Below are 142,308 nucleotides of genomic sequence, written 5' to 3'. Positions count from 1 at the left end.
CTACAATTAGTAGGATTAAGCTTGGAAAACTAGCCTGTGTTACCCCAATATGACATTAGATGTCACCCATGCACTGCATTTACTGCCTGTCCCCCTCTCCTGGTCCCCACATGGGAAAGTCATGTACAGCCCACTCCCCCCCCTACACCCAAGGGATGGTGATTCAAGTTGCAGGGATCTCTGGAGGTCACATCATCCAGGCACCTGGAGATGCTCCCAGCACCGGAAAAAATGCCTGCAGCCCAGGATCTGATACCTCAACCCAGAAGAGGTGGCACAGGAGAAGGGTGTCCACAGTCTCCCTGGTGTTGCGGGACAGAGCTAGGTATTTGGCTATAATCCAGCAGAGCCAGGACTCATGAGATGATCCAAGACCCAGCTGTTTAACGCTGTGCACAGTCCATGACCCACACCAGCTAGCACTGCTCTTGCCTGGGCACCCTTGAGGGCAACTGAAGGGTTTGGAGACTAGTCCCCACTGGGATGCACCCCTAATTCAGCAAGAAGAGCGTACAGTTGTATTGGTTTTAGATGGCCTATGCCACACATCCATGGCCAGGGAATGGGTCCTCAGAGGGGCAGCTGCCAGAGATGACACAGAGGTCTCTGGACCACCCCATTTTGTAAGGCGACCAGGGTGCTCTGCACCTCCCCACCCGTGCTCCCCTGGCTGAAGGCCTCCTTCACACGACTTCTCCTCCAAGGGCTGCTTCTGCCTTCCCATTCCCTTGCAAGAGGAAGGCAAAGCCCTTGGAGGGCAGCCACCAGGCCGCAAAGCTGGGACGGAGCCAGTTGAGTAGCTCCACACTCAGAACCACCCCTGGTGCTGTTTGGGTGCTGTCTCAGCCCTACACCAAGTGGGGCAGGATCTCTACCGGGGCAGGATCTCTACCAGGGCTGACCAGGGCCAGCAAGAGGAATCCCGGCAGCCCCCCATCCCGCAGATGAGTGAAGGAGGCCAACCTCATTAAAGCCCGTGGAAATCCCCTTCCACATTCCCGGCTGCAGTGTTTCCTCTCTTGCAAGGCTGTGCGGCGGTGGCAGGCGGGGGGAGGCAGTTTGGGGAACATGTTTACAGAGCTCCTGCCAAACCACAGGAAGTCCCAGCTCCTGGGGATGAAGAACGGGAGGAGGAGCAGGACGATGAGGCCAAGGCTCTGTCAACCTCTATCCACCGCCACCAGCAAACGAAAGCCAGAGCACAGCGCTGCTGTTATGCTGGACCATGTGAGATGCAGGAGGGGCTGGAGCCTTCTCCCCTTGCTGTTTTATCTCAGAGTAGCTCAGCAGGTGAAGTCCACCAGCAAAGGGAGAGAAAAGAACCTGGGAAATGTACACATCTATTGTTAAAGCACACCATGGTGGACACCAGAGCTTCTGGTGCCCTGGCAATTGAGGACAGACTGTTACAAATGTGACCCAACAGCGCATAGTGCCGAAAGCTGGTACTTAGTTGTCCTAAAATTGATCTGCGCTGGTTTCTAAACACCATTAATTTGTTGCATTCCTATTTACACATCCAAGGGCTGTCATCTTGTGCGGTTCTCCCGCATGTCTGAAGCGCCAGTGGCAGAGCAGCCCAAGCATCTGAGGAATCTTCTGCCATCACCACCACTCCCAGTCCTGAGATGCCACTTGTCCAGTGAGGCTATCAAAGGCAACAGCTTGAAGATGTTCCTCCTTGATCAGAAGGTGTTGGACACCCCAACAACTTATCCTAGAATGGCAAAGAGCTCTTGAGACTGAGCACCACAGGGCTCTCCTCTGCTGATGCCACCTGAGCAGGATTTGGGCAGTAAGTCCACAGCGCAGTAAGCATTTCATATTCCTCTTAATTTCATTAGGGACAATAGCCTTACAGAAGCCAAGAATATTTCTTTATATCAGAGTGCAAGGCCTCATGCTTGCAGGCCCAGGTGGCTTTGGTTGCATTCTTGGTGAAGACTATGCACTCATAAGTGCCTAAAGAGAAGTACCACTCACCATTCACTGGAGAAATACTGAGTACGGCTGCTCCCTGTCCTCACCATTCCACTTGTTCAATGAGAACAGACACTCCACACCCCAGTTTATCTGTTCACATCTGTAGGGGCACAGACAGGCAGAAAAACAACCCACCTACCAAAACATTGCCTCATATTGCTCAAGCCATTCGGAACTGCAAATTAATTCAAAACAGATTGAATTTAAGACCTAAAGAAAAATGTAAGTTCATCTACTGGGCATGCTATTTCAGAATGAATAATACAGCTCTGTTTGAATAGCCATTAAACAGCCAGATTCAATAAAAGAAAGGAGCAAAGTTCCCAAGAGGTTTCAGCTGACAATGAATATCATATTGAACAAAGGCAGGAATAGAAGTTACCGTAGTCTATATAATTAGCACTTCTCTCCACCCCTGTTTGGCAACTGCTCTATCAAATTGCAGATGTCCATAGTGAGTTAAGTGTTGCTGGAACACCTTGCAGTCAAAATCTTTGCACAGGCTCTTATATCCTGGAGTGCTCATTATCATTAATTAAGTGTATATGATTCTAGTTCCCAGAAGAATGTCCTCTTCTATTAACCGAGCTATATTTAAACTCAGGAGAATTCAGCATACATTTTTAATAGAAATTCAACAGACAGTATTAACATTTCTTTTTGGTATACAGCAGCCTTTTATATCACAAAGACCACCACAATGACCCACAGAGACAGGATTTCTCCTCTTTAAAACAAAACCCCCAGTTCTTTAAATCTTTCCTCCTCGGTCATATTTCCCAGGTCTTTCTATCACACTTCTAGACTTAGAGTCAGAAACATATTGTCCCATTTCTGAGTACTAAACTTTGAGTTTCAGGCTAGGTTATATGCTTGTTTACACCTCCCAGTATGCTCTTTGCTCTCTCCAGAAGAGGGTGGATTTCCTGACTCACATTCCCCTGGCAATCCGTTGCCCAAACCGGTTGTTCCCCATTCTGTATTTGTGCAGCTGGATGTTCCCGCCTTATTCCACCCCACGCATCTCCCGACTGAATCTCATCCTACTTTTTCTAGGCAGTTCCTCCACCGTGTTGAGGCCGCCCTCCATCCCAGTTTCATCCTTCAGGGCCATTCTCCATCCTTCCTGACTCTGCATGTCCTGCAGATTGAATAAGCTTCCTCCATATTCAATCATCCACCCTGCAGACCCATGCTCACCACCACCTTCCCTTCCAAGAGGCCAGGTTAACAAGCGTCTAAGTCATGTGCTTTAGCTGTTTTAGGAGAAGATGAGTGATGACAGCCTTGCTGGAGTCAAGGCAGGTGGCAGCTACCGCATCTCTCCTTTTCAGACTCACAAAGAGAATTTGATTGATCTGAAAGTTTCTCCTTGACCAGCCCCTAATGACTGCTACAGATCTCCTTGGTACCTACCATGTGTTTGTAAAGAGGTCATTTGATTGCCTGTCCCTTGTTTGTTCTTTGTAGGACTAGGTGTTTCCTACCATGTCTAGATTGCCCAGAAAAGCTGTGTCTGCCCCATCCCTGGAGGTGTTCAAGGCCAGGCTGGATGAGGCTTTGAGCAACCTGGTCTGGTGGGAGGTGTCCCTGCCCGTGGCAGGGTGTCTGGTACTAGATGATCTTTAAGGTCCCTTACAACCTGGACCATTCTATGATTCTATGATTCTCCTGGCTCTGGTAATCCCCTTTTTACTGTGCCTGTGCACAATACCTTCAGGAGATTCATCGTCGTCATCATCCCTGATCCTCAGCATGAAACAACCCTGTTACAGGTCACTAGGAAAAAGAAAAATATCCTTCTGGAAAATCCTGTACATATCTGCTAAATATTCCCACTGCCTTCAGTGAGCGCTGGGATGTCATTCCTAACCCAAGTCCATCAGACCCTAAGACAACACTTAACTTCAAGCACACAAGTAATGCATCACCAACTTCACTACAGGCCTGTGTAGCTTTGGCTCTGCTCCACAACATTGTTGAGCCTAAATGTCTTCATCCATGGGTTAAAAAATAGCCTGTGATGCTTATCTATTCCAGGGAACACCTGTGAAATGGATTCACATGCAACTAAGGTCTTCCGAGTCTCAAAGGGAAAACACGTCAGCTGAACCTTGCTCTCACGCTCTGAACTGTCCATCAGCCCACAGCCACTGTGGGTGCTGCTGGCCAGGCAGGCGTGGGGCTCCCAGCTGTGGTGAGTTGTGATGGCTGACAGCAAAGCATCCTCCAGCTTTGTTCTTCTCTAACGTACCCTTGGAAACCCCACTCTCCAACAACTGAAAAATTAAAGAAGAATAAGGAACAAAGCTGAACATAAGCTGAATACAACGGACACTATCTGCTCTGCCAGGACCTCCCAGTCCCAGTGGTTAGCACCTGACCAAACCAGAGGTGTGATGTAGAAAAAGCAGTTCTCGTGGTGCTTAATGAAAGGTGGATGGGGACTGCCAGAAGTCTCCTTTCTAACCCAAAGAAAATTCCATCATTCCTTGCAAGGTCAGCTCCCAAGCAGAAAAAAAAAGCAGTGGGAATAGGTTACAGTGCTCTGATCACGTTTGAAACAACTTGCGTTCGTCTCATTGGAGAAACGGGAAGCCAGGATTTCTTCAGCTCTTCCCGGCCAAGCCCATACCCCTGTCCTCCTGGGAGGGCAACCATTACCACGAAGACTGCACTGAGGAGCAGGGAGAAAATCCAATTGCAACGAAGAATGAGCTGAGGGTGCCACTGTCTCCCACCAGCAGCAACCCACAGCGTTTGTGTGTGCAAGCTGCTTTGTCCCTTCTGATGTGACTGAGATCTGTGCTAAGGTGGCCTCGGGGGAATTTCAAACACACCTGACTGAAGCACCTACATTAAAAGCTGGCTCCCTAGGGTCCTTATACAACCAAAGAGAAGGCAGAACATCACTCCTGCAGCTTCTTCAGGGATCTGTAAGATAGCAAGCATGAATCCCAGCCCCTCTGTTGGTTTATTTTTTTTTCTCTACCGCTTTGGGGCAAGTTGCTCACAGTTAACAACAGGGATGAATCAGAGCTTGCATTTCTCCCTCTGCTCAGCTGAGACCTGCTTCAGGCTGCACAGCTCTCCTAAAGTGAGATAAAATCCATCCCAAAACCAGTTCCTCAGTGCCAGAAAATGGAAGTGGTCCAATGCAAACCGCAGGACAAATAAGCCAGCCAACGCCAGCCCTCTGTCAGCCAGCCTTCCCTCTGAAACGAAAAGCAAAGCAACTCCCGGAGGTCCCCCCCGCTCCGAGCATGGCTTTGCAATTATAAATTATCCCAAGATTATCTCTGTCCCCAGCGCTGCTGTATTCACCTCCCCTGTGTTTGCCAGGGGATTAATTGCTGCTGCGTTGGCTGCACTGCAGAATAAAAGCTGGGGACGCAGCAAACTCCTAATTACCACCATCATTCAGTGGCAGCAAGGGGTGATAAATTTAAAGCCAAATACATGAGGAAACACTTTTTGTTTTAATGTAGTCTGCAATTAACCAGAGCACAGACTGCTGCTGGGAAGGGAATCAAGACAAACGGGACCAAACATCCAGAGGGCCTGAGCAAGAACGGAGACTAGGGTTGCACTGTGTGACACAGCAATGCCCAGAGCTGACCATCCTGGCCTCACCAGGCACCATCCAAGGACCAGCAGGTACTTCTTGCTCTTACCAGGTCCTAGCACGATGTTTGACAGTGCCTGGGAGCATCATCCATCTTATCCCCTGACACCCTCTGCTCCCACACAGTCAGGAGGCCTCATCTGTGATGCACAGCTGATGGAGCATCAGCAAGACAGGAGAAGCTGCAGAGATGCCAACTTCTAGGACTCTGAATTCAAAAGAGCTGCTCCAGGACAGTCCCCACCATCCAATCACTTTCCCTGATGGCCCACACGTCTCACATGGGGAAATGTGGAGGTATCTGAGGAGACATACCTAGAAGTTTGGTGCCAATGCCTCCTCCAGTGCAGAGCACTGGACTTTGAGCTTGTTTTCCCACTCCAAGTCTCTCGTTATCTCGTGAATACCCTGCCTAAGCGTGACGGCAGTGCTGCCAGAAAGGAGGAGCTCCGTCTCCCTTTACATCAGGAACATCTCTGGCTTGTAGAAGTCATCCACAGCCTCACCATCCTCATCCATGGTGGGAACAAGCAGCAAATCCACTGCTCCTCACTGAATCTGGGCTGGAGCGGAATAAATCTGAGCTCCATGGGACTGCAGGAAGGTCCTGGACACCAGTATCACTGTCACTCCAGTGCTGTGGGACTTCCCAGTGCATGGAAATGTGGTGAGAGCCCCAGGCCCAGAGCTCAGATGAGGCACCAGAAGCTCCATGGCCCTGAGTGGGACCGGGCTGGAAATCTGTCAAGCTTTCTCATGAGATTTCCTCTCTCCCTCCTGGTTCTGTTTGGGCTGGAAACACCATGAGAATAACTTTCCTCCTTGCATTTCAGCAGTTTTGCTTCCGGGCCTGGGCTAAACAAGGAAGTGCAGAGGCGTGGGAACTGAGGGGAGACACAAACACACGAGAGCACGGTCTGAACCGCTCCAAATCTCTACGTGCGACTCACTGCCTCCGTCAAGGCGGTTCTCCTGCCAGCTTAACTCCTCTGCCTGGGCTGACACCTTCAGGTGGAGATGGTTTTCTCAGCCTTCCCTCTGAGCCAGATCCTGCGCTCCCTTACACAGCAAACCAAACCCGCCAATAGCCACTCGAATTGCACCGGTCTGAGACAAGAACATTTGGATCAGGATTTTGATGCCTTTTAAAGACACAACACCTAGCCCATGCCTGTAGACTACAGAGCACTTGGACACAAAGCCCAAACCTCCAGAGAACTTCAGTCCTTTTGCTGCCTATCACGAGACATGGTAAAAGGGCCTGATTTCTCAATGCCCTCGGCATCTCAGCACCCCGAGAACAGAGTGCATTTCAGGTGACTGACATTTAACTGACAGTACCACAAACCATCAGCACTTTAGGCGAGGTTGACCCGTTCCTCCAGGATCCAAATTTCCCCACTGCTACATGCCTTCAGCACCCACTGACCAAACAAGGTGTGCCCACATGAGCAGGTACGGCATGTAGGGATGAATAATGCTCCTCTCACCCCGTATGTATTTCAGGATAAAGTTCAGGCCTCACCACAGGCTAATGCACCACCTAACATACATTTAGACCAAACATTCAGTATCTCAAAGCTACAAAGAATGCGGAAATGGAAAGGAGTTTTTCCCATCCCAACCAGCTTTTAAGCAATTTAAGGCACTGCTCTTTCCCATAAGTCTCCACCAGATTGGCATGGAAATCTCTTGGGGATTATGAGGATCTGTTCAGTAGTTCAAAGGTTAATTGGAGCAACACCAGGGTTATGAGCAGAAAGGAGGGGACAATTCCTAGCAGCAAGGTCGCAGAACTACTGAGCACATCCCTCTGGAGCATTCATCATTATTTAATTATTGCTGTACTAATAGCTAGTATGATTTAAAGTACTCAAGGTCTCTTAGGCTTTGTGAAAGAAGCAAGCCTTTTCTGGTTTTTAAGGACCTCCTAATAGGAGATGGGTGCAGCAGCTCCCCAGCCCAGTGGGCCCTGTCTCTCAGCACTGAGCACTTAGAATCATAAAATCATAGAATCGTTTTGGTTGGAAGGAACTTCCAAGATCATCAAGTCTAACCATTAACCTAACCCTGCCAAGTTACCACTAAACCATGTCCCTCAGCACCACATCTACAGGTCTTTTAAATACCTCCAGGGATGGAGACTCAACCACTTCCCTGGGCACTCTGTTCAATGCTTGATAACCCTTTCAGTGTAAAAAATTTTCCTAACATCCAATCTAAACCTTCCCTGGCGCAACTTGAGGCTGCTTCCTCTTGTCTTATAGCTTGTTGGTTGGGAGAAGAGATAGACCCCCACCTCGCTACACCCTCCTTTCAGGTAGTTGTAGAGAGCGAGAAGGTCTCCCCTCAGCCTCCTTTTCTCCAGGCTGAACACCCCCAGCTCCCTCAGCTGCTCCTCATAAGACTTGTGCTCTAGACCCCTCACCAGCAGTTTGGGGGTTTTTTTGCCACTTAAGGCAAACAACTGCGCTTACTTGACTATATGACTTCTAGGCAGGAGCTGGCCCAGACGATGGGCAACCAGCTCATGTGCATCTCAAGGACCCCCCCTATTGTTTACAGAGACCCACAGACAGCGCTGGCACTAGCCAGGAGAGGACTCAGTGTCTCGAGAGGCCACATACAATCCCATCTGAAAATCTGTCTGCCTCTGCATACTGCTCAGCATCAAGGGATCTCCATCTTACCAGAGGCTTCTCACTGAGTGTGTCGTTTTGAGTTTGAGCCTGTCAGTTAGGGTTAGTCCCGGCTGCAAAGCCGTCTTCCCTTCCTGGACAGTGCTGCCTACCACTACCATCACCTATCCAGCTTCTTTTGACCTCTCCTTTACAGCTAGCACCATTGTGTGCCTGGTCTGTACACTGATGTTACTTTCACAGCTGGAACTGCATCCCCAGAGGCATGTGCACAGCTTCTTCATGTCCTTGGCTCAGAGGGAGAAGCACAGCCCTCAGCCGTGTCCTCCTCTCCCTGTCAGAAGAAGCAAGAGAGGTAGAGATGCACCCAAGAGCCATCCTGTGACTCTGGTCCCTGCCAGCTCTCTCCAATCTGCCCTGCCCAAGGCACTTTTCCCTGTCACAGTCTGGCACATCTATTTCAGATCTCCAATGCATAGGATTGCTACATATCACAGGGAACAAGAAACAGATTCCCACTGGGGAAGCAGGGTCCTAGAGCAGTGTGGCGTCAATGACATGCCCTTGAGGTTCAGAGGAGGAGGACCCGACTGCTTGTTAATCCTGCTTCCCAGCTGGGGAGTAACCTAGCCAGGGAATAACCTAGCCAGGGAATTCTAGGGAAAACTTTAAAACTTCTAGTAATGCACTGTGAGAATAAAATCCCCAGCATCGCAGCTCACAGGGAGGCAACGCTGCTCATTGCACAATAAATCATGCGAAACACTGGACACAGATCCAAGGCATCAGGAAACAAGCAGGAGAGTCTCTACGCCCTTCTGGCTAAATCACCTCTGTCTTTCTCACTGATTGCCACTGGAAACCTGGGTGTGACCTCCTGTGCTGGGGTAGATTAGATGATGCCTCCGACTGCACCTTTCAGCCCCATTTTCCATGATCGTAGGGTTTTCTCCTGTTACCTTGGGCTAGGTGCTTTCCATCTTTGAAAAGTGTCATGTTAACAGGCTTGCGACCACTGTGTTCCTCTCCTTGCCCTTCTCCCAGGCTCTCTTCCCCAGCTCCCCCAGCCAGCATGAGCCCTCAGCCTGCTCTTGACCTCTCAGCATCGCAGTCTTGAGCTCGTTAGACTTTGCCTGCTACTTTACGCGTTAGCATTTTTATAAATTCAAAGATGCCTTATCTTGAAGAAGAGAAAACGCAGCAACATGGAAGCACAAGGTAAGACCACATGATTGCTCCCCCAGAAGACACATGCTCAGTGGCCAGCTAGATGCTAACTTGCATGGTCCTGCCACTGAGGGCTAAGAAATGAATCAAGAGGACAGTGCTGTGCCCTTACGAAGGCAGGGAAAAGAGGCAGGGGTGAAGGCAAGTCATGAAATCAGAGCCGCATTACTCAGCGTGGTCAGCTTGTCACTGCCTTGTGCGATCGACAACCTGAGTCACAGGAGTGGAATTCATCTCACTTAAATTCAGACATCTAAAATACAGAATTTTATGTCTGGCCACGCAGCTTCAGCTTCTCTTACAGACTATGATTCATCTGACCTCTCTCAGATACTACTGTAGATTGAATCACACTCTGATTCTTCCTATTTCTCTGCATCATCAATAAAGGCAGCCGATGGTGACTAGTTCATCTGAAGTCAGACATCTCAATTTTACATGCCAAAATAAGAGCAAAGGAATCCCACTCTGGGCACTGTCATTTCTCCCTAATTGAAGAGCTTAAAACTTTCAAAGCAAAAGGACAATGACAGATGAATTTGCGGTAGGGCTTTTCATGCCAACATTCAGAGACCGTTTCTCCCCTGCCAGCTTGCTTAGCTTAATTCATGGGAATGTCTAGAAATGAGAACCCCTGGAGCACAGCAAAAATGAGCCCGGCTCTGGCATTCGTGTGAGCAACCAGTTCTTAATTATTTGACTAATACTAGCACTGCGCAGCAACCATATGCACCAAGGGGTCTGCAGAGTTTTCTTTGCCACAAAGACCCACTTACAAAACTACACACGGAAGGCGGGTCTCGTGTTTCTGCAGTGTTTCAGGTGCAAGAGCACAATGCCAAACTGCAGCCCTTTTCAGAGCGTTCGGGGAGTTTATAAGGTATAATGAATCTGCCTTAAGCTCAATTTGAGTCAGGAAGGATCGGAGAGCCGGGAAAGGTGGACTAATGCTGGTCAACTAGGAGATGTATCATGAGCATGGTGCAAACCCTCCCGTGTTCTGAAGAGGACGGGAGCACGCTGGCTGCAGGAGTGATGGGGAGAACCACACGAGAGGGGTTTTCTGCACAGAAAGAACACGATTACCCTGGGCTACAGGGACAGGCCGCAGAGCGCCTCTCTGAGCCACGAAGATGGAAGCAAAATTACTCATCAGCCCCTGGAGGTTAGATACCTGGGGAGAGAGGGTTTCTCCCTTCATTAGGAGATGGGTCAAATATGACTAGAAGTTAGGACTTTATCCTTTCAGCTCCCCACCCCCAGAAGGATTGCTAGCAGAGGGCTCTGAGGCAGAGCAGAGCCAGGAGGGAAGGAAACGTCTTGGGCTGTGCCCACGGGCTGCACTGAGACCCCATGGGGCTACGGCAGGGCCAGGAGGAGAGCACTGGGGAAGGAAGTCTTACGGCAAGGTCGGACAGCAGCTGCCTGCAGGAATGAATCCAGGAGTAGCGTCCTCCTGGGATGGGCCAGGAGGGTCTTGTGTTGACTGACTGCCCTTCCTGAGTTCGGGAGGAAATTAATCTCCCACCGTGGGCTTCAGTTTATTTTTACATTGCAACTTGGTCCAAAGGGAAAAAAAAAAAAAAAAAAAAATTCTATTCCCTAAAAGGAATCACAAATTTCACAGCGACCTAAGGAGATTAGTCAAATCCCTGTGACCGTCAGCAGTTTCGCTTAGGTCAAAGCCTGGCATAACTCAATCTCTGTGAGAAGAGAGGAGAGGAGCGGCGCAGACTGCCCAGCTCTGCAGGCGGGCCAGCCTCTCAGAAAGGACCCTTCTGCAATATCTGGAGGGAAATATCCCTTTTGCCATCCCGCAGCAGAGAGGGAAACAGTCAGGCTGGCCCAGAGTGTAGACAGCGAACAGGAGCGTTATCTCTTGCAGATACCACAGTGAGACCTTCCGAGCTGGGAAGCAGGAGGGGGACCAATTTCCCAGGCTAAGAGACATCAAAGGCTGTGTGAAACCTTCCGAAAATGCTCACCCTGAATTTCTCATGCATGGGTGGGCATATGGAATAACTCTCCATAGGGTCAGGGAAATGTAGAAAGCGGAGCAGTCGGGTTCTGATTTGCCTCTTGCTCTGGGGGAGAAAATGAAGAGAATTTATCTCAAAACCTAAAAATAAATATGCCACCCGTAGGTTTGGTTTTGCACAAAAATTGGCCTGAGTTAGGTAACCCAGGGCCCTTTCTGGATGAAATCATTTCCATCTCCCGGCAAACATGTCTGTGTTAATAGGCTCACAGAGGCATCAGCCTTTCAAGCTGTGTATCCAATTTCATCCAGGGGATCAGTAAAGTGGAGGAGCTTTGGTTGCTACTGCAATGCACTCATTGAGCAGAGAGGTGTTGAAGAAGGAAACAGAGTACAGTCTTTTGGATTACTCTAAGGAAAAATAGGGCTTTCAGCTCATATTCCAAAGTTTTAAAAAGATCTGCCTCCCCCTTGGTGAGAGGAAGGAGCATCTTGATAGAAACTCAACAGAAAGTCTCCTGCTCTTTTGGGTGAATACACAGCATTGCTTCACATGGTATCATGAAGCCAAACTGGATGGGAAAGTCGATGCTGTCTCCCACTGCAGAGAGGCAGGAGACTTTTGCAATTGTTTCCCTTTCCCTGATAAAGTTGCTGGTGCAGTTTTCAGAAGAAACTAACGTTTTTTGCAATTCTTAGCTCTCCTCATAGCAAAACTTCTTCTCTCTTTGTGGCTTCGCTGCCGTTTGAACTCTTCCAGTAGTACCAGCCCTGAGGTTTTCAAAATTATGAGTCAGGAACTGGGAAATCCTCACACTGATTTAGAAACTAAAAGATTAAAAACAAAACAGCAAAAGACACCCCAACCGCAGGGACTTTCGAGTCACTTCTGGTCTTTAAGCCTTTAAGGTCGAGAGTGGAACAGTCCCGTGGTGGTGTTTCCGGGTACCATTACACCTGCTTTTCTATCTGCTGTTTCTTTTCTTGTGTTAAGAGCTCTTCGGGGTAGAAAGCATCTTTCTGTCCTGTGAACGTTTAGCACAAGGCAGTCTTCAGACAGGATGAAGCCTCCTGGGCACAGGGAGAACGAATGTAAACCATTACGATTGGCCTTTTTACCTATGAAATACATAATCTGAGCAAAAACATTTGAGGAGAAAGCAAGATAGCAGATGGGACAAGGGAAGGCAGGTAGCACAGTTGTCCACCACAGCTGCCAGTATTTCCAGTGTTTGGTATTCGCTCCTGACCCAGTGACAGCTTCCCGGGGCGGGGTGGGGGGGAAGGAACAATAAAGATGATTCCCATGTTCCTGATGCACACAGAAAAGGACATTCAAGTCCAATTTTTAATAGCTGACATTGTGGGAGCTCCTGAAAGCTCCCTCTTGATCAGGTTCCCCCTTTGATTAGCGTTGTACCAGCAAGCAGGAAGATATTCCCACTCCCAGTAAGTGTACAGACTACACACCTCTGAGGCAGGGCACAAAACCAGTGACGTGGTCCTTGCCTCTACAGGTGGGAAAAGCAGATCCAGCCGAGTGAAGTGACCCAAGGTTCCACAGCACTGTGCTGTGGAAAGGTCAGAAACAGAGACAGAGCTTCCCAGCCATGTGGCTGACTCAGACACGGGCAAGCTCTGCCCAGATCGGGAGCAGCTCTTACTCCCAGGGGCCACAGCAGTACAGTCATTCTTGCACAGCACCGCGTCCAGTCAGACCTGCTCCAAGCAGCCCTCAGACGTCTCTGCTCTTGGCCCTCTGCAAGGTCAGGTCGCTCTGAGGTGGAGTTTGCAGCCCTTCTCCTCGCCCTGCGCTTACCACACACACAAAGAGGACACGAGCCCTGATCTGTTTGACCAATTGATCTCATTTCCAAGAACCCTGAGAAATTGCCTTGCAAACTGCACGGGTTTGCCACTTATTTCTGCTGCAGATGATCTCTTCCAGCGCAAAATGTCCCTGATCCTATGATTAAAGCTTACTTTGATCTTCCTTTAAGGAGTGGGAGCTTGGAGAAAGAAGTGAGGAAGCCTGAATGTGTGTTTCTGCTGCAACAACTGGAGACAGAAATGCAAGAGCTACTTAGAGAAACAAAGTCTTCAAAATATTTGATCCAGATGGAGGAGCGGGATCAAAATCACAGCAGTGCCTGCTTCTCAGACCTACCCGTGTCAAAGCTGAACTTGGTTCTGGACCTACAGAAATAATATTAAAAAAAATATTTCTCCAACGTCAACACAAGGGAAGTGTCCTCCGCTATTCCTCTACTATCAAGATGACTAGTAGCATGAGTTGGGCTTTGCACTAAGAGGGTTCGGGTTGGGCAGAGGCCCTTTACTCCTGACGATTTCACCAATCCGACATTTGTTCTCATGTATTTACTCACTCTCCACCCCCCCCAAAAAAACCTGGAAAAACAGTTTCCCCAACTGGAAATCCACGTTTCGTAGTAACATTGACCAGACCACTTTGCAAGAGGTAAAGCGGGATGAATTTTTTCGGCACAGCTTTAGTAGAAGCTCACTGCTCTTACCTGGCCCCTCGGTGTCTGTATCCTGACAGATTCCTTCAGCAATCTTCAGCTCCTCTTGACTTCGCCTTTTTGTGGTGTTTGTTTCTTCGCCCTTCTTAAATAAACCATTGGCAGTTACCATGGTAACACGCCTCATCCTTTCTCTCTCCTCCCTAAAAGTCTATTTCTATTTAACAGGCTTTTAAAATGACTCTATTTATACTTTCTTTTGTGATCCTGCCCCTGCTCCCTTGCAGTCAGACAAGGGCAGGCACGGAGTCGTGCATGCAGTAGCCCCTGTTACTAATAATGGCCATCCATAAACACAAGAGCAAGCTGTGGGGATCAAAGCCGTGACCTTCATCAGGAGACGCTCTGCTTCTCAGACGAACAAAAAGGAAACCTGAGAGACGGCTCACCGCGTGCTCCGGCGGGAAGCACGGCTAGCAGCGGCCATCCCCACCTTCCCACTCTCCAGCAGCGTGATGAGGGGCTGCAAGCCCCCAGAAACAGCCATCATGTGAAAAACAGACTCGCTATCACTGCAGGCAGCTTCCACCTTCCCCCTTTCCTCAGGGTCGGACATTCGTCTACATTACTGCTAACTGGATAAAGAGAAAAATACGAGCTGTGCTCCTTTTTGCTTCCTATTCTGTAAAAAGAAAAGCTCTCTTCCTCTCTATGCTTCTTCGCTTTAAACCTCAGGGCTATTAGCAAGCATCAAGGTTTATTTCCTTGAGGTTCATTATATAATTTAAACATGCAGATTATGATTTATCTTAACCCTTAGCTGAAGCAGTAGGTCTCTGAGTTTTTACGATGGCAGCTTCTCTCCTATTGTTTTTCAGGCATTTCTGCTAATAAAAAACAATGGGTCTGAAACAGTCCAAGTACAATTTGGTTGCTTTCTCCATTGAGAGGTTTCACTTGCACGGTCAGGCTGGTGCCAGAAACCACACGTTTTTTGGTCATCTTTAGGGTGTTCCAGGAAACATATTGTCGACAGATCTCAATTTTTCAGTAGGAAAAGAGAGTAGAAGAAAGACTCCCCAGCCCTCCCCTTCTTTCCTCCACATAAAGACAGGGCATTCAGGATTTCTTTATTGATGAAGAATGATCCCAACGGTTGTTAATCCATTTTCTTCTCGCTTGTGATCTCTACAGCCTGGCCAGCGCAAGAAGCTGTGATGCCCTCAGAGTGACACTCCAGAAAGGGTTAAGGTATCTAAAACTACTGCCTCAATAAGCAGCTCGCAGAAGTGTCCTGTCCCCAGGGTAGGATCAGTGTATGAGAATTTGCTCAGATCATGTAATGTTTGTAACTCGATTTCCTGCCGGAAAGCTTCAGTGGGTGGAGTTTCTGCTGAACCAGACAGAACTAGAACTATTTCCTTCTCCAGATTGCTTGTGCATGTCCAGTCAAGCTCAACTGAATTAATAGCAACGGGCTTGTTTCCCCCACACACCCCTTCCCATTCACCTCTTGCAGCAGAGATATGGGAAGTATGTGATAATCTTGCTGCCAGGACAAGTGCCTCAGGAGGTGGGACGATCCCGCAACCTTGGGCAAGTCCCGTTCTTTCTCTGCGCCTCTGGTCCATCTGTTCTTATATTCTGGAGAAAGGATGTCCTAATGACCAGCCTCCTGCCCTACCGATTTCCTACGTGACCTTGCAAAAGTCACTTAACCTTTGCCTGCCTCCGCTTTCCATGAAACGGAGAGGAAGGTAGCAGAAGGCTTGTTCACGCTGCTGCCACCACCAGTATTAAACCAGGGCCCATGAAGACCAAAAGTGGAGACCTCTCCAGTTTAAGCTTAAAGACCAGTCACTATTGTCTCCTAGAACAGTGCAGACCTGTGGTGGATCACCAGAAGCACAAGAGAAAAAAAGCCCTGTTACCTCCCACACTCCCAACTGCAAACTGATTCATTCATTCCCTGCCTCCGCCATCCCAGGGACCATGAGTTTCCTTTACATCCATCACTGAACGCAACCAAAACCTCCTTGGAAAGGCCAGATCCTGCTCCAGGTGCTTGTTTTTTACCAAAGTTCTAGGTTTCACCAGAGCGGTCTAAGCTGAACCCCAGTAAGATGCTTTCATCTGTACTAAGAGCATCCACACAGGGATGAATGCATGCCTGATCCTATGGATCTCACCGGAGAACAAATCAGAGCTGGGGCCAGAGATCTACCCCACCACATACAGCTTCAGGACTCTGCTGGCTTTGAGTGGTGCCAGGTCAAGTTATTTGAGCTTCAGCTGGTAATCCAGACACTTCATCACCAAGATTAAGATGAAGGTAGGCAAGCTCCCCTCCCTCAGTTGATTTTCAGCAGCACCTTTCAAAAATTCTTCCCAGCAAAGTAACCTCAACCAAAAAAAAATGAACCACCGTTGTGTTTTTTTTCTCATGGGACCAAGGAGGAAACTCGTCTGAGGCACAGAGACATTTCTGAGGTCCGTATTTCTCACCCTTTTCCAATTGCTGTCTCCGTACCAGCCTGTCAGCTGCGGTGCTTGTCTTTGCTGGACACCTGGGGCACACCCTCTCCCCCCCACGCCGATAGTATCATGTCCTTAGGATGTGTCTACACTCCCAGGTAGAGCTGGTTACGCAGAAGAGTCCATTCCTTAGGCCTGGCTAAGTCTGGAGGCCTGGGTGTGAGATAGAAAGTAGGCACTGCTCCTTATCATACAAGGAAGATTATGCAGGTATGTCCTTTAATGAGGAAAACGAAGGCTCTTTGAATAGGTATGTGGGGTTGGCTGCAGGTAACTCCTGGCAGCAAGCAGGGTTCTTGCAGCATGTACCAGCCCAGGTTTCCAGTGCCAGATGAAGTGGGGCAACCAGCCGCCCCCCACCAACCTCCTTAAACCAAGTGAACCTTCTTTCATAACAAAGGACAAAACTTGAGGACCACAGCATCACTGAAAGAACTGCAGCCGGGACCGACAACTCAACATGTTTATCTATGACTGTTACTTCATCTCCTTTCTGATTGCTGGCTTGCAGGCGTGGGAATGCAATGTGTATGGTTTTGTTTTTTTAATTGCAATCATTTTGCAGACCACCTTCAGGCACGCTAGGGACCACCAGTAGTGCAGGGACCGCATGTGAAGAAGCCCTGCCCTAGGAGACCCATCCTGCCTTCCCTGATGTGGTTAAAATGCCATTCCACGTTGTGGTGCCTGCAAGGATTTAACCACGTTCTCAACCCAGACGAAAGCCCTGGACTCTGCCATGTGCCTGAGAAAGCAGGAGTGAGCTTCAGCTGTGTAGGAGGGCAGCTGCAAGAAGCCAGGCTATCTGCAGCACTCCTTAGTGATCCCTTTATAGCCTCCCCCATCCCTCTTACATGCAAATACAACCTCTGAGCCTCTGGCCCAGGCTCTTTCTGTTCTGAAGTCTTCGTTGGCTATTAATACCTGGGGAATCTGTGAAGCAGGCAAACAAGGTTTTGATGAGTGTGGGAAAAGGAAAGGCGTTACCACGTATGAGTGAACTTCAGTTTCGTTCATGTGCTGAATTAGTCAGTGCCTTCAAGTGAATTCCAAGTGCTGGTCCAGCTATTAAATGACTCTTCTTGAAAAGGTAAGTGCTCCATTTTAAGCCTCTCCTGGGGGAAAAGCTAACTTAAAAATATAAAATAAAACCTGAAACAGAACCATTGCATAGGGTTTTTTTTCTTTTTTTTTTTTTTTTCCACTTCCTTATCTCTCCCAGAAAGAAAACGTATCCACTACTCAATGCACAGCAGCTTCTGGGACCTCTGGAAGCTGGAGAAACCCAAGTTGCTTGTAGTGCAGGTGAATGAGATGTTTGTGTAAGGGCTGGCGACTGGGAACCTCATCCAGATATTGAAATTCCAGAGGAACAGGATGTGATAACTGCTTCACCAAAGGAGCAGAAATATCTGGTGTAGAGAGCCGAGACACAAGTTCCAGTGGCTGAGACTTGTTCAGTTACTGGATGGGAAAGAGGCATCGGTGCAGAAACGTTAACACTGACATATCAAGAATACGTGTTTCACTTCCTACCCTGGAGGAGTAGTTCCTCCTGCAACCTTACCAACCCTGAATTATCACTTTGCTGCTTCTTCCCTCTCTAACGCAGCAGCCCTGAGAAATGTTGTCTGCAGGTGGCAAAAAGGAGAGCAATTTTTTCCGTCAGTTCAGTGTTAATGGTGTCCTGGCTTGAAGAAAGCTGCATTTGGTTGAAATGGAAATGACAGAAGGGGGTAGGGAAGGACCATGGAAATAGAGATTACAGAAACTCAGACAAAGCAGGTGTATGGATTGCATTTCCATCCTTTATGCAAACACGGAGCCTGCATGGGCTTGCTCCAGGAAAGTGTCCTAGCTCTAATACAAGCACTTTGACAAGTGCACATTAAAACGTGGCCAGGCTTTCCACTAACGCAAATACAACCCTCTGGGATTAGTATCTGCACAGAGGTTACAGTCCTTCCACATTGCTTTGCAGTGCCTCACGCGTGAAAAACATGCTCAAGGATGATAACGTGCACAGGAGATTGTCGATATTTTTGTTGAAAATCCATTCAAATTCAGGAAATTACAGCTAACATGAAGCCTATTTGATCCTCTTAAGGCAGTGACCTGACAGTGGCAACATTTCTCTCTGCCCGTTTTTCTAAAATACGGAGAAGCGAGGCAGGGCTTGACTGAAGATGGACTCAGGCTTGCCAGGAGACCTGAAGGTGTTCCTCAGTTGCGTTGCATATCAATTTTAAATGCCTCCATTTTCCCTCCAGCTTACAACGGACAAATGTCTCCCTACCAAAGAGCAGCAGCAAAACTGGGTATGAATTTACACCACTGGCCAAGAAGCTACGCTCTCTCAGGCACAGCAAGCCTTCGGCCTCACCCATGCAAGAGGGATCAAGCTGGGTTTGACGGCACTTCTGAGGCGATGTGGTGGAGGCTTACGCTGTTGCCCCTTTTTCTTTTGCCAGAGCTGTCAAGCTGAGATTGTGCTCGGGTGCTAGAATTTGCCATGTGACATTTCAAATGGTAAGCAAAGAACGGCTTGCCAACCACCGCTCTCAGGTTCCCAACTAAATAAAAACAGATTACTGGCATTTGATGAATCTGAAAGGAAGGCGGGTCTATCAGATTCACAAACAGCAAAGAAAAACAAACATATTGCCTCAGAGCCAAATGCAGTTCCCCATCATGCCTGGGAATCCCCATGGAAGGAAAAGGGGTCATGCTGTTTTAACAAGAAAGGATTTGACCAAAAATACCCAACCAACTTGAGCAGCTGCAAAGTTGTTTTTCTTTGTGCTGGATTTTTTGTTTGTTTGTTTCAGTTTTCAATTTTATGCTTTTAAAGAAAGCATTCGCAGGAGGGTTTCTCAGTTGGTCCTACCATCACCAGGAACAGCAGGAGGACTTCTGCCCTCCAGGGCTTTCGCTAAGTTTGCTGGACTGATCCTACCGCCGCCGGAAGCCACGCTCTGAGTAATTCATTAAAAACGTTGATGCGAATAAGAGATAATTTTCTCACCTAGAAAAAGTAGCAGGGAGTCAAATAGCAAAACCTAAATGTCAATAGCAGGGGAAGTAACAGTTTTCTTTCTGTTTTCAGCAGATGACTATTGCAAGGTGTGAATTTGCTGATGTCTAATCAAGGTTAAGCTTATGCTACGCCTCCCCCGAGAAGGGAAGGGGAAGGAGAGAGTTAGGCATGTCGAAGGACATCCCTTTACCCAGCTGCCTGTTTTCAAACTTGCAGAAATTGAATGTCTCTAATATGCTTTGACATTGGTCAACAGATGCAAAAGTTTTAGCAAAGGATCCATTTTATATACGTATAGACATACACTGCAGTTGCATAAGATTCACTGCATTAAGAAACCTCGGTAAAACTGACACCTTTCCTTTACTAATTCTTTTTTTTATGATGCATTAAGACATTCTGAACCTTTTCTTTCCTTTTTTTTCTATTCTTTTTTTCTGTTGGAAACATCCCATATGCCAAATCAGCCTTTCTCAAGTTCTGCTGGAGGACTTCTTGTAGATCTTGACAGGTCGGCCCTTAACCAAAGAGGAAGCCTCCTGGCCCTTTTAACAAAGGATTTTCTCAGAAACATAAGGCACTGTCAGGCAGTTCTGATTTAGATGGCACCGTTTTAATGCCTTTCAGGGAAGAGGAAAAAATATTCTTGAAATTAAAGCATATCTGAGGATCTCCTGATGGGTTCGCTGAGTAGCAAACAGGGCGTGTTTGCAGAGGGTGCTCTGTGGTTACCAGGCTTGTTGGACATGTTGAAGAGGAAAGACATGGGAAGTGTGCAGACATAGAATCACAGAATCGTCTAGGTTGGACGGGACCTTTAAGTTCATCGAGTCCAACCATCAACATAACACTGCCAAAACCACTGCTAAACCACGTCACTAAATTCCGCTGCTGTCCCTTCACCTCAACGTATTTGTGTATGACTCCTGAGGAATCACCTCATTCCTCTGTCACCCCAAAAAGCCCTGTCCTGCTATTCCTTTAATATCTGCGAAGCCCTTGGCTGCCCCCGTGGTAACTTCTGCTAAGAGTCCTCAATAAATACGAAATAAACAAAAAGAAGCAACTTGCACTGAAGTCGGGTGCTCTGTTCCCATGCCTTTGAATTTACGGCAGTTCCTTACACTATGCCACAGATTTAGACAGGGGATTTCTAGAGACAAAGGTCGACAACACGAGGCGAGGCCCTTGGCAGCTCCTGAATCACGCCAGTCCCTGGGATGGCGACCCAATGGCCAACACCCCTATGCCCCACACCTACCCAGCACCGCTAACAGCAAGATGTTCAATAAATCCTTTATAGCGCTTCAGGAACGGGCGGCCTCCTCCCCGCACCCGGCCTGGCCCGGGCCCCTGCCCGGCCTATGCTCCCTCAGGGAAGGGGGACACAGCCACAGCGAGCCCAGGCCTGTGCTGCCTGCCCCTGCCTCCCTCCTCGCCTTCCTCTTTGTCTTCCTCATATTACTTCTTGTTGTCATCGTCTCCTCTTCTTCTCCTTCTTAATCATAGACTCATAGAATGTGTTGGGTTGGAAGGGACCTTTAAAGGTCATCCAGTCCAACCCCCTGCAGTCAGCAGGGACATCTTCAACTAGATCAGGTTGCTCAGAGCCTCATCCAGCCTGGCCTTGTACGTCTCCAGGGATGGGGCCTCCACCACCTCTCTGGGCAACCTGTGCCAGTGTCTCACCACCCTCATTGGAAAGAACTTCTTCCTAATGTCTAATTTAAACCTGCCCTGCTCTAGTTTAAAACCATTGTCCCTCGTCCTATCCCTACATGCCCTTGCAAACAGCCCCTCCCCAGCTTTCCTGTAGGCCCCCTTCAGGTACTGGAAGGGGCTCTAAGGTCTCCCCGGAGCCTTCTCTTCTCCAGGCTGAACAACCCCAACTCTCTCAGCCTGTCCTCACAGCAGAGCTGCTCCAGCCCTTTGATCATCTTCGTGGCCCTCCTCTGGACCTGCTCCAACAGGTCCATGTCCTTCTTGTGCTGAGGGCTCCAGAGCTGGACACAGCACTCCAGTTGGGGTCTCAGGAGAGCAGAATAGAGGCGGCGAATCACCTCTCTGGATCTGCTGGCCATGCTTCTTTTGATGCAGCCCAGGATGCGATTGGCCTTCTGGGCTGCAGGCGCACATTGTCGGCTCATGTCCAGCTTTTCACCCACGAGTACCCCCAAGTCCTTTTCCCCAGGGCTGCTCTCTATCACGTCATCCCCCAGCCTGTATTGATAACGAGGATTGTCCCGACCCAAGTGTAGGACCTTGCACTTGGCCTTGTTGAACTTCATAAGGTTTGCTTGGGCCCACCTCTATAGCTCGTCCAGGTCCCTCTGGATGACATCCCATCCTTCCGGCCTGTCAGCTGCACCACTCAGCTTGGTGTCATCGTCAAACTTGATGAGGGTGCACTTGATCCCACTGTCTAAATCTCTGACAAAAATGTTGAACAGCACCGTTCCCAGTATGGATCCCTGAGGGACACCACTTATCGCCCCTCTCCATCTGGACATCGAGCCATTGACCACCACCCTCTGAATGCAACCATCCAGCCAGTTCCTTATCCACCAAACAGTCCACACATCAAATCCGCATCCCTCCAACTTAGAGAGAAGGATGTTGTGGGGGACCGTGTCAAAAGCCTTGCAGAAGTCCAGATAGATGATATCCGCTGCTCTTCCCTTGTCCACTCATGCAGTCACTCCATTATAGAAAGCCACCAGGTTGGTCAGGCAGGACTTGCCCCTGGTGAAGCCATGCTGGCTGTCTCCAATCATCTTCTTCTTCTTCTTCCTCCTCCTCCTCCTCTCCAATCATCTTCTTCTTCTTCTTCTTCTTCTTCTTCCTCCTCCTCCTCTTCTTCTTCTTCTTCTTCTTCTTCTTCTTCTTCTTCTTCCTCCTCCTCCTCCTCCTCCTCCTCCTCCTCCTCCTCCTCCTCCTCCTCCTCCTCCTCCTCCTCCCACGGTCCCCTCACATCCACCACCTCACAGCGCCCCCTCACCTGGCCCCACCCACTCCATATATAGACACGCCTTCCCTAGCACCGCCCACCACGTAGCCACGCCCACAGAACAACCCCGCCCCTATATCCCATAATCCCCGCCCACCACACTGCACCGTCCCCATCCCCAAGCCCCGCCCATCACATAGCCCCGCCCCATCCCCTCCTCTAAGCACCGCCCACCGCATAGCACCGCCCCTATACCCTTCTCCAAGCCCCGCCCATCACATAGCCCCGCCCCTATATCCTTTCCCTGGCCCCGCCCACCTCGTAGCTCCTCCCCATACCCTTCGCTAAGCCCCGCCCCTTCTCCCGCCCCACCGCCCCTACTCTCCCCGCCCCATCGGGCGTCCTCCTTCCCCATTGGCTCCGCCGGTACCACGTGACGCGTGGCGTGGGCGTGGCCCGGCGGGGGCGGGGCGCAGGCCGGCGGCGGCGGCGGCGGCGGCGGCTGCATGTGCGGGCGCGGGGCGGCCGGCGGGGCTGGGCGGGCGGCGCGGAGCGGAGTCGAGCGGGGCAGCACGGCCGGAGCCGGGGCCGGCGAGCAGGTCAGTGCGGGAGGACGGGGGCGGCGGCGGCGGCGGCGGGGAGGCGGCGAGGCGGCGGCACGTGTGGCCGCCCGCGCAACAATGCGGCCCGGTGCGGGGGGGGGCTGCCGTTCGGGATTCCCCCTCCTTCCCTTCCACCACCGGAGCGGCGCGATCGTGGCGAAGAGGGTGTTGTGATCGCGGCGGGGAGGTCGGGGGGGAAGCCGGGCTGTCGCGGTGTGCGGGGGGAGGCCGCGCAGGGCGCTGCGGGCCCGGCCGGTGGGTGGGCGGGCGGGCGGCGTGCGCGGCGCGGTGGCCCCGGAAGCGGGGCGGGGGTGGGTGGGGGGCGTGCACCGTGCGGTAAAATCGGTAGCAACGTGTGGGGGTGGGCCATGTGCGGGGTCTACGGTGCAATAACCCCGGTAGCAGCGGGGGGAGGCAGGGGGCGTGTGCGGGGTGTACGGTGCAGTAACCCCCGTAGCGGGGGGGGTGGGGGGGCATGTGCGTTGGCTGTACGGTGTCATAACCCTGATAGCAGCGTGGGGGGGGGCATGTGCGGGGTACACGGTGCAATAACCCCAGTAGCAGCATGGGGCGGGGGGGGGGGGCGGGCATGGGGCTATAACTCCGGTACCAGCATGTGAGGGGCAGTCTGGGGGGTGCACAGTGCGACAACCCCGGTGGCTGCTTGGGAGCAGGGGTGGGCGTGTGTGGACGGTGCCATAGCCCGGTAGCAGGAATCGGGGGGGGGGGGGGTGCGTTTTCGGGGTCCAAGGGGCCTTGGTTCCTTCAGGAGACCGGACGCTGGGCTCCGTGTTGCGAGGGGCCCGGGAGGAAGCGCGTGGTCCGTGCTGTCTGGTCCTGGCATCCCAATGGATGCTTCCCGCCTCTTGGCAAGAATGGCTCTTGGCCTCAGATGATATGGGGCTGCGCTCGCCGCATCAGCAGTTCGTAGAATTACAGAATGGTTCGGGTTGGAAGGGACCTTAAAGATCACCCAGTTCCAAACACCCTGCCATGGGCCGGGACACCTCCCACCAGACCAGGCTGCTCCAAGCCCCATCCAGCCTGGCCTTGGACACCTCCAGGGACGGGGCAGCCACAGCTTCTCTGGGCAACCTGGGCCATGCTCGGCACTGGTGAGGCCCCACCTCAAATGCTGTTTCCAGTTTTGGGCTCCTCACTTACAAGACAGACACTGAGGTGCTGGAGCGGGTCCAGAGAAGGGCAATGAAGCTGGTGAGGGGTCTGGAGAACAAGTCTTATGAGGAGTGGCTGAGGGAGCTGGGGGTGTTCAGCCTGGGGAAAAGGAGGCTGAGGGGAGACCTTCTCGCTCTCTACAACTACCTGAAAGGGGGGTGTGGAGAGGTGGGGGTTGGTCTCTTCTCCCAAGAAACAGGCAATAGGACAAGAGGAAACGGCCTCAAGTTGCACCAAGGGAGGTTTAGGGTAGATATTGGGAAAAATTTCTTCACCGAAAGGGTCGTCAGGCATTGGAACAGGCTGCCCAGGGAAGTCACCATCCCTGGAGGTGTTTAAAAGACATGTAGGTGTGGTGCTGAGGGGCATAGTTTAGTGGTGGACATAGTAGTGTTAGGTTAGTGGTTGGACTTGGTGATCTTAAAGGTCTCTTCCATCCTAAACGATTCTATGATTCTATATTTTAGCATGTTTCCATTAAGCTAACGAGCCTTTCACTGGTCTGGACATAGCTTGGGATCTTTGGGAGGCTGGTGGGCCCTGCTGCAGGAGCAGGCAGGTCGCGTAGCAGGAGAACACCGCATGCCGCAGGTAAAATGGATTTTGCATGCGACTGGAATTACTAATCCAAGCAATTAGCTGGAATCTGGCAAGTTTGCACTGCTGCCAATTTCCAGTTAATTTGGTTACGGCTTCGTCTTTCTGCTCAAAGGAGCTGAAACGTAAACGGGGCGACTGAGTGTCTGGAGCTGCTGGGTTGGTTTTACGCACATCCTTCTTGCTAAAGGAGATTCGTCAAGAAAACAGAGCTTTAATGAAATCGTGTGTTTATTGATAGCAGTGGAAAAAGAGTAGTGTGGATAAAAGGGGCTGGTGACTTGGAATACTAAATATCCTGCATCTCCCTACCCTGTTGTGAGCTGGATTTAAATTCCACTGTTATAATGATTGTTAATATTTTGGTTGTATTGTTGCTAATAGCGTATATCGAAAATGCTGCAGGTGGAACATCCAGGAACTTAATAGTGTGTTGTCACTAGGCTTCAGAGTTAACCATCCATGTGCTGGCTATCAGGGGCTGTTGCACAGTCCCTGACACAGCTGCTTTTGGGGGACATCGGATGCTCGTCACGGCTGCCAAATTTGACACGTGGGAAGCGGAGGAAGAGACTTTAAACCTCTAGTCAATGCTCCAACCTGAAATTCGTTCCTTTGGGAAAAGTGATGCTTCTGTTAACTTTGACGAGACTGAAAATGGTTGCGTTACTGGAGCCCCGCGAGCCTTCGCCACGTTAGGTGTGCTTACGGAGAGCGCTGCTTGCAGGAGCAAAAAAGCTTTCCTTGCAGCTATTTTAGTTTTATTTTGATGCGCGTCTCGATAGCTCAAAAATCACTCGCTGGCTTTCAGGTGAGGCGAGGCGGTCCCTGATGAGAGGCTGGGATCGGCCTCTCAAGTGCATTTCTTTGATTTGACGGCAGAAGTGCCCATAGAAACGTAAAAAAAAAAAAAAAAAAAAAAAAAAAAAACCAACCCAGCATTTAGGCACGTTTCCAGCTTAATCATCCCCTGCAAGCAATGGAAATCAGTGGCTTGAAATCCAACAGCACTTGATATTAAAATAGCAAACAGTAAACATGGGCTCCTATCAATAACTTTAATTATGGTTTGGGTTTTGTTTTAAATAGGCGCACGTTGCCATAGGGAAATAAAAGTTTAGCATCCAGACGCGCTCAGCGGGGTGGTAGCGTCTTTGGATGTGGCGTAACGTGCTTTTATAGCATAAATTAAAATAAAAGAGGGTTTTAGCGGCATAGCCTGCTGTTGTGTAAGAAAATTGCAAACTTTTGGGCTGAGACCGCGTGGTTTCTGGGCACTGTGTGCCGCCGCATGTTGGCGTTCCTGGGCGGCTTCGGATGAGGAGAGCGAGTTTTACCGCTCCGGAGCTGAACCCCGCTGGGGTTTTCCAACCATAAAACGAAGTGCAGAGGAGGTTTTGTGCGTGCCACTGGTAGCCAAACCGAAAGCAAAAATAAACACCCACAAAAGCATTTTTTTTTTTTTTTTTCCTGGTCATTGACAGAAAAGGAAAGTGCTGGGCCAGTGTGAAGTCCCGTCTTCGCTACGCTCCGAACCTGGAAAATACAGACTAAAGCACACGGCAGGAGCGTGCATGGCTCCCCCGCGCATTTTGCATCTTTTCTTTTTCCCCCCCTCTTGATTTTATCCAAATTTAAGGGAGGGAAGCAACACCCCTCTGTCCATTAAAAGTTCATTTTTGCCAAGTTACGCCACTTTGTGACCACGAGACGCGACCGGATTCCTGTGGCAAGGAGCCCTTAAAATTTCAACAGCTCTACCTATAAATATAGTCGCCGTGAAAGGCAATCCGGCTTTAAAAAAAAAAAAAAAAAAAAGCTCTTTTTTTAGTCCCGCTGTATCTGCCTGACTTTAGTGCAATGCAATGCGTCTACAGCCGGGCGGTGAAGGCGAGGCAGCGTGGAGCATTGGGTTTCTTAATTCCTCTTGCTGATTTAGGTGAAGAATGGGTGCAGGTGGAGGAGAAAACATGAAAAAAACATTCATTTTTGTTGTCCTGAAGATTTTTAGGGGGTGGGAGGGTGAGGCTGGCTCTGTGCAGCCATGCGGCTTTTGCAGAGGGACCTTTGCTGACGGCATGGTCCTGGTGGGACCCCAGGAGCTGCTGCACCGTGGGGCGACGCAGGATGGGGGAAGAAGTAGCCTGGAGCATCTTTTGGGTGTGAAGCAATGTCCTGGGTGAAAATTAAAGCAAAAAAAATAAAAATTAAATCATTAAATAAAGAAAGAAAAAAGCTGGTTCCCATCTCACCCTGGAGGCTCACTTGGCTGCTCTCTGATGCAACCGTGGCTGCTCGGGGGCTGGTTTTGGGCATGCCCAGGGTATTCCTTTTATTTATATATATATGTATATTTATATATGTGTGTGTATATGTAGGTGTATGCATATATGTATGTATGTGCATATATATATGCACAGGATGTTCTTCTGGATGCTCCTTCATGCTGATGGGGACCTCCCACCAGCCCCACATGATGCAGTGGGGCGATGGGCCACCACGCGCATCCCGGTGGAGAAGACACCGCTGCCTGCAGGGCTGGGATTTAACTTGAAAAAAAAATAAAAAGGAGGGGTGGTTTTGCAGCTTAGCGATGCTTTTCTGTGTGCCTTGCGCGGGCAAAAAAAATATCCACTTTTGCAGCGTGAAGCCCTCGGTCACCTTGTGAAAAGGAACTGCTGGGGTGGGGTTTGGGATGGGGCACAGGTTGGAAAATGGGTGGGGGATGTCGAGGGGGTGAATTGCTGCGTGTGCAGTTTGAGAAACGCTGAGCCGGGGCTGCGCGGGAGCTGCAGACAGGATCCTCACGTGACCGTCTGAATTTCAGACGATTGCTGGACCACTTTGCCAACAGCCTCTCGCGGCTCATCAGCTGCAATATCGCTTCTTCCCCCCCGCCCCAGTCTCCTCTTTTCTGTTCTTTTCTTTCCTTCCCCCTCCCTGCCCCATCTCCAAGCCGAAGCAGGAGGGATGAGTACGACACGGAGGGTGGCTGCAGCAGCGCAGGGTCTGTATCCAAACGGTTTCCTGAAAGGCAAGTTTGTGGGGTTTGTGCTGTTGGGTTGGTTTTTTTTTATATTAAAAATATTATTTTTTCACTGCGGGTCTCTCGTATCTGGGCTGTTTGGATGTCAGGTTTAGTTTCCCATGACATCGAGCGATCAGAGGAGGGGGGGAAAGGAGGGGCTGAATGCTGGGTTTTTTTTGTTTGTTTGTTTCTTTCTTTACGTGCAGATCTCTGCAGCGGTATCGCAGCCGATCGATGGTAAATGCGTTCCCTCTCATCTTTGCGATAGTTCTCGGCGATTTCCTCTTTTGCGTCACTGCAGTTAATAAGATGTTTAACTTGAGAGCTGGGGGCGATGTGGCGTGTTATCGTGTTGCAGGGAAGAGGCGGGGGGCGGGGGAGGAATGACGGGCTCCCGCACAGACTTGTGCCGGGGAAGATCGTATCGATCCAACAACCTTTCAGGCTGGGGAGAACAGCTGGGTTTGGAGTCAAACCGGTGCCTTTCACCCTTGTTGAACCTGACCCGGCTGCATCTAAGTTTTTTCAATTTTATTATGACAATGATAATTTTTCCTTCTAAGACTGAGAGAAACAACTCAATCCTCCGTATCTGCTGCAGTGCTGGAGTCAAGGGTACACACCTTAATTATTTTCTTTAATTTTTTTTTTTTAAGCAGACTATACCTGCTTGGCTGGTCTTTGACCTTTTTCTTTTTTCGACTTATTTTTTGGTCACATGAAGCACTGATGGCTTTTTTTTGTCCTGATTTTGGGGTGCCAACACCAACACCAGGCGTGGTGCCTGCAGAGCTAAAGACCTCTCCAGGAGGGCTTTTGACCATGTGTTGTGAGTCCTGTGCGTGTCTCTGGTTGATGATAGAGTTAATAAAGAGTCACCGTTGAACGCGCCTTGACCAGAAATAGAGTCCCTCCCTGCCGTGGTTTGCAAGGCCAACTTGTCGAGAGCAGGCGAGTTGGTCAATAAACGCTCCGAGCAGCACCCTTGGGACTTCTGCACCAAAATGGAAACGCCTGTGTCCTTCAGCCCTTCCCTCCGTGCCAAGTTGTTTTCTTCCCCCCCCTTCCTTCGCCAACTTGCCACTCAAACCCTCTCCTTTCTGCTGTGTTTTTCCACAAGTGTCTTTCGAGCATGGCAGTGGGAAGAAGAAAGACGGTATGGGGCCACAGTTGCTGCGATGTGGGGGGCTGATGACTATCAGCCCAACCCTTGCCTGTGGCTTTTGTGGGGGGGGTCCCCTTTGCTCCAGGTGACTTGGCTGGCTGTGCGGTGCAGGTGGGTTGGCATCCGGCAGCGGTTGGGCGTGGGGCTGCCTCTACCCACCACCAGAACCATCTCACCTGCCTGCATTTCTTCCAGGGCTACCACCTCATCTCAAGGGTTTGAGTCGTATAGCCCGGCCAGGGTGACCAAGGTGTCCCCGTGTAGGTGTGGAGCAGAGAAGGGCTCCATAACCCTCTCAGGGCAACGGGGTGGGCAGGGGGGCATGGAGGTTTTGCAAGAGGAACAACCACAGCTCCGGTGGTGGCATCTTCCAGTCTTCAAGCAGGACCTGTTGCTCGCAGTCCTGCCGGCGCTGAGCTGCGTACTTGCCGTCAGTGATTTTGCTCAATAACCCCTTTTTTTTTTCTTTTTTTTTTTTTCTTAAGATCAAAATGCTTCTTAAAAAGCAGTGCGCCACCAATACATTGGGACGTTGACTTGGTTTTTGGAGCGTCACAACCTCCCAGCTCTGCTATTGCTCCGGGGAAGAAGCAATGCGCTTGGGTGCAATTTTCCGCCCTCAAGGGAACGCGGTCTTAAATAACCCCACCACATCCCAGTTGCTGGATGCGGGAGATAATTTTTCTTGCTTTTCCAAAGCACAACAGCCCTCTCCCTGCTGCTCCTGCAACCTGGGGTGAGGAGAAATTTGGGTGCAACTCGGAGCTGGTTCGGCACATGTTCCCAAGCTGGGCGGCCACCCGGGGCCCACTTCATGCGAACGGGGTCAGCAGCTGGGAAATTGCAGAGCAAAGTGCCTCCCTGGTAATTCCCAGCTGCCATTAAAGCGGCTTTAAAATAAATTCCCTCAAAGAGCAATTCCAAGTATTTGAGGGTTTGAACTTTTCCGGAGAAGGGTTTGGGAGCTGCCGGCTACCGCGCTGCACCCCTGGCACGGTGAGGAAAGGCGCTGGGGGAATTGCCCTGATTATCCCAACGTCTAGAAAACACTTTTTAAAAATGTATACATTATGTTTGTTTATTATCTGTGCGTGCAACACAGTGATCAGAAACGGAGCGCTGCTGGAGGCAAAGCTTGCGTTAAGCCGGGAAGGCGGGATGCTGAGCAGTGTCTTGGGATGCAGGCGATGCCGGGGCTCGGCGAACCTCACCGTGTCCTCGTACCTGGCCGCCAGCGCTTACCCGGGGCCGGGCGCCCCTCGCCGTGCATTCCTCGGCCGGCTCTGCTTGGTAACACGGGCACAACAGAAAACAAACTTTACAGCGAGCTTTGCTCTCCCAGAGCCCCTGATGCTTGCTTTTTTTTTTTTTTTTTTTTTTTTAAATACTTTGGAGCAATGTGGTCTTTTTTTTCTTTTTCTTTTTTTTTTTTTTCTCATGCTCATGAAAATTCTCAGACCAAACTAGTAACCTCTGCTGCCCCCGGTTCATTATTCTTTAAGGTGGCGTTAGGGGGCATTTAAGGGGAGGCTTGTCCAGCCCGGCTTCCCAGCCTCTGCGTCCCCTCCTCCTTTGTACCCCGGCAGTGCCAAATGGCAGCGTCGTGCTTGCTTATGTGGCGGGCAGAAAAACAGGGATTTTTGTCAACAAACAGGAAAATTTGTCTCATCCGCACTTTCCCCCCACCTCCCCCGCCCCCAAAAGGCTCTGGATGTCCCTGCGCTGATGCTCCCCGGGGTGATGTATCCCCCGGGGGGTACAACCTGCCGGTGATGGGGCTGTCCCCATGAGGCTGGGTACCCCGAGCTGGGGACAGCCAAGCCTTTCCTTGCAAGGACGGTGCTGGGCTCCTGCCCAAGTCCCTTTCCGGGGCCCTGCCACCACTGCAAGCACGGCCAGGCTGAAGGCTGGCGATTAAACCCATGGTCTGGGTCACCTCCTGCCCCTCTCAGCGCCCCAAATGATGGGGATGCTGATAGCGGGGACACTGATAGCGGGGATGCTGATAGCAGGGCCTCGTACAGGCAGAGAGCTTGCACCTCTGTGTAGACCTTCAAAGGGCTTGGGGATAAACTGAGCCGGTTTGGGGTAAAACCACCCTAGAAACCCCAGGTTTCCTCCCCACGCACCCTTTATTGGGTGGCTCAGCCCGCTCCCAGTTCAAACCGATTTTGTTTGCGGGCTCTGCTTTGCTCTGGCAGCTTCTTAATTAAGTTTCTATTGTATATATAAATTTTTAAATATTTTTTTTCCTGGGTGGACGTGGTGGGGCTGTCTCCTGAGGCAGGTGAAAACACATCTTGCTACTTAAGGACAGGTAGGGAAACCTGCAAATTGCAGAGGGAGGTTTGCCACGCGTGGGACAGCAGTGGGTCCAATCCCAGCCCAAAGTCCCATCCACCAGACCACACACTTAGTTCTCTTTTTTTTTTTTTCTCTTTCTTTTTTTTTTTTCCTTTCCTCCAAGACTAATCCCTCCAGCCCCTTAGGCTTTTTTGTTGTTGTTGTTGCTCCTCTCTGAATTCCTTCTAATTTGCAGGCTGGCTGCCAGCATACAACGCGCTATAAAAAGGGGACTTGTTCTTCAAGCTTCCCTCCGGTACGCAGCATTTGCACAAATAGCAACACGCTTGACGAGTAGGTCCGATTCCCCCTGCTATTACCGAAATGCTCATCGGGTGCTCGGGGAGTAGAGCCGCTGTCTTAAGACAAGCCAAGTAGAATTACACGGAGGGCCCTGAGCCCAAGTCCCAGCCGGTGTTTAAGCTCCTGTCAGCTGGAAAAACGCAGCCGGGGCTTTTTATTTTACTCCCTGTGCAGCTTTCTTCTCTCCCAGAGCAAGCAGATGTGGTTGGCATCCCTCGGTACCCCACCGGCGCAGGTACGGCTGCCGGGCGGGATGCGGGCTGGGGCAGAAGACCCACATCCTGCTGAAGCCAGCCCCGGAGGCCACCACCGATTTTTGGCTGGTTTGGAGGCCGATCCTCCCCGCCGTTACAGGCAGCCGTGATGCAAACCCCCTGCCAGCTTCCTTCTTAAAACTAATGAGCCGTTTGACCCTGGCGAGTCCTCCGGGAAAGCCGCTGCCGGAGCCTTGCTGCTCGCACGGATGCAAACTGCTCTCGTTTCCAGCTTAAATTTATTTGTGGATGACTCGTACCCATTTGGCCTCGTTCTTCTTGTACCCGCGCTGGCTTTTAGCTCGGATGGCGTTTTTCCCTGCTCTGGTATTCATCCTCTGGCAGGCTGTACCACGCGCTGGGGGTCTGCCAACCTAAATAAGCCCATTTTTCCTGGTTGAGAATGGATGGAGGGGGCGTAAGAGCATCGAGGCTTCCCCATCATGGAATGGTTTGGGTTGGAAGGGACCTCAAAGATCATCTGGTTCCAACCCCCTGCCACGGGCAGGGACACCTCCCACTAGACCAGGTTGCTGAAAGCCCCATCTAACCTGGTCTTGATCCATCCCTGGGGTGGAGACGGCCTCAGCAGCTCACATCTGTAGCTCATCCTCTTGTCAACAGAGGAAAACCAACCATGCCAACGGGCACAAGCTGGAACACAGGAAGTTCCATCTCATCATGAGGAGGAACTTCTTTCCTTTGAGGGTGGCAGAGCCCTGGCATAGGCTGCCCAGAGAGGTGGTGGAGTCTCCTTCTCTGGAGACATTCCAAACCCGCCTGGACGCGTTCCTGTGCAACCTGCTCTGGGTGACCCTGCTCTGGCAGGGGGTTGGACTAGATGATCTCCAGAGGTCCCTTCCAACCCCGTCCATTCTGTGATTCTATGCAGGCTCTCCACATTCTCACCAGTGATGGTCCCAGCCTGCAGAAGGACACCCTGACCATCCTCACAATTTGAAGCCATCTAATTTCATTAGCATGCTCCTCTTTTGCAATGCTGTTTTGGTGGAGGATGAGGTTGTGTTTTTTTCTGACGGCAGCCTTCAGTGATGCCCTTCCCTCTCCTTTGGGTTGGCAACCTCAGGTAGCGGCAGGAGCGCTTGTGCTCCCGGCCGTGCTAATCTCAGCCCTGGCCTTTCTGAAGCCGAAGTTTTCTGTGCACGGCTGTGCCAGGCGCTTTGCTCAAAGGCTGAAGTGGATTTACAACACCTAAGTTCATCAGAGCAAAATATGCTCTAGGTGAACCTGCTTTGGCAGGGGGGTTGGACTAGATGGTCTCCAGAGGTCCCTTCCAACCCCTGCCATTCTGTGATGCACGTGCCTCCTTACCACCTTTTCGGGCACGTTGGACCATCTGGAGTGCAATACTTTTTGATTTAAAGCCCTTTGAAGGGGGAGTTTGAGGCTTTGTAGATGAGACCTTGCAAAACTCTGTGCTCAGAGCGGTGGCTGGGAGCTTGCTCGGGTGTAGAAGGAGCTGCGAGGTGTTTGCTTTCCCCCCCAAGGGTGGTTATTTCTCACCTTGGGGTCTCATTTCCTCCGCGTGTTCTTTTCCCTGCCACGTTCAACCTCTTTGGCGCAAGTTTTCTTTGCACACAGATGCCTTTTTCCACTTTCTGTGGAAGCTCTGTGCTTATTCCTGGTGATGCTGGGATGCTGGTTGGCCCGTCCCAGTTTGGACCCCTGCCTTCTCCTTGGCAGGCAGAGCCCGGCTGATACCTTCGATGGAAAGAAAGATGCTCCAGGTGCCATCACTCACCAGCTCCTTACTTTCTCCAAGTTAGTTCCTTTAGTTAGAAACGTATTTTTGTTTATTTTTTTTTCCGTGCTGCCTAATCTAAACTGCATCAACGTGTGTCCATTTGAGGCAGGATTTTATATTCCCCCGCAGAGTCCTTCCATCACGCCATGCCCTCATTAAACCAGGCGTAAATTGGCATCATCGAGGAGGAGCTGGGCTCTGCGGTTATTAGCAGGATTATTCTCATCTCTCACGGTTTCCAGCGAAGCTGCTGGGCTGGCACAACGCAATTCCCCCTAACGCTCGCCTCCGCTGTCGGGGAGAGCGATGCTAATCTGGCACCGAGGATCAGCAGCAGATCCTGGGGAGAAACCAGCGGACCTTTCCACGTTAAGTGATTTTTTTTTTTGACCCCGAGCTCCTCTTCTCCGGGCCGTGGCTGTTTAGTACATCACGTCGGGCATTAACTTTCCACCCTGAGTTTTTGAGCAGCCCATGGGCTCCTTCACCGCTGCAGCTCCAGCACCGGAGTGCATCGCACCGTGCGCTTGTCGATGGTATCGCTGGTTTTGCTTTTTGCATTGTGTTTTCTCACCGCCTAAATCAGCATCCACGGCTTCCAGCACTCATGGTGGGTGCAGCTGGGCATTTTCTCCCTGCAGTCAATCTTCCTCCTTCCTCTCTCCCCGTTTATTTGCTTTCTTGCTGTATTTGGAGCCAGGGGTGGTCAGTGCTTGTTTTGCAACCTTCTGCTCCTGTTATTCATTTCGTAGAAACGAAGGGGAAGGAACCAGAAGCAATAAAGGGCCCGAGGTTTGAGGACTGGCTGTTTATTTGTCAAAGCTAGAAATGCAGTGGCTGAAGAGGACAAGAGGAAACCTCGGTGCAAATGTACCTCAATTAAATTCAGTCTTGCGTAAGTTAAAACTGGGGGGGGGGGAGCATAGCTGTAGCGGCTGGACGGGGGGATTTCCTCCTGCTGTAGTTTCACGTGGAGGTGTTAATCACTACCATTATTGCAAGTAACATTTTAGTTTTGCCTTTTGCACCTCATTTTTGCGTGCCCCGGGCTGGTTTTCCCGCACCGTGCCTGCCTGGCGCTGGGGGAGCAGTGGTGCCCATCTCCATGGCATCCTGACACTCCTTGCAGTGGGGTTGTGCGCGGCTGGTGGCAAGTGGGTGGCTATAAACCAGCCCCAGGGGGGCCAATACTGGCAAGGAGGCTGAGGCTGGCCATTAGCTGCTGGGGAGAGAGGATGAGGAGCAGCAGGGTGTCTTAGATGCCAAAGCCAGAGATGCTCTGAAGCCAAAGAAGGACCAAAATCAGTGTCTGGGTCATTCAAGAGGGTTTGAGGACCACTTAAGATCTTCTCCCTCGGAAGCAGCAATTACCAAATGAAAGGGAACGTCTTCAACCAGGCGTTTTGGAGCATCTGTTTTGAATTTTGCGCATGCGTTTGGGGAAGGTGGGAAGGCCACTCGCTGGGTCGATGGCTGGGCAAGGCGGAGGGTGTCCTTTAGGGGATGCAGCTGGCCGCTTACAAAATGCGTTTTGACACCAGGAGTGATTTCCACATCTCTCCTCCTTTTCGGACTGCCTCATCAATAACTTTCCAAAGCTGGGCACGAGCTGGATTTCTGCTCGTGGGAGGGCGAGGGGCCATCTCCGCACAAAGCGGTGAGCGGGGGAGATGCACACGCGGTTTTCTTTTTCCATTTTGCCCCTCCTCGCTGCAGAGGAGGCATTGGCATGTAATTACCGCCGGCTTTAATCCAGCCAGACCAACTGTCTTTCTGGCAAACGTAAATACAATAGGAGCCAAAGGTTATTGCACGCCCTAAATAAAACCATTACAGCCCCAGGGCCTCACCCAAGCCCAGTCTGCAAAGCATCCAGGGCCAGCTTGGTTCAGTTTTCCTGAGCCCAGAAGACTTGGTTTGATGACAATTACCCATAACTTTGTGGTTTTTTCTTACTTTCCCCCTGCAAAGCCACCTGCACATTTGTGGCCACCGCGACACCTGCCAGGAGCAGCACATCTGGCCGGCGTTAGCGAGCTCGCTGCGGGATGCGCTTGGTTCAGGGTTTTCTTGCTAAAATTATTAGCGGCTTTAATTGAAACCAGAGGCGGGCAAAGGCACGTCACAGGGACGCGCACGGCTCAGCCCGGTGCGTGGCTGTCATCAGCATCCTGGCAAACCGCTGCCAGATGCAACCCGATGTCCTGCCCATCGGTGGGATGGATGGAGATGTCATGCAAGGTCCCACTTAGCCTGGAGGAGCCGCCCAGGAGCCCAGCACATCCCACCAGGCTTTTCTTCCACCTACTGCTCTGAACTAGGGCTTACTCCGAAACCTGGAGGATTTAACTTTCTGTCCCCGAGCAAATACGGCCCCAAGTGATGCAAATGCATGACCTCACCCAAATCTCAAGAAGAGGTAAATATTGCATCACGCAGAGCATGCTCTTATCCTTTGCCCCAGTCTGAGAAGCTCTGCCCGAGTCCACCCTGCTGCAGGGACAGGCCAGGCCAGGGAGGAGGTATATGGTGCGAAAAGCTTTCACCTCATCACCCGGTTTAATTATCAGTGTCTCGGCATTTGCAATGTGATGGATGATTGTCCATCCCCTGTGCAAGGCTGCTCTGGCCACTGGGGTCCCCAAAGGGATGCCAGCGGCAAGGAATTGGGTTTCACAACCCATCTTTCCACGCTCCCAGAAGATTACTGGAGGGAGAGGAATGTGCCGGAGAAAATATCCCAACTGCTGTTAAAAGGCATGGCTTTCTCTGCCCCTTTCCAGGACAGCCGTTCCTCCACCACACCAGACACCCTCCTCCGGCTGGCAGCGCCCGCTGGAGCCAGCCCCGTGTCACCTCCCCATGTCACCCTGGGGTGCCTTTGCCCTCCTGGCCTCCTCTTCATGTGCAAATAATTACAGTTGTGATAAGCAGGCTCTTTATGAAGAAACTCTTTGCTTTTCCCTCACAGTGCTCCCGGGACAGAGCTCAGTCACTTTATATCTGGACAATAAATCTCCAGGACACACCCTCCACGCAAGGCAGGAATAATGGGCCTGCCAGATGCTTGTTCTGTCTGGGTGAAGAGCACGCCAGCCAGTTGCAGCATCTGTAAATCATTTTCCAGGAGAGCCCAGGCAGCGCAGGAGTCTCGGTTAAATCCCTTTTTTTCCAACCCTTTTGAATCATGGCGAAGGTTTCTGGGCTACACAGAGCAGAAACATCTGTGAGCTGCGGCAGCCCACGGTGAAAGATGCATCCCACACGTCTTGGGAGGAAGATGAAGAAGTCTCCCTCCATGGTCTTTCTGCTTCTGTAAGGCATGAAATCTTTGCCAGCAAAGGTTAAGATAGTCCATTTTCTTGGCTCTGCTCTTTACATCTGCTATTGCTTCAAAATGGTGGGAGCATCAGATGATGAGATGTGGTCCTCGGTGGTGGAGGGCACTGGGGAAGCTTGAACTGGTTTGGTGTTGGGTCATCTCCTCCTGGCTGATAGGACATGGAAAAGGCTGAAAGTAGGGATGGCTTTCTCTTTCTCTGATGTGCCTTCTCTGTTGGGTCTTCTTTTGGGACGCCATGACCCCAGTCCATGTGTTTTGCCTCCAGCAAGAACTCTACAAGTTCTCCACAGAAGATTTCATTGCATCTGTGGTTGATGGCTGGGCCGTTGCACTCACCCTGGTTTCTCTCCCAGGCTAGTTACAAGCCTCTTGGACTCTCTCAGGCAGCTTTGGCAGGTCTCTGCTTTTCTAACCCCAGTGCTGGGGAGCCCTGGCCACAACCATAAAGTCTTTCCCCAGCTATTAGAAAGCGGTTACACTCCTTACGTGTCTTTAAATTGCCAGAAGCTGGTAAGTGGACGGGTCCTACACAAATAAACTTCTCAAGGGCAGGGAGTGAAAATATCCCTGGGCTTGTTTGGTGGAAAAAGGTTAACCAGCTTGAAGTCTATGAATTGCTGCTGACCCGACTTTGTTGACAAAATATGGTGTTATTAATTGGAGTTGCAGGCAAACCGCCTGGGGATATTTAGGAGGAACTTGTCTATCACAAGGGCTGAGATCTCCCTGGGAGAAGATCTGGCAGGGCTCTTTGGAGATGCACCTAGGGTCTTGGCCATGGTTTGGGGTTTTATTGGTGAGGATGTGGTCCCACAGTGGCTACGGGACCGTGGGGATTCACCGATGGTGGAGCTATGGCAGTTAGAGAAGGACAGGAGAAGCCCACCAAGAAGCCAGGCACCAGGTGACTCCTTCAGGGCGAGTCTCTGTTGATCTAGTTGAAGATGTCCCTGCTCATTTCGCAGGGGGGTTGGAGTAGATCACCTTTAAAGATCCCTTCCAACTCAAACTATTCTATGATGACTATAATGAGACTCCTGGGTCCCTAAATTCAGGTTTCTGCTCTCAAGCTGAATCCTACCCATAGCATCATTGCCTGGGCAAGAGCAACAGCATCTTGGTGAAGGTGAAGTTCAGGAGTGTGACCTATGCTGCTCCCAGCGTGGTCCTCAATCTCAGCAGCTGCTGACCACTGTGTTGGTGTGGGAGACGCTCACTGTCACCCTGCTGTTCCCCCAGCCCTGTGACTTATTTTAGACCATGGCAGGGCAGTGGTCGATACGTGGCCCGGTTGTACATCGCAGCATTTCAACCGATCAAGAGCCACCGTCGCGGCAGCCAAGCCCGGCAAGCTCCAGCGCCGGCTGCTCCCGTCACGGCTGCAAGTTCATTCACAGCCTCTCACGGCAGCGTGTGATGAACAGCTTGCTTCCCTCGGCCTGGAAGCGAGCAGAAGAACCCATGCTGGCGCTGTCCCAAGACAGAAGCTATGGGAATCCTCCTCGACAGCGTGACAGCAAACGCTCATCTTGAGCGGGACTGGTGCTGGGAGGCTCTCACCTAACAAGCCCACAGCAAAGCCTGTCCCGTTGCAGGAAGAGCTTGCCGTGGGCTGCCAGGTTTCCTGCATTTGCGTGACTAAGCTCATTGGAAAGTACCTTCAGTGCGTGCCAGGGTGGTGGAAGTTGGCCTGCCAGCAAACAAACATGCCAGTGCTTGCCCCAGCATGCTTTGAGGAGGTGGGTAGCACCTATTGGAGATGGGCAACGGCGCTGTGCCCTCTCCTCAGATTCCCTAAAAGGCTGTCAAACACCTCCAAGGTAATAAGGTCAGCCACATTTAGGTGACACGTCATATGAGTGATGGGTGGTCCTCAAGGGCTGCCAGGTCCCTGGTAGCTCCAAGGCTGAAGCCCCCTCTTCTGGGATACTCAGCCTTGCTGAATTTGTAGAATCACCATAGAATGATTAGAGTTGGAAGGAACCTTAAAGATCATCCAGTTCCAACACTTTCCACTAGACCAGGTTGCCCAAAGCCCCATCCAGCCTGGCCTAGAACACCTCCAGGGATGGGGCAGCCACAGCTTCTCTGGGCCACCTGTGCCAGTGTCTCACTACCCTCAGAGGAAAGAATTTCTTCCTAATATCTAATCTTAATCTACCCTTTTTCAGTTTACAGAATCACAGAATCACAGAATGGTTCGCGTTGTAAGGGATCTTAAAGACCATCTAGTTCCAACCCCCCTGCCATGGGCAGGGACACCTCCCACTAGACCAGGTTGTTCAAAGCCCCATCCAGCCTGGCCTTGAACACCTCCAGGGATGGGGCATTGACAACTTCCCTGGGCAACCTGTTCCAGTGCTTCACCACCCTCACAGTACAGAATTTCTTCCTGATACCCAATCTAAATCTACGCTCTTTCAGTTTGAGGCTGTTACCCCGTGTCCTGTCATAACACTCCCTGATAAAGAGTCCCTCTGCATTTTTCCTGTAGCCCCTTTAGATACTGGAAGGGGCTCTAAGGTCTCCCCAGATCTTCTCTTCTCCAGGCTGAACAACCCCAACTCTCTCAGCCTGGCCTCATAGCAGAGGCGCTCCAGCCCTTGGATCATCTTCGTGGCCCTCCTCTGAACTCAATTCAACGGGTCCATGTCCTTCTGATGTCGGGGGCCATGCGAGCATGGCCTGGGAGGGCCAACGAGAGCAAGATCCATATTCCTGTTCCTCTTGCGCAGCCTCTTGGCACAGTCGTGGCAAGGGTGAAGTGGCTGCAGGGGTGGAGCAGTCCGTCAGGCAGGAATTCGGAGCAGCTTGACCGTTCTCTGCAGAGCAGCCATGGCAAGCAGCCCACGTTTCACAAGTGGGGTTTTCCCATCAGGCTCTCCATCTGCTATAAATAACAGGAAACGTTTTGTCGTTTTCTGCTCCAGAGAAGGTCAGGAGCTAAATTCTATGGTCTTCAGAGCTTTAATGAGATTGGAGATTTATGTGGTATACCCAGAAGTCCCCCAGGGCTGCCTGCCTGGGGATGTTTGGTTCCTTGGATGGAGAAGTCTTGAGCCCAGCCTTTGACAATGTTAACCTTAGCCACTCTTTGTAAGATGTCGTGTCCTGCTAAATCTTCCACGTGCTCTTCATCTCCAAGATGGAATGTTAACTCTGGGATCACTGCTCACAAGATGTTTGAACCATCTTCTATCTGCGGTAGGAAAAGCTTCTACCATGGATCCCAGGATGGACACAGGGACGCCAGCCACTAGTCTCATGGCCTTGCAGCTTGCCTGACTCGTCAGCTCTTGGTATTCTACTCATGGTGGGCAAATTCCTAAAATTTTCCCTTTGCCTTCCCCATCAAGGAAGCTGGTCCTTCTTGAATCTCCCCTGGGACTGGTGGACCAGCTGTTTGACTCCTGGGTGGTTGGTCTCTGATGGCCAGACCATTGCATTTACCAGTGTGTTCCTACAGCAGGGGAATAAAGTGTCCCCAACAAATGGCAGAAGACTTTAGGAAGCCCTCAGTGCAAACTCATTTTCTAGCTTTTATTCAAATTAAAGTATTCACCTTGCAATCTCCTCCCAAACCAATACTTAGTCAAGCTTGAGGTGAAACTACTCATGCAGTGCTCTGTCATCTCCATTATTGAGGTGTACTCCTTGTGCCTGTCTCCATCAGCTGGTAGGATCCTACCTTCTTCAAGGTTGCTGTCTTCCGTCTTCATGGCTAGGATTTTCGTTAAGACCATGATGCCAAGGGGTAGTTGGAAAGGTCCTAAGGCCTCAGCAGAAACGGATCAAAATAACTTATTTCCATTGCAGTGATGTTTGCACAGCAAGGCTGGGAGTTATGATAGAATCATAGAATGTGTTGGGTTGGAAGGGACCTTTAAAGGTCATCTAGTCCAACCCCCCTGCAGTAAGGAGGGACATCTTCAACTAGATGAGGTTGCTCAGAGCAAGCCTGACCCTCTGGAGATCATCTAGTCCAACCCCCCTGCCAGAGCAGGGTCACCTGGAGCAGGTTGCACAAGAACGTGTCCAGGCGGGTTTTGAATGTCTCCAGGGATGGGGCCTCCACCACCTCTCTGGGCAACTTGTTCCAGGTTCCTGTTACCCTGCCATACCTCTTAAACTGGGGAGGTGACTGCCCCATGCTCCCACCATAGTTAGTATAAAGGATGGGGAGATAGCTCCACAAGTTGGTTTGCTCCACATAGATGGCAACTACCCTTTCTCTCTCCATTAATTAGAGAGGGAACGAAGCGCAAAGCCTGAAGGATGCTTGTCTGGGTCTAGCTGGCATGGAAGAAAGTCACGCACACCTTCTCTGGCTGGTGGCAGCAATGGGTCTCCATTGGGGTCCTATTATTTCCCATTGGGCATTCCCAGCTCCTCTCCTCATGATTTACTTGGCTTGTGCTTGCATCAGGATGGAAACCCAACAAATCAAGCAGGAAGATCCAGCCCGAGGAGCTTACTCAGACATCTTGACAGCTTTTCTGGGTCATGGAGAGCCACAGACATCAGTTTTGTGCCGCCTGTCGCCCCAGCAGCCGCACGGGGAGGAGGCAGAGCTGCCGTCTGCCGCCTTTCCCGTTTCCCCAGCAGATCCAGGAATGCTTTGATGTCCGATCCCCCAGCAACAGGATTAACCACCAGTCAGACCCTGCCACCGCCTCCAAATAAATCTCCTAAACTCAGGCAAGTCCTGCGCAGAGGGGTCCCGGCATTCCCCTCTTGTGAAATAAGGGTTAAAAATAGTTTCTCTCCTTGCACCTGCCCCTTCAAAGCCAAGACTGTGTTTTATTTTTACACACCAGATTTCCTGATGGTTGGCTCCTCTCCTGGAGCGTAGAGGACAGGGACAAACAGAAAAATTGCCCATCTCGGTGCAAAGAAGGTAGGCAGCGTGGAAAGTACGCCTGTACGCATGAGTCGGAAGGGACCCTTCCCACCCTGCCCTCTCCTTCCTATAACCTCATGCTTCGGAACCAAGGCGAAAATGCAGCTCCAGGGATGGTCCTTAGGAAAAATACCATATTTTGATCCTTTTTGCATTGTTTTTAGGCAACCCTTCAAGGGAATGCAAAAATTGAAAATGGAATTGTGCGTTTGTGAGAGTGTTAGATTTGTCTCTAAGGGGTTTTGTGGGTCTAAGGGAGCATCCCCTGCACAGACCTCTGAAGTAGCGAAGGAAGCCTGGCTCAGCCGCGATTAAATGGTTTCAGGGAGGCTCGATTATTTTTTTGTAAAAGCCTGTGTGTTTACATTTCATAAGCTTAGTTTAAAACACGTGTGTATACAAGAGCAGGCTTATTTATAAGGCAGAACAGCCCGCTGTGTCCTTACCTGACTTAAGTGTCAAGGAAGCAGCCTTTTTTTACTTTTCAGAGGCGCAGTTTAGAATAAAATACTGGTTTGCTGCGTGCCAGTGAATCTGCCCAAGAGGAGGTCAAGGCAAGGTCTTGTTTTCTGACTGTAAAAAGCTATTTTGCTTGTTTACGGAGCTTCCTCTTGCCAGCCGTCATTTTAGGTTAATCTGTTAATGACAGCTATAGGTAAAAAAACCTCATGTCTATTCCCCAGAGTCCTGGCAAGCCTGCATTGCCAAAATCCCCAACCAGCCGGGCTTCCCAGCGAACAGCGTTTGGGAACTTTCCATCGGTAAAGCGGGATTTGTTGGGTGACCCTTTCAGTCCCAGTCTTGGCAAGGTTCCTGGCTTCAAATCCCCCGGGGAAATACATGCGAAAGCCTTTTTGGGGGGGGATCTTGGCATTTTCTTGGGGGAAAATTGGCATTTCCCCTTCTCCTGGGGGAAGAACTTTATTCTTGGTTTTAACCGTATGAACTGGCAGTGCACCAGCCTGGTGGCAGGAAGGTGAGGAGCACCTTATAGTGGTGAAGGAAGGATGCAGGTGGATGTTAAAGTATGGTGAGTTGTTCAATATGGACCTTAACGTCAGGGCAGGGAGGGCGAGGAGAGCCCCAGGGAGCTGCTCGTTTACACGGAAGCAAAGCGAAGCTTTGACTGTAGGACATACAATTCATCTTGCACAAGGGAGGAAAAGCCCATGTGTGTTTTTATGCTTACGCTCAGAGATATTTTTCTGCTTCTAGCAAGCTTCCATGAACCACGTGGTCCTGGTGGGTATACAGATGAAGACCTAGGAGGTAGGGAGGTGAGCACATGTCATTTATACCCAGAAAGGGCTGAAGCGGATGTGGCGTGAGGGCTGGTTTCCATCCAGCAGAGCTGTAAACCAAAGCCCTGACCACTGGTGGTTATTTAAAGACTCCCGCGGCGCTTCCTGCGATGGGAAGGTGCTTGGCCTACGTTCAGGCTGGGCGACTGCTCTCTGCAAAGCCAAATAAACAGCAGCCACTTGAACTTTCCACCTTGCGGGCTCGGCCGGATGCCTCATCCCCGGCCACGACCGGGTGCCGCGCCTTGGACGGGCCTTGCGGACAAGACTCCATGGAGGTTTCGGGGTGATGGCGGCATCTTGGGGTTGAGGGGTGCTTTTCCCATCACATGAAGGACCCCATGGGATCAGTTTGGTGCTGCTTGGAGCTGAGAGGGGGCATCTGGGAAAGGAGGTCTGTGTCTCCAGGTTGGGCTGGAATGCCCTATGTGTGGGTCTGTGTCCTTCGGCGACCTTGGGCAGGGCAACGAGAGAGCAAATTATATCCTTTAACACCAGACATATACTTAAGATGCTAAATTTCCTGAGGGGAGCAGAATCCAAGTAGCTGGGACCGGGAGTCCCATCTGTCCATCAAGGCTTGTCGGGGACACGTGAATGTGGTGACCTGTTTCATCTGCAGGGCGTCCATGAAGGTGCCAAAGCATCAATAGTGAGATGCCCATCATGAAGCTTCGTCAGTTGGGGAGGTTGGAGGTGGTCCCTTCCAAGCTTAACCTTTCTGTGACAGGCGATATGAAATGTCAGGCGCTCTTCTGTATGTATTTTGGTGCTTTGACTGAGTTGTATTTAAGTGGTGCATGTCTCTCCCCGCTTCTGACCCTTCCCCAGTGTCCTGAGATGTTTCAGCAACTCACATGAACCCTGCGATGGATGCTCCTTCCTCACATCCAGCGGCAGCCTCTCAGCCTGGGAACTTTTGCAAGACTTGGCAGCGGGGCTGTTGCAGGAGTATTTCACACAGGACCCAAAAATATTGCTGTCGGTGCAGCATCGGTCAGCCTGAACGCGGGGTCAGGTCCCTAAGAAATCAGACTGTTGACGAGCGAGCTTGAGCATATTCAAATGTTTCGTCTGATTTTCTTGGACCACAAAGTTTCCAAGGGAGCCAAAAAGCTGGCTGCTCTTCTTGTTGACTTTGCAGAGGAGAAATACAGCCAGGTTCAGTGAAACAAGGAAGCTCGAATTCTTGTATTGGTGTAGCAGAGGGAAAAAAAAAGCTCAATCTGGAAACACTGAAATGCCCGCATTAGAGATAAAAGTAAAAGCCCAAGGTGGTGTGCCCTGGCTCTGCTGCCTGCGCTCAGCATCAAGGGTGATCGCTCGGGCACGGGGCAGCCCACAACACAATATCTAGCCGCAGGATCAAAATCCTTGCTTGACATCCCTCTGAATTTCTTAGCAAAGAAGCAAATCCAGGGGCATTTCTCTCGATCAAGGTCAACAAGGTGGGTCCACGCAGGCGTTGGGGAGTGCAGATACAAGCCGTGCCGGTACGCGCCGGCGCTGAGCACAGGAGACGTCAGGCAGGAGCAGAGCATCGCTTTAAACTGCAAATGAACTCTGAAATGACGGCGAGCTCGAAGCAAGCCCGCGTTTCAGGCCAGGCTGGCAATGGATCAGCCCTGGAAAATGAAAGACGAAACTTTCTGACTTGGGTTCAAGTTATGAACTTATAAACTCCCAATTATCTGATTTAATGGACGCAAGCCAGAGAGAAACATTTTTCGAGGCGAGTGTATAGGACAGCTTCCTGAAAATGAACTCGTGGAAAAGGGCGGGATTTGGAGACTAAAAATTTGACTTCAAAATCTGGTAGTTTAAAGCTGGATTAATCTCACATGGAGATATCTTGCTGTGGATCCCTGAGCTGCTCTTGAGCATCCTCCATCACGTTGCTCTTTGCTAAACTGTAGGGGCATGGCAAATTGCTTCCAAAAGTGGAAATTGAAAAAAATACCACATTTTAAGCCCATCTGAATGGTGGCAAATGTGCAGTAAGATTCGCACAGGACAGCCACCTAAGCTTACTCCTTCCCTCTGAGATAACAAGCCCCCCGCTGGGGTGTCCCGCACGTGGGTGCAGGTTTTGCCAGCAAATCCTATTACTGCGGGTTTTTTGGCGGATGCCGTTTCAGAATAAGGCTTTTTTTTCTTCCTACATCCCCTTAAAATCCTGCTTTCTTTCCTCTGTTACTTTAAAAACCGCTGTATATTCCCCAAAGCTGTCTTCAGGCGCTAAAAAAAATCAGAATATATGCCTGAGGCTCTGCGAGGGATAAAATGCAGAAGAGGCGTCACGCGCGCAGCTGGGCAGCGGTTCCTCCTGCCAGCTGCTAAAATTGGCATCTGCTAAAGTTAGCGGAGATTTCATTGAGCTCGTGTTTGCTTTATTGAAGTGGACAGGTCAAGGACCGGGGTTTTATCAGCGCCCTGGCATCAAAGGGATGTACCTGTGGTCCCGGTTGCTGGGAATCGTCCTCGTCCTTGGGGCTGTGGCCGCAAGCCGGGAGGATGGCCGGGGCGTGCTGCTGGTGAGGGCTTGGTGACTGTCACCAACTTTGGAGGCAGCGATGCCCACAACGCTGCTCCTGCCTGCCATGGTGCCGGCGAAGCGAGTGAGCTCAGAGTTAATCCTCGGTATTAACCAAAATCTCCTAGTCTTACCCCAGTGCAAGACCCGTGCGCTGTGCTGGTCTCCTGGGAGCAGATTTGGGGCAGGTGCCCCTTTGCAGTTGAGTTGGGTGAAGGCTTCACGGGTGCATCCATCCAAATGCAGGTCCAGCTTCACAGGAGACATTAATTTACATCCCAGGAATGTCCAGCTTCACAGGAGAGGTGGGTCGGTGTTTCCAGACCCTGACAGGAAGCTTCTTGGTGAGGTCCCCAAAGTCCTTCAGGTGCCACCATGGGGTGGAGTAAATGCAGCGCACGGGAGGAGGCCGGGGGAAGTCCTGCTGTGTTTCTAGTAAATGCCTGTCTAGAGCATGCTAATGATGGCAGAGAGGATGTACTCCATCTGTTTAGTGAACCGACACTTACGGTAGATCTGGAAACGGGGTGGGAAGTGTTTTATCAACCAGCTGATAAAAGAAAATGCCGGGGAAATTCCCGCCTGGGAACACGCAGCGCAGTTTCACACCGTGCCACAGCATTTAATTACAGCGCTCATTTAGCGGCCCTTGGCTGCCCGTCCCCGTGCCGTGCCAGTACAGCTGCCTGTCTGTGGGGAGACGGGGTGGGAATCGATCAAGCTGAAAATAGACTTTTTTGGTTTTTTTAATAATTCCCCCAAGGCAAGATCGGCTCCCGGGTGCCCTCACCAAGGCGCCCATCAACGTCCCGATGCTCTCGTGCCGGTTAAGGCTGAGTAAAACCAGGGGTGCGGCTGACTTTGTGCTGGAGCGAATGAGCCCCATCCATGCCCTGTGGCTGGAGGGGACATCTTCGGTGGCCCTCATCTCTCTGCTCCCTCGGGCTGAACCAGCCCATCCCTGGGTTGGTGTTGCTGTTGGTTGTCACGTGCAATCCCAAATTTAAATTGTTTTTTAAACAGCAAAACGTCCGTAGTGCTGCCTGCTGCGAGCACTCTGTGCGCAGCTCCTGTAGGGCGCCGTAGGGTGTTTTTTCTGCTAAGATAGTTAAAATAGTACGAATTTCAGCATGGAGACAGATCCATTAATAGGAATGCCCTCATTTAGCTGCTTCTCCGTACCACAGGAGCTTCTAATGGGGGAACTGATCCAGCAGTAGGTCAGCGCTGGGTGTTTCTGCGCTTCTGCGAGGTCTCCGTGGATTTTCCTCGATGTTGCATTTTCTGTTTGCTGCGGCCCGGCTCTTTAGGAAGCGGCATGAGAAAGAGATGGAGAAAAACGCTCCCCGGGGTGCACCCGTGACAGGCAGGATTGGGAATAGCTGTCTGCCTCCCTTCCCAGGCTGAAATCATCCTGTGCGCCCCTGGGAGTGGAGAGGCTGGGACCACCCTGGCCTCCTCTGGCCGGATCTCAAAGCAAGTATTTAACCCGGTCGGCCAAGTCACTCCTGTGTTTCTGGCAGACCAGGAACACCCAGGGTAGGTCCCGTGGCTCTCCTGTAGAGCCCATATGTGCAGGAACACCCGGTGCCACTGAGCAAGGAGTTCAAGGAAGGGATCCGTGGTGCCCGGTGAGCACAGGGTGGCCAGAGAAGAGAAAGGACAGTGGTGGGGCAGCCTGGATTTTAGGCACAGTCCTGTTTTACTTGTGGTCCATGCAGCCGATGACGTTGGAGGGATGCTGCCCTGTGGTCCCACCACCAGCTGTGATGCCCCATGGCAAGGCAGGGCTGGTCCCACTGGTTTTGCAGAGCTCGGCACAGCGACTCGGTCTCCAGGAGCCTGCAGTGAGATGGTTGGAACATCGCTGGCTTGGATGGGATGAGGCTCCATGGGTTTGCCTCTCCCTTGGGTCATGTACAAAGAGCCTTTCTCAGAATCCCAGAATGGTAGGGGTTGGAAGAGACCTTCGGAGGTCATCTAGTCCAACCCCCCTGCCAACCAAAGCAGGGTCACCCAGAGCAGGCTGGACAGGAACGCGTCCAGGTAAGTTTGGAATGTCTCCAGAGAAGGAGACTCCCCCACCTCTCTGGGCAGCCCGTGCCAGGGCTCTGCCACCCTCAAAGGAACAAAGTTTTTCCTCATGTTGAGATGGAATTTCCTCTGTTCCAGTTTGTGCCCGTTGCCCCTTGTCCTGTCACCGGGCACCACTGAAGAGTCTGGCCCCATCCTCTTGACACCCGCCCTTTAGATATTGCTCAGCATTGATGAGATCCCCTCTGTCTTCTCTTCTCCAGGCTGAACAGCCCCAGGTCTCTCAGCCTTTCCTCATCAGAGAGGTGCTCCAGTCCCTTGGTCATCTCTGTAGCCCGCCGCTGGACTCTCTCCAGTAGTTGGCCGTCCTTCTTGAACTAGGGAACTTTGCCCTCCACAACAGCTTTGGCTTTTTGCTTGTTTTTGCGGTTGCTTTTTCATTCACCTCCTTTGCCTTTTTTCCCCGCACAGAGGCAGGGCATGTGCACGTGCATCCCTAAAAACCTTTACCACCATCGGTAGCTGGCTGCTGGCTTCATCATAAATGATGAATTCAGGGTTGTGGCTTAATTTATTCAGGGAAACTCATTTGCTTTCAGCTTGGTTAGAGCCTGCTCCAGAGCGCAGCAAGGGTGGCTGGGAAATGCCACCCACGCCGGGGTGTCAAAACACCTCTGAAACCATCCGGGAGCCGAGCAGAGCCGGAGCAGCTTGCGTGTCTCCAGGCCATTAAAGCGTACCCCTGGGGCCGGGGAGGATGTGCAGAGCACGGATGAAACGCCGCGTCCTGCCTGTCCCATCCCTGCTGGATCCGGCTGTAGGAGCTAAGGAAGTTTTCCTGCTGAGCAGGGTGGGGAGGCTTCACATCTCAGCCTTTATTTAATTTCCAGGTGATAAAAGCGTTGCTTCCCTGCCCGGCGCTTCTGAGCAGCCAGCACATTCAAACGCTTCCCTTTCTGCGGGGAATTTGCATTTCCCTAAAGGCAGCACCGGTTTTATGCAAATATCCCAATGAAAGAAAGTCAAAGCCAAAGTGTGCTCGTGAGTAAGCGTTTCTGGGCATTTCTTGAGCAGTCAGACACTCTTGGAAACCTTTCGGGCATTTTCAGGGAGAAGCGGCGTGGCATTGCAAACCGCAGGCTCCTCCAGCCCGAAAAGCACTGTGCGATGACTGCTTCACCTCCGCGTTGTCCAGAAAGGTCCTTTCGGGTTGCAACATCCTACTGTTGGATTTGCTTCTCCCGGGTGCACCATTCCCATGGGATGTGGCATCCCCACTTGTTGCAGTGTTCACATGATGCTTGGCAATGGGGTTCCTGCATGTAAACCTTTAAACCTTGAGATCGAGTGCACCCTCAGCAAGTTTGCCGACACGACACCAAACTGTGGTGCGGTCGACATGCTGGAGGGAAGGGATGCCATCCAGAGGGACCTGGACAGGCTGGAGAGGTGGGTCCGTGCGAACCTCATGAAGTTCAATCAGGCCAAGGGCAAGGTCCTGCATGTGGGTCGGGGCAATCCCAGGCACAAATACAGGCTGGGCAGAGAATGGATTGAGAGCAGCCCTGAGGAGACAGACTTGGGGATGTTGGTAGATGAGAAGCTCAACATGAGCCGGCAATGTGCGCTCACAGCCCAGAAAGCCAACTATATCCTGGGCTGCATCCCCAGCAGCACGGCCAGCAGGGCGAGGGGTGGGATTCTGCCCCTCTGCTCCGCTCTGGTGAGACCCCCCTGCAGTGCTGCCTCCAGCTCTGGGGCACCAACAGCAGAAGGACGTGGACCTGTTGGAGTGGGTCCAAAAGAGGCCACGAAGATGGTCCGAGGGCTGGAGCCCCTCTGCTGTGAGGACAGGCTGAGAGAGCTGGGGTTGTTCAGCCTGGAGAAGAGAAGGCTCTGGGGAGGCCTTATTGCCCCTTCCAGTACCTAAAGAGGCTCCAGGAAAGATGAGGAGGGACTCTGGACCAGGGAGTGGAGCGACAGGACAAGGGGTAATGGTTTTAAACGGAAAGAGGGGAGATTTAGATTAGATATTAGGAAGAAATTCTTGACTGTCAGGGCAGTGAGACACTGGCCCAGGCTGCCCAGAGAAGCTGTGGCTGCCCCATCCCTGGAGGTGTTCAAGGCCAGGCTGGATGGGGCTTGGAGCAGCCTGGTCCAGTGACCTAGATGACCTTCAAGATCCCTTCCAACCCAAACCATTCTGTGATTCTATGAATCTCGTCTTTCCTTCTCTTTCTGCCATTCCCCTGAGGACATGTCCTTCTCCTTCAATGGTCTCCAGAATCACCTGGGCACAGTGCATTGGAGCCAGCTGGGCTGTGCTGCACGACCTTCTCCTCACTTTTCCTGCTGGGATGGGGAGAGAAGCGAGTAGCAGCATCCCACAGTGGCTCTGACATCTCATATTTGGATCAGGCTTTTTGCTCATGCAAATCATTGCAATTTCTCTTTCTGAGATCCCAGAGCGTTTTGCTGGCTTTTATAAAACCACCGCTGGAAATCCTTCCTGTGAGTGACAGGAATATGATTAGACAACTCTGTTCATCTTATGTATTGAAAGACAGCTCATTTAAGTGACAAGAACCTCCCAGATCTCTATAGCGTGCCATCAAATCCATTTTTAGCTGGATTTGCTTCAAAGAGCAGCCGAGAGCAGCCTTGGCATGACAGAGCACCATTGCGTTGCAAGTGAGGATGTGATTTAAAACGTGCTCATCTGGAGCACCAGTAGCCCACTTTCTGCTGCTGGTTCACAGCCTGGAGGGAGACCAACTTGATTGGAACAGGGGAACCCATTTTGGCAGCCCAAGGCCATGTCCTGAGCTGCAGCATTGTAGGACTCTGGTCCCAATGCAAAAGGGGTTTTCAGCACATTTTCCTAAAGCTCAGAGAGTCCTGTTCCAGCGAGGATTTTTAATCCCATGGCAAACCTTGAATTCAGTTTGAAGAGGTGAGCTGGGAGGGTGCTGGCATGGAGATCCTCAGGGAAGGGCCGTGGTGCCACCTGGCCACCCTGGCCACTGGGCAGTCATAGAATCAGAATGGTTTGCGATGGAAAGGGCCATGGGCAGAGACTCCTTCCACTAGACCAGGCTGCTCAAAGCCTGATTCAGACTGACCTTGAACACTTCCAGGGGTGGGGCATCCACAGCTTCCTTGGGCATCCTCTTCCAGTGCCTCATCACCTTCATCCTAAAGAGTTTCTTCCTTATGTCCAAACCCTCTTAGTTTAAGACCATTGCCCCTTGTCCTTTCACTACAGGCCATGGCACCGGCTCAATCTTCTTCCTCCAAAGTGATGGTCAATCCTTCTTTCTCCTCCTTCCAGTTTGTCCCCCATCTCCCATGTTGTCAGGGTGTAAATTGGGATGAGGAGGAGGGGCAATGCTTTACATACCTGGGCTCGGCCACGGGCAGGCTCTGCACAGAAGCAGACACACCGATGTCTCGCCAGCGAGAACAGCTGGAACTTCTGGCCTTTCGTCGCCTTTGATCTTTTATTTGAAAGAAAAAACACCTCTATTTGCTCTGCGAGCTCTTGCGGGTGGGGGACGCCTCTCGGCGCCTGCCAGCACAGCGTCCCTTGGCACTGGATTCTCGTGCAAGAGCGGCAGCGGCTCAGACCAAAGGGTTTTGTCCCTGTGGCTGGCGGTGGCCGGGTGCAGGTAGGAGAGAGTACAGGATCAGGCCATACCCGTAGTCCTGCATCCAAAACCGGCAGCTCGGATGTACCTGCTTATAAAAGCACAGCTTTGCCGATGTGTTGCCTTTGCAGAGCAGAGGTCCTGTGGCAACCAGGGAGCTGTGCCATGGCTTTTTTCTGGTGCTAAGGAGGCTTCTGGAAGGGGTTAGCATGGAAAACCTTCTCTACAGGTTTGGTGCTTGGTGAGACGGGCAGGCTTGGTGAGATGGGCCAGGCTTGGTGGGATGTGCTAGGACCTTGTCATGCCAGGGGTCTGCAGCATGCCTGGGCACTGTGGGACCTTGCAGCATCCCATGCAGCAGCAGGGCATTTTCCCATCTCCCTTCGCTTGCTCCACAGCTTTTAGTTATCCTGGCTGACACCCCTCTTGTTCCCCCTGGCATCTCTCCGAATTACTGGTAGCCCTGGAGGGACACTTATTACCTGCGTGCAGCATCTCTGTCCCATCCTGCTGGAAAGGGGACAACCCTAGAAGCAGCAGTGGGGGCTGGTGAGGACAAGGAGGAGCCATCCCAGGGTTTTCCATGCAGCACTGTCCCCATGGGCTGGTGGCTGCCTTCAAAAGTGCTCTGGTTCCCACCACAAGGCAGAGGGCTTGTGGTGTTGCCGACCCTAGTAGCCTGTCACGATATGTGTGACCCTGTCTCCGTGGGGTGAAATGTGTAGACACGGTTCTGGGGAGCAAGGGTGAGATGGTTTGGGAGGACAACTCCTGAGAGCACAGGGTCTGGATGGTGGAGGAAGCTCAAGGACTCACAAACACCATCTCAGCCTGGTGCCATTGATTTGGAAAATCTGCCTTTCTCCCAAGCTTGGCTTCTCTCATCAATGCTGGCTATAGCTTGGTGCCACCAGAGAAGACTTTTCCATGGGGCTTATCACACACAGAGCACGTTTTCTTCTGTCCCATGTTCCCATCCCCGGCGTGTCATGGAGCAGGGTGTACTTTCAGCACTATCTGCAGGTCGAAATCCACCTGTTGGGTAGATTGAGTTCCTGGAGCCCCCTTCTTCGTCAACAAATGTCCATCAAAGCCACCGCGGCTGGTTGGTGTTGGAGGTTGTGCAAGATGCGCCGATGACGCAGAAAGGGCTGCCGGTGCCCTTTGGTCAGGGCTGCCGTTGGCTTGACGAGGAGGTAGGACCAGACGGCATAGGGACATCTTCACATCAGGATGTCACCACCGAGCGGGGACATGCCAAATAGCAAAGTGCAGGTCCGGTGGAAAACGGAACGGTTGAAGACCAGGGGCCAAAACACCGGTTTTGGGGAAGGCAGTGGAAAAACTGAACGCAGGCTGCGCCTCTCGCAAAAATAGCCTCCTCGGCACGGACTCAAGCTGTACTTGGAAGGGCAGGTCATGACAGCCCCCACCATGCCCTTCCCAGGGTGAGCCGCTGCTGCCCGCGCTCCTGGTGCTTCCCCCCTGCCCTGCATTTCGCCGTTCAGACACCTGCCACGAGTATTAAATTTGTTGGAAATGCTGCGAGAAACCACAAGAAAAGCTGAGCAGATGTTCAGCCGCGCCAGAGATTCGGGTGGGAGAGGCACGTGGCGGTGGCAGTTGTCAGAGGGGGGACCATTTGGGTCGGTTTTCCCCCCTTATGTGTGTTTTGGGGTGAGGATGTTGCTTTGGGATTATTTTTTTTTTCTTTCCAAGGATACTCTTGGGCAGGACAGGAAGCCTGGAAATGCCCCATCAGAGGCAGAATGGCTTTTTTTTTTTTTCTTCCCCGATTCCTCTGGCCAAAATAAATCCCTGAAGGATGGCAGGGGGAGCTAGCCCCCAGTATTTGGGGTGCCGGACTTCCCTGTGGACGAGCCATCCCCAAACAACCGAGCTTTTCACCCCCGCCCCCCGGCACAAACAACCCTCTGGGATGCACCCTCTGCAGATTTGGGAGGCAGCCAGCCCGAAGCCTGCTATTACTTTTCCCCGTGGAGTGGGCCTCTCTTCCTCCCCCCTCTTTTTCTTTTTTTTTTTTTTTTTTTCCTCCTTTCCCTTCAAATCCAAGCCAGGAAAAGCCTCTGACGTCGGCGCCGCAGCTGCGAGCTCCTCGCGGCTGCTGGGGGAAGGCGGCAGAGAGGGGATATCCCGGATCATAAAAACCAGGATCTCGCTGCGAGCGGCTGCCCGTGAGTCGTCCGCTGCCGGGGATGGGGTGGGAAGGACCGGGAGGGGGCTGCGTTCGGCTGGGGAGGGTCCTTCCCCCCGCCAGTGCTGAACATTTGGTGCCTTTTTGTGTTTTTTATGAGCTTCTCCCAGCGGCTAAATCTTTTATGGTGCAAAAAGGAATTTGGTTTAAAAAAAAAATTGCCATCTGCGCACACCCCAAATTCGGGTTGCTTGGGGGGGGTTCCTTTGGGAAAATTCGGTTTGCTTTGGGAAAACCTGAAATCGCAGCTAAAGGGTTCTTCAAGGGATTCCTGGAGCATCTCACGTTGCCTCTGGAGCGTCGCCCCACGCGCGCCGGATGGGAGAGGCAGCCCCGGCACCGGTGGCCATCGCGGGCATCCTCGTGTCGGCGTGGGGTCCCTGTCCTGTCGGGGTTGTGGACCGGCACCAAAGCGGGCGAGAGGCAAAAACAACCCCGAAAGGGCCGCTTTAGGCACTTTCCACGCTGTGTCTCCGCCTCCCTTCAAAGAAAAAAAGGTGCACATAAAAGAGAAAAAGGGGTCGATCGTGTTACCGGGGCCTCCGGTGTGTTCTCGGCTTGCACAGCGCTGCAAAGACTGTGCTCTTTTTATCTGTCTCGTTGTCTCATCTTCCCTGTTCCTCCCTCTTTCCCGGTCTCCTGAGTGCCTCCTGCTTGTAAATCCCCACGCCGGCATCTTTCCCTCCTGCCTAAATACCACCGAACTCCTTAAATCTGAGCGGGGCTATAGAGCCAAGGGCTGTACTCTTTTCTGCCAGTTTACGTGGGAGCCAGCAGTTACCGTGCACTAAAAAAGGATGTGGAGGAAGACGCGTGAACTAGTTCATGTCGCAGGTGGGTTTCAGTGGGCTGCCGAAAGCTCCCCGTCGCTCTCCCCCTGCGCCCGTGCAATTTTAATCCTCCTTCTTGATGTTCTGTTCAGAAAACATCCCCTGTGGCAAAAGAAACAAACAAAAAAAGACCCTTGGGGCGAAAAACCCCACAATGTTCTCCCAGCAGACAGTGCTGGGCCCTGCTCTATTCCTGGTGGCAGATATCCCGCAGCCGCCGTCACCTCCCTGCGGTGTCAGGCACGGCTTTTCCAGGACATCCCCATCTTCTCTTTCCGGCCCTGCACCTGGAGCAGGACGTGCCGCTGGCCGCTTAACCCCCTGCCCCCAGACGCCAGCTCCTGCGGGGTGTTTTGTTTCCGTCGCTCTCCTCCTGGACCTTTCCTGTTTCCTTCGTCGCGGATGTGGCCAGAGGAAGTCTCAGCGCGTTGGCTTTCCTCTGGCTGGGTCCCAGCTGCGCTCACGGGCTGGGGACGGCACCATGGCTCTTCGCATCCTGGGACCTCTCCTCCCTGGTGGCAGTGCTGCTGGTAGATTTAGATTCGATATTAGGAAGAAATTCTTGACTGTGAGGGTGGTGAGACACTGGAACAGGTTGCCCAGAGAAGCTGTGGCTGCCCCATACCTGGAGGTGTTCAAGGCCAGGCTGGATGGGGCTTTGAGCAACCTGGTCTGGTGGGAGGTGTCCCTGCCCATGGCAGGGGGTTGGAACTGGGTGATCTTTAAGGTCCCTTCCAGCTCTAACCATTCTATGACTCGATGATTGGTGGTGGCACTGGTGGCAGTGGTGCTGGTAATGGTGGTGGAGTTGGTGCTGGCAGTGGCATTGGTGGTGCTGCTATGCTGGTGGCAGTGGTGGTGGTGGTTACGGTGGTGCTGCTGGTGGTGGTTGTGGTGGTGGCAGTGGTGGTGTTGCTGGTGGTGGCAGTGGTGATGCTGGTGGCGGTGGTGGCAGTGGTGGTGCTGCTAGTGCTGCTGGTGGTGGTAGGTCTCCTCCTGCCTGTGACCTGCTTGCTGTGGTCACACGTGGCACTGTTGGATATGTACAAAACTCCTACATGGGAATAACCGGGACTACACGGAAACTTGCGTGCAGTTTTCGGGGTGATGGAACTGCCCGTTGCGGAGATGGGATTGGGAGCAGGGAGAGAAGGACTTGATCAGCCTTAAGGGGAAAGGGCCAGTCGGTGTCTTGCTACGTGGGCTGAAACCAGGAGAGAGGTCAAGCAAACGTAGTACAGATGGGTGTTTTGTTAGATTTTTCTGAAGGTGAACTTTGAACGTGAGATGTGCTCACTCGGGAGATAGCTATATTTATATATGGGTAAGATACATATTGTTTGGGTGAGTGAGAGCCTTTGTTCCAAGTCCCGCCGATAAAGCCCACGTGGAGCGACAATTTGGCTCTGCAAAGCTTCCTTTTCCTTTGCCTGGGGAGTTGCTGTGTTTAGGAAAACCTGGCTTCACCAGCTGCATCCCGCTAGCCCGAGTACCAGCAGCGCAGCCGTCGGGTCTGGCATCTGCCCACCGGTCCGGCCAAGCCCTTTCGTTAACTGCAGCGAGGAAACCCTGGCCTTTATTTTGCCTCGGGGGGTGCTGGGAGGAAGAGCAGCCCCATCCCTGCTGTTGCAGGGTCTGTCCCTAGACGGTTGGGAGACCAAAATACTGGAAATTCAAAGGCAAATGTGGCCCACGAGGCGTTGAGATGAGCTTGCAGATGTTGGGGTGGCAGTGATGGGCACATCCCTGTGCTCGCCTGCTGTGGCCAGCAGGGCAAGGGAGGTGATTCTGTCCCTCTGCTCCGCTCTGGTGAGACCCCACCTGGAGTGTTGCGTCCGGCTCTGGAGTCCTCAGCACAAGAAGGACATGGACATGTTGGAGTGGATCCAGAGGAGGCCACAAAAATGATCAGAGGGCTGGAGCACCTCTGCTATGAGGACAGGCTGAGAGAGCTGGGGTTGTTCAGCCTGGAGAAGAAAAGGCTCCGGGGAGACCTTAAAGCCCCTTCCAGTACCTAAAGGCACTCCAGGAAAGCTGGGGAGGGACACTGTGTGTAATGACACAGTGTAATGACAGTGTAATGACAGGATGAGGGTAATGATTTCAAACGGAAGGAGGGTAGATTTAGATTAGATATTAGGAAGAAATTCTTTCCTGTGAGGGTGGTGAGATGCTGTCCCAGGTTGCCCAGAGAAGCTGTGGCTGCCCCATCCCTGGAGGTGTTCAAGGCCTGGCTGGATGGGGCTTGGAGCAGCCTGGTCTAGTGGGAGGTGTCCCTGCCCATGGCAGGGGGTGGAACTGGGTGATCTTTAATGTCCCTTCCAACCCGAACCATTCTGTAATTCTATGATTGTGGGGAGATGGTCCCCATCCCTCCCCAGCCTTGGGCACAGCAGGGGGACGGTACCCACCTCCTTCAGTCGTCCGCGCTGGATTTCCTTCGTTGGGCTTCACCCCGATGGGTTTGAGCCCGAAAGGCCAGCGCTGCACCGCTGAGCATCCTCATCCAGGGCTTCCGGACTGTGTCCTCATGTGCTTCATCCAGATCCCCCGTAGAGCTCAAGTCAGAAGGATATTTATTCACTTGGCAGGTTATTAATATGAGCTGAAATACCCTTTTCCACATTGTTCTGCCATGCTTAATATGGTGATCGGCATCGCAGCCCGCAGAGCTGGGGATGATTTGCGATTGAATATCCATTAGGGATTTATGGGCTTCGGGGCTGAATTGCCAGGACGTGCAATTGCCAAAATACTTGAAACGCTTCCACTGGAGAGGAGACCTTGTGGGAAAGGAGCACTCGCTGTTCTCCTACGCAGGCGGTTCCCACTGAACCTCCATTCCTGGCAGCGAGCACGCCCAAGCCAATAAAAAATTATATGGTATCCAGCGCGCCGATGGAGCGTGAACCGTGTGTTGAATGATGATTGGGAACAAGCTGCCACTGCCAGCGTGCAATGCTGGTGGTGATCACAGCAGCTCCTGGACCCACGGGGTGGCTCCATGGGTGGGTTTAATCCGGTATGTAGTTAAACGTGGGCACGGTTTGTGTTAACACAACCCTGCAGCCCGTTTAAACGAGGTAGGAGGTTGTTTGGAGGGGGAAACGTGATTTTTTTGCTGCTTTTCCTTGCAAGCGCCTCATGCTAGTGCATCGAGACCGAACGGGCAGGAGGAAGATGGGGTTAAATGTGGTGGAAGCTGAAAAAGCCAAGAGATGAAGGCGCTGAAAGGAGGAGATCCTCAGGTCCTTTGCATCAGAGAAATTGGGTTTGCAAGGAGGTTATTTGGGGCAATACCCGCTTTCCAGCAGCTCTTCCCTTTGTGCAGGCATCTGTGGCTGCCCATCCCTCCCGCCTCCCGTCCCTTTGGAAGGTTTTAACCATTTTTTTCCCCTTGAAGCAAACGGAGAAGGAAGGAAAAAGCTTGCTGAGGGGGTTACCGGCAGGTTTTTCTTGGGAAACATTCACTCGTTGGGTTGCTGGCTCTTCTCATGGCCGTGCTGGCCCGCAGCTCAGCGGCTGGACCTGTAGGAGCCGCATAGCCAAAACCAGCCCAAAATTACCCTCCAGAAACACCATTTCTTACCCGGCCGCGGTGAGCTCATCTCCAGGGGGAGCAGACCCCACAAGTGAAGTGATGATGGGAACACCACTGGAAAAGCACATTTAAGCCCAGGGAAAGAGCAGGTTTCTGTCCCATCTTGCAGGAACATTGCAAGGTTTGGGCAAAGATCCCGGCTGCCATGGTCCAGCTGGGGAAGGCGAGCTGTCCCAGGGCGGGGAGGCGGGGGTGTCAGCATCAGCTTGGCGCTGAGCTGCTCCGAATCAGACCCAAAATGCTGCTGGGAGGCAGTTCTCACCTCACTCCCATCCCTCAGACGAGCTTCCAGCCTCCGTCAGCTGCTCAAATCTGATTTTCTCAATGGGGACTGAAAAAACCCCCATGGGACATCCCGCTCGTCCCTACAGCCCGGGCTGGATTTGAACTTCACAGAGCATCCTTGCAAGATGGATGATTAATTTTTCTTCAGCATCCTCAAAAAAAAAAAAAAAAAAAAAGAAAAAACCCAAGGCACCCTAACCAAAGGAGCCCGGGGGTCAGCCGCGCTCGGCCACGGGTCACCGTCACCAACCGCAGCGCTGGCGCCGTCCCATCTCTTCTGGCCCTGGGGTAGCGTTATGCGGGTTTTTTGCGGGGAATAAAAAAGAGTCAGGAGTGATGTGACGTGGCTGACAGAGGGGATCAGGGCAAAAGGGGACGCGTGGGGGTCTGTGGAGGAGCTGGGGGGGGGAGGGGGCTCGGTGCCGAAATCCCCTTGAGTTTTGGCCCTTTCCCAGCTCTTAGCCCCCTCTAAGCTCCTTTCCAAAATCCCGGCTGTGAAGCCACGGGTGCAGGGATGCGCTGGGGCAGCACCAGGGCTACCAGCAATAAATCATTAGTGCCCTGCCAGCAGGAAAGCGCGGGATTTTAGCAGCCACACTGGGCGCGTTTAGGAGAGCAGCCCCGCTGGCCCCGGCCACCTCACCTGGCTTGTTTTTTACCCCCTTTGCTATTAGATTTTTTGCTATTTTGATTTTTTTTTCATTCCCGGGGACCGCTGGCCAAGCAGGAACCGGCGGGCGGGTTGCAAATGATGCTGTGGCGCGGAGGAGCCTGGCGACAGCACCCGGGCGGTGTGATGAGCTGGTCGGTGCTCAGCTCTCCTCCCTGCTCCCACCTTGTCACATCGCATCGGGGTCAAACAACCCGAAGGGTGAAATTTTGCAGGTGCCGGGGTATCGGGAGGAGAGGCGAGGGGGTTCACGCTGGCCCAGCTCGGGTTACTTATGTACTTATGGTCTATTTTGAGGCTCTGGCCACACGGCGCTAAGCAGCCGCTGACCCGGGGAAGGGACCAGCTTCAAAACAAGAGTCTGGCGGGTAAATACCCAGGGAAGCGCCGGGTTTCCCTCGGCTCCGAGCGGGGCTGGCAAGCACCCTCGCCTCCTCCCTAGGCCCATCCTCTCTTAGGTTTTGGCATTTCCACAGCGGGGAATTGATTTTCTTTTTTCGTTCTTCCCGTCGCCGTCCTTGAAGGGAAAGATGCCCCGGGTTGCGAGCCCGGGGTGCTCCGTGGGGAGCGATGCGCTGCCGGTGATAGGGGTGCGGATGAGCGAGCGGGGGGACGCATCCATCACCAGCGCCGGTGAAACTTGCTTGCCCACCACCCCCTCCTCCGCTCCCCCCCCCTCCTTCCCCAAGAAAGCTCATTTGCGGGCGGCTTAGTTGCCCTAAGAGCATTAGAGGTGCATTTGGTGGCCATCAGCCGCTCCAGCAGCGCCGGGAGCATGTGGCCGATTAGGGGCAGCGGCAGCCGGTTTCACGCAGAGCGCCGCGTTCAGGGTGGAAATACTCGCCGTGCCGCCCCGCGCATTTCGGGGACGCAAAGGTGAGGGGTGGGGGGACGGGGATGGGGATGGGTGCCGGGGCCGGGGAGATCGGTTCGCGTGGCGCGGGTGCTTAAACACACGGGCTGGGCGCTGGTGTTGGGGGGGTGAGAGCAAGCCCCTTCCGTGCCGTGTGCTTTTGCCTTTTGCGGAGGAAATGTGAGTTGCCCTTCTTGATTTCCCAGCGCTATTTCAGCTTTTCAGACCATATTCCGGCTTTTTCTTTAAATACCGCCTCGCTTTCTAACCTGTGGCTAAGATGAGGATGCTCAGGGATGCGCGTGCGGGATGTGTCGGTGCCTGTGTCCCCCCCAGCACCGTCCAGGGGCTTCCTTGAAGCCAACCTAGGGAGGAGGACACCCTCACCATCGTGTTTTCGTTTCTTTCCCCTGCAGCCTCGCTCTCCGCTGGGATCTATGGAGGTGCTGAGGAGCAGCTCTGAGCCCCGCAGCCCCCGCCAACCCGCCCCGTGAACCAGTGCCCGGCCGCCTCCTCCTCGCCTCCTCTCCCGCAGCATCCCGATCCTCCGACTCAACCATTCAAGGCTCCCGTGCATGGATCGCCCCAGCGAGGGACCGCTGCCGGACGCCGCCGACGCCGCCCCGTAGGCTCCCGGCCCCCCGTGCCCCCCCCAAGTACTCCACATACCCCGATGGGGTAACGTGACGGGGGTCACCCTCCCGCCACCCCCCCCCATATGCAGAGGCCTTTCTAGAGCGCCAGGGAGGCGGCAGCCGCTCGCCGTCGCGCACACGCCCAGGACGCCGACACTACAGCAAAGGGATTTTTAAAAAAAAAAAAAAAAAATTATTATTATTATTATTATCATTAATATTATTTTTTCTGGCTTTTTCCCCCGGTGGGCTTGCGGTGTGTTGAGGAAGCCGGTCCGCTCCCACAAGCTGGGATTATTTGCACAACGTCTGTATATTGAGTTCTCGACCCTGTTTTATTTTTATTTTTGAAGTGCAGAGGGGCTGTTAGTTGGGTATTTTTGTTTTCCCCTCCGCGCCACGCTTTTCTTGGGTTTTTCCCCCACCACCATCAACACCACCTCGCCCTCCTCGCATCCCACCATGGCCCGGATGAACCGCCCTGCGCCGGTGGAGGTCTGCTACAAGAACATGCGGTTCCTCATCACCCACAACCCCACCAACGCCACGCTCAGCACCTTCTTGGAGGTAAGGATGGGAGGTTGGAAGGGGGATACCAGGACCCAGTTGTGTGTTTTGGGGCTAAAAGCTGACATTGAGATACAACAGGGATCAGTCCTGTGTAGGATGAGGCAGCGGGACATCGCCTTTGGTACCATGGCCTCCGGTGGCATCCCTGGGTGGTGGGTCCCTCCCCACTGGCTTCTTGGGGTAGGATGTTTTGGAGGAGGCCAGATGTGGTGTTTGGGCATGGCGGAGATGGAGCAGAGCTTCCCCATTCCTGTTGCATCGCCTGCACATCACGTCACGGGGCTTTGCGGTGATGTGCATGGACGCACGCAATCTCCCAGCCCCTCAATAAGGAGTTTTCATCCCAAATACCCCAGCGTCTTCCCAATGCCCGGGGTGCGTTGGGTGGTGCACAAGGAGCTGGAGGGCTCAGTGTTGCGTGAGCCGAGGACTGTGCCCATCCTGGGAGCGCTGCCTCCAGCACTGGCAGCAGCCAGGACTTAGGGGGGGAATTGATGGATATGTGTCTGTGAAACAGGGCGAAAGGCTTTGACTTGTTCTTTATACCAGTGCCTGGGGGAAACATGGTGTCCCGCAGGTTCAAGTGAGCTGGCACAAGCGTCTTCTGCTTACAAGGAGTTTTTTTGGGATGTTACTGCATTCATGGGGGTACCTGGGGCTGAGCATGAGCCTGGAAAAGCGTTTTTGCCTTAGACCTAAACCTCCTCGAGGTCTGATGTGCTGGCACCAGAGGCATCCTCTGAGCTCAAGGAAACCCTCCCAATGCACACCCAAAAAGATATGTTTGAGTGCCACCAACTTGCAGGGGAAGGTGGTTGGGGTTTGGGGACGGCCACTCCGTACCCTGCATGCTGCACACAAGGCGATGGGGATGGCACCGTGGGAAGGGTGGGAAATTCCCCTTCCCATCAGCCTCTTAGATTTTTGGCTGAGCTGCTGCGTGTGCAGGGGTTTGCTGTGATCTGGCGAGGGAAGGAAGGAGACAGATCGTTAAAGGGGGACAATCTCACGCGGTGCCCGGCGGGGCCGGTACGCTGGCACGTAATCCGGGGGCAATCCATGCGGCGGGAGATAAGCCGGGCTGGAAACAGCCCAAGTCCGACGCCCAAGCCTGCAGTGTGTTGGAATGATGACAAGATACGGCAGCGAGGTCGAGGAAGAGCCCCTGTGTAATCTATGAGATGCTGAGCGCGGTCGCAGGGATGCACTACCACCCCCCAGCAGCCTCCCTGCATTCCCGCAGCGACTCTGCGACCTCATCAGGCACAAATAATTTCCCCTTTGGGGGATTTGCACCCGAATCGGGGATGTTTCTTTGCCTGGGGTGTAAAGTCCCTACTGGTGGGACTTAAAAACAAACAATGGCCATACTGGTGCCAGTGGCTCCAAGGAGCCGTGAAGGTGCTGGGTCAAAATCCTACCGTGGCCACGGGGCTTTCATCAGAGCATCATAGAACCGTCTAGGTTGGAAGGGATCAAGTCCAACCATCAACCTAACACTGCCAAAACCACCACTAAAGCATGCTCCTGAGCACCACATCTACCCATCTTTTTAAATACCTGCAGGGATTTAAAAAGATTTCATGTTTCCTTGTGCTTCCCAGGCTGGATGGACCATGGAGGGTTTTCTCAAGGGTCCAGGGATGGGGCACGGCACTGGTTTAGGGTCTGCAGGGGTCTGTGTGGTCGTAGCAGGGCTCAGATGTGTTGGAATTAACTGGGGTGCGACTGGCAGGGTTTTTTTCAGACCCCTCCTTCTCCATCCCTCCCCAGGACCTGAAGAAGTACGGTGCCACCACGGTGGTGCGAGTGTGCGAAGTGACCTACGACAAGACCCCCCTGGAGAAGGACGGCATCACCGTCATGGTAGGTGGGCGGCAGGGTGGGTGCCGCGGGAGGCTGCCCATCTCCCCTCTGCTTAGATACCCCCATCCCTGGGGTGCCTGCTGAACACCCTGCCTTACGGATGGACCGAAGCGGCATCGCACGTGCCCGAGAGCGGAGTTTGAAGCCCAGCTTCGTCCTCGGGGCGAGGCGGCCGAGCTCCCTGCCTCCCCGGGCTGAGATGGGGCTGGTGCTTTAAAAAAAGAAAGCCCTGCCCACGCACCCGAAACTGTGACTCACACGTTTGAGTCGGCAGCTGCCTTCCCTGCCTGTCGCTCGGGCTTTAAAAGCATCCAGGGGATGAGAGCGCCTGATCCCACGTGGAAGATGCGCGTGGTTGCCGTTACCCCCGGCGTTATCTTAACCGGGGAGAGGGCAGCGGGGAGAGGGGGGAGATTTTTGCTCTTCCAGCAGCTCTGAGGGATGAAAGGGAGCAGGCAGCAAGCAGGAAAAGGCAAGGAGGCAGAGCAGGCAGCTGCCTGGGCTGCGTCGTGGCTGATAAGTAATTGGAGATGATGTCAGGCGTGACTGCCCTGCCAGGGACTTCTGCTCCAGCTGGAAAGTGAGGAAAGTTCAGCTCATTATTTAGGAAAGGGTTTGGAAGCGCCTCGTGTCTCCTGGGGTGGTCCTTTGTGTGTAGATCCTCTCTGTATAGCTCTCTCTATGTAACATATATCCTATATATAGAGCTAGGGGATCTAGGACATAGGTAGATATAGATATAGATCCTGTGTCTCTCTCTAGATATGGATCCTCCAGATGGAGATCTCTCCAGATACAGATGCTATGTCTCTATAGGACATATCTTCTAGAGAAAGATAGCTGTATCCTACGTATAGAATCTGTATGTAGGATGTCATATCTGCTCGCTTACACACCCAGTTCTGCTTCCTACCCTGTTTCTGGCTGGAGTCCTCCGGTCTGTCTATGTCTAGGATATACATACCTCTCTACATATCTTAGAGAGAGAGAAATCTGTAGGTAGGTTATGTTTTATATAGGGAGATACCAATGTCCTAGATATAGAAACTATATAAGATACTGTGTAGGAACTATATAAGATACTGTATAGAAACTATATAACAACTGTATATAAGTTTCGATAACTATATAGAAACTCTATAAGGTATATCTCATCTAGAGAGTTATCTATATCCTGTGTGTATCTATGGAGAGATACATCTGTGCAGATAGAGGTATCACTATACATATGCAGAGATATCTCTTTATCAAATCTATATGTATATATAGACTATATCTATATATCCTATCCCTTTCTTTGGAGAAGAGGCACAGGCTGGTCGAGGGCTGACTGGCCGTGGTGTGCCTGGGTACCAGCATCCGCAGCCATGGTGCCCACACATACGGTGGTGCCATCCTGGACGCGCTCCCTGGGTGTTTTGAACGCCTCCTCTGCTTTCGGCTCCTCTTTGTGCCACGGGGAATCACACACAATCTCTAAAGCTGATGGCAGTTACCAAGTTGTGCCAGACATAGGTGTCCTGTGCCATGGACATCTGCTCGGTAGCGCTTCCAGGAGGTCAGAGGTGGGGCAGAAATCCTGCTGGAGAACTGACACTGTGTGGGTTTCAGCGTAGGAAGGTTTATGGTGCAGGGTGGATATACTCTATTGGACATACCAATAGTGTTTAGTATCTTCATCAGGGACATAGACAATGGGATCGAGTGCATCTGCAAGTTTGCAGGTGACACCAAGCTGAATGGTGTGGTTGATACCCTAGAGGGACGGGATGCCATCCAAAGGGACCTGCACAGGCTTGAGGACTTGGCCCATGCGAACCTCATGAGGTTCAACAAGGTGAGGTGCAAGGTCCTGCACCTGGGTCAGGGCAACCCCTGGTATCAGCACAGGCTGGGGATGGAGGGATTGAGAGCAGCCCAGCCAAGAAGGACATGGGGATACTGGGGGATGGAAAATGGGACATGAGCCCCAGAAAGGGCTCGCAGCTCAGAAAGCCAACCGTATCCTGGGCTGCATCAAAAGCAGCGTGGCCAGCAGGGCGAGGGAGGGGATTCTGCCCCTCTGCTTCGCTCTGGTGGGAACCCCCTGCAGTGCTGCCTCCAGCTCTGGGGCCCCCAATATCAGAAGGACACGGACCTGTTGGAGTGGGTCCAGAGGAGGCCACAAAGACGATCAGAGGGCTGGAGCCCCTCTGCTGTGAGGACAGGCTGAGGGAGCTGGGGTTGTTCAGCCTGGAAAAGAGAAGGCTCCAGGGAGACCTTCTTGTGTTCTTTCAATATAGAAAGGAGGCTTATGAGAAAGACGGAGAAAGACTTTTTATCAGTGCCTGTAGTGACAGAACAAGGGACAACAGTTTCAAATTATAAGAGGGCGGGTTTAGATCAGACATAAGGAAGAAAATTTTTATGGTGAGGGTGGTGAGACACTGGAACAGGCTGCTCAGAGAAGTTGTAGATACTCCATCATTAGAAGGGTTCCAGGTCACGTTGGATGGGACTTTAAGCCACTTGGTGTTGTGAAAGATGTACCCGCCCATGGCAGGGGGTTTGGACTAGATGATATTTGAAGGTTCCTTCCACCTCAAACCATGCTATGATTCAATGATTTTGTGGTATGGTGGGTCATCCCCAGTGCGAGCCCGGTGACATGCACTCATGGCCAAAGTGGTGCTTTCTGAGCACCGCGGGGAGGAGATAGATGGTCTTGCAGGACGGGCAACAGGTTTTGCAGGGTGGGCTGGCTCAAGCATAAGGACACCCTGATGCCCAGCATGCTCCTTTCCTAGCAAAGCCCGGCTGAAATCACATCACCTGTTCAAGCCCTGAAGTGACACTTATCAGCTTCTTTTGCCATCTTACACCAAAGATGACTTCAGCGCAGCAGCTTAGTGACTCACTCCTCAAAGACGAGGATTACAGCCCCGTGATTCCCACCTGCTGAGGGCTCACCATAGAATTATAGAATTGTTCTGGTTGGAAGAGACCTTTAAGGTCATCGAGTCCAACCATTAACCCAGCACTGCCAAGTCACCACTAAGGCATGTCCCTCAGCACCACAGCTACATCTGCATGGTCTACACCATGTCCCATCCTCTCTAAGCGATGCTCCCCTGCTCATCCCTCTCTCCCACTGCTGCACTCCTCCTGCCAAATCCATTTTGGGAGAGAAATCCCCATTTTGGGAGAGACGTGGAGTCTTAACTGGATGTCAGTGCTTATGAAATTCAACAAGGGCAAGTGTAGGGTGCTGCACCTGGGGAGGAATAACCCCATGCACCGGTACAGGTTGGGGGTGACCTGCTGGAGAGCAGCTCAGCTGAAAGAGACCTGGGAGTCCTGGTGGACAACAGGATGACCATGAGCCAGCAATGTGCCCTGGTGGACAAGAAGGACAATGGCATCCTGGGGTGCATCAAGAAGAGTGTGGCCAGCAGGTGGAGGGAGGTCATCCTCCCCCTCTACTCTGCCCTGGGGAGGCCACATCTGGAGTACTGTGTCCAGTTCTGGGCTCTCCAGTTCAAGAGGGACAGGGAACTGCTGGAGAGGGTGCAGCAAAGTACTATGAAGATGATGAGGGGACTGGAACACCTCTCTTATGAGGAAAGGCTGAGGGATTTGGGTCTCTTCAGTCTGGAAAAGAGAAGCCTGAGGGGGGACCTTATCAACACTTATAAATAAAGGATGGGTGTCAGGAGGATGGGGCCAGGCTCTTTTCAGTGGTGCCCGGGGACAGGACAAGAGGCAATGGGCACAAACTTGAACATAGGAAGTTCCACCTAAACATGAGGAGGAACTTCTTTCCTTTGAGGGTGGCAGAGCCCTGGCACAGGCTGCCCAGAGAGGTGGTGGAGTCTCCGTCTCTGGAGACATTCCAAACCCACCTGGATGCGTTCCTGTGCAACCTGCTGTAGGTGACCCTGCTCTGGCAGGGGGTTGGACTAGATGATCTCCAGAGGTCCCTTTCAACCCTATGATTCTATGGGGAGAAAGTGTCCCTTTCCCAAAATGCTGCAGCAGTTGCAAGGTTGGGGGACACTTTTCCCCAGCAGCAGAGCCCAGGGGCAGGACAAGCTTAATGCAGCACTCGTTCTACTCACTTCATCACCGAGCTCTGATGTTCAGTCCCTGAAGCTTCAGGATGAAGCTCAGAAAAAGGGGTTTTGGTTTTTTGTCCCTTAAGAGCCTTTCCTGAAGGTTTCTGTTTAAATAGTCCTTCCCTTTGGCTCTCCAGGGCTGTGTTAGGGGGTCTCCAGAGCATCCTTTCAGGACTCATGTCTTCACCTTCCCCTCCATGTGTTGCAGCAAGGTGAATTTTGGCACCGCATCAGGCCCTCATGTTTCATCCATCTCCAAGCCACCTTTGCTCAAACTTAATCACAGAGTCACAGAATGGTTCGGGTTGGAAGGGACATTAAAGATGATCTAGTTCCAACCCCCTGCCCTGGGCAGGGACACCTCCCACTAGACCAGGTTGCTCCAAGCCCCATCCAGCCTGGCCTTGAACACCTCCAGGGATGGGGCAGCCACAGCTTCTCTGGGCAACCTGGGCCAGTGCCTCACCACCCTCTAGAGTAACGAATTTCTTCCTGATATCCAATCTAAATCTCCCCTCTTTCAGTTTGAGGCCGTTACCCCGTGTCCTATCATAATACTCCCTGATAAAGAGTCCCTCCCCATCCTTCATGTAGGCCCCCTTTAGGTACTGGAAGGGGCTCTAAGATCTCCCTGGAGCCTTCTCTTCTCCAGGCTGAACAACCCCAACTCTCTCAGCCTGTCCTCATACACTTCCCACAAAGTGGCTTTGCTCTTCCAAGCTCTGGGTTTAGACAGGAGCTGCTGGGGGGAAGGACGGGACTTGCAGCTCCCCGAATGGGGAGCAGGCAGGTGATGGCCACCCTGCTCTCCAGAGGCAGGAGGACATGGGGACCGTGTTGCAGGTCCTGTAGGTGCTCCTGAAGGTTGAACCCGTCCATAGGAAATGGGACGACCTCAGACCTAGACTCATATGGCTGCAAACCCTGAGTCAAAGTGGCCGGGGGATTTCTGCTTGCCGGAAAGTGTTGTAAAACCTGCTATGTCCCCGCAGAGCTGCTCTGCGAGCCCGGTTCCTGGCACACACATCCGCTTCCCCGCTGCCGAGGACCCAAACACCGTCGCCCAGCGTAAAAAGCAATCCCCTGCGTTTTTCCCCAGGGTCTGACAGTGTTTCTTTCTTCCCCCGCCCCTACCTTGCAGGATTGGCCGTTTGATGATGGAGCGCCTCCTCCCAGCAAGATAGTGGAAGATTGGCTCAACTTGTTGAAGACCAAGTTCTGCGAAGACCCCGGCTGCTGCGTGGCCGTGCACTGCGTGGCCGGCCTGGGGCGGTAAGTCAGAGCCCGGCACACCGCCTGCCCCACGCCTGCTCTCCTCCTGCCCCGCTCCCCCTTTCACTGGGATTTTGCGTGCAGCAGAGACCTTTGATGGGGGAGCTGCTGCCCAAGCTCCTCCTTGCACTTCTCATGGGCAAATGCTGGACACGGGGTGATGGGTGCTCTCCTGCTAGTGCCCGGCGGTTGTTTTCCTTTTGCTAAGAGCTCATGGTGGAAATACTGCAAAATGCCTCCTACTAAAACCAGGAGATGATGCTTTTTGAGAGCTGCTGCATTATACTGCTCCCCCCGCTGCAGGTCAGGTTTTGCATGTGTATTTACATCCCGTTTTCCGATAGATTTGCCTCCAAAATCCTCATGCTCATTAGAAGAGCAGCAAAACAGCAGCCAGACCCATCCTGAGGGTTTTGCCCCCAAAATCAGCCGCTCCCTGGGGCAGCGCTTGCAGCCAAATGGCAAGAAATCACAAACTAAAAGCCAGCACTGGCGACTGCCCGCAATGCCACCACGCCAGCCCCGCAGTGTTGTCCCCCCGCCCCGGGGCGGGATGTCAGCCCCTGGGCTGCGTGGCTGGGGACTGACCATGCCACTGCCATTGCCTTTCAGCGCTCCCGTCCTCGTCGCGCTGGCCTTGATCGAGAGCGGGATGAAGTACGAAGACGCCATCCAGTTCATCCGACAGTAAGTCGAGCGGCGTTTTGGCGCTGGGGGGAGAGAGCAGGCCTTCAGGACCAGGCTGGATGGGGCTTTGAGCAACCTGGTCTAGTGGGAGATGTCACAGAATCAGAGAGTTGTGTAGGTTGGAAGGGACCTTTCAGATCATGAAGTCCAACCATGAACCTAACACTGACAAAAAACATCACTAAACCATGTGCCTCAGTGATACATCTACACGTCTTTTAAATACCTCCAGGGATGGTGACTCAGCCACTTCCCTGGGCAGCCTGTTCCAAAGTTTGATAACCCTTTCGGTGAAGAAATTTTTCCTAATATCCAGTTTAAACCTCCCCTGGTGCAACTTGAGAGGCTGTTTCCTCTTGTCCTGTCGCCTGTTACTTGGGAGAAGAGACCGACCCCCACCTCGCTCCAACCTCCTTTCAGGTAGTTGCAGAGAGCGATAAGGTCTCCCCTCATGGAGCGTACCTCCCCCACAGCAGCGGGGCTGGAACTGGATGATCTTTAAGGTCCTTTCCAGCCTAAACCATTCTACAATTCTATGTGATTCTCCAAGGGAATGGAGAGATCTGGCATGTCCCAGGGTTTTTTCAGGGCGCTGGGGTTGCTTTTCAATTCTTTTGGGAAAGGGGGGGCCGGCATCGAGCCCCCTGAGCTTTTGCATCAGGGCTGCGGGAGGCTGAGGTGGCAGCCGGGAGCATCCTTGCGGGGCTTTTGGCAGGCACCCCACTTTGGGCAGCCTCCCCACGTATGTCTTCCTTGGCTCTCTGTGTCCTAAGACTCGTAAGGAGGTTGAGGGAGAAAAGCTGCTGGAGTCGGTGCTCGTCTCCATTCCTGGGGGATGCACAAGGCTGCAGCCTCCAAAATCCCTTCCTGCTCCAGGCAGGGGGGTTCAGCTCCCCAACAGGGGTGGGGGAGGGTGTCTTCTCCTGCCACACCACTGACTATTCCAACCCTTCTCTGTCCCGGCAGGAAGCGCAGAGGAGCCATCAACAGCAAGCAGCTGACGTACTTGGAAAAATACCGACCAAAGCAAAGACTCCGATTTAAGGACCCTCATAACCACAAGAACAAATGCTGCATCATGTAACCTCAATGACCTCTTGCCAAAATCTGTGCACACAGACACCCGGGCACTCGCACGCATCCCACCCCCTCACCCCCCTGCCCAGCCCCGGGCACCCCACACGCCGCCCCACTGCCGGGGCTGGGGTTGGGGGGGACATGGAGCACCACCACCATCTTCCAGCACCCACAGCACCGTCGTCTTGCCAGACACCTGAAAAAAGGCTGCTCTCTCCAGCTACCGAGGAGGGAAGGCAGCGCTGCCCTTTGACTCTCGGCGTTAGCAGGCAGTGAGCTCACGTGATGGGTTCTTCATCGCCTTCCTCCTCCTCCCCTTCCCCTCCCGTTGCACTGAGAGGGATGGGTGGAGGGTGCCTGGTTTGGGGTGATGCAGGCAGGGCTGTGCCAGCTGAGAAGGGATGGGGGGAGCAGGAGGGCCGGAGCACCCCCCAGGAAAACCCATTCCCACCTCTTCCGTATGAATAAGGGCTGCAGCAACAGGCACGGAGGTGGGGATGGTGCAGTGGCCTCGAGGCAGGGGGGAAGATGGTGATGGCAGGGGGAGGTGAAGGGGGCTTGCAGCTTGGTGCTGGCCCTGTGGCCACGGGAAGGGCTGAGCTAATACTCCCCAGCGCCATTCCCTTTCTCCTGGATCCTCTCCCACCTCACCATCTCCCCGTTGCCTTGATGCCGGCTGGGGTGCTGCAGGTGGGGCTCGTTGGGGGCTCACTGCAGCGAAGGCAGGGGCGCTGGGAAACTCGGGGACCGTGGTGGGGCTTTGCCGGGGTGCAGGGGCAGCACTGGGTCCCCCAAATTGTGGGGTACTCTTATTTATAGCTTCCAAATTCAATGCACAGGGTGGTGGGTTCCTTCCCGTCGTGTCCCCATCACCAAGCCGTGGTGCAAACCCTAACGCTGGCTGTGGTGCCCTGGGGACGCAACACGCATCTCGGGGCACATCCATGTCCTCCAGCGTTGCGTTTGCTGGCCAAGGGGCTGGGCTGCAGCTTTTCTGGGGGATTTTGGATGCTCCTGGCAAGAGCATGTCACCGAATTTGGCACCTGCCTTTCCCCACATCTGTAACACGGCACCTGGCACCCCAACCGCCCCCCCCGCCCCCGGCCCCCCCACCGCCCGGCGTGTGCCCTGGTGGGGTGGACTCAGAACTGCCCCTGAGCCAGGACATTAAACATCTCTCAACTTTCTGCCTTTGAACGCTTGCAGCAGCTGGAGCAGTGGGCACGCAGGGGATATGGGGGTGTTTTTTTTCTTTTGACGAGGATAAGAAGAAATTTGCTAATTAAAGGAAAAAAAAAAAAACTTAAAAAGAAACCAAACCTGTTTGTCTTCCGCATGTCCTCTGGCCTTTCTTTCTCCCGTCGCTGCCCAGTGGAGCCCGGGAGGTGACCCATGGCCCCCCCAGACCGATCCCCGGCACCAAGTCACAGCTGGCTGCCATCCACTGTCACCAGGGCGTACGTGTGGTCCAAGGGATGCTCCGGGTATCCTTTGGACTTGCTGCTGCTCATCCCCTCAGCTGCAGAGGGTCTCAGCTGTTGGGGCAAGGAGGGCTAGTCATCCAGCATCTTGTGGTTGTAGGCTGCCCAGCTTGAGATGCCTTCAGTGCCCTGTGTTGTGTATCTCCAAAGGTTTGTGTGCCTTTCAAAACATAGACTATCCAGAGGCATTTGCTTCAGAGGCTTCATCTTTTGGCATAAGCAGTGAGGAAGGCTGGTTGGACACCTTTGGTACCTGCAGAAGGGTAGGGGACAGCTTCAACCACCACACAGGCAGAGGAGGAGCTTGGAGGTGTTTCCAACGCGCTCCTCTCCAGATGGGAGCCACGGGTTGCATGGCAGGGATGGCCATCCCATGGGATGGGTTGTGGTGCTGAGCGAGGTGGGGACCTTCCACACATGGCCCCAGAGCTGTCATACGGCACACCTCGGGCCTGTCCAAACCTCCACATTGTGGGACAGCCCTCAGTCTCTGGAGTTTCTCCTGCCCCATTCCAAGCTGTTGATTCCTATGTCTCCTGGGGAAGGTGGCAACGGTCGAAGGGTCTGTGTTGGTTGGGAAGGTTGAGAAATTGGGCTGATAAAAAGGCCTGATCCTGTATTACAGCAGTCCCACTGGATGGGTCACCATCCCCTTCCTGCCCAGGTGTGTCCTCTTGCTGCTAAAATAGGTGCTGCTTCGTCCCCAGGGGCAATAGGAGGTGGCTTGGCATTGCGATGGGAACAGCCTCAATCCCTCTTAGCCAGGAGACTTCGCACCCCCATGTGCTCCCCAGTCACAACAGGCTGTGCCATGTCTTGCGAAGAGTTCAGGATAAAGTGGTGGGAACTGTTGCTTTGGAGGCTTGGAGATGTTTCTGCCCTGGCAAGAGGAGGAGAAATGGTTTCCTCGCCCACGGTCATGGGAGCATCGCATGGCAGATTGCCCAGGGCAAGCGGTCCAGGGCTTCAGCCACGATGCTTTTGAGTTGGGGTCAGGTTGGGATGGGGACAGAGGGGCTTGAATTCAGCCTCCTTTGGCCAAAAGGAACTCTTCACCTTCTCCATGCAGGGTTTGATGGCGGAAGCGCTCGGTGCCGAGCCCTGATGAGAGTACGCTCAGATCTCAGCTTGGTGGGCTTGTCTGGGGGGAAGACAGGGGCAGGCAGGCTCTGCAGTGCTCCTTCGCTTTATGTAGCATCAACCCATCCACCTTAAAAACAGAGAGCTTCTAAAGTAAGCGCAGTCCTTGACCTGGTACAATCCATGTGGCCAAATCCTGAGCGCCTCTGGCTGGCAGAGCAGCATCTTGATACTCTTCAGTTTTGTGAGTCACTGCAAAAAAAAAAGAAACAAACCCAAAACCATGCTGCTTTAATTGTCCTAATTTTTTTCTTTTTCCTTTTTTTAATGGGTGTCACCTCCCTGTCCTGGAACTTGCTGTCACCTCCCATGTGCCACTCCATGGACAGGACACCTCGGCAGCCCAGGAGCTGCTGTCATTGCATGGAGGGCTTGAACACGATCCAAGGTTTCTCTGAGTTGGACTGCCAAACATTTGGGAATTTTCTGATATGGACTTGGGCTCCTTCCTCTGAGGTACCAGCTCCTCGGTGTTTCAGCCTAGAGGGGGTTACACAAACGTAACAAGCTGGGGAAATTGAGGGGTCTTCCACCTGGGGCTAGGAATCTCAAAGAGCCCAGTTCCCTCACAAAAATCTTGGGACAGCTGGGGAAGAGGGAAGGTTGGAGCTCAGTAGACATATAGCACCAGAGCAAGGCCTAAGCAGGAACGGCCTCATGGTTTGGGCTGGTTTTGGGGTCTCTCCTACGCTAATCCTCTTTTCACCTCGGATGCCAAGATGTTGAAAGGAGAGCCTTAAAAATCTGACGTATTTGCCTATTCTGTTACTGCTTCAGTTGTCTCCATTGGATCTTGGCAGATGTCATAGGGAGCAGATACCCCCATGGCTTTGGCTACAAAGCAACCACCTTATCCTGTCCTTATCTACAGGAGCAAAGGCATAAACTGGGTTTTATACCTCCTCACCTCTATCCACCTCCTTCACTCCTCCATGGAAACCTGTCATCTTTCCATAGTTTGCAGGGTCAGGGCTCCAAACTGGTAGCGAGAGCTTTGGAGACCCAAGGGATGGTGAAGCAGAGATGCCCTAACCATCAAACCAAGAGCTTGTGGGCTTTGCCCAGGAATCTCATGGCTGAACCTGACGTGGGTTGGATGGGGCTTTGAGCAGCCTGGTCTAGTGGGCGGTGTCCCTGCCCATGGCAGGGGGGTTGGAACTAGATGATCTTTAAGGTCCCTTCCAACCCGAACCATTCCATGATTCTGTGGGGGAATAAATCTGAGCAGGAATTTGTAGCTGTGTCCTCTCACCGGTGGCACACACGTGCCCTCATCTGCATTTTGGTTCAGAGGCTGGTGTGTCCCTTGTTTGCCAGTCAGATGGAGCGCGTGGTGGGGGCAGCGGTGGGAAGGAAGGCAACGCGGCCGTTGCAAATGGCCAGCTCTTTATTTCAGAAAGGTCTGGTGACACGTATTTAAAGACTTCGCATTTGTAAATTCATATTATGAGTCTTGCAATAAGGCTGACACTGTGGTGCTTGGGCTGAGAGTTTCGTATGAGGAGGTTTATGAGTAACAGATTTCCCGAGGAAGCAGAGAGTCTTGCTCTATCTACAATAGAACGAGTCGTTTTCTTTTTTTTCTTTTTTTTTTTTTTCATTGGGTTTGTTTGTTTTTTAGTAGTCCCAGTGGGAAAGCACACAGGGAGATTCGTGACTTCCACGCATTTTCCAGGGTCTTATATCTCATTTGCTTCCAGCGGGCCGGGTAGGTGCAGTTGGGCGGGTGGATTTGGATGGGATGCTGTCTGGTGGGAGAAGAATGTGGCTGGTTTCTTTACGCCGCAGGGGGTGACGGGCCGGCTGCGCTCCCTCTCACAGGCTCCTCCAGACATTCCTGGTTGTTTCGCCGCGCTCGCCTTCCCTTCAGACCACCATCTCCCAATGAACTCTCGACTTCCCTGCTGTTTCTTTCTGTGCGGCAAAGAACTGCATATTTTCCTTTTTAACTCCGTGGGCAGTCGTAGTAGTATGTAGATTAAGCCCAGATGACTTTTTTTTTTTGTTTTGGGTTTTTGTTTTTGTTTTTGTTTTTTTTTTGGTCTGAGCCATAGCTAAATTATTATACCCAATGCTTTTTGTATCAGACGGCATCACTTTGAATATGCAGATGAGGTATAGGATCTTGACACTTTATAACCTTTTTAAAAAAGAAACTTGTCTGTTTACTTATGTCTTGTGTAAAAAGGAAAAAAAAATGTATGCCTTTTAATAATCACTTTTTTTTTTTTGAGTTTTATGAAATTACAGTGGTTTCACTCCAGCAGCGAAATAAAAAGCGTTCACTGTTTTGTACATCCCTGTGTGCTGCTGTGCTGCTAACGCGGGGGTTATTGAGATGGGGGAGGCAAAGGCAGAGCCAAACTCTGGCCAAGAGATGGTGGAGGGTTGCATGGGGAGGTGTGGGGTGGGGTGGCTGGATACCTTATCCCACTCCCGTCCCATCCCAAATGTGTCCCAGCTACATTCTCCACCCATTCCCTGGGTTATTTTCCTCCTCTCATCCCATTACCCTTTCCTGGGAGCTCCTGGGTCAGACAATGGAGGTGGCCAGGAAAGGGTTGGACCTACTGCCACGAAGATGATCCGAGGGCTGGAGCACCTCTGCTGTGAGGACAGGCTGAGAGTGTTGGGGTTGTTCAGCCTGGAGAAGAGAAGGCTCCGGGGAGACCTTAGAGCCCCTTCCAGTACCTGAAGGGGGCTACAGAAAAGCTGGGGAGGGGCTGTTTGCAAGGGCGTGTAGCAATAGGACGAGGGGCAATGGTTTTAAACTAGAGCAGGGCAGGTTTGGATGAGACATTAGGAAGAAGTTCTTTACAATGAGGGTGGTGAGACACTGGAACAGGTTGCCCAGAGAGGTGGAGGAGGCCCCATCCCTGAAGACATTCAAGGCCAGACTTGATGAGGCTCTGAGCAACCTGATCTAGTTGAAGATGTCCCTGCTGACTGCAGGGGGGTTGGACTGGGTGACCTTTAAAGGTCCCTTCCAACCCAACACATTCTATGATTCTATGGCACTGCAATTAGATGATGGGCTGCATCAGTACAGCCCAGGGCAGAGAGAACTGATTTGCCCAGAACCAAGGTAGGTGCTCAGGGGGCATACAGGGCTCCGGCCCTTTTCCCTGTGGGCTGCTCTCTGTCCCATCCAGTGTAATCACCGCATGGTCCATCTCCAGCCCTTAGCAAAACATCATGCATGTCTTCAGTGGTGATTGCCAGGCAGCCCCACTTCCAGCATCCCCCCAGCATAAGCCACCATGATCACAGCAGGGTCAGGAGCCCTTGCCAGCAAGCGTCCAACCAGCACAGTGAGGTCTTCTTCAGAGGAGGGTCTGGCAGCAAGGTGACCCCAGAGCTGGTCTGCAGCGGTGGCCTTGTCTTGGCTGAGTGAGCTAGTTGCGTTGCTCGCTTACCAAAGGGTGTCATAGTTTTTAAGCACCCACTTCATCATCAAATAATGGGCACAAGCAGAGCCCACACACCCCCCTCCCCCCGATCCTGTGTCCAGCATGTCTCAACTGATGCAGTTGGATTAAAGATGTGGTAAGGCTCAGAGATGCCTTTTATCCCGCGTGGAAAGAGCTGACCCCGTAGCAAGGCTGTAGGGTGCTGTTGGACAAGCTACCCAACTGAGGGCCACTGTTGGCCCCTTCAGAGGCCATGGCTAACAAATCATTGCATGCAAGAGCCTGACCACTTGAGGTCACCTATACAGTGGGCAGCCCTTGTACCAGAAACACACCAAACTACCTGGATCGGCTGTGACCAGCCTCTCTGGGCTGGAGGAGCTATGGGAAGAACGAGCTCTTAAAACAAGTATTTTCCACCAGCACAAACACAGCTGCCAGGGACCCCTGGGTTAGGAAGATCTTGTGGCTGGAGATCTCGTGGCTGTTTCTGCCTCCTGTGCTGCTTCTCCTATTATAAACCAGTTTAACAGCTAAATCTACCACATGGAGAGCAGCTGCTCAGTGACTGAGGTCTCAGGTGCAGCGTCTCCCAGTTGAGCAACTGAAGACATGTTGACCTCAGTCCACCCAGGAAGGTAGACTGGGTGGACTGACCAGCACACCAGCAAGGAGGAGCTGAGTTGAATATTAGGGTAGATTTTCTGCTGGCAAAGTGGACTTTTGGAGGGAGGACATGGTGTTCAAGCCCTTGGAGGACTACTAAGAACAGGACAGACGTCCAAGGTCAGGATGGAAGGATGACCTCTGTAAAGTGATTTTTATCCCAAACCCCACTAAGGCTTCGTGGTCAGCTGTGGCCCAGCCTATGCCTTCTTCAGTCTCAGGACCAACTGAGCAAGTTAAAACCATGGAGACAACTGAGCTAGGCAGGACATGGGACACTCGGAGGCATGGCAGATATCTCAGCATTTCTGCAGGAACTGGCACGTGTTTTCCATGGGAATGTATCTTCCCTTGCATGGGAGAAGGGGAAGGCCGGAATGAAGGACTCAATGGTTTGTTTTCATTGAAGGACTCAATGTTTTCTGTGGGAAGAGCCTGCTAGGAAAAGAGGTCTGATTTGGAAGAGGTGAGATGGGTTTCACCTACTCACTGTCACCATCCAGTACCAACACTAGATTCCTCAGCCCTGCCCCATAGCTGGGACTCCTGGGGGAGCTACAACATACCAGCCAGGCTGCCAAAGAGGTGGGCTGCTGGGAACCACCACAGATTGACAGACCCAGCAGTTCTCGGGTAGCTTTTGACCCTCTCCAGTGTGCTGTCCACAGTGAAGCTATTCCAGGGGAAAACATTCAACTATCTCAGTCCCAGGTCAGGGGCAAGGGGTTGCTGCATGGGAAGCTGCTGCAAGGCTGCTGCAAGGTGGGCACTGACATGACAGCTTCAAATTCGGGAGTGTGATTAGGTTTCCTTACACTTCCACTGCCAGACAGATGGTTCGGTATTAGTCTTGATGATTAAACTATTTGCAACAGGGCTTGTAAGGCCCATTTGTCCATCTCTCTACCCCAAGAATTTGAATCCAATGACTGATTTAACCCCACAGAGCGTGAGAGCTCCCAAAGACACCACATTCCTACAAGACCAATGTAAATAACAGATAAAGAAAAGACCTGAGTGGTACGTCCCAGTAGAGCATGGCTCAACCTTGGTTAGACACCCAAGAGTCCACCCAAAGGAGACAGTACACACACTCCACCCATTGGAGATCTGCTCAGTGCTTCACCACCAGCAGAGACCACCCATGGGGCATGAAAACAGGCTTCACTCAGGAAACCAGATTGGGTTTTAACTCTGCCCTCCATCACCAAGGCAGGAAGGCAAAGACCAGAGGCTCCATGGAGGCTGAAGAGCAGGAGCTTGCACGAACAGGCTGGAAAGCAAGGAAAGCTGACGCTAATTGTGTGAGCTCTGGAGTAATTACAAGGCGTTGGGTGGAGTAAGTGGGGAAGGGGGGAGGAAACTCCCCTCGTGCTCCTGTAGGCTCAGTGAGGCTTTTCAGGGAGATGCCAGCTTGGAAGAGAGGAGTGTTGCAGCAGGGTGGCGTGGCTAGATCTGTCCTTGGATTGCCCCAGCGCTCCCCAATCGCTCTGCAAGGCAGATCCTTATCTCCTCGAACTCTTTGAACCACGCAGCTGGAAGGGGCACTGCCTCAGGGGTTGTGCAATAAGCAACTGGGCCTTCAATCAGCCTAATTGCTGCCTCGCCTCCCAACCAGGACGGCCATGGGGACTTCTGAACACGGGCGCGTGTGCTGGAGAAACACCCGCCCGCGCTCCTGCCTGTACATGCTGTCTCCTACCTGCCTGCATACCTCTTCACCCTCCGTCACCGAAAAATGTGCACCCCTTTGCAGGCCAGACCCTGACTCTCTGCGACAGGAGGTCGCCACTCCACGCACAGGTTCCTGACCTCCCCAGGAGGAGCACTATGAAAGCCCATCAAGTTGGAGTTGTCTGGAAAGGTCTGAATTGGCCACTCATAGGTCCTGGGATCTCTTCCCAGCTTGTGCCATGGTCTGCAGTGCCTTAGCCCCTTCTCAGCAGAGGAGGTGGGTACCTATATCACAGCCACATATTGCAGTGACTTCAGTCTTGCCAACACCAAAATTCGTGAGGTCCACCCAGCTCAAGGTGAGAGTCCACAGTGCGGTCTCATCCCTGTCTTACTTTCCAACCAACAGAGATCAAGTCAAGAGTCAATACTGGAGATTCAGGAGGGATCGATCTCGTACTGGCATGGACAATTCTTTCAGAGCTCCACCACTGCGAGGGTCCCCGGACACTCAGCTCACATAGAGACACCCACGCTGGAGACACCCCAAGCCTTGTGAGATGACCCATGGCTCAGAGCTCACCCTGTCAATGTTACTAACCCACCTCAGAAAGCTGGCCCTCTGCAGAGCCATGGAGGCAAATGTTGCAAGGTCTTCAGCAAAATCCAGACCAGCCGTGGTCCAGGCTCAGGAGAATGGACAAAAAATGCTCTGTGAGGGATGCTTTGCTCCCTGTTTGCTACGTGCTGAGCCATGATGAAACCTTGCCTTGCTTGCTTTGGACCACTGCTGGCCATCACAGCCAACACTGGCTCTTCTTGAGTGCAGCGCAGCTCTCACTGCTGCTCCTGTCAGTCTCCCTGGGTTGCCCTTGTGCAACTTCTCCACCCGAGGACACTATCTGAAAGAGGTCTTCTGTCTTCTCCTTGGTGCCCAGGGAGACAGGCACCATCAGGAAGAGGCTGTGCAATGATGGGAGGCTGCACGGGTGAAGGTCGCCTTCCTCCAGCATCTCAGGGACCGTGTGAGTCCGGACACGAGGCACGGGAGGTGCTGCCCTGCTTGCGCTGCGGTATCTGGGAACTCCCATGCTCATGGCTACGAAAATGTAGGGCAGAGCTTGGGTTGGGAAGAAAATTAAAATCTTTGCAACAAATGTAGCTGAAAAGTCAAGTGGGGAATGAGGCGCTGCTTGGCAAAGGTACAGTAACACGGATCGCCAGGGGTGGGTTTTACCCGGGGAGTTTTCCCTGCAAACAGAGCAAGGAGGGGAAGGAAAAACTCTTCACCTGGACTTACACGACCACCCCCAATGTTCGGAAAGTGGGTTCTGGAAATCACCGCTCCACGCCGTGACCACCACGAGGAGCTGTGCTGCCTTGTCTGAGCCGCTCACCGGGCAGGACCTCGGGGCAGAATTTGTTTTAACCGTCGGAGAGAGCAAACATTTGAGCGGCAGGAGGGAAGGAGGCTTGCACAGAGCCTGGAAAGGGCTGAGTCACTCGCTGTCGGCGTCAGCAGCCGAGGAGAAAGCGCAGCTGCCAAACAGCCACCTGGAGCTTCGTCAGCTCATCCTTTAAAAAAAGAAAAAAAAAAAACGAAAAAAAAAGGGAAAAAAAACCCAACACTCGATGGCTTCTCCCGCATCCCACCGGAGAGCTACAGGCAGCCAGGGAGTTCCCTGCAAAGGCGGTGGCTGTGGAAAATGCCCTTCCCTGGCTGCAGGTGCTGGTTTCTGTTGCAACATCTCCCTTGGGGCTCGCAGGGCAGAGGAGGCTGCGCGGCTCTCCCACAGCAAGCGGGGCAGCCTCCAGGGACATGTCACGGCCAAGCCAGGGCTCGGTCCAAGGACCGGGGGCGGGAGATGATTAGAGACCTGACGGCTCACTCGGCGCTGGGAGAAGCACGATGCAAGAGCTGCCTCGCAGAGATAACCGTGAGGCTGGCAGCGCTGCTGGCTTCAACCCACGAGTGACTCACCTGCGCCAGGGCATCTCGTCTGGCTATCAGGTGGAGACAGGGAGAAGCAGTGCATTTAAATGAGCTTTGATCTTTAAGGCAAACAACACCGGCTTGTTTTGCAGCGCTCAGACAGCCATGGATGACAGAGAAGGACGGCCAGACAGGTTTTGGGGTGCCTGGTTCAAGGCACTCGTTTTTGGTGGATGGATGCCCAGCACTCAAAACCAGAGCTGTGATGAAGGGGTAACATGAAAACTTACTAGGTGCTGCCAAACACCAGGGCTGAAGGTCTTGGGGCTCTTTCTGGGTTGCAAATCTGCTAGGTTGAGGGAGACAAGGCAGCTTGGCGGTGCAGAGACTCACACATCTGTAACTACCCCAGCTGCAGGCAAGTGACCCAGTTGGGAAGTGGAGTCCTCCTGGTTGCAGCTCCTCAACCCGTTAGATCTGCAGTTTCCATCCTGGGAGGGTTTCAGGATAAAGCCATGAGCAACTGGGCTGATGCCCATAGCTGACCCTGCTTTGAGCAGGAGACCTCCTGAGGTCCCTTCCAGCCTGAATTATCCTGTGGTCCTTCAGTGATGCCAGCAGAGAAAAGAATATCATAGGGTGCAAAACTGGGCCACTGAAAGAGACTCCAGAGATACTCCCCCTGGGGCATGTGCCTTCTCCTGCCACTGCTCCTGTCTCCTCCAGCTCCTTCTGTTATGGTCAAGGTGTCCATAGCTGTAGAGGGAATTATGTCCAGACAGCATGCTCCCCACGTAGGCAACTCAGTATCCTCTCTAAAGTGTGGACACCAGAACTGTATGTTGTACCCAATGTCAGACTCCATCTAAAGCAGTTAAATCACTGCACCCCTTACTACACCTGTCACCAATATTTCGTTGAGAGTGCGTCTATCATGGGATGCAGACTGATCAAATGCAAAGCCCTGCAAGGGATGTCTCTGGCTCCATCAGCCGTCACCACGCAATCCATCATGCTGTGAAGAGGTCGAGCTGCAGCCCATCACACTTCAGTGCTTCAGCCCACCACTGGGTCCTTTTCCCCAGGGATATAACTTTTCCAGCTGGCTGAGCTAAACTCTGCATGGAAATGGCTTCTTACCAAGAGGGACTGACCAGTCCCTGTGGCTCTCTGTCCTCATCCACCTCATTTTTATCCCCTCACAGTTTCTTCAGGAGCAATTTTGCTTTTTTTTTCCAGCTCACTGGTGGAGAAGACTGCATAGCTTTGGCCCCAGGATTTTCCTCAGAAGAAACAGATGCAGTCACTAGCAATTCCCCATTGATCACCACTTTTTGAGATCTGCCAGTCAGCCAACTCTTAGCTCATTTAACCCATGAAGTGTGGTGCTTTTTTCCTCCACTGGAATGCCACTCTGTACAAATCCAACATTTTACAAGCATCTTGCATATACAGTTATGTTTATGAACCAACCTTACGATCTAGAAGAACGAAGCCAAGCTGGTACAACAAGCCCCATTTTCCACAAAACCACATTGACTGGCATTTATTATATTTCTGTTCTTTCTCTTTTCATGAATCAGATTGTAGATCAGCCTGTTATTATTAGCTTGACATCACTCCTAGACATGTCTGGCCCATACAAGCAGTTGAGCTGCTCAGCAGGCTCCTGAGGCTTAGCAGCACGTTAGTAGAGGTACAGGAGACCAGGAGAAGATATTGGCCTATTATGCATTAAAGCCTTTGCATCTTCCAAGGAGCCAAGCTCTAGTCTTGCTTGGGTTGAGCATGAAGCAGCTGCTCTTCATCCAAGAACTGGTTTCCTTATTGCATCCTGAAGTTTTCCGGAAAGGTCATGTAGAAGATAGATATAATGGCAGCATCTAAGCTCACAGGGGCTCACAGCATCTCCCTGTGGCCTTGCACAGTGGCCAAGGAGAGGAGGCGGTTGCATGGAGCCCAGCAGGATACCCTGGGTGAGAGCTTAACTCACCTCTCCGAGCTGTTGGAGACGCACAGCCCACGGTGACCCTGCAAACCCCTTTCTGTGTGAGAGCAGCGTGTTGTGGTCTCTGACCCTCGGGCTGGGGGACAACAGGGATCAGGCTGGGTGTGATGCACAGCTGTAGGAAGCTGTCCCTGCCCTGAGAATTTTAGGAAGCAACAGCACAATTTCTAAAGCCTCAAATCAAGGGGTGAAGCAGCTGACCCACTGAGACCACTGGACCACACTGGCAAACCCCACTTGACCATTTCCATAAGGACCCTCCTGTTGCCTCATCTTGGGTTCTGCTTGGGGTTGTTTGGCAAAAGACTGCCCTCATTTTATTGCACGTGTGCAGTTTCCTCCACAATATGTGTCTTCCTCCATAAATTCCTGATCCGCCTGGTCCCCTGATAGTCCCTAAGACCTCAATGCAAAAGAGAAGATGCCTCACGTTTTGGATCTGGGGTCAAGCCAGATCCTGGTGCCCAGTTCCACCACCATCTCTCCTTGAGCTCGCACCCACCCCAGCCTTCTCCTCTTGCAACTTGTGCTCGAGCAAAATCCTTTGCGTGCTAAAAAACCCACCAGCACAAACAGCCAGCCGCCCACCCATGCTCTCAGCCTGCCACCGGCGTAGAGAATCCCCATCCTTAAGGACGCAGCCTTGAACAAAAGCCAGGGAAATTAAAAAAAAAAAAAAAGGAAAAAACAAGCTCCTCCACAGCCTGACCTTTTATTGTCCGTAAGGGGCTGCCAAACCAAACTGCGCCGCGGGTCCTTCCCGCTCCTTGCATCTCATCCGAGATTCCTCCCCACCCCACCACAGCTCACGCGGTCGCAGCCTCAGCTGTGTCATCGGGTCTCCCTGGGAGTGAGGAAGACAATGGGGGAATCCTCGGGGCGGCATGAGCTGCTTCCTCTGCCTCCATGCAAGCAGGGGGTCCCGGGGTGGGGGGAAGTCTTGGTGGAGGGTGGGATCTGCAGTTCTTGGCAGATGGGACAGTCAGTGAAGGTGGAAGAGCATCTACTGCCTTTTGTGATTAACCACGTGGGAAGGACCAGTGGGTACATGGCAGGTTTAAATAACCTTCTCGCCTCTGGGGGCCCATTCAGGCCACTTCAGGAGGGGAAAAAAAAAAAAAAAAATAATAATCTTCCTGCGAATGTCTGGTGCCAGCTGCCAGAAGAAAAGCTTAGCTCTGGGCTGTGCTTGCCCCAGCAGAGCCTGCCTCGCTTTTGCTGCCCTTCGCATTTCCCCACCCTCCCACCCCCGGCTCGGCTCCGAGCTCCTGAGGACACGAGCTGAGCCGGAGCGCCTGAGAGCCCTTGGCCTGGCCGTGGCAAGCCATGCCCTCCCTGCCTGCGAGCACGCAGCCGGGGCTTGTCCACATTAGACAGAGCCGGCTGCCTCTAATTAGCAGCGGGTGATAAATCCAGGGGGGAGATGACAACCCAGCGGGAAGAATCTAAGCATCCTGCCTTTTCAGTTCTCTTCCTCCCATCACACACAGCCGGGCTTGCCCAGTCCTGTGATCTCCCGTGGCAATGAGCCATCCCCCCTGGATGGGGAATGAACTCGGTGGCTGTGTGTGCAGCCCCTGCTGAGGGACTAACTGAATGGGGCATTTGCTCTGTGCCCTCCCGTTGGGAAGTGGAAGCCATCCCAGCCTCCCTGTCCCGCTGGTGGTGGAAGGAGATGCCATGACGTCTCCCCTGTTAGACCATGAAGGGCCTCAGACACGTTGTTCAGCAGGGACACACACACAGAGTGCCAAGCTTGCCTGGGACCCTACACCAAACGCCTCCTTTGGTAGACAGCTTGAGCAAAGAACCACCTGGTCTCATGGTCTCCTTCATAGTCTGTGTCTCCTCCTGCAAAACGAACAGTTGCAACTGCCACCAGGATTTGCAGAAATTGGCATTCTGCTGCGGACAACCAAGTGAGGTGGTTCCCAGCTTGCATCCCTCCATAAGCCTTGGACAGGAGACCTGGGGTGGAGCTTTAAAAGCCAATGTGACATGCATGAGAATGACTGGAAACCCCAGCACCAGGAGTTGGGGGAACTGTCATTGCAAGCCCTGGTACCAGCATCATACACAGAAGCCTAGAAAGGGACCAGATACGCCGAGAGGTGGGAGACAGAGCCAAGAAGGTTGGGAGCAGGAGACAATGGCAATACGGGGTTGTATGAGCTCTCTGCCAGCCCCCTCCTCCACAGCAGGAGGGGACAGCCCATGCCTGCAGACCAGCTAGGTGGCATCTCATCCCCAAAGCCGTGGTCCCAACTTACCACCCGTCCCTGCAGCCAGCCCACCTCAATATCTCCTCATCACTACACCATCATGCTCCTGCCACCGGCCCCCACTCTTCCCATCCAGGGCAGGCTTCACGTAACAACTTTTGCACCTTGGAGCTGCCAGGGTGGCCGGGCAGAGGTGGGTGCAGAGGGTGGAGGGGCTCCCGTGGATGGAGGGGCACAGCTCAGGCCATTTTTTCCCCCATGGTTTCAGCAAGGCTCTGCCCTGGATCTTGCCAAGCACAGGGAGGGCCCCCTTGGTGCCCTGCTCCTCGAGGGCAGTGGCTGCTTTTCCCCTGCAAATCTGGAGGGAACATAATCTCCTTGAGGGCTCTTCTGCTCGACATCGTTTGGGTTGAAACTGCCCAGGAAGATTCACATAAATCTTGTTTCTTTAGGAAAACAAGGGAAAAAAGCTGGGGTGTGGTGTAAAAGCAGCTTGTTGTGCCAAGAGCATCCCTGCTGGGTTTGGAAAGCCTTCCCTGGTGGCTTGCAACCCTGCTCTGTGATCGGCGCTTTTGGGAGACCATAAACCATCACTGGGACTGGCATGGTTTTAGGGACCACCAGCCCCGGGGGTGATGGAGACCAGTGTCTGCTCTGCAGACCTACACGAAGGGCTGAGCCTAGTTCTGCTGCTGGCTAGGGTAGGCAAGCTGTGAATTCATCCCCCTCCAAGAAAAAAAATGGACTTAGGACCATTTCTCAGCTCTGTCCCCCCTAAGGGAAAGCATGCACATCACTGGGGAATTTCTTCACAGTGCTGTACAGTCATGCTTTGGTTTATGGTGCATTTCCTATTGCATCCAACTTCCTTGTGGGGGAAATAAAAAGTGCGAGTGGATGTAGGAAGATGCAAGGTTTGGGTTTGGGCTCAGGCTGGGTGGGATGAGTGCTGGAGAGGGGAGGAAAGGAGGAGCTGAGGGACACGTTTTCACAGTGACACCCAGTTACACGTGGGGTCACCTTGTTCAGGGCTGGAGGTTTGTGGAGGCATTTTGGATCCTGTCAGCAACCTGGGGAGGCAAAAATCCCTGTTAGTTGGAGGAGGAGTCAGCAGGTGAGAGTATGGATGCAAAGGCGGTGAAGTCTGGAGGTTTGGGGTGTAGCCTCATCTCAGACACTGATCTGCTCTTTTGGAGCAGCCTGACTCTTTTTTTGGACACGATTTTCACTTGGCTTTGGTAGGGCAGCACTTGGAACAGTGGGGATGGCTGGGACATGGGGCTGGGAAAACTGCAGGTCCATCTGTAGTTAGCTCAGCCCAGCCTTGCACGGTGCATCAATGCCCTCTTCAGGAACTGTGCAGGCACCGTTGCACCCCGCACAGAAGGGACCGTGGACCACAGAGTTTCTCCATGCAGGACAACCAAACCATAGTCTTAAGGCAAAGCTTCCCAGACTGGAGGAGGCTGAGTCAAGAGAAGGCGGCAGAAGGGGTGCAATTCACGACAATGCAAACTCATTTCCCCTCCTTTCCTCCCCACTGACCTCCTTTCCAGAAAATGGTTAAAAAAAAGAAAAAGGGCTGCACATAATAAAAAAAGAATGAAAGCACCTGGGAGCAGATCTTGCACGTCTTTGCAGCTCCAGTTGGAGTGGACTGTCCCTGGGAAGACCCTACAACACCTGGACATGGTCAACCTGATCATCCTCCAGGTGGACCAAGTGAGTGGTAAGTCATGAGCAAAGTTAGCAGCTCTCTTTCATGACTTTCTTTAAAAAGAAAATTGATAAAATTAATTGTTGCCCAATTAAACACACCAAACAATCATTCTTGAGAACCTCCATCGTCCTGTGCTGTCGTGAAATGTGAGAGCAGTAAACCAAGTCCACCCCTCAGGGCGGGAGTGAAAACAACACAAAGTCTGCCCTGCTGCAGGGCCACAGACCTTCTGCAAGAACAGAACAGAAGCTGCAAATTGTTTTTCTATTGGTATGAAAGGGACCCAGGGATGCCGGAAGCCCTTCTGCAGTCTGCTCTTCTGCAGGCATGTCGCATGCCAGCTGCGGCCAGTATGGTGTCCCCTGGGATCAGCAATGTCCTGTTGGCTGCGGACCCCTTGCCCCTTTAACAGCAACAAGCCTGCGGCGGCATTAGGCAGAAGCAGGGCTGGCTGGAACCTCTTTCTTTGGCCAGGAGCTGGAGCGTCACCTCCTGGGGACAGGCAAGTGGCATTTGCTCTGGCATGCAGTTATGCAGAGCCTGCTGCACTGAGCTTCAGGCTGGGGCAGTCTGGGGATGGACAATAGCTGCCTTGGGCATGTCACCTGGAGGAGTTCACGCCAGGCTTTCCAGACACCAGGTCCTGGTTCCCGTAGGATCTCAGACTCCCTGGCTTTTGGTTGTTAAGTCCAAGGTACATCCAGGACTCTCATGGCTTGAAGATGTCAGGGAGGGGTAACAGCTGGTCATCGCAGAGCCATGGACACGGGAATGTCATGAGGCTGTCTGGGCATGGTGTCCTTCACATCTCCGGCCTTCCTGGCCCAGGCAGATGCCACCAATGTGGTTAATCAAACCTTGTAGCAACATGGCTTTGGGATGTATGGGTGGGAGGACACACATTAGCATGAAGCTAAAGAGCCCTCCACACGCTCTCATCTGGATGTCCAAGGTCTTTCCTGACCCCTGACACCCCAGGGCTCTCAACTTTGTACTGTAGACTGAGAGGAAGTCCAGCACTCACGGGGGGTTTGCAATTAATATTTTTGAGTGTTTTTCACCTGCAACTCCAGGACCTGAGAGAATTGCAGACACTTACAGCAAACTGGTGCTGGAAAACCTACTGGTTTAAGAAAAACAGTGTCATCATCCCAGACAGTGCCATGCATGAGGGTAGGAAGCTGCTGCAAGTATAGATCTACTGCTCTCTTGTGTCTGTGCTTTGGTCTGCAGAAGGGTCTCTTGCAACCTGGAGGAGAGCAGGTTCGCTAGGGATGGTGGAAGGACCTTGTGCATAACAAGCAATATTGCTTTCTCCAGGTCTCAGCTATGAGAGAACCAAGGCCACACAAAGCAGATCTTCGTAAGGTCTCACCATGTGGTATTGGAGACATCGTTCTGCCACCTCAGAGGTAAAGAAGGCAAAGCAACATGTGCAGCAAGCTGGGAGACCTCCCATCTCATCTGAGAGTGGCCCAGGACCAGAAGAAATGTTGCCCAGGGCTGACAAAGACTCACTACATCTCTGTCCCTCAGCCCCATGCTGAGTGCCAGGAGGAAGCAGTTACAGGAGCTTGTTCTTGAAAAACTTCACTGCTGCTGCCCTTGGAGCAGCTGGACCAAACCCTTGTTGAATGAAGTCTGCCAGGACCAGTCCAAGCTCCTGGGTGTTGTTTTTTAAGAAGTCTAGTGGTCTCCAGATCAGTGGTCCTAGGAGGGTGCACAAGAGAGACTGCTCCTCCAGACATTTTACACAAGGAGACCCACATCACCTTGAGAAAACGTTACTTTTACTGAAGCCATACATCTCACCTTGGACCTTCAGTGCCTCTCAGATAAAGTATTCCTCAGGGAGTGCAAAGGCTGGGGGGTTAGGAGCTGTCTCATGGTGGACACTTATTAGTGGTAATGTAGCGAAGGTGGCTTTCCCAGCCTTTGATCAAACACAGGGTGCACCCAGTTGAGCAAAATGGCTAACTACCCTTTCAGCTTCCAGGTGGGGCCAGATGTTCATGGGTGCCTACATCGAACTGGGTGATGGGAGCTGAAACCCCATGAGCTATCTTGTGAGATTTGACTCAGGTCTTTTTCTCCCGTAAGTCATTTGGACTCCTTATTACGGTGTCGTTATTTGGGGAACCGACATTGAAAAAAAATGGTCCCACTACGTGGTGAGGCAGATAGGTCTGAGTAAAGACCTTTGATTTTTTTGGCCTTTATCTCAATTACACAATTTGAATGCTCTTGGGGTATTTTCTCTGCTTTTTTCCATTGCAAATGGAATGAGTAATAATGCCCTGTGTTAACAGGTAGCCATATGATGTGCTTGCTTATTGGACTAATAATTACTGGGAAAATATTAACACAGGGCAGATGTTTAAATAGTTGTTTGAAGTCCTTTTTTTTGGTTAAACAACAGAAAGGGACAAGTGCCTCGACTGGTGCACCAGCCACTCATTGGATCCATCAGATTTGTGTTCCCTATGTTCTTGGACCAAGTTAACAAATATTTACAGGCTGAGGCTCTGATTTAGCAAAGCACTCAGCTGTGTGCTTAGATCTCCTTGGCCTCGGCGGCACTTAAATGCAACCTTGTGCAACTTGCTAAATTTGAGGACCTTGGATTTTTTTTTTGGATAACAAAGACAACATGTGTCATTGCCAAACTAAGGGTCACCAAGTCACATTGCTGGCTAGCACAAAGCTCTTCATCCCTTTTGTTCTCTCTTAAATGGTGAAATAGTAGCTGACTAGGTGATTTTCACATGTTTTTACTTTTGTTTTGTGGCGATGCTGTTGATTTCTAAATGACCTGTATGAAAATCTTTTAACCTGGATTCTGAATTTGCAGGGTTCACGCTTTTTTGATTGGCTTTTTTTTTGCTGTGCTGGTACTGCTGCAAGGCAATCAGGAGATTTTATCACCTCCAGCAGGTGAAGAAAGATTGCTGAGAAAGTCTGATGTCCCTTTTGTGACTGAAAATGCAGCAGGACTCACTCAGGCGGCCGGGAGGGTCACTTCTCCACAGGGATAGTTCATCTCCGAGTGAGGCTCATAGAGCACCTCAGGAGATCAAACCCCCTTATATTCAGTGTGTGCATTTCTTTTTTCCTTGCTCGTGCACTCCCTCTGCTGATCCAAATGATCTATTAGAACAGAGAAATGCTAAGCAAATTGCAGGGTGAAAACAGCTGTACGGCAAAATAAAGAACCATCTCATCCCAGATGGAGATTACCTGAAGTTCAGGGGGCAGAAAGGAAAACAAAAAAAAACATAGTGAGAAACTGAGCTGTTGGCAAATACAGTCCCAAAACAGGGGGCTTCCAGCAGTCCCAGCCTGAGCATGTACTTCTTCAAAACCCCAAACTCCTCACCACTGAATCATAGAATCACAGAATCATAGAATCTTCATGGTTGGAAAGGACCTTTGAGATCATTGAGTCCAACTCGAAGTCCCCATCTCTGGACAAGATCGAAAGTGGTGGCAGCTTCGACAGTGCGCCAAGAGCCCATTGACCGAGCTGTCTGAGGTAGAGCTCAACTCCGTCTTCTCTCCAGCAGTGGCCAGAGCTGAGGTCATAGGATTCATGGGATAATGAAGCCTGGAGGGACCTCAGAAGGTTTCTAGTCCAACCTCCTGCTCAAAGCAGACTCAGCTTCAACAATCAGCCCAGGTTGCTCAGGGCTTTCTTCAGTTTGGTCCTGGTTTTGGAAGGTTTGGAGTTTTTTCCAAGGATGCAGACCACAAAACCTTGTCCCAGTGTTCGACATCCTCACAAGCCAGCTAGATCTACTTCAGCCCCTCTCTAATTCAGCACCGAGGTCTTGAGCTGGCACAGCCAAAGCTGTATCAGGCTGCAGACGCTCCTGCACATCTGCCTTTGTCGTCACTAAAACTAAGTCCTTCTGGGTACAGAAGAGAATCATAGAATCATAGAATCATTTAGGTTGGAAAAGACCCTTGGGATCATTGAGTCCAACCATCAACCCCACTCTACAAAGTTCTACCTTACACCGTATCCCTTAATACCACATCTAAATGACTCTTAAACACATTCAGGGATGGTGACTCCACCACCTCCCTGGGCAGCCTATTCCAGTGTCTGACCACTCTTTCTGTGAAGAATTTTTTCCTAATGTCCAGCCTAAACCTACCCTGCTGCAGCTTGAACCCATTCCCTCTTGTTCTATCACTAATTACCTGTAAGAAGAGACCAGCACCAACCTCTCCACAATGGCCTTTCGAGTAGTTGTAGAGAGCGATGAGGTCTCCCCTCAGCCTCCTCTTCCTCAAACTAAACAGTCCCAGCTCCTTCAGTCGCTCCTCATCAGATTTATTCTCCAGGCCCTTCACCAGCTTCATTGCCCTCCTCTGCACTCACTCCAGCACCTCGATGTCTCTCTCGTATTGAGGTGCCCAGAACTGGACACAAGACTCAAGGTGTGGCCTCACCAGTGCTGAGTACAGGGGGACAATCACCTCCCTCCTTCTGCTGGTCACACTATGTCTAATACAAGCCAGGATGCCATTGGCTTTCTTGGCCACCTGGGCACACTGCTGGCTCATCTTCAGCCGCTTGTCAATTAGAACCCCCAGGTCCTTTTCTGCCAGGCAGCTCTCCAGCCACACTGCCCCAAGCCTGTAGTGATGCATGGGGTTGTTGTGGCCCAAGTGCAGGACCTGGCACTTGGCCTTGTTGAAGCTCATTCCATTAGCGTTGGCCCATCAATCCAATCTATCCAAGTCTCTCTGTAGAGCCTCCCTATCCTCATGCAGATCAACACTCCTGCTTAACTTGGTGTCATCTGCAAACTTACTGATGATACACACAAGAGAATCTCATCTGAACCTTTGGAAACATGCAAGTGCCTGGGTTTAGAAAGTAAAGCTGCTGACCTCCTTTCCTTGGACACACAGCAAACCAGTAGTCTCCAGAAGTGGAAAACCAGACCTCCAGCAGTTATAGACAAGAGACCCTTTGGCCATGGCTGGTACAATCTCACCTTAGCAGGTCAGGTCCATAGGACCCATTTCCCACTGTTGATGGACGCCCCATTCAGCTTGCACCTTGTGGGCCTTCAGCACCTGGGGGCAATTTGCTGGGCATCATCCCCCACCCTCCTGCTGTGGGGATCCCAGACTGAGGTGGGGTTGCTCCCGGTGGCCAGTCAGGGTGAGATCTGTAGACCAGGGTTGGAAGGGCGGGAGGCAGCTCTCCACTCCTCTATCTCTGTCTTCACAGACCAAAACTGCTGTCCTCTGCTCCCTTATACCCCCCAGCCTCATGGTGACAGCTCAGGTCATGGTGGCTCTCTGCTGCCCAAAATAACTGGGAAAAGATGAGGTAGAAAGGGGCAAGTGGGATTCACCTTCCTACACACTCTCCAAATCATTACCAAGAACACATGTCTGTCTGTCACGCGCCCTCCTCTGTGGATGCCTCTTTGTCCTTTGGGGTAAAATTCAGCTCTACCACCTCATTGGGTGCCTACCCCTCAAAAAACCAAGCCCAAAATAAGAAGCTTCGTTGTTCAGCTTTGGAGGCAAGCTCCATAGGCCAGAAGAAACATAACCCACAGGGGCCCAGTAAACCTTTCCCCAAACCATTTCGCCTTTCATAAGCCAAAAAGATGAGAACTAATGGGGCTGCTGGGAAGTGGGGGAGAAGCAGAGAATTGCTCTGTGCATCCCTTTGAAGGTCCCAAAAGGAAAAGGTCTCTGACGAGGAGTTTATTTTCATTAAAAATGACAGGCCCAGCTCAACCAGTCAAATAAACAAAGCAAGTCTGTAGAACGGCAAGTGCAAAAGGTCCTGGGTTATTTATAAAGGGCTTTCAAGTATATTAGGCCTAACACCAAGATAAATCAACCCTGCTAGGATTCCAGAAGCATATCACATGTGGCTCTAGCTGTTGTCGGCTTTCTGCTGGAATATATTTAGCGGCCTGTTATCTTCCAGACCCTGCCTGCTTTTTCCCTAGGGACTCCCCTTTGAAAATTAATACGTTGAGAGCAGACACAAGTTCCTGCCTTCAGTCACATATTGACAAGATCAAACCTTTCAGAAGCATTCAAATCCTTCCCATTGCATTCAACAAATATTTTGCTGCCCGGCATGTTGCAGAATGGCGAAAGACCCTGTTCAAGACCAGGTCTGAGCGAGCCAAGAGGTGGGGTTTTTTTTTCCAAGACAGGCTATTCAGTGCAGAGGGTTGCCAACTTCTACCACTGTGAACTTCAGTTCAAATAAATCTGAGGGATTACTTCTCAGCTGGTCAGAAGGAAGATGAGGATGTTTGGGATCTTGTGGGGCTTGTTCACACGATCGGTTGAAGACCCTGCAATCCAACTAAATAAAATGTGAGTGATTTGTGAAAAGAACAGTAGGAGTTGGCTCTGCTGCCTCTGGTCTCAGGGATGTAGGGCTCTGGGAAACAAGACAAGCCACAGGAGCAACGGAGAGAGGAAGGCTCAGTCTAAGAGCTGGCTCCTTCACTTTGAGAGCTGGGCCCAGAGCTCATAGAGCAGCTAGAAGAAAATTAAGGGTCTGGTCCACCTAAGACACAGAAATACCTGATTTGCTGGCAACCAGTTCTTTGCATTCAGACCCCGGACAAAGATAATGCTGGGAAATGGCCACATGTTGGTCTGTTTGCTAGGTCAACCTCTCTGCATTTCAGATCAGTCCTTACAGTGGCAGGGGCACAGGAGAACAACTTCTTGAGTGCTTTCTTCTCCAGTCCCACCAGCACAAGTCTGTACCTCCCCAGAGCCAGGGTCCAGCCCAAGTCCAGTACGACATGGCATGTGCAGGACTGCACAGAGACAAAAAGGTTGGAGAATGGCTATAGAGGTGTCTACATGAAGGTGTTTACTGCATGCTAGGGGTGCAACCTAGTGTCCTAACACAGGTATTTCATACTGTATGGAGTATTCCCACTGACCTCCAAGTGCCACAACAGCAGTGTATGGGTGTCCTATGGGCCTGTCTGGCCTTCCCTATATATCTCTCAGGTACCCTGAGGTATCTCAAATGGTACCAGATGTTTAGGCAACAGCATCATCCTTTGTACATCCCCAGAAACTTGAGGGAAACTTGTCCCCTTTAGTGCCTTGGATTGTAAAACTAGGGATAGTCCCATTTCTATGTCTTATTTATGGCTTTTATTGCTCCAGCTCTTGTTTGGAAAGGATGCCACGTCAGGGGAGGGGATTTTTGGGTAGAGGAAAAATGTTTTTAGAGCAGTGTTCAGACGGGTGCCCATCCTTGGGCTCCCAGTTCACCCACCAAATAACTTGGCTGTTTGTGCATCCCTGCTGGAGCAGTCTGGACAGCTGGATTCATTCTTTCAGAGAGGATTCAGGACAGGCTTTTCATCTTTGTTTTATAATGAGGTCAGATGCCTCTGCATGCCACTGCCTGGGAAGGTGATGGCGTTCTTTCACTCACAAGGCCAAAGCCAACATCATAGGTAAGATTTCTGGAAAGGAGTGCAAAGAGGGAAGTACCTGATGTGGGGAACCCTTTGGATTTGCTTTTTGATGCCAAATGCCTCAGCTGTTTTCAATTTATTGAAATTAAGTCCGGCTTAGTAACACCCAATAATTGCCTAATTGGTTTGAACTAATTGACTACATACAGCCCAGAAGATGCCAGCTGGTGACCCCCTGCCTTTCTGAAAAGTCTGTGGGAATTGTCTGCAGGAACAATTGCTCAGCAGGAAAGGCAAGTTTTGCAAAATCAAGCTTCACTGCGAGAAAAATCTGCGGTTTTGCTCAAGTAATTCCTTTTTTTTTTTTCTGTCTGTTTGTTTTTCTTCCCGGAAAACTCAAATCAAATATCTTCATTTGGATTAGTTTAGCGCCAGACATTTGCTTTTGACTTTGTGCCGTGACACGCAGAGCCCCAGTGAACTCCTTCCTTCAGCTGAGCTGTGCTGGTGATGCCTGTGGACACGGCTGCCCCTTCCCCTTAGCTTTAGCAGAGAGGCAGATGAACGCACTGAGTTTGAAGAAAACAAAAATTTGGCTATTGGGTCTTATATAGGGACTTCCGTACTCTTTTGCCCCCATGAATAGGAAATGAAACTGTTTTCTTCCAGGGTGACACACAGCTCTCCATCTTAAATACAAAAGCTAAAAGATCATCTGTCTGAAATACAAGAGTTAGCCAAATTTTAGCAACCCCTTAGACTCAGATGCTCTATGAAAAACAGGGGTCCAGCCTCCATTGCTGATTGTTTTTTTTTTTTCTTTCCTCTGTCCCTGCACTCAGCAACTTGCTGTTTGATGCCCCAAATATTTCTCAGGGGAGAATCAGGCTGGAAAATGCTGAGAAGCAAGATGATCTCTCCTTGAGCCGTTCAGCCCAGCTGTGCTGGGCTGGGACCAGCAATACCAGAATTGCTATAAAATCCCAGGCGAGTGTTTTTGTGCCGGAGCTGCTCACAGCCGGCTAATTCCTGGAAACTTGCACCAGATGGCGGTGCCAGCACATCTCCGGCTTCAACTCTTAAATAACTGCAGCGGCAAGCTCTGGAGCATCCCTGCATTGGGGATTTTTTTGTGCTAGTGGCTGATGCCTGCTGGAGCCATGCAGGTGTCCCAGTGGGATGCTTCGTGCTCAGGTGTGCCTCCTTAGGCACCCTCTGCTCCATCTTGCTGATATCCTGGGAGGAATAGACAGATAGATAGGATAGAAAACAGCCATCACTATCTTCAGGACAAGGAACCATTTATAGAGGTGAAAGCATGGCTGGATATAAGGGGTTAGAATAGAGTCGGGGTGGAAGGTGCCCAGAGCAAGACCAGGGCTAAGCAGCACAAGTCATAAAGAAACTGTCCTGTTCGTTGGCCTAGTAGATATTTCCCACCTGAGTGGGTTAAAAGCAGTTTGTACAGAGTCCTGACAAATGCAGGTGTCTCTGGTCACTGATCTCTGCCCCAACACGTGGTGGCACTGACCTTGCCGTGATGCTGAACGTGTTTTGTTGTCTCTGAGTCCTTTGGTGCTCCTCTCCGGCGGCTCCCAGGGGCCCAGCTCTGGGATACAGGTCTGCAGCCACCACAGTCTGCCTGGCCATGAGCATTTTCATCACCCTGATGTATGTCCCCAGTGCTCCCAGAACCTGTCAGGGAGCTGCGCGGTAAACAGCAATTGGATTTAATAAGCTCGTTCCTGAACGGAAAGTGCTGACAGGTTGACAGGCCAGATGCTGCACACACCAGCTTACCTCTGGCCATGTGGAATCGCAGCCGTGCAGCCCACGGGGCTTGTCCTGCTGCAGTGGGAGGGAGGCGAAGCCCATGCCATAAGCCCTATAGCTCACGCCATAAGCCCTATAGCTCACGCCCTGCCCGTCTGCTGGTTCGGATCGCGACAGAGCGTGAGCAGGGCCGTGGGCTGTGTATGGAAACACCTCCTGCATGGACACGGGCGGCGTGGTGAGCAGAGCTGGACATGAAACAGGCCTGTCAGGACGTAAGCTGGGAAAACTAAACTTTCTCTGTACAAGCCTCTGACCTGCTGGCCCCATAAGCAGCAGCCAGCGAACTGGGGCTGGCCCCGTTATCGCATGGGGGATACACAGACTGAGCCGCATTGGTTGAAATATGCAACTTCCCAGCCTGATCCTTCTCTGTCCAGCATTTTAGGTTTATTATTTCTACCTGAACCAGGCTGGGAATGGGATTTACCTGGTCAGATGGGAGCCTGGCCTGCCTCCTGCCCAGAAATGAAGGGAGGCAGGAGGAGGCAGGGAGAAGGTGGCTGGGTTGAGGAAACCAGTCTGGCCCCACTGGGACATGGCATTTGCCATAGCCTGCTGCAATAACAAGCCTCTGCTCTACACTGTGGTGGTTTGAAAGCCCTGGTTACAGCCAGCAGAAATTTCCATCCCCCATTTGCCCCTGCAAGCACAACCTGATTCCAGGGGAATTCTGCAAAGGAACGAAAATATGTCCTAACATTAACATGCGCAAAGGTTTAGACCAGGCTGTCAAACAAACCCGGATCACTTCTTGTTTAGCAGTTATGGATCCAAGCTACATAGATCGGTGACAGAGCACACTGGGAATTCGTCCACCTTTCTCTTCTGGAAACCCTCAAGGAATTTAGACATGATGTGCCTAAGGGCCCTGCTCATCTCTCCAGCCAGTCAGGCAGATGTGTTTGCAGGTGGTGCCAATTCCCTGCACGGCAGGATAAACACCATCTGACGAGGTAAAGAGTTTAGGGAAGGACCATGGATGGTAGGAGGCGGGCAGCTTGGAGGTAGATACCTGCCCAGGGTCATCTCTCCCCCTCTGTTCAATGGGGTGGGTAGTAAAATGGTTCCCGTACTCTCAGAACTTCTGAAGAACTTCTCGGATACAGAAAGAGAAAAAAAAATAATGAAGTCATCATGTCTTACACAAAAAAAATCTGAGATAATGGGGGAGATGCCATTCCTGTTTCTTGGCCAGTCCATAGTCAGGTCACCTTGATGGCCTACCATAGTTCACTTCTCTGTTTCACCCTCATCCAACTCAACTACCCAACTTTCAACCACCACCACAAGGGAGCCCATATTTACTCCTGTTGTTGCAGAATCACGTGGCTGGAAGGCTATTAACCCTGCCCAGAGTTGGGCTGAGCCACAGCAGGTTGCTCAGAGCCTTGCCCAGCAAACTAATAGAGCCCAGTAGCCTTCATCATTGCAAAGACATGTTGCTGTCACATCTGTGTTGAGTTGCTCCACTTTGTAAAAGCAGCAGGGCTGCAGGGATTCACAGCAGCAGGGGTTTGAACCTCTGTCATCTCTGTGCGATGGGATTGCCACGTCTGCCAGGCTCAGATGAAGTGGCACACAAACTCCCTTTCTTTCTGGTTTTGACCACCAATTCAGTCTGGGACCTCTGAAACTTTTCTCAACTAAGATTTCATTGAAATTGTAATGTTCCCATGGAAAGTTTCAGTTTTAATTAAATCGGCATTTTTTGATGGAAGAAAAAAAAATCATCAGAAAGCATTCCTGTCAGTTCTAGACAAATTTGCTAATATCCACCCCAAAAGAGACTCTCATGGCAGAATTTTGTTTCTCTACCCAGATGTTTGGGAAAGGCTCTGGGCTTTCAGTTTATACCCAGCAATCGTTTTTCTAATGCAGAAACATGGCATGAAAGTTTTTAACTTGATGATGTTAATATGCCTGTCTTTACTTGATTAGGAGTGTTAGTGTTGGCCCGCCTTAGTTCTGTTGAAAAACCTTTTCTGGATTCAAAAGCATATTTATTGCGATCTCTAAATTCTTTAGCTGAACAGGGAGAGGAGGTTGAATCCTTAATAAAGACTTCCTTCCTCCCAGTGTTATTTATTCGTTGGATAAAGATAGGCTAAAATAAACATAAATTACTGGTAAAGACTTAAAAACTTCAGCGATTAAAACACCATTCTCCTGTCAATGCTCCACATAAATTCCTTGATTCTTAGGATACTATTTCTAAATTTCTCCAGTTCAGCCTAAACGATCTCAGATGGCGGACAAAGCCAGTCTTTATCATGAATAAAGGTTGCAGATTTTTGGAAAGAAAATATTCTGAAACGCATGGACGGATCCTCTGACCTCCCCAACTTGTAGATCTGCAGTTCATCAGAGTCTTGGTCAGAGAAGGTTTCTTCTGCCTGACCTCCTGTCATAGTTGCAATAGTTGCATACGTTGTCCAGCCCTGTTCCTATGTCAAACATTTGTCTCAGTTCTGTGCCCCCTTGAAAGGTTATCACTCCCTGCTTTCCCCGTCAACTCCCACGCAGAGGAAACATCCCTCTTGGGAAAAGGGTTGATGATTAGGAGTAGACCAAAGCTGACATCCTATGTTGCCTTCAGGGTTGTCCCACTCCTTTCCTGAGGAGGACACAACATAGAGCTCATTCTTCAGACAGATGTGAAGCACTCTGGGACACGGGTTTATGGCCAAACATTGATGAGTTTGTTATACGGCAGAGGCACCTGCTGTTCAGTCCAAAGTGGTGGGAAAGCTAAAAGGGAAGAGTTCAACTTGAGGCCACTTCAGTTACTAGCAAAAACACTTCCTTTCTTGTTGAAGCTGCTTATGTGTTTAGTCCCTGGAAAAACAGATCACCTGAGAAAAAACACAAAAAGCATGTGATCATCATTTGCCTTTTGAAAGAGAATAAATGAGAAAAGGCTATGCATTTCCTCTGGTGCATCTCCACACTCAGATTCTCAGGCACCGCGTGCTTTTTGCTTTCTGAGGTGGAGCTCCTTACATCAGGGAACACTTAGGGCAAAGCATGCCATACACGGCAAAAAAGGAATGCTTTCTGGCTGCTGATCGTGCTTGAACCCAACCAGTATCCAAAGAGACAGTCAGGCAAAGGGTTTGATACCAACAGAAGGAAAGGGCTTTCCTTCTACATGATGCATGTGATTAATTTGTGGGACTCATTGCACAGGAGGTCATGGAGGCCAGCATTATGCATGAGATCACAAAGGATTTATTCAAAATTGTGGAGGATTTCATTGGGACAAAGCACAGCAATCTGGCTGCAACTTCTGCAGCAGGAAATCCCTAAAATACTGATTAACAAAGGCAGAGAGTCTGCCAAGTGTCTTGCTCTAGGCATCTGTTTTTCTTGCAGTCATTCTTCAAACATCTGCTCCACTGTCAGAAGCAGCACACTGAGATGCACTGACAGAGTTTGGCAGTTACTTAATGACCAGGGTGGCAAGGAAAGACTGGGGATTAAGGACATAATTCTTTATTTAATAGGATGTGGAGGGCAGATTTTCAGCTGCTGTAAATCAGTTTAGATTCCTGGTTTTCCATGAGACTCTGGAGATTTACCCCTCCCAAGGATCTGACCTTCTTTGTCTTTTCCAGACTTGACAGGACATCAATTTCCAGCATGCCCTCTAGAGTTCCCCTTGCATTGAAAAAGGGTCCTAGCAAATCCCTTGAGACTTGCTGGACATGCACAGTTTCCTCATGTCCCTTCGCCCTGTGGACCTTCACAAGACCCTTCACGAGACCCCTCACAGGCCATGCAGATGTCGTGATAGAGATGTTCAGACTCTTCAGCACCATCCAAATGCAGGGGTCAATCAAGGAGCAAGCCAAGGAGCCTTTCTCCAATGACAAGCCATGCCTTCAGCAGGCAGGATTTCTTAGGAGAAATGCCCCAAGACCAGCTAGTGGCTAGTTTGGGAGGTTTTCGGTATAGCATGGACTTAACTCAGCAATGAGCAACACATACCTCTTGGGATACACCAGCCACTTGGACTTTGAGTGGCTGAGGAAAGGTATAAAACATGTCTGCTAAACCAACCCTAATAAGGCAAGCCAATCCTCAAAAACAAAGGCAGAAACACTCTCTTTCCAGCAGAAAAATACCATGCTTACTAAGCACAGAGTGGGCAGCTGCTTGGCAGCCCCCACCCATTCCCATGGGACCGCTCTGTCTGGTCCTTCAGGATTTGCCACCATCTCATAACATTGTAAGGTTTCTTTCCCTGTAAGTCCCTAAATAAACTTTTCTAATATCCATAATGCGAGCGGATCCCAGCTGCTCCAAAGATGGATGGCCGTATCACAGATCAGTATCAAATGCTGACGTAACACTCAGGAGCTTTGCCTTCCCCGCTTCCCACCCCTCGTGATACCATATTTTACAAGAGTAATCATTAGCAATACTCAGCCAGCAGCTCAGAAGCTGGAAATTATATGTAGAAAGGAGAACTGCTCCTGCTCTGAAGGATTTATGCCAGCTGACTGAGTTTCTGTAGGCAACTAGGGGAGAAATGTTGCCTGTGAATGGTAATAATGCGGCTGGCAAGTTTTGGGGTTCCTGCTGGTTGACACACTCAGCCTGGGATGGTAGGAGCCCGTGGATACCAGGTGATCTCGGCCCTTTCTCTGCTGGTCTAATTACCATAGGCCCCCTGGGAATGAACATCAGCTACCAAGCTATTTGGGATGAGAGGCTTGGGATTTATTGTCCTCTGAGACCAAAATACCATGCTGCTGCTAAAGGCTGTGCCTTCCACCAAGCGTCGGCAGGGCAGTAAGGAGAAGATGCTATGAAGAAGATATTATGTGCAGCTGTAGCTCTAAGGGCTGTATTTTTGTCTACGATAACAAAATGTACCTGTGTGCCAAGGTAAAACTGATCACCTGGTCCTTGTCGTGTGCTAAAAGAAGAGATAGTCAAGTGTTACATCCCAGCAGGCTTCACATGAGACTTCCTTCTTCAGTTTATTAGCTGCAGCATCTCAATTAGCCTCACAGGGGTCTTCTCAGGGGTCTGTCCTACAGAGGACGGCCAAAGATCTGGCTCCATCAGTCTTCTGTCTTACACTAGAGCCAACACTTGCCTAGGAAAGAGCATGCAAACAAGGCTGGACTGCAGTAAAACTTCCCCAAAACATCCCCATTTCAGTCAGAAGAATTGTATTTCTCCCTAATAAACCGCATTGTATTTTTCTTCCACAAATTTTTCCAGGCATAGGAATCCTTTTCTGCATTCACAAGACTCTGTGGTCAGGAGATCCAGGCTGAGCTGTGGTCAGGAGATCCAGGCTGAGCTACACCCTTGGTGAGAAAGCAGCTGCAACCAGGACCAGTTTAAATATATGAACCAGTTCCTACTGGTTCCAGAAGCAGAGACCTCCCAGCCCTTGATTTGGAAATGGTGTTAGTTTTATGTATTTTCTGAGCTGCCAAAAGCCACCAAACAAATCCCTTCTTCACACAAGCACACGCAGACATGCAGCGAGTGGCTCATCCATGCTCCATCTCTCTTTGTATGGAGCCCCACAGAGGTCCTCAAACAGCAGATTGCAATCGCTGGTTCTGGACAGTATCTTCTCTCCCAATCTGATGTCCTCTAGGTTACCGCAATTTTTTGCCATCATCTGCCATGGAGGCTGTGACCTGGGTGAGACTGAGGATGTTCCAGCAAAACTGAGGAGAAAGCACATTAAGAGACCTGTGATGAGCAGTGCACTGGAAGATGGGAAACAGCGAATTAAAATATCACATTCCCACTTGTTTCTATGATGGTCCTACAATGGCAATGTCCTCCCCTGAGCCAGTGGCTTTCCCAGAGCAAGTCAGTGGGGCTCGGGGTATGGACCACCTCACCCTAAAGCAGATGCAGGGAGCAGAGCTGTGTCTCTGCTGCACAAGGGTGGCCAGGCTCAGAGGTGGACCGAGGCCTGGTGCACGCCCAGCACTCATCACGCTCATTCTGCCCTGGAGGCTGACATGCAGGAAGGTCTCATCTGCCTGGAAATGATACTGGGCATCACTCTAGATACATGGGGATGGCTGAGACAGAGCTGGCCCACGGCACTACAGGGTAATACCTGCTAGATGATGTCCTAAAGTACCACAACTACATGAAGCATAGTAGCAAACAGAAGCACAGAATCCCTTCAGAGATCATCTAGACCAACCCCCTCTGCCAGAGCAGGGTCACCCAGAGCAGGTTGCACAGGAACGCGTCCAGGTAAGTTTGGAAGATCTCCAGAGATGGAGACTCCACCACCTCTCTGGGCAGCCTGTGCCAGGGCTCTGCCACCCTCAAAGGAAAGAAGTTTTTCTTCATGTTCAGACAGAATTTCCTGTGTTTCAGCTTCTGTCCCTTGCCCCTTGTCCTGTCACTGGGCACCACTGAGAAGGGTCTGGCCCCATCTTCCTGACACCTGCCCTTGAGATATTGATAAGAACTGATGAGATCCTCTCTCGGTCTTCTCTTCTCCAGGTGAAACAGACCCAGGTCTCTCAGCCTTTCCTCATCAGAGAGGTGTTCCAGTCCCTTGATCATCTTCATAGCCCTCTGCTGGACTCTCTCCAGCAGTTCCCTGTCCTTCTTGAACAGGGGGACCCAGAACTGGACACAGTACTCCAGCTGTGGCCTCACCGGGGCAGAGTAGAGGGGGGGATGACCTCCCTCGACCCGCTCGCCACACTCTTTTTAATACACCCCAGGAGACCATTGGCCTTCTGGGCCACAAGGGCATATTGCTGGCTAAAGAGCATGGCCCATGCTGTCCTGCATCTCAGCTTTCCTTCTGCCTCCAGACTAGCGAATTCGGTCCCACCTGGCCACATGCATCAGCCTTCAGAGCCCAAATGCAGACTGCGATGCCGTAGACGCCATAAACACTCCTGTCCCCGACACGCTCTCATCACCCAGCAGCCAGCCAAGGCTACTCCACGAGCTCGAGTGTAACAGAGATATATTTTGGAGCTAAACATCCTGCAGTTCAGGAGGGGCTGCCAAAGGAAAAAAATAGTTTCCTTCCTTCCTTTAAATACTTCAGGCTTTTTACAGCTGGAGACATCCCAGGGTCCTGCTGTTGTTCATTACTCTTCTCTCCCTTGTCCCCACTGGATGGATGCATCTCTGAGCTAGCACAGGCCAGGGGTACAAGTGTTTGGATCCCTGAAAACCCAGTGCCTGACAACAGGAATTGCCGTCCTTTGTCCCCAGTGCCAGCTCTGATGTCCATTGCTGTGTGATTATGGAAGCTTTCACTCCCATTTTGATACCTCAAGACAGCACCGCTATGCCTTCCTTTCCTCGGCATGCTTTGGAGCTCTCATCCATCTCTGAGACAGAAGAGGACAGCACTGAGTCAAGCCAAGGGAGAGATCTCAAGTGTCCTGGCACTCAATTTTGTTTTCAGCAACAATTTCTTCCTTTGCACCAAAAAGAAACCTCACCAGGAGGTTGCCCACTGCCCTCTAATTCCATCCGGTTTGGATGTATATAAAAAAGGGCTTCACCTCCCTCTGGGCTGGTATCTCCTCCGTCTACTTCTGCTCCTGGCTCTTCATCCCTTCCCTGTCCCTGAACAGAACTGGAGAAACACCACCTTCTCCTGAGTCTTGTGCCCATCAAAGGGCTCAGAGTAGCCCCCAATAAGCTGGAGGTGCTTTAATAATACCCTTGTTTTGTGCATTTAAGTAACTTAGCTTTTTCTTCCTGACTTGCTTTCACCAACCCTGTGATGCAGTTTGCTACCCTGCCCCTGTAGCCTTGTGGGTCACGCTCCAGCCCAGACCATCTTCCCAAACCCAAATCCCTGCAGCAGCCCCTGTTCTTCTAGGGTTCCTAGCAGTCGTAACCAGCAGTGGAGAGTTTTGCCAGCTCTGCCCACGACCCTGGGAGACTCCGAGCACATTTCTTCACCCTACAGCACCTTATCATCCTTCTGGGTCCAACCACTGTCCCACATTAACCACCGGCGTGGGAGTGAGCTCCCCCGAGGGAAACGAGATGGAGGTGCCACGGGATATTTTTGCACTGACAGCTGAATTTACACTTTCCTTGTCTGGTCCAGACGTCACTTTTCACAGCTCATTGCTCTGCTTTCTGTCCAGCCCTGCTTCTCCCTTCCTCCTGTCCCTTTATGTATAGATATTTTATTGCAAACACTCTGCCTTTTACGACCGGATTTTTCACGCTCTGGCCCACTTCCCCCATCAATTCTTTTGTCACTTTTACTGTCGGCTGCTCCTGGATAAAAATAACAAGAAGGGCCGGGTTTCATGAGCTGGTCTCCGTGCTTAGGAAAACCTGCAGAGAAAAAGGGGAAAATTACATTGAATAACCAGGCTACCTGTCAGGAGAAGCAGTTGCTAATAATAGTATTCTGGGTGAAGAGCACGGCGTGTTGTAACTTGCTATTTAATTGAAATGCTGTTCCGTTCTTCTGTGAGGTCCTCTCCTTACGACCAAAGAGTGAGTAGGTGTTCATTAGAGAGACTCTCAACATCCAGCCCAGCCTGAGCTGGGAGCAAAATGATGCTGCTGTAATTCCCCAGCGAGACCCTGTTCCCATCAGAGCTGGGCTCTGTCTTGCTCCCACCCAGCCATGGGACCCACCGGCCCCTCTCCCAAGTAATCCGTAGTGACAGATGTAAAAGGCATCATGCCACGGAGTTAAATCCAGAGGAAAACCCATCCATTCCCCGAAGAAGTTCACAGATGCAGGGCAGCAGGGTCTTGCCTCGCAGCCCCATGCCAGCAGGGTTTCATTAGGAATGGGAAAACTCCACAGATGGGAAAGGCAGCTGGTTCTCCTTGGCTCAGTCCCTCCTGCACCTTGTAAGGTTTGCAGCAAAGAAATCAGAATAATCCCTAATTACACACTCTGCGCAACTAATGCTGGTTTTCTACCGCCACTGAATAACTAGAAAGGGACTCTCTTTTGCAGATGTTCATAAAACCCACAAAAGCTCAGCCAAATAGAGTTCATCCTGCTTCTGCTCTTACCCCAACAGTCACTACTTCCATGCCAGCAATCTCAGCTGTGGGTGGGATCACACTGTAACCTCATCTCTTATACTGTTAAACTGTTGGCATGACTTTGGCTGGGGACAGCTAGCACTCTCCTAAATGATTCCCCAGCACAAAAATCAGGGATTAAGCACCGGGCTTTTCCCACCAGGCAACTTGCAGGCTTGCTTTGGATGTGAGGAGTGTTGAGCAGTACGGATGTGCCTAGCTCATTCCCATTGAGCTCAAGGCAGTGGAAAATGCCCTGACACAGGCAAATTTACTGTTTTAGACGTGGGTGGTGGGCGCAGATGAGCTGGCATTGCAGCTGCTGCCTTTCTAGCCTGAGCATTACTCAAAGCATAGAATTTTGTAGGACTATTCCCTATGGGACTAGAAGTCAGCGTTACAGCCAGGGACTTTGCTAGTGTTCATGTTCACCTACACAAAAAGCTAACGTAACACATCCTTCACAGCAGTTCCCACCTGCTGTGAACCAGCAGATCTGCTCTCTGCTGGCCTCTGTCTCCAAGAAATCCCCCTGTCCCGGCTCATCCTCCTTGCTCAAGGCTGTTCTCCTGGCTTTCTACCCAGCCAACACTCCAGCCCCGGTGTCAAGAGCTCCAAGACACCACCTCCCAGCCTGCACCTTTCTGTGCTTCCACCTTCTGCTGCTCTTGCTGTTCGTACTCCCCAAAGGATCTTCCTTTTAAACTTTCCACAGTGGACCTTCCTCTGGCTGATTCTCAGCCAGTAAAGAGAAGGCACAATCAGGCACTTTTCTTCTCCAGAAACCAAAGGGCTTGCTGTTTTAGCTCCTCCTCTTTCCTTTCCAAGGCAGCATTGCCTGGCAGCTCGCAAGGGTTAGAACGACTTCACCCGAGGTTGCAGTCGCATTGCACCGTGCATGCCCAGCACAGTGCTCTGGAGGAGAGCACCTCAGGAGGCAACACTCTGCCAGACCACCACTGCGGATGGGGCACCAGTCCCAAAGCCAGCCTGCCCCCCCCGGAGTGGCAGAGGGGACAACAATTCCCATTATCCATGCTGAGATCTCAGTGCCCACCTCAGCCATGGAGGCGTGGATTTCCACCAAAGCTTTCTCTTTCAGCAAATTGCAATTTTCTGATAGAATGAAAGCCAACTCTAAACAACAACCCAGACACCACTGCTCCAAGAAGAGAGAGCAAAATTCATTTCAATTTACTGCAGGCATCCAACAGTTAAGCACTGAACAGAGGAAGTTCCATCTCAACATGAGGAGGAACTTCTTTCCTTTGAGGGTGGCAGAGCCCTGGCACAGGCTGCCCAGAGAGGTGGTGGAGTCTCCGTCTCTGGAGACATTCCAAACCCACCTGGATGCGTTCTGGGCAACCTGCTCTGGGTAACCCTGCTCTGGTAGGGGGTTGGACGAGATGATCTCCAGAGGTCCCTTCCAACCCCGACCATTCTGTGATTCTGCAATTAAATCTGTTCCCATCATTTAAGCTCTTTCTCTGCTTAGTATCTGAATGGACCATCCCATGTGTATTATAGCTGAGTCTTTTCAGATGTTAACTATTTCTGATAAAAACACCTTCCTGTGAAGATAGAAGATTCTCCTTTAAGTCTATGCATATCTCCCATATAATATGGGCTACAGTAAGCGAGGGCTGCATTTATCATAGAACTCAGTTCCTTGCAGGGTAAGAAAGACTTGGTTTAGAGGCTAAAAATTTTCTCATGAAAATGATGTTGAAAAAGACTTTCTCAGTGCTTTTTCACAAGCATGGAAGGGAATGTGGTACAACAGATCGTAAACACCTGGATAATGCAGCAGCTCATCTCCAGGGATATGACTTCAATTTATATTACGAACTAAACAAAGATTCTAAAGTTGCACAGCTTTTTTCATTTGCATTAATTAGACTGAGAGTATCGCAGACAAAATGACACCATCGTGACTCTAATTGGCAGGAAAGCACAGTTTCCAAGTTGATAAGAAAAAAATTCCTGCCCAAATTGGATTCAAATCAGTATATGTATAATTTTTTGTTTCCTAGAAACTGGAAGCTTTCCAAACATAGTGCACGCCCAACAGAATTGGCTTTTTATCAGTTCCTCAGCCAGTAGCAGCAAAATAGAAATTGATGCCGATTGCGCTGCATCGCCACAGGCAGCACGCACGTTCCCTCGCTCCTGGGGTTAATCACTATGTGAACTCACCCGAGGCTCAAAAACCGGCAGGTTCAAGAGTTCCTGGCCCGTAATCCTGGCCAGTTTCCACTGAAGCCTAACCTTGGACTCAGTAAAATCACTTTAAACCCAAGTTTTTTTTCAAATGAAGGATTTTGTTTGCCGAATTAGTATTTTCCCATGACCCTTTTACTTTAGAGTAAAAAAAAAAAATAAAATAAAAAGAAAGAAAAGGAACAATTCCAGTTGCTACAGTAGGTCTTTCATATGCCTATCCGTGATTTTACATGGACATCTCTGCAACCAAGCAAGGGCGAAGTGTGCATAATATAACCACATAGTAACTCGTGTCAGAGACAGCCTGGAAACAGGAGATAAAACCACAGATTAAAAATAACTTAAACCCAGATGAAGTCAAGGTTGAAAGCATAACAGTGATTTCCAGGTAAGCAAGTTACAGGATATAGGTACCAAAATAAAGCATTACAAACACTGGAAATTCACTTTATGTTTAAAATTGAAGAAGTCCAAGCATGTTAATGTAAAGAAATGCAGTTAGGATAGACAAAAATATTAACTCTGCCCTGTAGCAAGTCCACACAAACCCCATTTCATTATGATAAGTGCTCTAATTCTATTTTTAAGTCATCAGACAGATGGAGCTGCCCAAGGTCACGTTGGATACTTTCACTTTTCTCTTTTGTGATGCAATTTAGGCAAAATTAACAAACGCACGTCAAGAGCTTTAAAAAAGTGTTTTTGCAAAAGTCCATGTAGGCAGTGGAATTTTCTTGCAATAACAGTCTTGTGGCTGGAGTTGTTTAAATCTAGACGAGGCACTTGAGAAAGAAGCAAGGAGACAATCCCGTTCCACTCCTGCCGGGGCATGTGGACAGGATGACCTAACAAGTCTTTCCCATCTGCCATCCCTGTGGTTCTCTGAGAAATTAAATCCCAGGAGACCCAGGGCCTGATCCTGAGAGGTGAACCCAGCGGACTAGACTTCACCCTACTTAGGCTTACTATAAATAAGTTTGTGTCGGGGCCAATTACTGGCATTTGCCTCTTTCTCAGTCCTTTCAGTCAGACCCTCTTGGCATTTAACGATGTGATTTTTCCAGCAATATATGGATTGCTTTCACTTCCATGTTTTTCCCAGCTGTCTGACTCAGAAACACGGGCTGACTTGGTTAAATCTGGGGTGCTAGAGAGATGGGCAAAGATGTCAAAAAAAAAAAAAAAAAAGACATCCCACACCCTAATTTTGCAAATATTTGTGCGAAGGAAAAAATGAATCTGCCTCTCATGTGTCTACCCTCTTGCTGAGTTTATAGTATGTATGCCAGCGGATGAGTTTTCTGGCAAGAAAACTGGTATAAAAAGCACACATTAAGTTAGCGCTCAAAAATATTTCAGGAGGGTTAATTTTCATTGCACAGCCCTCACCCGAAATGTCATTAATCTCATCAAAGATCACAAACATAACTGTGTAATCTGTGTACCCTGCAAAAAGTTAACCAGACATGAAACTGTCACTAAATGAGAAATATTTACTACAACTAGATGAAAAATAATATCCAATAATGTGTACAATCAAGAAAACCTTCATTCCCTAGGGGACAAATTAAAAACAGAAAAGGAGGCTAAATTCCTGGCATGTGTTATTTAACTGAATTACATTCTCAGCCTTCATTTCAGTTTTTTCATACATGCCTCCCAATCTGGGGAAACCATTTAACAATATTTTAGAGCTGTTCAAAATCGTTACTGGGAAACTACATATTTGTATGAAATCAGCCATTTTCTGTCAAACTGGAAGTTTACACAAGAAGTTTCCATTTTTCATGTAGTACTTTTAGCCAGCAAAGATGCCCTGGGACAGACATTTCAGTCATTCTAATGGAAGTTTGCAATTTATTCCAGAGCGAGTTGATGAGAATTTGAAAATTACTTGCACTCATCTTTCCATGGAAAAACTGGAACTTTAAATGTGCTAAAAATTGCATGATGTTTACAAAAAAATGGCCTTCTTTCACTTGCACATCTGGGGGCAGAAGATGGCCTTCTAGCACATCAAAATATCTTCTCTACATGCTTCTTTACACTGAGGGTGGTGAGACACTGGCCCAGGTTGCCCAGAGAGGTGGTGGAGGCCCCAACCCTGGAGACATTCAAGGCCGGGCTTGATGAGGCTCTGAGCAACCTGATCTAGTTGAAGATGTCTCTGCTGACTGCAGGGGGGTTGGACTGGGTGACCTTTAGAGGTCCCTTCCAACCCAACACATTCTATGATTCTACGATTCTATGCTCGCACTGCGAAAAAGATCAGCAGCAGTGTTGATGCCAACTCACTGTGTCCTGTGACTAGCAGCTATGAGAATTCGCCATCGCCAGGGTTACCCCTCAATGCCCTGGATTCCTTCTCCTTCTTGCCCCACTGGGTCAGATGCCACCAAGGTATCGACCCTGGAAAAAATCACGCTGAACGAAAAAGATGGTATCGAGTTGCATTCACCAGCACACATGCATTTTATAATTTTTGCAGCAAAAGTGGCTAGAGGATTTTTCCAGGCCACACAGAGCTTTAAACCCTGGCCAGGACTCTCTACATCTGTTCCATAAGAGTGGATTCTGGTACAGGAATGTTCCTCATGTCACTTTTTACAGTCCTCCACAAGTCAATAATGAAAACCTCAATCCAGCCCAATTTGAGTCCAGAAAACTGTTCCTTGTCACCTCAGCATGAGATACAAAGGAGCCTTTTGGTGTACAGATGCATGGTTTTCTTCTTCTGGTTCATTCACTGGTTTCCATTTGGCAAGTCCTGCCCCCTTTCCACAGGGCCACCGTCCATGGAGGAGGTGATGGATGGACTCAGTGTGTGGCTGCCTGGAAAGGCCACTGAGCAACAACAGGATCAGAGATGAAGATGTCCAAGTCAAATGAATAAAATGTAGACCTGGTGCCCTGGCAGATGGCAAATACCTGGGGACATTCCTGGCTCTCTGTACCCTTTTCCATATGGGGTGATTTGTGTCCATCTTGGACAGAATCACATCAAGTATCTGAAGACAAGACAACAAAGAGAACGTCCCCAGTGCCCTGGTGTGGTTGTATTTGTCTTCCCTGCCACTCATGTTCTGTGTCTGGAAGGTGCTGAGTTCTTCCTGGTGGAGAGGCAAGACATTTTCTTCCCATGTCCACATGGTCTCAGCACTCCTCTGCAGGACCATGTCCTGGGCTTCCACCCAGCCTGAGTGGGTTTGGGGAGCTGGCAGCCTTTCTGTTACAGAGATAATCTGTAATAATCAGATTAATAATCAGTGGTAATGAGAAATGCGTTTGTGAGAAGGGCTGGGGCCACACTGGGGAATGACTCCATGTAAGGAACAGAAAACTGCATGCTCCTTCTCATGGGATTTTCCCCCCACTGAGCTGGAAGACAGGCAGACCAGCAGGTCACCAGGCAGGCACTGAGCTCAGGAATAACCGGACCTATTGCCAGAGATGGAGATGACAGCACCGTGGTCTCTGCACCCCTCCAAAGGAGCTATAGAAAGTATAGAAAGCTTCCACCAGCATGGACTTCTCCACACAGTTCTAAGAAAGCTGTCACAGGAAGCATACAAGCCAAGACATATACCTGCTGTCCACAACGGCAATGATGAGAGTCATGTCTTCAGTCCAGTCCATGCAACACCTGGTTCTTCCCAAGGTGACCAGTTCCAAGGGGGAGAAGCTGATATCCGTTTATCTGAACCCCGATAAGAGCAGAGGAGAGCGAATAGGCAGCAAGGGTAGAAGGAATTAGGGTTACTCTGTGCCTGGTAGATTCATGCTCTGAACCTCTAGCCACGGATGGAGACTACTCCCCTTCAAAGGAAGATCGTGCTCCTATCTCAGTCAATGGCAAAACGCCCAGTGATTGCAGGGGCAGCAGAAAAAAAACCCTTGTGGAAAAAAGGGCAAAGAAGAAGGGCAGCAAATTCACAGTTGCCATAAATGTGCTTGCACGTCATCTTTCTATCTGCAAAAGCTTTCTGTGAGCTGACCTCATCCCCGTCACCACAAGCCGTCAGCCGGCGTGTGGGTGGTCAGGGCAGTGTTCATGGCAGGGCGGACATATATCAACGAGTCGCTGAGCACCAGAACTCTGGCCTGCTCAGAGAGGAGGTCCCATGTGCTGAGATCGTCCATGTTAGGTAGTGCTCAGGAGACACATGGATTGTGCCAATCCATCATGCCAGACCAAGGTGACAGATGAGGGAAGTCAGGGATCATAGAATCATAGAATGGTTTGAGTTGGAAAGGACTTTAAAGATCTTCTAGTTCTAAACCCCTGCCCTGGGCAGGGACACCTCCCACCACACCAGGCTGCTCAAAGCCCCATCCAGCCTGGCCTTGAACACCTCCAGGGATGGGGCAGCCACAGCTTCTCTGGGCAACCTGGGCCAGTGTCTCACCACCCACAGAGTAAAGAATTTCTTCCTGATATCTAATCTGAATCTCCCCTCTTTTAGTTTAAAACCATTACCCTTCATCCTATCAGTGGGGCTGGGAGCTTCCCAGCACCGCCAGACAGCTTCGTTTTTCAGTGTTTGCTCATTCTCTATTGATTTCAGAGCCTGTATATGTCATCATTACATCATGCTGCTGACACTGTGCAGAGGAAAATGATAGTGCTGGGAAGGTGGGTATGGTTTCAAAATACAGCTTTGCTCTGGATTCCTTATTGCCCAGGAAAAGGAACGGAGCTCAGGCTCCAAGGCCGCTTGCTATACAAGGATCCTGGAATCTCCAGCTCTGGCCAGTTCACCTGATGAAGCATTCTGAAGGTCCACAGAATGCCTGGTCTGCTCAGCAGGCTCCACACTAAGCAGCAGAGAAACATGGCAGGAACCAGGAAGACATGCACTACAGTCCATTTTACTAGGACCTTTATCTACCCAACTGGGTCAGCTGGCATGTCAGTGTCGTGCAATAATCCAAGGTATGGGAGGGTCTGGGCTATATTCCCACCATGGTGGTAATTACTCCTCATTTGCCTGGCTCATTACATAGTCAGTTAGTTTGATGGGTTGGAAATGGCTTCTCACTTTGTCTAACCACAAAACCTCTCTCCTGAAAATCCTACAGAGTAAATTAGCACGTGGTAGACTTGGAGATGAAAGTATTTTCTTGTCATTTTTTTTTTTTGGACATATGTAATTTTTTTTAAATTTTTTTTTAAGGAGGCTAAGTCTTGACAATCTTTTGGGGGGAAAGCGTAAAAAATATTTTTTAAGATGAAAGAGGGAGGCAGGTGCAACATGAGCTCTCATGTTACTGAGCTGTGGCCGACAGGAGAAGTATTAGGGCATTAGATTCTCAGGCATTCATCTCCAGCTTTTGTATAAACACAAGTCTAAACCATCAAGCAAAGGCTTTATCTCCCATGGAATTTAACATTTTTCTTGAGTGCTGTTCAAAAGAATTTAGCTCCAGAGCTGGACAACTTGCTTTAAGCCATCCTCATGCTTGATGTCACCACGGATAAACAAAGCAATTCTGGGGTCAATCATAACAAAAATGGCAAATTCTTCCTTGACCAGTTGCACCGAGAGCTCTGAGGGCAAAGTAAGCTCCTGCCCAGCTAGCCAGAGGGCTCTTTGGAAAGTAGAGTTGACCTTGAAAAGGCCACAGAGACCAAATTGCTGACCCACATTATCACAAGAGTACTACCATTCTCCGCAATGGGACAGAAAAACGCTAGGACAATTGTACTTGAGGCCAGCTCTCCCTTACCGTCCCTCACTTTGCAAAGTGCAGGGTACAAAAGAAATCTATATGGTGCAGCCATGGGGTCACAGGTGGAGGACAGGATATTATCCTGAGTAACAAACAATTGTTGTGTTCTCTCCTCCTGAATTTGTCTGAGGAATGAAAACAGGATGAAATATTTTGCATTCATGTGATGTTCTCACGGCTGTCCTCCTGCTTCACCTACCTAGGTGGCAGTGCAGGTTGAGACTCCCTCCAGATTAGGACACCCAAGTTTAGGTGCTCCCATGTAAATATGGTGCCTGAGTTTCCGCCATGGTCATTGGAGATCAAGTTAATGGAGCTGACAGCTTGATCCAGCCCACCCTACAGTAGATTCATTTGCCTAAAAGGACACACCTAGAAACATCTGAGATGCCCAAGGGTATCTAGGACATCCACATGAGGCTGGTAGATAAGACACAGGATCCATTTCAAATGAGGAGTGTATTGACAATTGAATGCCATTCACACCTACCCCATGGATGTCAATGGCATCGACAAATCAGGTACCTGGATATGTCCTCAGGAAACCTGAATGCTCTGTTTCCTTAAATCATTCAACAAACTTGGGAAATGGTGTCAGGCAACTCTGGAGTCTTTCCTGCAGTGTCTGACAGAAAGCCATGCCTTTGGCTCACAAGGGTGCCAGACCAGCATTTCTCCTGAATGCTCTCCTCAGGCTCTGCTCTTCTTCGGCAATGATCTCAATTTCTCATTGATGCTAAAGAATAGTGTTGACAATGAAAACGTCACTTTGTCTGTGCCAGTTGAGTGCCACTATTTGTTCAGACTCTGAATACCCCTTCCTCTAATAATGCCTTCTACTCTGATCTCTGTGCTTGCCAGTCTGCAAGCCACCTGTCTAGCAGAAAGGCTATAATCCAGACATATCGTTAAAACACAGTGGGAAGACCTCCACAAAGCTCATTTAACATTGCAGGTTAGAAAAAAACTCATCATTTAGCAAGACACAGTCCCTGTATAGTCTTCTATTCCTATTGTTTTCTGTTTGAAGCAGCCTGGATACTCTGTTGACATCCCAAAAGAATCACCATTCTCCAGCTCAGTGCCACGCTATACGAATACAACCTCTTCATTTCCAAAGTTCAGAAATGTTCATTCTATATTGGCCTTCCTGGTATTTAGGAGCCACTTCCCACCTAATTCTATAAGTGGCTTCACTCGTGTTGGTGGAACCTCAGTTCAAATCATGATTATCATGTTTTCTAGAAGTTTCTTGGTCCTAGAAGGCTACATTTAAATGTCAGCCATGTCAGCCTATGTCCACGCTAGCTCAAAAAGAAGGATTCAAGAAAAAAAGTGAGTCATCAGGCTGCCTAGCTATGTCTGAACCCAAGGTCACTATATCCTCAGTGCTATTGCAACGTCTCCATTTGGTGTAGATGTCTCCATACTGTCGGTTCCTTCAGCACAGAGGCTGAGACAATAACAAAATCTAACCACATCCATTTTCCCACTGAAATAAGGATTTCTCTTAAGTCCACCCAAAATGCTTTCATTCCCAGCTCCAGTGCACCAAGCTCTGTGTACACCACTTCTTCTGGACACTTCAGCCATCCCCTGGGACTAACGGGAGAATAAGCTGGGTGAGTCAGCATCCTGCCTCCAACAGTGGACGCCCAAGAAAGAACATAGGCTTAGGACAAATACATAACAATATTTCCTTAAAACACTTCCCAGCATTCAACTGTTTGTGGGTTGGGAATTTCCCAGGTAAGAATTTAGTAGGCAGGCAGTTAGTAGTCTTCAGTGAACTTTTCTCCCAGACTTTTCCACGAGCATACACAAACTTTGCAGATCCACAGACTCCTGCAGCAAGGCGCTGCACTTTAGTAGTAGTCTTCAGTGAAGTTTTCTCCCAGACTTTTCCGGTCTCTTTCTGAGCGTACACAAACTTTGCAGATCCTCAACCTCCTGCAGCAAGGCACTCCACACTTTTATGACACGCTATGTGAACAACCACCTCTTTGACTTGTCCCTCAGTAGCTCCTTTAGGTGTCCTCTAGTCCTCGCGTTGTCAGAGGTTGTGAAGAGTCATCCCCTAGTCTCCACCTCTGTGCTGCTCAGGAGTAATATTGTAATGCGCCCCTTCAGTCCTCACTTTTCCAGCCTGAGGAGCCCTAAAATTTGGCAGCGCTGCTTCTCTCCAGAGCAGGTCAGCAGAGGGAGCTGATGGTCTGAGGCCTTCCAGCAGCTGATGTCTCTGTGCGTGTTTCAGCCTTTAACGCTCAGTCTAAATATAAAACAATACCCATTGTTTCTCCCAGCTGCATGTCTGAAAGTTTCAGGGGAACACAGTCAAATAGCCAATTAAGGAAATGCACTCAAAAGGAAGAATACTGGTACTTAAGATAATGTTTTATTCTGAACAAAGGCAGATTTCAGGGCTTGTCCTAAGGCACCAGCCAAGAGAACGAGACAAGCAAGAGAAAAATTCCTGATTCAGAATAACGCCTCAACCTTGGCATGTTTTTAGACAGTGTTTTTCCCCCCATGTTGCCAGAGCATGAAAGATTCTGCCTTGAATATCCATCGGGGTCTGTGGGACCACAGCTTGCCTTTTGCTAGAAATCCCCTTTAAGCCTTGGAGACATCATCTGAGCACTCTGTGCCTCGGTTTCTCCACTCCTCTATGCTTTGTCCATCTTTATGGTAGTTACCTCAGGACAGGGAGCCTGTCTCGCTGTGGTAGTTAGAGAAAGACCCAGCTGATGTAACCCAGACTGGCCCAGACTTTACCACTTTACATGGGCCTCACCACAGGTTCAGCTTGGAGGAATTAATCACATGCCGCTGCCTGAAAAAGCTCAGTTTCCCGAGTCTTTCCCCAAATCCTCAGGCATGTTTCCCCTGAACCTTTTCTGCATAGTAACAGAACTTTGCCTCAGCGTGGAGGAAGCCAGGAGCTGGGGGGATGTTGCCTGAGAGGCGGTGATGCTGGTGAGGTCTGCGATGAGATCATTGGAAGGGACCCCCCCCATTGGAAGGGACCATAAAGATCACCCAGTTCCAGCCCCCTGCCATGGGCAGGGACACCTCCCACCAGACCAGGCTGCTCAAAGCCCCATCCAGCCTGGCCTTGAACACCTCCAGGGATGGGGCAGCCACAGCTTCTCTGGGCAACCTGGGCCAGTGTCTCACCACCCTCACAGGAAAGAATTTCTTCCTAATACCCAATCTAAATCTACACTCCTTCCGTTTGAAACCGTTACCCCTCATCCTGTCATTACACTCCCTGATCCAGAGTCCCTCCCCAGCTTTCCTGGAGTCCCTTTAGGTACTGGAAGGGGCTTTAAGGTCTCCCCGGAGCCTTCTCTTCTCCAGGCTGAACAACACCAACTCTCTCAGCCTGTCCTCATAGTAGAGCTGCTCCAGCCCTTTGATCATCTTCGTGGTCCTCCTCTGGACCCTCTCCAACAGGTCCATGTCCTTCTTGTGCTGACCACTCCAGAGCTGGATGCAGTACTCCAGGTGGGATGTCCAGGGCATGGAAAGCTCTGGCTGCAAGCCCTGAGCTCCCCCCGTGTCTCCCTAACCTGTGCTCTGGCCACTAGCTGAAATGGGAAGCCAACTGCATCAGGAGACCCAGGAACCTGACACATTCCAGTCCTCCGGAAACTTCAGAGAAAAAAAAAAGTCTGGTTTTGGTCTGATTTGAACCCAGACCAACTCATTTAAAAAAAAAATAAAAGTACAACCCACACTTGATGACATTTCCCGCTAAGCGGAAAGCCAGCAAGCTCTCACTCCCCCCATCACCCCGGGTTTTGGCATCCTCCAGAGCCCACGTGCTTTGGCCAAGTTCTGTTTGATCCGCAGCGCAAAGGAGCCTCGCGTCTCATTTCTGGCAGCTGGATTGCACCACCGGATAATTCTGTGGCTAAACTGTTTAAATAATGTTAATGGCTTTACAAATTCACTTTCAAAACAGCCCGAAGTGTAAAGCCGGCGCAGCTGAAGCAGCATGCTGGGGCTTAGGCGTGTTTAGATAAGAGTGGGTGCAAAGTAAGCTTTCAGAGTGCTCCACACGAGCTACTCAAAAAAAGCTGGGAACCGGGGACTTCTGCCTCTCAACCACCTCTCCTGCACTGCCATGGAGTAGATGTTTGCTACAGCAGGGCAGGGACTGAAAGCCGGCACAGCTAGAAGCTTTGAGGGATTAGTGGTTTTATTTTTCTTGGCAGCCGGCTCATGGCAGGTGCTGTTGGAGAAAACAACAGCAGATCCATGGGTACTCTCAGGTTTTCAAAACAGCAATAAATAAAATTAAAAACAAAATAAAATAAAATAAAATAAAAGGCCTAGCTGAGGGTGCTGAATGTATGGCAGCAGGTCAGGCTTTAACGTGGGGCAAATTTGGCTCGGAGCCACCCACTTGAGGCAAAAATTGCCGTTGTTTGGCGTGGTGTCATGCTCTTAGTTTTTAGTCAGGATGCTCCCTGGCTCCCCAGCCGGTAAGGAGGCGGCTGAGAAACGCAGTGCGGCATTACTGGAGGGCCGGACTCAGCCGCATGAACCTGGGGAGGACGCAAACCACAGGGATGCAAGTCCAAAAGGCAGAGGCCGGAACACAGTAATGTGGGCAGTGGCCACATTTCCACATCCAGACCTTTTTCTGGATTCAGCACAGAACGCTACTAGGGAATACCAAAGCTCTCGGTCCTCAAGCGTATTTGCACGCCTTCCCCTCCTTGGTGCCTGCACGGGCTCTGTGCCCACCACGCAGGTCGTCGTGATAGTCACAGCAGCATCACGCAGGATTATCTGTGCCTCTTAGCAGCCCAGATTTCACAAGGGTCACCCGCTGCATTCACGTAATCGCAGCTGTACTCAATAATCTCTCTTGGCCAAATAAAAATAGGTTCGGGATATGTCTGTGCTTTGATTTACATCAGGATAAATCAGCTGTTCTGCCCCAGTGGTCGGCTGTCTACCGGCAAAGGAAAAGTGAGATAAGGTCAGCACAAACCTTTGGAGTGCCTGCAGGAGAGATTTAATGTGTGACAGCATGGCTCAAACTCGTATTTAGGAAACCGAACAAATTCAAAAGAAAAATTAAGTGCATGTTTTAACAATGCAGATGATAAACCACTAAAACAAGCCAGTACAGGAAGGGGTGGATTTACCAGTTCTTGATGCCTTCAAATCAAAACCAAAGGCTTTTCTAGCCAAACACAACTTATGGTGAGTGAGAGACAGTCTCTAAACCATCCTCCACTACAAGGCATGAGCGTATTGGAAGATTTGGGTTTCTTACCAAGCAAGAAATATAGGTTTGCAGCCAGTGTGCAGCCATCCCCACACTGATCCTGGTGCCAGTGAAGAGAAAACCCAGCCATGACCAGAGAAGACCCAAAGCCCTAACACAGCCCATGCTCCTGAAATGGCATTCAGCGTGTCCCTTCAGGCCGTGTCCCTTCAAGCTGTGTCCCAACAGAAACCAGCAACTGCTGGTTCCCTCTGAATCCATGCTGTGCCCCTGCCCAGGGGATCCACAGTGCTCCCAAATGCAAACCGTTGGGCTCAAAACTTGCTCTGCACAGACTTGATAGTGTCATGGACCTTGTGTGGTCCCAGGGCTGGGTCTGCTGGGAGACCCCCACATCCAGAGCTGGACCCAGAGCTGGATTTAGGCACTGCGTAGGGCATGGCCCACCTTGCCATGCCATTTCCACATGGCATAGTTCTGTCACGCCTTCTATCGCACTCGATGAGGACTGCCAGGAGTCACTGCTCTCTCGTGAGCTCTTCCCCTCCAGGAGGCGAGAGTGGTTTTTCCCATCAGCTGTACCCAGGAACAGAAAAAAATTGCTAATATATACTAACTCATCAAGCCGTTCCACATCCCCTCGCCTCCGATTGCAATCCCATACCTTCTGTGGAAGAGGAGCTGTGTCCAGAAAGATAGGAACAAGCCATGCAAAATGTGAAATCCGGGGGAAATCACTTTGCCAGGCCAGTAGATGCTTCTCAAACATATTGTTAAAGCTGTGCACGTCGGGAGTTAACGCAGAGGGTGAATAAGAGCATCCAGAGAGTTACATGTGATGGCCGACCACTCTTCATCTACGGGATCATTTTTCTTCATAGTTCCTCCCAAAATTGTTTTGGGCAATTTACTGAGCAATAATGCAAAAGTCTGAGGCTGCTGAAGTCAGAAGAAGGTTGGCCAATGACTCTGAAGGTTTGCAGCCTGGTTTTAGCCTTGATGGTATGAGAGGGATCAAGCAGGAAAGAGGATTTGGGAAGAGAGACAAGCTCTGTCCAGGACAGAAGAAAGACGAATCATTTGTTACAGTGGTGGTTGTCTCCTTGGCATCACAACCCGTTCATCATTCACCTCGGCCAGGCTGGGGTCAGGTCCCTCACGCAGGCTCAGGTATGTCGGAGTCACCTTGTCACAACCACCCCCAGAGGAGGCAGCCCAGGGAGGACACACAAAGGAGCAGGGCCATGCTCGTGGAAGCTGGACGCAGCCTGGCAGCCTTCCTTCAGCTCTCCCCAGGAGCAGGCAGGCCTATGATCCCACCAAGGGGCTTTGGCCTTCCCACACCCCCAGTCGCCATCTCCCTGTGGCCTCTCCCAGGCGGCAGGAGGCCAAAGGCACCTCGTGCTGCTCCAGGATGGCTGCGGCTCCTCCCAGCTCAACCTCTCCAGCCAGGGTGCCCTGTGCTCCTTCTCCAGCTCACTGCTCTGCCCTGATTCATGGCTCCTCTCCTGTCCTTCCTTATATGGGAACTTTGCATTTCCTCATATTTCCCGCACTGGGAAAGCCAATGCCAAAGAGTGCCTTTTTATAAGCTCTGCCACCAGCTCTGTTCGCTACCCCAGTCCCCTGCCGAGGGGCAGGTCACAGAGCCACCACGCCCCACAGTGCTCCCCATGCAACACCCGTTCCTCCATGCTCCCATCCCATCACCTGAGTCATCACAGATGCCATCCATGTCCACAGGCACATGTCTATTCCCCCATGCAGCAACCCCTGTTCATTCCCATGTCCCCAAATGATGGCACACATGCAGCAGAGCAGATCCGCCAGGCAATGCATCCCTGCTGACCGCGGCATGGGCAAGGGGCTGTGGTGTAGCAGCCTCTCTCAACATGGGCATTCACCCTTGAGTGACGAGAAACTTGCCAGAAGGTTTTCCCTTTGAGGTTTCCAACCCCTTGTCATGTTTAGTTCCAGGTGGCTGAAAGACTGAAAAGTTAGAGGAGGGAGGAACATAGGGAAAGATGGACAGACGCCCATTTCCTTACGAAACCAGACTAAAAATAGGGTGAGATCAGCCCTTGAGAAGGCACCCAGACCATCCCTTTGTGCCGATGTGGGACCACTTCTACGAAAGCATTTGCGACAGAAATTATTTTTAGCCACCTCCAGCTCCTCCCCAAGCAAGTCGCTCATGTTCGTCCCCACCACCCAGCTCCCTCGTGTCAGGGGTATGCCACAGGGTTGCCCATCTCTTCCCACCAGCAATCCTTCCCTTCACAGCAGCCATTTATGGATGCAGAGGTTGCCAGCGTGAGCCTGCATCCACAAGGCCCATGGAGATGGTGTGTCCTCACCCTCCTCTTTTTGCTCCCATTTCCAAATGCATGTCAGACACACAGGCACTAACACCCAGGGATACAAGCTCTTGTACCCAGACAACATAAGACACACAAGCAATGAGGTCCTCCTTAATTTTTACAAAATAAGATGGAGTAAAATTTGTATCTATCCCACCCATTTTTTTAAGGTAAATTTATGCCTCTAGACTTCATGGCTGATCTTTTTCACTTCCATCTGTTTCCCTGGGAGATGCTTTCCTATGGTGACTGCCATCTGCTTCCATTCTCCTGTCCCTCCTCAGCACCAGATATACCCGGATCTCCCCAGCATCCTTCTTCTGCTAAACATGAAATGGATCCAGCAGTCATACACAGGGTAAGATGGACTAAACCTGATGATTCGGGATGGATGGGGCTTTGAGCAGCCTGGTCTGGCGGGATGTGTCCCTGCCCATGGCAAGGGGTTGGAACAGGGTGATCTTTAAGGTCCCTTCCAGCCCAAACCATTCTATGATTCTGTGATTCTATGATCCTATGATTCTTCAACCATCCCAAACCCACGTCCTCAAAGGGAGCCACATCCTTGGAAATGCCATCCCTGCTCTTTTCAAAATCCTTCTTCAGCCAGCCCCTGCCCTGGTAATGATGTCCAAGCAGACCTAGCTCTCAGATCACCCCACTGTTTTGAGTCAGAAAGTTTGCCTTTTCCCATTTTCTTTCCTTTCTCCTATTCTGCCCCTGTGGAGCAGCCATCTCCTGGGACTGTTTAATCCTGACTACGATGTTCGTTATTGTCTAGTTGCAGCAAAATCAGAATTATTGGGTTTATGTTGGGAGGTGAGGCTCTCCCTATTTGAAGAAAAAAAAAAAAGGATTTATTTAGGGACCTAAAATGTAATTAAAATAAAATAAAATAAAAGCAGAGTAAGGAGTGCAGTAGCTAACCTCAGAGCCAGCAAACCACATGCTTTTTACTGCTTATGTCCTTGATGGCAAGATTTTGATCTGTAATGGCAATCTGCCCTCTCAGCAGACTTTTCTTCTGCAGCAATTTCCAGGCAAGAGTATATCACTCCTGACTATGTCAGCCAGCTTGAAAATGCTCTTTTTGCAGCCAGGGAAACTGCGACACAGCAGATGTGGCAAAAAGGGAATGGCAGCGTCAGGAAGGCAATTCCCAGAAAAGATATTCTGGCTGGTGAGAAGAGGATGGAAAGAAAACTCTCCTGGGACAGAAAAGCCTGTCGAGGAGAGACGAGAGGATGCACTGCTTCAGAAACTCCAGCTCTCCCCAAACAACTAATTCTCCAGAATATAAAAATAACATAAGGGAACATGGAGGGACAAACAAATGTGGTGTAGGAATGAGCTGGTTGGAAATTCTGGAAGAGGAGAAAGGAAAACAGTCTTTTCCAAACAGATTGGACAGGAGAAGATCACCCAGCAAGTGGACACACACACAAATTCTATGATTCCCCAGCGGAACGGGGACCCATAGAATCAGAATTGTCTAGGTTGGAAGGGACCTTTAAGATCATTGAGTTCAACCATCAACCCAGCACTGACAAAACCATCGCTAAACCATGTCCCCCAGCACCACATCTTCACATCTTTTAAATACCTCCATCTATGGCAATTCCACCCCTTCCCTGGGCAGCCTGTTCCAACGCTTGATAACCCTATTGGTGAAGAATTTTTTCCTAATATCCATCCTTAACCTCCCCTAGTGCAACTTGAGGCTGTTTCCTCTTGTCCTAGTGCTTCTTCCTTGGGAGAAGAGACCAACCCCCACCTCGCTACAACCTCATCATTGCACAGTTGCCCCCCATCTCTTCCCTCCCAGCTGATGTCAGGCACAACATCCATAGTCACAGCCCCGCCGGGGCAGGTGATCATTGCAAACATTGCAGAGAGAAAAGACTGAGCAAGAATGGGAAAAAGGGACCCTGATCATTCCTGATCCAGACGAGCTAAGTTTTTTTTTTTTACAATTTCTTGTTCATCCCTTTCTGTTTTGCTACCTCCGATGTTTTCCACTGCTGCTTCTCATGGTAGCTTTGAGCTGTGTTCATCTCAGCTGGTTTCCAGTAGGATAAGCCTTCCTCCCTCTTTGTGCAAAGCCAGCTTGTCCAAATCTCCAGGAGACCGCAAAGGGATGGAAGACACTGCAGAAGTCCCCAGGGCCCTGATTGCACAGTCACATTCCTGGAAGGAACCAGAGACGTTTTGCCAGGGTGATTCCTGTTTGCAGATCTCACAGGCACAACTGGAGTTTGCAGTTTCAGAGATTTGGCTCCGAAGCCCCGGCTGTGATTTTGCCTCTGACAGTCCGTGCCGCCTCCCTGCATTGCTGCTCATTTTCCACGTCCCTGGCAGGTGAACAAGGAGGAGATGACATGTACTCTCATGGGGCTTGGGTGGTTATTGCTTTTGCTGCTCACATTTAACCGCCACATGTCCCCATTGACATTTATTTCAGATTACTTCCGTTTCTTGATAAAATAATCACATCTCTCTGTATGGAAAATTTAGCTGCTCTAAGTATCAAGCTGTGCTGCTTGTTCCATAGGGGAAGGATCGGAAACGGTTTAAGAGGGGTTTCAAAATGCAGATTTAGATGATAGGCTGGAACAAGGTCTTGGTTTAGAAGCACCATGAAAACACCATCTCAGGTTTCGGCAAGCTGAAAGTTAGGAATGAATTGCATGCCAGGATTTTTCAGGCTGGAAAAAAAGATGAGCAGTAGGAGGGATGACAGAGATTTATAAAAGCATGAAAGACACAGAAAGGGTACAGAGACTGATTTTTCATGGTCTCTTTTAATGCAAAATCTAGGTCTTTGATCAAACCAACACCAAGAAGATTCAAAGCAAATGCAAGACCATTTTTCATGTAACGTGGTCAAACTGCGGAAATCCTTGCCACAGTATTTTAGGGGTGCTAAAAATTGCACAAGTCAACAGGACTGTAGGTCGTGAAGAAAAATACACCGAGAAATGCTAAATTTGTAAAACTCACAGGCAACTCAGAAGACCTTTAATGCACAAGTACTGGAGGCAGGGAGAGTACTTGGACAAAAAATTTCATGCATGTTTCCTCTGTTCTTACACAGTGTATGTACATCCAGACCGTAAAGCTTCAGTTCCCCTGTAAGCACAGAGGAGACCTCTGTGCTTGTTTTATTTCTCTTGTTTTATTTTTATATTCTGGAGAATTAGTTGTTTGGAGAGAGCGGGAGTTTCTGAAGCTGTGCATCATCTCCTCGACAGGCTTTCCTGACCCAGGAGAGTTTTCTTTCCGTCCTCAGTCCAGCCACCCTGAGCTGGGTACCACACAGCCCCTTGGAAAATGCCCCTGCTCCTGTGGTTTGGATCAGATGAACACAAAGGCTGTGCAAAACAGCCCAGTCACTGCTCAGGGGCTGTTCATTCCTTCTGTCGATTCCCAGTTCCGACAGGCCCTTCTCCAGAAACAAATGAATGAGTGAAGTGAAAATCCCCACCCGCTGGCATCACCGTTTCCCTGAGGGTGCTGTCAGGAAGCAGCAGTTTAATCGGAGGTGTCTGTGTGTGTCCCAGGACACAATCAACAGCCTTGCTTTGCCGCCGGCTAAGTTCCCCAAGGTGTGCTTACAATAAGGTACCTTCTTGGTGTTTCACCACAAAACAAACTCCCAGCATCCCTTGGATCTCCCTGATGCTGCTTTGAGCAAAGAGAATGGGCTAGAGACTGCATAAGGTCCCTTCCAACCTGAATTATCACCCTGTGATCCGGTGTTCATGTGCAGCCGTGGTTGGATTCCTCCATTGCTTTCTTGGCAATCGGTCCATCCCTGCAGAGTTAAATCCGCAGCAATGCAACACAGCGTTTTGGTGTGCCCAAACCGCAACCACACCCTGTAAGCCAGTGTTTAAGTTAACTCTGTAGATCATATTCAGATCCCCGGGATACTCCTGTAGACACAGCCTGGGCATCCTCCCAGGTGCAGCCATGGTGGGACAGGTGAGGCCAAAACATCCCCAAGGCTGAGTTCCAGTGACATTGGGGTGCTGGACAAGGGAGTTCAGCTGTGACTTAAGTCCCTGATATTCCTCATTGCCTATAGGTGTGTGGACATGGAGGGAGAAGATAACATTTTCCACCTGATCCAACCCTGTTGCTGATGCTCCTGAGCATCAACGATCATTCAGCGTCAACTAGACCCTCGGTCTCCCCCCAAAGCATGTTTCCCTCCTGCTCCGTGCCCCCAAGTTCAGTCTTGCCTCAGGGGAATTGCAGCACGACTTGCCTTTAACCAAAATAAACTGTCCTGGCACAAGTTCCTGTTTTTCAAGATATAGCTTTAAAATAATAAAGAGCAATTTTCCCCTTTCCTTGCTCTTTCAGGCAGCATGGGCTCCATTGTGAAAGCTTTCAAAGATTGTCACCTACAACACTATAGTAACCCCAGAGCTCCCCGTCTATTTATTTTCTCATGAGAGGCAATTCTGTAGCCAATGGAGATTTATAAGTTGAAAACAGACCAGATTTTCCATGGCTTGTAAACTTGTGGAAAAATCAGAGGGACAAAGACAGCTTGGGGCTTCAAGGCTGTAAAACAACACTCAGCCCATCTGATTTTAAGTGCTTTAGACCTTGTATCAATATTGTTCTTCCATCAGGGGGTAGGAAGAGGGACCCAGCTACCTCAACAGCCGGAGAAATCTTCTGGAAACAACAACAAAACCACGGGCCTGGGTAATCCCTGTTAATAAAAACAAAACTGCAGCTCAGATTGTATGTACAAGCTGGAATCAGGCAAATTTATTCCCATGGTGCTGTGGGGCTGAAGAGATATCAAAATGGTCACAGAAGTATTTTGGAAGCTCCCCAACTGCATCCTTTTGTCATCTTCTCTTTTCTCTTTTAATTTGAAAGCGTCGAGCCCCGAGTACCATAATCCAGCTTGGATCTCCCACTCTGTTCCTCCTGTTATTTTAACTTTAGGCACAGCAGTCCTTTGAAAAAGTGCCCCGTTCCCACTGCCTGGGAGCTATGGGAAAAAGCTATCTTGGTCCTATCAGGAATGTGCTTCGCCTCTGCCCTGCGGTTCTGCTGCCTTCGGAGAAACTGGTGTCACGAAGCACCGCAGGACAGGCCACGGCGTTCCCTTGGAAGGCCTGGGGAAAGGGGGGGACAAGTGCATCAGGCCGTGCTGTCTGTTTGCTTCTTAGAGTTAGAGAAAAGTTGGAGAGACCTGGGTTTCGGGATTTTCTTCCTACTTCTTGGGGATGGGAATGTTTTAAAGAGATAGAAAGTTTAGGACAAAGTGCGGCAGGGCTTTGGAAAACCCATGCCCTGTGAGCAACTAGAGGCCAAGTGAGATGTTGGAGAGCATCTCACACAGTGTTAGGGGGCTGCACATCTGCAGATCAATCAAGACCTTTCTGGCTGGTATCTGTCAACTAGCTCTCCACAAGGTACAGTGGGAGCTCAGCCCCCTTGTACACATGGATACATGGACATGGAGATTCCTACATGTCTGGGTTTCCATCCAGAGCTGAATCCCACCCTGGAGCCAGTGAGATGAATTCCCACCCACATGGACAAGGGGCTTTAATGGGTATGGGGACCATGGAAATTACACAGCAAGGGTTGAGTGGGGAAAAGCAGGTTTTGTAGCTTGGGTTTGCTGAAGGGCCTACCTGACACAGTTGCTGAAATGTTCATTTTTAAACCCAAAGGTTCAGTCCCTTTGAAGGTGGAAGAGCTTAAGAAAGAAAACAGGAATCCAATGAGCAGGTACTGACCCATGATGTGAGCATCTAGGGCTTGCCTTCCAGCCACCCCCAGGAAGGGTGTTAAGCTGGAGGATACTATATACTGAAAAGATGCAACTGGCATTCCATAGATAGATCCCCTACCCATGGAAAACTAGAGTATCCGGCCCCAGATTCCCTGACAGAGCTACAAGGAGTGACCAGGAGGGACACACTGAGACATCAGGACACCCAGTCTCAGATGATGAGTCTGTGCATTAGTTCAGTCTTTAAAAACTGGGCCAAAGTCTACTTTCCATGTCAAAACCACCGTCTCCCTGTACTCATGCCACTGCCCTCCACCCTGCAGCCTCTGCAGGCTCCAACCATTGCCCATACAAAAGTGTCTCATGCCAGAGTGTCTGAGAGATCCATCTGGGGATGGAAGGTTTGGCTGCCCATGAGGCACAGGAGGTCCATCACCTTCTGAACCAATCAATCGGGCAATATTCCCAAGGGCATCTCAAATACCACTAAATGCTCCTGTTAGGCAACTGGTGCCTGACCATGCCTGACCAGCTAGCTTCTCATACACCCAAACCCAGCATCTCCATCACAGTTGCAGGTTCGGTTTGCAACATTTGGTCATTCAGAGTCCAGAAATGGGCAGGTCTTCCTTCCCTTGGTGTCCATAGCAAAATTCTCACTGACCTCAGAAGAGAGAGCCAGAAGCCTCAGCCCTCAGTGGTGGAGAATGCACAGACAAGTGATGAGGAGGGAAATCACAGAAAGCAGTTTACCCAAAGCTCCTCCAAGACACTGTCATGGCCCCCTTCACCTCAACCTCCTCCTCAAGCACATGGACCCCCATCCACAAGTGAAACTGGTAGGGACATTGTGCTTGGCACCTGATGTGCCTCCCCCAGATACCTTCAGCTGTGCAAAACATGGTTGGCTTCAGTCTGGAAACACGAGCCACTGAGAAGAACTCTTTTCCCACTAGCTGTGATTGGATAGAGCTGGTTAATCCTTTCACAAGGGTGCTAGGCCAGCTGCCAAGCCTGCCTGTGGGGAAACCATCCAAACCTGAGTCATCCTCAAGTGATTCAGATTGTTCCCTTTAGAAAAGGTTATCAGTCTTTTTGTTTCAGGCCAGAGCAGGATTGATGGATGGAGGGAAAAAGGCAACACACACCACACTTGGCCTCCTTCAGAGAAGAGGGCTTTATCTGCGGAAGACAGATAGAGATGTGTGATTTGGGACTGGATAGTCGCTTGCCTTCCACAGAAATCCATTTTCCACATGTGAAATGAAGGATACTTCAGATACACAGATAATTCTCTGCAGTATCTGACTGCCTCAGGAGGTGACCTCAGGCTAGCCAAGCACCCCGACTCTATTGGACGGGGACCCTGTAAAAAGCAAAGCAAATGGTGAGTAAAGCCCTTGGTATGCTGCCCTTGCAGCAGCACACTGCAGTAAACGCATTGGCTAGAGCACAAAACCCGTCAAAGAAACAGCGTGTCCAGTGCGAGCACAGCCTAGAGCTGGGAACGTCACACTCTCCTTTCCACAGACACCCCCAAGATCATGCTGTTGTCTAGGCTCTGGAGAAGCCTGGGTGAGAACACTTCATCTTTGCTGAACCACCAAAGCCAGGAGAGGAGATGATAAGCATCAAGCCACAGGTAGTCCCTGCTTCTTTCCATCCTCCCTTGGAGCAAGCAGGTTTCTCATCTGCACGCTCTCAGATGGGTAGGATCTCCCTCACCAGTCATGCAGCCACGTCAGTGTGTCTTCTGCTAATGTCAGGGCTGGAAAATAACTATAGGGACTCTGTAGGAGGGAGAGGGGAAGAGCAGCATGGGGTAGCTGGAAAGGACTTGGGTGCACTAGTTCTGCAGCAAACAGACCCAGCACCATGAGGCTCCACACTTGGTTATCCCTCTAGACTGTCTTCTCTTCAACTGAGTCCACACCTGGAGAAAGTTGTACCTCAGTCCCTCCTGTCTTTTGTCCCTGTTCAAAGGGCAATCCAGCAATTGCTCAGATTCTGTGCATCCAGCTTTTGCTTTCAGGTGAAAGTCTCCAGAGAGAGAAAAGTTCTCTGAAAAGCTTCCACCTTGCTCTGCCATGCATGTCCTCCTCACCAGGGCTGGCATAAGATGCCTCACAATTTCCGTGTATCCTGTCCACTGCAGGCTGGCTGACTCTTTGGAAGAACAACACAAATCACATAACAAAAAGAAATTGCCCGTGGTCTCTGCCCTTCTAGACAGAGCCCACACAGATATGGTTCTACCTAGCAAGCTATTATATGCCAGTGCATCCACATCCCCACACACATGCCCACCTCTTGGATGGAAGACACATGTCTTCAGGTGGTCATGTCTTGAGGAGCTGCCAAGAAGGCGGGTGCTTGAAGGGGACCTGCCAGTTTGCTTGCCAGATGTATTTACTAAACTACCATACGCAGGGATCACGGGTCTAGTTATGGCAATTTTAAGACCAAGAATATGTTGGAAGGAGATTTAGGAGTCCTTTTGACTGAGTAATGAACTGAAACTAAGACCAAAGCAGATCAGAACATCACTTGCAAATACAGACTCTCCAAATAACGGGTGTCAGAATAGTCTTAATTAGATCAAAGACATAAAAAGCAGGTCATTGCAAATATAATCTAAATGGGAGGGCATGTGTATGTCATTGTGTCCCATCCAAAGCAGTCAGAAGTAACCTTGGAAGACCTCAGAGCTGGAGGCCATTTCCGATAACAGCACAGAGCGACCGCAAAACCGGCATTTGTTCATCAACACTTATAGGGCTTTGCCTCAGAGCTGTGCTGGCAGCCAAAGATAATTAACATCATTTTCCCGCTAATCCGTGGCCCACACAGCCATTGGGTGCATGGAAGCAAAACAATATGTTGCTGAGGTCTACTTCTTTCCCCCGTTTTTTACATCCCCTGTCCTTTGCCAAAAGCCCCCAACACCATCAATAGGAACAAATCAATAACAGGCCTGTAATCACTTCCAGGAATGAAATGTCTGCCTGTTTCTAGTAAGCTCCTAAAGGAAAGACCTTGGCCTCATTGCTCAAGCACACAGAAAGGCTTCACAGAGTGAAAATGAACAATCTATAAAATATACCAATAAACTAGATATTCCTTAAACATTTTACTGCTTCCCTTTGTGTTCATACATATTCTTGATGGGCTTGTGGCTGAAGGCAGTTTGATGGATACCTCCAGTTATGTAAGTAGATGGAGGGAGCTCGGCACTTCCTCTTTAGCGCGCATCGGCCAAGCTTACACAACACAGTCCCTCCAACAGGCTGGTACAGCAACACAGATGGTGATGTTAGAGGCCAAATGCACATCAGAAAAGAAGCATTATCTGAGCTCGGAAGGGTGATGACTCATGGCACTGTCCTTACCAACCACTGACCATTGTGGTCATCTCCAACCAACACTAAGTCCATGCTGTTGCAGCAAGGACCAGTCCTGCTTCACCCACCGTGACCTTAGAATCATAGAATCATAGAATCATTTAGGTTGGAAAAGACCCTTGGGATCATCGAGTCCAACCATCAACTCCACTCTACAAAGTTCTCCCCTACACCGTATCCCCTAACACGACATCTAAACGACTCTTAAACACATCCAGGGATGGTGACTCCACCACCTCCCTGGGCAGCCTATTCCAGTGTCTGACCACTCTTTCCGTGAAGAAATTTTTCCTAATGTCCAGCCTAAACCTACCCTGCTGCAGCTTGAACCCATTCCCTCTTGTTCTATCACAAATTACCTGGGAGAAGAGACCAGCACCAACCTCTCCACAATGTCCTTTCAAGTAGTTGTAGAGAGCGATGAGGTCTCCCCTCAGCCTCCTCTTCCTCAAACTAAACAGTCCCAGCTCCTTCAATCGCTCCTCATCAGACTTATTCTCCAGGCCCTTCACCAGCTTCATTGCCCTTCTCTGCACTCGCTCCAGCACCTCGATATCTCTCTCGTATTGAGGTGCCCAGAACTGGACACAAGACTCAAGATGTGGCCTCACCAGTGCTGAGTACAGGGGGACAATCACCTCCCTCCTTCTGCTGGTCACACTATTTCTAATACAAGCCAGGATGCCATTGGCCCTCTTGGCCACCTGGGCACACTGCTGGCTCATCTTCAGCCACTTGTCAATTAGAACCCCCAGGTCCCTTTCTGCCAGGCAGCTCTCCAGCCACACTTCCCCAAGGCTGTAGCGATGCATGGGGTTGTTGTGGCCCAAGTGCAGGACCCGGCACTTGGCCTTGTTGAAGCTCATTCCATTAGCATTGGCCCATCGGACCAATCTATCCAAATCTCTCTGTAGAGCCTCCCTATCCTCATGTAGATCAACACTCCTGCTTAACTTGGTGTCATCTGCAAACTTACTGATGATACACTCTATGTCCTTATCAAAGTCATCAATAAAGATGTTCCTAGCACACATGAGCTCCTACACTCCTTTTGTGCAGAAAGGCTGGTCAGGGAACTGGTCTAGCATGGGATTAAGCAATGTTTCATTTTTCCAAGATCCTTTTACATCACTTCTGCGAGTCAATTCCCAGGAACCGACTTCAGCGCTTGCTTGAATACCCCAAATTACTACTTGTAGAGGCCAAGGAAAAGCTATTACATCTCATGTAAAGACATATAAAGTCCTGTATTCATGACACAGTACACGATACGTTGCCTGCCATAATTCACACTGAAGGCCCTGCGTAGAACCTGAAGGACCCAAAGGCAGATCTCCCACCAATTTCAACAGGAGTAAAATTAGACGTGAAAGATTAACTCCTTTGACTTCATCATTAATGTTCAAATTGTTTAAATTGTTACCCATCAACAAGATGAGATTGCCCGGGAGTCTTAACACCAGCAGGCTGACTTTGGCCAAATAAAGTCCTGGCTATTCCTCTATTGGCTGAATTACTTTACATAAAACAAGCGTGTTATTTTCTTTACAAACATCTCAGCTCATTCCAGCCACAAATCTTTGAGTTCACTACACGCTTAGAGCAAACTGGCCAAGGGACAGCAAGGACACATTTACTGACAGCAGGGGAGGGCAGGGCTTGAGTCAGTGAAGCTGGAAATTAAAGGGAATAGTTATTTCCCCCCCACTTTCTTCTGCTCTGGGATTGACAAGTCCCTCTAATGTCAAAGTTCATATATTACCAAAGATCATAGAATCATAGAATGGTTTGCGTTGGAAGGGGCCTTAAAGATCACCCAGTTCCAACCCCCTGCCATGGGCAGGGACACCTCCCACCACACCAGGCTGTGCAAAGCACCATCCAGCCTGGCCTTGAACACCTCCAGGGATGGGGCAGCCACAGCTTCGCTGGGTAACCTCTTCCAGTGCCTCACCACCCTCACAGTGAAAAATTTCTTCCCGATATCTTCTTCTGTTTTGAAGCCATTACCCCTCGTCCTATCGCTCGCTACATGCCCTTGTGAAAAGTCCCTCTCCAGCTTTCCTGTAGGCCCCCTTCAGATACTGGAAACCTGCTATAAAGTTTCCCCAGAGCCTTCTCTTCTCCAGGCTGAACAACCCCAACTCTCTCAGCCTGTCCTCACAGCAGAGATGCTCCAGCCCTCGGATCATCTTTGTGGCCCTCCTCTGGACCTGCTACAACAGGTCCACGTCCCTCTTGTGAAAGACTGCTAGCACTGATTACATACCCACAGGGGTATGTAAAGGTCAAACTCACATTAAGTAGCCAAGGTGCAAGCGTACACATCACCAGCTTTGCATCAAACTGGCATTCCCATGGTGCACAGCTTATGCTAACTCTTGTCAAGGTTGGGAACAGCTCTTCACACCAGCCCAGCTGGTGTTGGCATGGCTGCTATGTTGTGAGGCACCCGTCCCATTGCAGTGCAAGGACGGGAACAGGTGGTTCCCTCAAAAACCTGACCTCCTCCATTAAAGGTTAAACCATGGAAAATTCCCAAGTACCAGATGATCTGCCATTTGCAAATTAGGCAGTTAGTTATGTGTGTCCTTCTCCACCCAATTGAACTAAGACCTATAGGAGTTGTCCTGTTGACTAATGGAAAGTTAAGCCTTAAGGGCTCTGAAGGTTGGGCCACTGAGCCTTAAACTCGCTGTCTTTGCCAGTTTGTCTGAGATACTTTGGGCAGTACAGGACATTGTTGTTGGGGTTTTATTTATATTTTTAACCTTAATTTTAGTCAGAATGGAAGAGCAAGACGATGGAAGAAATGTAGTAAGAGTATTTGAAATGGGCATGGAATTTTACACAAGCCAGAGCTCCCAGAAATAGCTCCAAAACAGACTGCTTTAAAAAATTTAAAATAACAGATTTTATTGGTGTTAGAAGGGTGATTTCTCAGGGCTTTGTTTACTGTGGCAAGCCTAGAAGGGAGGGAACACATATTCCTTCACAACAGAAAGCAGGAGCCGTGCCATTACACAGCCGGGCAGCACAAGAGACCAGGCTGCTCCGCCATATATGCTGCTTAGATAGTGGCATCACCGTCCTGTATGTTCACATGTCAAAATGTTTTTGTAAATATAGATGAAAGACTCCTGGAGGTTTGCAATAAGCTCAGATCACAGGCTTATTGCTTTGAGGAGAGGAAGGGTAAAGATGCAGATCGGTCGCAATCGGCTTCTTCACTCGGTCACTGAGAAAGGCAAAAAAATATCAAGGCAACTGCTGCCACATGTTCATTTTGTAAATATGGATATGGTTTATATGGTTATGGTTAAAAATAATATGGTTAAAAAAACATATTATTAAACCATAAATATGGTTATGGTTTATAACCTTGGATATGGTTTCACGTTTCCCTGGCTTTGGTCTGATACCTAAATTTCTGCAAAATGGGAAAGGAGGGACAGGAAAAGCTCTCAGCAAAGTGAGCTCAGCCTGGATTCCCACCATCCTCACCCTGAAGCCCCTTTCACAGAGGTCTGCGAGCGGCAAAGCAAGGACAATGCGGCCTCGGAACGCAACCTTCAGCTCAGGCCAAAGTGCGCTGGGAGAAATAATAACCCCTGGCAGGGCCCCAAATGAACCTGAACCACGATGTCTTTATGAGCCATTGTTTCCCTTACTGATGGACCAGCTCTCATTCACAAAAAGCTGTTTTTGCAAGGCAAGAGGAAAAAACACATTTGAAAACACAGAAACGAGGCCCCGCGCGGTTAGGGCACCAGGGGAGCGTTGTGAGAACCCAGCTGTTATTTACCCTGGACAGCTGTATCGAAATGTCTTCATGGACAAATCTGCTTGCTGTCTGCTGTGGTCCCTTATGCCTGTAAACTTTGCTGTGGAGTTTTCCCTATGGGGCTAATGTTTGGGGCAGCATTGTACCTAAAGGACCTCTGGCAGTTTCTCTTGCCTTTCCTCCCACTAACAGACACAGACAAGGCATTCCTCAAGATGGGGGGGCTGCCAATCTTTTTCAGTGGGAGCTTGAAGATACCTGTTTGAGCATAGAAGTACCTGTGTTTTCAGATCTGGTTTGCTCACCAGACCCACCTCAGCACTGAGTCTTGCTGAAATCAGTGGCAGTTCAGCCCAAGAGGCACCTCAGTACAACCATTCCTACTAAAGCAACCAAAGGATGAAGACCTGCTTGTTCAGACTTTGTTTATCCCATAGCTCAGATACACACCCACAATTGGGACAGAACTTTTTCTCGCTGCAAATCTCCCAGTTAAAGACTTTTCGGCATGCAGGGAGGTTCAAATCCACATCACCTGGCCCTCAGTTGCCAAGTTAAAATGTCCAGGAAAGAGGTCCAAGTATTCACCTCTGTAGAAGATTCCAGTTTCCGTTAGGACTCCCCGTCCAGACACGGCGTGTTATTCTGCAGCTACACAGCCAGGGTCATGGAAAAGATGTCATGTCAGTCCTCGCTCTAATGAACGTTAGGATATTTCAAAAAAAACCAGACCCTAGATATACTCTTCCAGAGTTAACAGAACAAGGACTGCAACGCAGGTATCCATCAAGAGCTTCCTGACTACGAGGCATGACAGAGAGGAGACCTCAAATCTCTGCCATCCATCCCTCAAGGACTGCCTAGGCTTTTCATTCAAATTGAGAGCTCTGAATACATGGCTCCTAAGTCCCTTCAGCCAGGTGTACTGTGTAGTGGCTGGTGGACCTCATTCCCCGGACAACTCTGAGAGCCCTGGCCAGGATATGCCACAATTCCTTTTCAATCCAACATATTCATGATCATAAGATCTCCCTGACCAACCCTTCATGCCCTCCAAAAGCTGTGAAAGACTGTAAAAATCCCTGCCAGGTAAATGAAGAGTTAATATTCCTGCTACCTGGGAGGTTATCATTAAAATGGGACTCTTGCCCAGGAATGATGGCTAATGGGCACAGCTCCACCGTGATGGTTTCTTCAAAACTAGTTGGTCTGCCTTCTTCTGTTCAGGAGGTCCATTTGTAGTAAAAATCTATAAATAGTCTGATAGGTTGTAAGAAGAAATTAAAAAGGGCCACTGCTGGGTCATTTAATGTATAGACAAATACGCGTTCAGTTCATCTGCCGTGTAAACCTCAACTGTTCAAGTTTATCATTCACTGCCAAAAATGCTATTACGGCAGCCTGAGATTTCAAAGACAGTTTTATTCCTGTTTCTGACTGACCTTTGGATGGATTTTTCAACTCGGAAAAAGAAAAAAAAAAATTTATGTGCTCTGAAATGGAGCTTAGAAAGTTTAACACATTTCTAAGTATAGACATGGTGATTTACAAGGACCTCTTTTTCTGGTTTTTATAAGCCTCTGTCTTTCTTCAGCCATGAACCATGTATTGGTTCTGACAAGAACACTGGGAATCTTTGAGACTTCAGCGTTATTTATGATGGAGAGTGTGTGATCCAATGGCCAAGAAACTGGACTTATTACTTGGCTCTGCCATGGATGTGCTGAACAACCCAAGAACTTTCCCTTCCTGTGTCTCTTCTTCTCTGTAGTGATGGTACACTGGGGTCAAAAACTATTTTCTCACTACTGGTCTTCAAATAAACCAGTACGGCTCAGTCATTCTGGTGGTACCAGATGATGCTTCCTTGTCAATAATCCATGCTCCCTGCAAGGTTTTGGTACTACAGTTTCCAAGGGTCGACCAACCCAATTACATGAAAATCAGCAGGTGTTTGGGGCTGTTTGTGAGCGCTGGTGCCCGGATTCATGGAGTCTAAACTCAATGCTTGCTCCTAAGAGATTACAATGAATGGTTTGCATCAAGGTGTCACGCAGATGGTCTAATAACGGATGACAGAGCAGTTGTGTTACAAGCTGGACAAATGTACCACAGAAAGGTGACCCATGACGCAGGGAGGGCACAGGTTTAATTGCTGTTGTGCAACAGCACTGGGGCAAGCTCCATATTCGCCCTTACACGGTGCTCTAACATCTGAGTGCTCAAGTGTTTGCATCACGCTACCCAAGTGAACAAGCGCTCAGGAACCTAACCAAAAAATATCAGCATTTAGGTCATGAAAGCCTTATGTTGTAATTCCTGGAAGATGTTTGCCCACGCAAAGAAATCTGTCTTTGCTCCCAGCCAGAAAGAAGCCCTAAACATAGGTGTGATTAATCGGCTGTGAATAACTGTTAACCATCACACTAGCAGGTTCCACTTTCTGCTGGTGTTCTCCAAATCCCTCACAAGCACCAACCCTGTGCATGCCCCAGAAACATGTCCATGCACGTGTCCACTGCACAGGGCTGGGAGACGGATGTGAACACCATGCAGCAAAACCCCAGGATAAAATCTGATCCTTAACCAGAGCAGGATCTCCACAGGAGACAAGTGCTCTCCAACCTTACAAGGGTCTAAGGAGAGGTGAGTTATTCAGGTCCTTGAATCTGAGTTCTAGATGCTGCAATATGTAAGCCTGTAAAATGCTGATCTGGATGCATGGAGAGGCATGTTCAGGTGCACACTTATCTACAACTGCACGGCCCATGGAATCTTTAAAGCCATCCACAAAGATGATCCGAGGGCTGGAGCACCTCTCCTATGAAGACAGGCTGAGAGAGTTGGGGTTGTTCAGCCTGGAGAAGAGAAGGCTCTGGGGAGATCTTAGAGCCCCTTCCAGTACCTAAAGGGGGCCTACATGAAGGATGGGGAGGGACTCTTTATCAGGGACCGTAGCAATACAACAAGGGGTAATGTTTTAAACTGGAAGAGGGGAAATTTAGGTTAGATATTAGGAAGAAATTCTTTACTGTGAGGGTGGTGAGACACTGGAACAGGTTGCCCAGAGAAGCTGTGGCTGTCCCATCCCTGGAGGTGTCCAAGGCCAGGTTGGATGGGGCTTTGAGCAGCCTGGTCTGGTGGGAGGTGTCCCTGCCCGTGGCAGGGGGGTGGAACTAAATGATCTTTAAGGTTCCTTCCAACCCGAACCATTCTATGATTCTATGATCCTTTGAGATGGTCAAAGCAACTCAAATTGGCATCTCCCTATTCCCTTGGAGACAGACAGTGGCCCCAGCCTGGGCACAGAGGCAGCACAAAGGGGCAGCTGTGTTCGTGTGGCATTGTGTAGGGTCAACAGACCTCCCTCGGTGCCTCAGTGTTCCCTCTCCCCTTGAACCAGCACCAAGGAACAAACAGCCACCAAGCGTGGGGGAAGGCAGTGCTACTGCTCCCCGTTGGGGTGCTGGTGCAGCTGGGAAAGCAGTTCTCTGTGCAGATGTGAGGGTCAGGCCTCCGACATACCCACATCCAGGTGATGATCTACACCCACGGTCAACGTGGGCTCCTTAAGCACCCCGTCTTTCAGCATTATCCCCTAAAATCTCCCACCGCTGGCTGCCCACATCACAAAAACTCCTCTCCAGCTCACCCTCACTCTTCTCCCTTTCCGACCCCTCCCCTCCACCCTGAAGACATCCTTTGACCAAAACGAGCTGTGGAGGCTAGAAAAGACACTGACGTCAATGTAAAAGTAAACCAAAGAGGTCTGGTTCCTGTATCATCACTGCGCCGGGCTGAGGGCTGCGGAGCCAGTGAGAGCACGGTCGCTCAGTCGAGGAATCTGGGAGCGGGCTCAGGGATCGGCAGCTGAGGTTTCTCATCCAGGCTGCGTAAGTACCGGCTGCGGCGTGCTTCGGGCTGGGAAAGGCAGCCAGGGGGGAGAGGGAGGGAGGGAGGGAATTTCACCAGCTGCAGCTGGGGAAGGCAGCGTGCTCCAGTCCCGGAGAGGCTGGAAGCACGCGGATGGGGATGGGAATCCTCACAAGCCGGGTCAAGAGCAAAGCACGTGGGTTTGGACGCGGTTTGGCTCCAGGCAGGTGGGAACAGGCTGGAGAGACGGGTCTGCCATGCCGGGGTCTGCAGGAGTAGAGGAGGGTTGGGTGGTTTAGGGTTGGTGCAAAGGAAGAGAACGTCTCATCAAGGGAAATGTGCGTGTTTCTAGATACTGAACTGGTCCATTTGGATGCCACGGTGCATTTGAACTGGTCCGTTATCTCAGTCAGTGACGTGTGTATGAGGACATATACATGTCTAGATGTAAAAAGCAGGCTGCGGGCAGAGCTGTCGGAGGGATTCTGCATGAAAAATTGAGTATTTCTGATACACCCCTATATACTGACCATGTCTGTCAAGTCCAGCTACACATACACATACGCATCCCCTGTGCAGAACCAGGTACAAAGCTTTTAGACTCAGGCCAGGAAAAAAAGTGGTCTGAGAAGGCTCAAAATGAACTTTACAACATATGGTTAGGAAGGAGAAAGCTTCCCCCGGGGAAACAGTATGGAAATGTCCTTCCTTTGGGTGCTGTGTGTGGATGGGGGGAACAGCTGGGCCAGAGCTGGAGAGGGATGAATGAATGGCCCCGCCAGCTCCATCAGCAAGTCGCTGCCAGCTGAGACATGTCCGGCCGCAGTACATCACACAGAGAGCATCTCCCGTCGCTTACACAAACTATCCTCAGTGGCAGAGTGTGATGAATTGGCAACGCAGCTCTTCGGACTCATTTCAGCTGTGTTTTGGTAACACGAGGCGCCTTTTCTCCTAACATTTCTCACATTCCAGGGCCAATTTCTCTTCTTCAGCAAAAAGCCATCCCTTTTCCCAAAGTGGCAGCTCCTCAGCAAAGCTAAAACTCCCCCCCCCCCATTCAGAAAGAAAAGAGAGTGGGCGTACAAGTTTAATCCCTATTACGTGCGCGTGACAGTCCCAATTGAAAACCACCGGGGCAAATGCCTCTGTCGCCCATGATTAGATGCAATGCTGCATCTCAACACACTCTGTAAATCCATCCCTGAGCAGAGATAGAGGAAAGCTGGGCAGCCACGGAGAAAAGGAGGCAGAAGTGCCCACCACAACCATGCAGCATCTGCCTGCACAAGTGCCTGGCTTTGATGGAAACCTCTTTAGCAAGAAACTTTTCTATCATCTCCTTTGTGCACAGAAATCTCTGCCAACCCAGAATTAGAAGGAAAATCCCCTTCTTCCCCCCCTCCTTTCTTACAAGGACACAGGCCAGCTTAGCAGTGCAATCGAGCAGCTATTTTATTAATCAATTGATTTCAGCGCACTTTGCTTCACTTTGCTCGAGCCTCCTTCCCCATCTCCCCAGTGCATAGAGATAAAATACAGACAGGGAGGCATTTCTCCCCTCCCTGCAGAGCATAAAGGTGCCAAAAGCACCCTACGAGCCTTCCTTCCCCCGTTTTGAAGAAGGAGGCAAAGGCCAAGGAAGGAATTGTACATGAAACATCCCTCACAGCACGTTCTCCTGGAGGCAGAGCAAGCAGAACGGGGGAGGCTGCTGTGAACAGAGCAATAAATCCCACCGCGTGCACGTACACCACCGCCACAGCTCTGCTCCCCCTTACGTGCATCGTGCCCTGGGGATGACGCGGTTCCCGCAGGGACATGGGCTGTCCCGTCCCCTTTCAGGGGGGAAGACCGAGTCCTGTGCTCCACCTTGTCTGAAGGGCTGTGGGATTTCGGCTGTCTGCGTTTTAAGGGGTGGAAACCCATAAACAGGGATGTTTAGCAGGCAGGTGCTCAGCGCATTCGGGGAAACCTCAGCCTTTAAGGAGATGCGAGTCCTGACATCTAAAAAGAGAGACATCCAAATTCCGGAGCCCTTTTTAAAGCGGGAGCCAAAAATCCCCCATGGGAGTAATGTTCTAACAAACAGCAAAGCGCACATTGTTTGGACTTTCCTTTACACCACGGACTGTTATGGCAGGTTTCTCTAAATGCCCAGTTGCTAGGTTTAGGGGGAGGTGAGACAATATATTACCTAAATGTGCATGTTAGCAAACCTCCTGGGACATCTAAGGTAAAGGCTACCGTCTTCTGAGGAATGTCTGCTTCTCAGCAAGCCCATCCGCAAACGTTGCAAGGACCCCGCCACCCCTTCTTGCTCTCTCTTTTACCCCTCCTCCACTTCTCATACTTGCGTTTCAATTTGTAGCTTCCAGCTGCAGATTTTGCTCCCCCTCAAAATGACTGATTAAGGATACCTGAGCAAATCCTACTGACGGCTTAGCAGAGCTTCCCATCTACTAAGTCCTGGAGCCCGGCTAAGGATGACAAAATCCAGACGCAGAAGTAGTTGTGCTGAGGTAAAGGGTGAATCTGGGGAAGCCCACGGCCAGATCAGTAAAGCTGTGTGGGTCAAATGGGACTAGGCTGCGAGCTGGCTGTGACACCCAAAGAAACGATGTCACCCATCAGGATGACACTAACCAGGGATGCTGCTGTTCAATCTCAGCGTGATATTTACTGGGATCAATACACCATTAGTGTATAGACACAGTAACTGAATTCTTTATTACGTCTGTTGCACAATTCATAAAAGGTGTGCATCTCATCTATCACATCCCGGAAAGCACCACTACAGCCATTATCACACACCAGAAAGGATGAATTCTTCCACATTGGTGCAAAAAGATTTACTGTCAAATGCCCCGTCCTCTTCATGTCTCCAGCCACCTTCTCTACAAATGCTTGCCAAAAAGATGGGGCTGTGGGAAATGCCCCTAATGCTAAAAAACGTGGATTATGGCTCCTTGTCTGATGGTCCAGTAGACAGCTCCCCATCCTTGCATGCACTGAGGTTGTGAGCCCTCTCCATGGGATGCCTGGAGAGCTGGATTTGGGTCTCTTTGGGGAGCTGCCCCATAATGAAGCTATCACAAGCAGGCTCCAGCCTCACAGATGAGGTTGGGGACGCTGTGGAGGTTTGCCAAAATTCTGTTTTATTCAGAGATACAAACAGCTGCAAAGACTTGCATTAGAGTAGCTCCTTCGCCGCAGGTAGGTGAAATGGCCCTGAGCTCAGAGCAGGCGGACCCACGCGGAGACCACAGCAGGCATTCATAAGCCACCGGGGTCAGAGTGACAAACCTCAGAGTGACAAACACAGAAGGACATAGTGAAGTGGGCACCCAGAAGGATGTAGTGAAGTGGGTACCCAGAAGGATCTAGTAAAGTGGGCACCTGGGCACAGCAGGAGAGGACACCAAGACAGGCTCATCAGAGTGACCAACTTCTTGTATGACACAAAAAAGACGTTTCTAGCATTCAGGTGCAGAGGGCTGCTGGTGGAGGGCTTACACAGCAGAGTGGTGGGCACAGACATCTACCGTGCAGAGCCAGTGCTGTGCAACCAGCCTCTCTGCTCCATGGGGTGTCTTGAGCACCATCCTGATGGTCTGCCTGCTCTTCAGGGGCCGGCCGGCAGGCAAAGCAAACACTTGGAGCACGCCTTCCCCTATAACCAGCACAGTCTGACTTGTCATTACCCATCTCAGCATGGAGGCCAATGCATTAGCAGGCTTATGAGCAGGACGTTTAGCCAGGTGCAATTTCATCCTCACCCCAAGGGTCCTCTTCTGGCAGGATGGAGAGAGAAAGCGGCGTTGTCACGCTGGGTTTCAACTGCTCGGCACTCGCAGAGTCGCAGTCCCACAGCAGCCAGGCTGGCTCCTTTTGTCCTCGTTGAATATGCCAAGCAATACATCTCTGAGAAAAATCCAGGCTGCCAAGTCGTGTTATGCTGTCTCCAGCTACCAGTTATGCGGATAAATTGATTGTCATTAGAGTGATGAAGTAGCTCAACAAATAAACTTTCAGGAACAAACTAGCCCATTTTTCACACGCTGGTCTCAAGGCTTCCTGCCACTTTGATCAAACACACAGAAAATTGTCTCCAGGCTGCACTGCTGTTAGAGACACAGACTTGTGAAGGCTGGAGCAAGCCAGCAAGGGACAGAGATTTATAATACACCAATAACTCCACATTTGTGGACTGTTGTGCAAGGTAGATTGAGCAGATACTTCCCAAAGGGGTCCAGGGCTGAGTTGTGGAGCAGGCTTGCATGGAGCAGTGTTGCACAGGGCAGGGCTGCATAGGGTAGGGTTGCACAGAATCATAGAATCACAGAATGCTTTGGGTTGGAAGGGACCTTAAAGATCATCCAGTTCCACCCCCCTGCCATGGGCAGGGACACCTCCCACCAGCCCAGGTTGCTCCAAGCCCCATCCAGCCTGGCCTTGGACACCTCCAGGGATGGGGCAGCCACAGCTTCTCTGGGCAACCTGGGCCAGTGTCTCACCACCCTCACAGTCAAGAATTTCTTCCTGATATCCAATCTAAATCTACCCTCCTTCCGTTTGAAATCTTCACCCCTCATTCTATCATTACAGTCCCTGATACAGAGTCCCTCCCCATCCTTCCTGTAGCACCCTTCAGGTACCGGAAGGCTGCTATAAGGTCTCCCCGGAGCCTTCTCTTCTCCAGGCTGAACAACCCCAACTCTCTCAGCCTGTCCTCATAGGAGAAGTGCTCCAGCCCTTGGATCATCTTTGTGGCCCTCCACTGGACCCGCTCCAATAGGTCCACGTCCTTCTTGCGTCGAGGACTCCAGAGCTGGACGCAGTACTCCAGGTGGGGTCTCACGAGAGTGGAGCAGAGGTGCATAATCACCTCCCTCAACCTGCTGGCCGTGCTTCTTCTGATGCAGCCTAGGATGCGGTTGGGTTGATGCAGGATAGGATAGAGTCGCATAAGATACAACCCAGGGAAACCTGTTCTCCCCAGGCTACCCCTTCTCCCACCACCCACAAAAGGGTTTGGCAATGTTGGGAGTAGTGCCTATGCGTTTCCCACCTCAGCAATGCAGATTCAGGTCCGCAGCACAAAGAGAGACAGTTGTCAAATCCCACTGTTGCGGGAAGCCACCATAAAGTTCACCCCGACCGGCAGCCCCCTCGGATGATACCCAGGACTGAAATAGCACGGGCCAGATGTCAGGAATCAGAGGCACTGGCAGGAGAGGGACAGGAAGGGGAGTTCATCCTGCCTCTGGC

General features: G+C 50.8%; 2 protein-coding genes across 5 annotated transcripts in view; both read left to right on the top strand.

Moving 5' to 3' along the window:
• The first annotated feature begins 22,912 nt into the window (after nucleotides 1-22,912).
• On the top strand, nucleotides 22,913-75,017 carry PTP4A3 (protein tyrosine phosphatase 4A3). 3 transcript variants are annotated; one of them, XM_063327620.1, is made up of 6 exons: nucleotides 22,913-23,053; nucleotides 60,316-61,101; nucleotides 62,878-62,970; nucleotides 68,206-68,336; nucleotides 68,949-69,023; nucleotides 69,990-75,017. In XM_063327620.1, the coding sequence occupies exons 2-6, from the start codon at nucleotides 60,997-60,999 to the stop codon at nucleotides 70,105-70,107; spliced, it is 522 nt and encodes a 173-aa protein (XP_063183690.1). In that variant the 5' UTR covers nucleotides 22,913-23,053; nucleotides 60,316-60,996; the 3' UTR covers nucleotides 70,108-75,017. The 3 variants fall into 3 exon arrangements, with proteins under 3 accessions (XP_063183690.1, XP_063183691.1, XP_063183689.1); XM_063327621.1 differs by lacking the exon at nucleotides 22,913-23,053 and adding an exon at nucleotides 52,673-52,893; XM_063327619.1 differs by lacking the exon at nucleotides 22,913-23,053 and adding an exon at nucleotides 53,502-53,640.
• Nucleotides 75,018-136,975: 61,958 nt separating this feature from the next.
• Nucleotides 136,976-142,308, top strand: part of GPR20 (G protein-coupled receptor 20) — a 26,085-nt gene continuing 20,752 nt past the window's right edge. The window contains exon 1 of one of the 2 annotated variants that reach the window (XM_063324054.1): nucleotides 136,976-137,057. The gene's annotated coding sequence lies outside the window, so the exon portion shown is untranslated. The remainder of the gene's footprint in view (nucleotides 137,058-142,308) is intronic. The other variant, XM_063324053.1, reaches the window with a different exon arrangement.

Source organism: Chroicocephalus ridibundus, chromosome 2 (assembly GCF_963924245.1).
Source record: "Chroicocephalus ridibundus chromosome 2, bChrRid1.1, whole genome shotgun sequence".
NCBI classification, from domain to species: domain Eukaryota; kingdom Metazoa; phylum Chordata; class Aves; order Charadriiformes; family Laridae; genus Chroicocephalus; species Chroicocephalus ridibundus.
The sequence above is the reverse complement of the archived record's forward strand: the minus strand, read 5'-3'. Positions and strand labels throughout refer to the sequence as shown.

Bases quoted from the DNA above. Each gene is read 5' to 3' on its own strand.
- PTP4A3 (XM_063327620.1), top strand. From the start codon at position 60,997: ATGGCCCGGATGAACCGCCCTGCGCCGGTGGAGGTCTGCTACAAGAAC. The intron at 61,102-62,877 runs GTAAGGATGGGA...ATCCCTCCCCAG, and splicing joins CGCTCAGCACCTTCTTGGAG to GACCTGAAGAAGTACGGTGC. The intron at 68,337-68,948 runs GTAAGTCAGAGC...ATTGCCTTTCAG, and splicing joins TGCGTGGCCGGCCTGGGGCG to CGCTCCCGTCCTCGTCGCGC.